The 109,377-nt window shown below is 47.4% G+C and overlaps 3 protein-coding genes and 1 long non-coding RNA gene across 23 annotated transcripts; 2 read left to right on the plus strand and 2 right to left on the minus strand.

The window, feature by feature from the left end:
- Window positions 1–13,595: 13,595 nt before the first annotated feature.
- On the plus strand, window positions 13,596–66,771 carry WDR20 (WD repeat domain 20). Of its 15 annotated transcripts, none has more exons than XM_084873450.1 (4): window positions 13,596–13,902; window positions 52,023–52,205; window positions 55,632–55,724; window positions 60,680–61,317. In XM_084873450.1, exons 1-4 carry the CDS (start codon window positions 13,654–13,656, stop codon window positions 60,767–60,769), a joined length of 615 nt encoding a protein of 204 aa, XP_084729576.1. In that variant the 5' UTR covers window positions 13,596–13,653; the 3' UTR covers window positions 60,770–61,317. The 15 variants fall into 15 exon arrangements, 14 of the variants coding, with proteins under 14 accessions (XP_084729576.1, XP_084729579.1, XP_084729580.1 ...); XR_014794069.1 differs by lacking the exons at window positions 55,632–55,724; window positions 60,680–61,317 and adding exons at window positions 51,205–51,239; window positions 65,122–66,771 and having other exon boundaries at window positions 13,599–13,902; XM_084873451.1 differs by lacking the exon at window positions 60,680–61,317 and adding an exon at window positions 65,122–66,771 and having other exon boundaries at window positions 13,599–13,902.
- On the minus strand, window positions 30,968–32,486 carry LOC311620206 (DNA repair protein RAD52 homolog). Its single transcript, XM_084879434.1, has one exon. The coding sequence runs from the start codon at window positions 32,432–32,434 to the stop codon at window positions 31,277–31,279; it is 1,158 nt and encodes a 385-aa protein (XP_084735560.1). The 5' UTR covers window positions 32,435–32,486; the 3' UTR covers window positions 30,968–31,276.
- A 7,198-nt stretch (window positions 66,772–73,969) lies between the features above and the next one.
- Window positions 73,970–95,814, minus strand: MOK (MOK protein kinase). 6 transcript variants are annotated; one of them, XM_084873673.1, is made up of 12 exons: window positions 95,541–95,814; window positions 91,553–91,667; window positions 88,494–88,583; window positions 87,020–87,090; window positions 81,486–81,564; window positions 81,311–81,359; window positions 79,449–79,627; window positions 78,300–78,401; window positions 77,593–77,766; window positions 77,018–77,111; window positions 75,689–75,886; window positions 73,970–75,605 (listed from the first exon to the last, which is right to left on the minus strand). In XM_084873673.1, the coding sequence occupies exons 1-12, from the start codon at window positions 95,545–95,547 to the stop codon at window positions 75,525–75,527; spliced, it is 1,239 nt and encodes a 412-aa protein (XP_084729799.1). In that variant the 5' UTR covers window positions 95,548–95,814; the 3' UTR covers window positions 73,970–75,524. The 6 variants fall into 6 exon arrangements, with proteins under 6 accessions (XP_084729799.1, XP_084729801.1, XP_084729800.1 ...); XM_084873675.1 differs by lacking the exons at window positions 87,020–87,090; window positions 88,494–88,583; window positions 91,553–91,667 and having other exon boundaries at window positions 95,541–95,810; XM_084873674.1 differs by lacking the exons at window positions 81,311–81,359; window positions 87,020–87,090; window positions 88,494–88,583 and having other exon boundaries at window positions 95,541–95,809.
- A 5,399-nt stretch (window positions 95,815–101,213) lies between these two features.
- LOC311617394 lies at window positions 101,214–108,280 on the plus strand. Its single transcript, XR_014794111.1, has 4 exons — window positions 101,214–101,364; window positions 104,033–104,122; window positions 104,409–104,520; window positions 108,198–108,280. It is a non-coding gene; the product is annotated as an uncharacterized lncRNA (long non-coding RNA).
- Window positions 108,281–109,377: the final 1,097 nt, after the last annotated feature.

A 109,377-nucleotide genomic window follows, 5' to 3' on the forward strand; every position in this document is an offset into this window, starting at 1 on the left:
ATCCTGTGCTGACTGGACTGTTAGTCTTTATTTCATTGATTTCTAGAAGCTCTTTACTTTTTCCAGTTTCTTGTGTGTTGCTTTTGCTTATAGTGGTTGATCAGAAACAAAATATTTTTTTAAACAAAGCACTTTTATTTGTTTATTTATTTTGTTAATCCTCACCCAAGGATATTTTTCCATTGATTATAAGGAGAGTGAAAGAGAGAGGGAAAGACAGAGAGAAATATCGATTAGAGAGAAACACATCGATTGGTTGTCTCCTGCACACACCCTGACCAGGGCCCAGGGCAGGGATGAGCCTGCAACCAAGGTACGTGCCCTTGACCAGAATTGAACCTGGGACCTTTCAGTCACAGGCTGACGCTCTATTCACTGACCATTGGGCTCAAACACTTTTATTTTCTATGCAAAGGTGATTCAGAGAATTGATATAACGGTGGGAGAGAGCAGTGGAGCAGGGAGCTTCCTGAGTGAATTGCTCGTTTATGTCCTTTGCCTGTTTTTTTCTACTGGGTTATTTGTCTTTATAATTGATTTTATTTATTTATTTATTTATTTTTAAATATATATTTTATTGATTTTTTTTTACAGAGAGAAAGGGAGAGGAATAGAGAGTTAGAAACATCAATGAGAGAGAATCATCCATCAGCTGCCTCTTGCACACCCCCTACTGGGGATGTGCCCACAACCAAGGTACATGCCCCTGACCGGAATTGAACCTGGGACCTTTCAGTCCGCAGACCGATGCTCTACCACTGAGCCAAACCGGTTTTGGCTTATAATTGATTTTAAAAAGCATTTTTATTTTTAGGGATGTTATCCTCTTGCCATATGTGTTATACATATTTTTTCCAAGTTTGTCATCTTTTTAAATGTGTTTTGTGCCATGCAAGACATAGAATAAAAATATCCTATGGCTTCTGAGTTGGGCTATTTTTAGGAAAGCCTTCCCCATTTCAAGACTATAAATATACTTATTTAAATAGTTTCTTTTTGGACTCTTATGGTTAATTTTTATATTTAAATCTCTGCTCCATCTGGGGTTTATTTTGGAATAAGGAGAGAAGTAGGAGTCTATATTTATTTTGTTATAAATGGCTAGTTGTTTCAATACCTTTCATTAAATTAACCATGCCATCTTTATCATGTGTCCATTTTTACTGGGGTCTAATTCTGTACTCTTGTATTCCAGTGATGTTTTAATTACAGGTCTCATAATATTTGGGAGGAAAGCACTTCCTCCCCCAACATTATTCTTCTTTTTGAAAATTTCCAAAAGAGGGAAGCCTGGGTCCTGGGTGCCAGAGGGAAGCCGATGTTGGAAGGAAGGCCTACTCTTGCATGAATTTCGTGCATTGGGCCTCTAGTAGAGTCATAAATAGCAATAGTTTCTTTCTGAGCTTTTACTTACTACGCTGGCTAGTGCTTCCACCACAACATCAAATAATGGGATCATGAGAACTTGTGTCATGTCTTTTAATCTTAGGTCCAGTGCTCTTTTTGGGTATGTGTTTAACCCATTAAACAGTTCCTGAGCATCAACTACCTATAAAGCATGTTCTATATCAGAAAGGCATGGTAAAAAGAAAAATGAATTGTTCTATGTCCAAATTAATAATCTTTTCTTTCCCAGTAAACAGATCTAGAGCCAGCTGATAATCCTTAGCAGTTAAAACCTCTCCAGCAAATTCAATATCTTACCCCATTAAGTTGAAATGTGGCCCTAAAGAATTAGGACAGCCTTGACCAGTTTGGCTCAGAGAATAGAGCCTCGGCCTGAGGACTGAAGGGTCCCAGGTTCGATTCCAGTCAAAGGCATGTACCTTGGTTTCGGGCACATCCTGAAGGCAGCTGATTGATGTTTCTCTCTCATCGATGTTTCTAACTCTCTATCCCTCTCCCTTCCTCTCTGTAAAAAAAAAAAAAAAAAAAAAAAAAAAAAAAAAAAAAAAAATCAATAAAATATAATTAATTAAAAAAAAAGAATTAGGACAGTGTTTTATTTTGGGGGCGAGGAAATTGGAATGAGTAGGGGCTAAGGAAGTGACTGAAAAATGGGCATGATAAATATTTACTCCAAAGCCAAACACATAACATAAATAGGGGAAGACCCTGCCCCCCCAAGTGGAAGCATAGGGAGAGAGCTTCAGGCAGAGCGGAGCTGGGGTGAGGCATGAGAGAAGGAAGCAGGCAGGTGTTCGGGAGGTGAGCTGCAATCACGCGGAGCTGCCCACCGAGGGAGACGAGATCCACAGCACAGTTAAGCATTAACACAAAGGGCTCAAAGCCAGAGCATGTTTCTCAGGAGGCAAGTCATGCATTGGTCAGGTATATATTGAGTACCTGCTGAAGGTCAGACCCCATCTGGATACAAAACACCGAACAAAAAAGACAGGGTCCCCGTTCTCAAAGAGCCTCCAGTCCACTGGGGGAGGCGGGTGTTACTTAGGTAAACGTGTGAAAACGCGAGGATATGTAATGAGTACATCATTAGAAATTGTGTAAGTGCTATAAAGGCAATAACAAAGCTGAGAAAATAAGAAAGTGACAATTTAGATTTTAGGCACCAGGGAAAGGTGAGGAGGACACAACCCTGAAGCTGAAGCCAGAGGGATGAACAGACAGAGGGATTTTTTTTTTTTTTGGGGGGGGGGGCTTAAGGTTTAGAGGATGCGGCAAATTCTACCCCTCCGGTGACCAGAGTGGAAGGGAACCTAGCTTGTGCCAAGTCACGAAGGCCCAGGTGTGACAGGTATGAGGAACCACAGGTATCACGGCTCAGCGATGGAGCACGCACAAATGGAAACACCAGGAAGGGAAAGGAAAAAAATGAAATAAAATAAAAATCCGAGGAAGGCGGAAAAGGAGTAAACTAGATATAAATGTAGTATGGGTGTGCGTTTACCTCAGGCTTCACATCCAGGAGGTAAACAGTAAGCGAGTGGTCCGTGCCTCAGTGACCTCGGGGCCCCACCAGGTAACACCAGAAACAGCCTCCCTTTGTGGTACCCTTCCAGAGAGGACCCCCTGCCAGTCCTAGACCACATCTTGTTATCAATAATTAGATAGACTGCATTTTTACTTTTCCAAATAGGAACTCCTAAAATGGATTTAAAAAAATAATAATGGCCTGGCTGGCATGGCTCAGTGGTTGAGCATCCACCTGTGAACTGGAAGGTCACAGTTCAATTCCAGGTCAGGGCACACGTCCCAGGTATGGGCTCGATCCCCAGTATGGGGTGTGCAGGAGGCAGCCCATTAACTATTCTCTCTCATCATTGATGTTTCTATCTCTCCCTCCCTCTCCTTTCCTTTCTGAAATCAATAATAAAAATATATTTTAAAAAAATGCTTTCATTGATTTTTTTTTTTTTTTTTTTTTTTAGAGGAGAGAGAGTTAGGGAGAGGGAATAGAAAGACAGAAACATCAATGAGAGAGAGATAGAGATAGAGATAGAGATAGAGAGAGAGAGAGAGAGAGAGATCGAATGGCTGCCTCCTGCATATGTCTTACTGGGGATAGATCCAACAACCCATACATGTGCCCTCTTGGTTCACAGGTCAACGCTCAACCACTTAGCCACACTGGCCAAGCCTAGAATGGATTTTTAATTTAACAAATGCATCTTACTTTGGGTCAGAGGCCCCCAGGTACGACTCCACAGAAGCATATGGCTGTAGGTCACTGGGCAGCCAGCGGTGTGGCCAGCTCAAGTGACTGACAAGGACTGGACTTCTTATCGCGTCTGAGCGGCACGCTACTTTTCCTCTTACCGCGGAGCCCCGACTCTTCCCTTCGCACTCCTTCCCTTTCCTGTTTAAATTCCTCAGAGGGAGTGAGTTAGAAACTGTTATGGAGGCTATCAAGCTTGAACGCCCTTCTCTAATCTCTGAAGAGATAAAACTACAGTATTTACTGGGCTTCGTGGACGGCTGTCATTGAATTGATAACTGGGGGAGGTTTATAGGGAAAAATAAAGCTGGTTCTATCCACAAAAAGTGGTGTCCTCAAGCGGATGCAGTGCTAAGAATACTCTAATAATTCAACCGGTTCCGTGTCTGTGAGTGACAGGATGTCACAGCCTGTGACAACCGATTCTCTCATTTTCTTCCCATGTTTTTCCTTCATTATGTGAACTGGAACCCACATTCTGTCTTCTTCCTGGAGCCTAAGAAAACTGAACCAGCACATGTGGAGCTATATTTATAGGAGGGTGGGAGTCAGCTGTGAGTTTTTAAGGCCGGGACCTAAGAGATGGCATCATAGGTACAGGTTTTGTTTTTCGGTGGAGAAAGCGCAATTCTGTGGGCAACTGCCATACACCATGGCCAGATCTCGGGCACACTGCCCACTGTTTCCTCTCCGTGGCTGCTGTCCTTGCTCGGCATGTTTACAGGGCACAGGAGGAGGTGGGAGCAGTGCAGGGTGGCAGTTTGCCCAGGAGACACGGTGGATAAGCCACTACCGGAGCCTGGTGTCCCAGAGGGGAAAGAGGGACTTATTAGAGAGCATGGTGGAGAAATCGTCTCCAAACCAAGAGATATCTCTTCCTTTGGTCCTCAAAGAAAAGTGTGAGAATGGGTTCATGTAGAGATAAAAATGCAGGCACAGCATGAGAGATTCACGCTTTATGGCAGAGATTCCTGACTATTTGGTTTCAGAGCCCTTAGTGTCTTGGTAACTTCTTCATGTCACCCCTAGACAAAAAGAATACTAGCAGTCCATTTACTAGATAAGGCCAACAAACCTAACAATATTCATTCCTCATAATTTAGCTGTCTGAGACATAAACTGGGCACTATACTGGGTGTGCTCTAGTTTTAACAACACATATCATCACCCATTTTGCAGTGTTATAATTCAGTGGTTTTCAGTATATTCAGAATTGTGCAACTATTCACACAATCACTATTAGAACATTTTTAAAAAAATATATATTTTATTGATTTTTGACAGAGAGGAAGAGAGAGGGATAGAGAGTTAGAAACATCGATGAGAGAGAATCATCGATCAGCTGCCTCCTGCACACTCCCCACTGGGGATGTGCCCACAACCAAGGTACATGCCCTTGCCTGGAATCGAACCCGGGACCTTTCAGTCCGCAGGCTGACGCTTTATCCACTGAGCCAAACCGGTCCCGGCTATTAGAACATTTTCATCACCCCAAAAGAGACCTTGTACCCAAGCAGTCACCCCTCCTCCTCTTTCCCCTACCACCTCTAGGCAACCACTCACCTATCTTCTGTCTCAACAAATTTGCCTGTTCTAGACATTTCATAGAAATGGGATCATACAGTATGGCCTTTGCGTGTGCCTCCTTTCATTTACAGAAAGTTCTCAAAGGTTACCCGTGTTGTATGTATCGGTATTTCATTCCTTTTTCTGGCTGAATAATACTCGATTGTCTGAATAGACCACATTTTGGGTATCCATTCATCAGTCAATGAACATTTGGGTTACTTCTACTCTGTGGCTTGAGGCGCCACTGCCAGCATGGCCTGGGTTCAAAGACCTGGAGAGAGGGCTGACGCGCAAATTAATGCATAAGTCAAGAAATATAAATTTAGAAATTGTGGGGGAAGCCAGTTGTGAGCTTGGTACAAGGGACCAAGTTCCACTGCTTTTATTTACTAGAATACACAATTGCCTTTTAGGAATACAAACAGACATATCAAAGGTGATGTTCACTAATCAGTAAAGAGAGCACCAGGTTTGGGGGGTTCCCTTTGGCTATTGAATCAGCAGCAGGGAACAACAATGCAGACATTCAGCCTTCTGAATATCAAAAGCCCCATTCAGCATTCTGACCGGACTTCTCGAGTTTATATTAATTACTATTGATCTTGGCCCCCAGCAGTGGCTATCATGACTAATGCTGCAATGAACATTCACGTACAAGTTTTGTGTGGACCTGTTTTTCACTTCTCTTGGGTATATACTAAGAGTGGAATTGCTGGGTCATATGGTAGCTGTTTAAACAGGTAAAAATAATTTTTTAAAATCCTCACCAGAGATCTCTCTTGATTTTTTAGGAAGGAATGAAGGGAGAGAGAGGAAGAGGGAGAGGAGAGAAAGCAAAAAAAAAAACAAACAAAAAACCAACAAACATTGATCAATTGCTTCCTGGATGTGCCCTGACTGGGCATTGAACCTGAAACCTAGCTATGTGCCCTGACCAGGGATCAAACCTGAAACCTTGTGGTGTACAGGATGACACTTCAACCAACTGGTCAGGGCAGATGTATTTTGCTGCTGCTGTTGTTGTTAATCCTCTCCTGAGGATATTTTCTGCTCCATTGATTTTTAGAGAGTGGAAGGGAAGGAGGGGGGAGGAGGAGCAGAAGGGGTGGAATGGGCGGAGAGAGAGAAACAGCAATGTAAGAGAGAGACATTGATTGGGTGCCTCTTGCACATACCCTGACCAGGGATCCAGCTGACAACCAGGTACGGGCCCTCAACTGGGAATTGAACTCAGGACCCTTCAGTGCACGGGCTGATGCTCTAACCACTGATTCATACTGGTCAGGGCCAGGGCAGCTGTTCAAACCTTTGAGGAATGCCAGACTATTACCCAAAGTGGCTGCGCTGTTTTACATTCCTAATAGCATGTGTATGAGGGTTTGAATTTCTCCACATGTTCACCACTTGTTATTACCTGTCTTTTTGATGATAGCCATCCTAATGAGTATGAATTGGATCTCAATGTGGTTTTGCTTTGCATTTCCCTGATGGCAATGATGCTGAGCATCTTTTCATGTGCTTACTGGTCATTTGTGTATCTTCTTTGGAGAAAAGCCTACTTAGATCTTTTGCCCACTTTAAAGTAGGTTATTTGTGTTTTGTGTAGGAGTTGTTTACATATTCTACATACAAGTACCTTACAGAGATATGATTTGCAAATACTTTATTCCATTCTGTGGGTTTTCTCTTCTAATTTTGAGTTTTAAAAAACATCCTTTGCATTAAAAAATATTTGCTTCACTTAAGTTGCTAGTCTTCACCTTTTGGTAATGTATAACTTTAAAATTTTCGTGTATGGGCCTCTAGAAATGTAATAATAGAAAAAGCTCATCCAACAAGATAAATCTGAGGTTGGTTACTTTACATAGTGAGTCAGTAAAGATTTCAAATGCGGTTTCTAAAGACACCCATCTATGTCTATTTCTCTTTAGAAGGTCACTGTGGCAAACACATGTTCTCCTCAAATTTAAAAACAAGTGGGCAAACATGCTTTTGTAATGGAATATTCTCTGAATCTGAATAAGTTTGACCTAAAGTGAATACTCTACATGTATTACACTGAAAAAAAAAAAATGTATGCTTTACTCCCCAACCTCCTGGATTGTCCCGCTGTTCATACTCACTTCCTTGGTGATGGTACCCAGGCTTTAAATCCATTTCTCAGCTCATGACTGCCAAGTATGATGAGATCCATTGACTGGTTGCTTCCTCTCAACCAATCAACTTGCTTCCTCTCAACTCCCGATCTTCCTTTCAAAACCTGCTCCTTCCCAAGCTTCTCATCTCAGTTAATGACACTTCCCCTCTCCGGCTGTTGTGCCCACTCTGGATTTATTCTTAACTCCTCCATTTCTCCCATAAATCAGATCTAATCTGCTGGGAAATCCTATTGGCTTTTCCTCCAGAATACATCTAGGATACTCTAACCTCTCTCTGTCTGTACTGCAGCCACCCCTAGACCAAGCCTCCACTTTCTTTGGCCTGGATTACTACACTGGCCTCCCAATGGGACCTTCCACGCTTGCTTCCCACAGTCTACTTTCAAATCAGCAAATGGATTTTAAAGCCTGCAGTGGCTTCCCTGCCCTCTCTGCTCTAGCCACTCTGGCTGACTGACTTGTGTCCTTGAACACACTGTGTTAGGGGCACAAATAGAATATGAGGAACTAGCTATGTTTATGGGAAACATAACCATGCTCTGTTAACTGTGAATGCCTTGTTCTGGTTAAAGAAAGGAGATTCTAACCTGGCTGGGAGTTGTATGCCCCACCCCTGAACCTGGGAGTCAACCTTGGCATGCAGTCCATTCTCATTCAAGAACTGCCTATTATTATGGAAAGACTGACAACTTAGTTGCCCAAACAAAGGAGTACCAACCCAGCCTCCCTGTGTAATCCTGGTCCTTCTATAAGCAGCTGGTTTATGGGGGGCTGCAGAGCAATGTTTGTGGATGACCTGCTGCTCTCCCATACTGACAGCAGTACCGGAATAAACGCTTATTTGTGACTCCACCCTGTCTCTGCTTAATTGGCTCAAGTAGTGACAGGTAGCACAGACCCATTGATTATCCGGTTACATAAACACACTTGTGCCCTGCCGGCTCTGCCGTGGCTTTTTCCTCTGCATGCTTGGCACTTTCCCTTGATAGGCCATGGCCCACTCCCTCATCTCTTTCAAGTCTTTGCTGAAAGGTCACTTCTCAATGTGGCTTATCTAGATCATCATATTTTATTTTTATTTTCTAAAGATATTTTATTGACTTTTTACAGAGAGGAAGGGAGAGGGAGAGAGAGCTAGAAACATCAATGAGAGAGAAACATCTATCAGCCACCTCCTACACATCCCCCACTGGGGATGTGCCTGCAACTAAGTCGCATGCCCTTGACTGGAATCAAACCTGGGACCCTTAAGTCCACAGGCTGATGCTCTATCCACCCAGCCAAACCAGTCAGGGCTTGATCACCATATATATATATATATATATATATATATATATATATATATATATATATATATCTTTTTTTTTTAAATATATATTTTATTGATTTTATACAGAGAGGAAGAGAGAGAGAGATAGAGAGTTAGAAACATCGATGAGATAGCATCATCGATCAGCTGCCTCTTGCACACCCGCTACTGGGGATGTCCCGCAACCAAGGTACATGGCCCTTGACCGGAATCGAACCCGGGACCTTTTAGTCCCCAAGCCGACGCTCTATCCACTGAGCCAAACTGGTTTCGGCTTGATCACCATATTTTAAACTGCAACCTTCCCAACACATTCCCAACTCTCTTATCCTGCTCTACTTCTTTTCCTAGCACAATCACTATTTGGTTTACTTATTTGTGTTTATTGTTTATCCTCTGTCTTCTCCTTGCAAGAATATAAACTCTATGAGTGAGAGATTTTTGTTTACTGATGCCTCCCAAAGGCTAGGACAGAGTGGCACACCTGAGCACTCAAATATTTGAGGATACAAAGAATTTGAATGTGTTTGGCCAATGTGCCTCAATGGTTGAGTATTGACCTATGAACCAGGAAGTCACAGTTGGAGCCCTGGTCAGGCTCAATCCCCAGTAGGGGACATGCAGGAGGCAGCCTATCTATGATTCTCTCTCTCTCTCTGAAATCAATAAAAATATAAAAAAATAATTTGAATGAGGCCCCTCATACTCTTGAGCATGCATACAACCTGGTTGAAAGGCAGCATGTATATACTAAAAGATAAGTACCAATATAAGACAACTAGCATATCCTAATACCAAAAGAAGATAATGGTTTAGGATTATTATACATGAAAAATGAAAGCTTAGCCCTAGCTGGTTTGGCTCAGTGGATAGAGCATTGGACTGCGGACTGAAAGGTCCTGGGTTCAATTCCAGTCAAGGGCACACGCTTGGGTTGTGGGCTCAATCCCCAGGGGGGGGCTGCAGGAGGCAGCCAATCAATGATACTCTCTCATCATTGATGTTTTTCTCTCTCTCTCCCTTTCCCTTCCTCTCTGAAGTCAATAAAAATATATTTAAAAAAAAAGAAAAGAAAAATGAAAGCTTGGCCAAGTGCCAGAGAAGTTTAGAGAGGTAATTTTTAAATTTGGGGGTGGTGGTGGTCACATCTCTTTGAAAATCTGATGAAGGCTACAGACTCCAATAACATAATAAACATGTACACAACATTTTTAATACAATTATAAAGAGTTCAAACACTTCATGAAGCCAGCCATATATCCTGAATAGGGAATGCTTGGTTTAAAATATGGTTTTATCACCAGGGGCTTGGGAAAGGCTTGGTGAGGATGGGACTTAGAGTAGGCCTGAGAACAGGCTATCAAGGGGAAAGCAGAAGAAAGAAGGTTCTTTTCCAGCAAGAGGAAGAGCTAAGGGTGATGCAGAACTTTCCGTCTGACTTTCTGTAATATGTAACAACAGGCTGAGAATTAGCAGGTGCATGACTTAAATAATATGGCTGTTGTAAGTCATTGAAAGTTTCTGGGCAAGAATGCAATAACAAAAGAAATGTTTTAAGAAAATTAATTTGGAAGTTGTTTATAGGAGCAAAGTTGAGAGAAAGAGTGAAATTAAGGAAATCATTCATAAAGCTATCTATATATGTAAAAGCCCAGCGACCGGAATGACAGAACGACCAGAACAACTGGAACGGCCAGTAGCTATAACGTGTACTGTGGCAGCCAACCAGCCTGATCTGGGCCCCGATTGGCCCCAACACCCTGATCAGGAGTGGGGCTGGCTGGCCAACTGCCCAGGCCCCTCCACCGACCCACCTGTGTACAAATTTGTGCACCGGGCCTCTAATTACATAATAATTCAAGTTTGAAGAAAAGGAAAGATAACTGCTAAGGTTTAGACACTGATGAATTAGAGGCACAAATCCAATAAGAAATTCCAGTATGAAACTGCAAATCAGAAATTAATTTCAGGTCAGGCCCAGTTATATACGTTCAGGTATTATTTACTGCATCCTTATGTGTCGGGGCGGGGGGGGGGGGGGGAAGAGAAAAACTAAGAATAGAGATTATGCAAAGGCATTGGATGGGACAAAGTGAACAGCCTATTATAATTGTGATCACATAAAACATATTAAGTTCATATAGAATAAAACTCTAATAGAATGCTTGAGGCATACAGGTATTATGGGTAATTGAAAACTGTGGTTGAGGGCTAACAAATTACTTTTGTTTTAATTTTTGCTTGCTGAGTTATTTTTTCTCCAAAAAGTATTATTATGCTTTTATCCCCCTTGATAACGGAAACACAACTGAATTATTTTTAGACTAGAGGCCCAGTGCACAAAATTTGGGAAAGAGTAATCCTCCCTTCCCCCGGACCAGCTTTCCAGTAGGCTCCCGACACCAGCTTTCCTCTGGCACCCAGGACCCGGGCTTCCCTCTGGCCACCAGCAGGCATCCAGGCTTCCCCCGAAGCCCTGACTTCATCTGGAAGGACATCTGGTCTAATTAACTGCGGTGGGTGCTTCTCCTTTTTCCTCATCCTGCACGAAAAGGGAGAAGGACAGGTTCCTGAGTGGAAGAGCTGGGGATTAAGAAATAAAATAAAGAGGCAGAAATAGATCCAAAAACTGGGTGCCGGGTGGATGCTGTCACTCTGGTGGAGGGACAGTCGACCCCCACCACAGACAACACAGCACATTTATTGATTTCCAGAGGGCGGTTTAAGGTCAAAGAAGTCTTGGATGTGCCCAGGTCCTACCCATTCCCTCATTCCTGGGATTTAGCATATTAAGACCTGGGTAAGTCAAGGTCCCATTTGTTCCTCATTCCAAGGACATGGATGAAGATAAGAAATCAATACTGATAACAGTCTCCCACATTTTGGGAGGCTGTTTCCCTGGGGATGGCCATGCCTGTCACCTCGGACTCAGCTGACATTAATTTAAAGGTCATCCATATGCATTCCCAAGGGGCTCTCTACAATTAGCATATTATGCTTTTATTATTATAGATGATTCAGGATGTCACTATCCCTCAAGTTGATCATAATAAATATACTAGAGGCCCAGTGCATGAACTCATTGGCCTGGCTGTTGATCGGAGCTCTTGCCCAGCCCTGATCAGGGCTGGCCGGCCAGAGGGAGGGATCATGGGAGGTTGGCCAGCTGGTTAGGGGGAAGGCCATGGGCAGTTGGCTGGCCAGCCTTGCCCCCTGGTCCAACTCCCTGTGGAGGGGAAAATTTCCATATTAGCCTTTATTATATAGGATATTTAAAAAATATATTTTATTGATTTTTTTACAGAGAGGAAGGGAGAGAGAGCGTTAGAAAGATCAATGAGAGAGAAATATCCATCAGCTGCCTCCTGCACATGCCCCCGACCAGAATGGAACCTGGGACCTTTCAGTCTGCAGGCTGACGCTCTATTCACTGAGCCAAACCCGTTTTGGCTATATAGGGTATTTTTAACATAAAATAACAGTTATAGAAAATTGGGATATATCCATTGTGACCACAGAAGACATCCTGGTATTTTTACAAGACTTCTGATATTTATTAGACTTTTAGGTAAACACAGATAACATCAAAACAATATAACAAGAAAATTTTAAAGTATTTTAAGGACCTATTAACTAAGAAGAATGTTAATGCTTTTTTTTCCTTCAAACAAAAGGTACAAGATGTTGGTGTCAAATGCATTATTACATCACTGGCACAGTTTCCACTGGCATGTACTGGCTTTGTGATACACAAGATGCTTATGATTTAGACTCCTCTTACTTTAGAACTTAACTTCCCTCCACTTCTTTTGTGACCCTCCTCTACAACTTAGAGAAATAGTTCACTCTTTCCGTACCCAATGTGACCGCCCCTCCCCGGAATCCTGCCAGAATGTTTCTGTCACTTCAGAAACGTCAGAAACGTTCTGGTTCTAGTGCAACATGCCGAGACCAGGTATAAAATGCCAACTGTTTCCGCCTTCAACACGTGTGCCTGTCCTTACATACCTAGACACACTACATACAGTACATGCACAAAACTATGGCTGGGAAGCAATTTCGCAGCTTCCACTTGAGCCTCTTTAAAAAGAAAAATCAATCGTCTATAATCAAAGGGCTATGAATAACGGAGGAAGACAAGTGAATCCTCCTTAGTCTCTGATTCCCGTCCCCTCCCCGCTTTTCTCTAAAAACCCGGTGAAGACAAAATTAACAGAAGTGCAGACACAACCGACTTTTCTTAAAATCAGCCACCGCTCACCTATAACAGGTATGCAGGTGTATGATGTGCAAGCTCACGTGTGTGTGTGTGTATCCTCCACTCTCCCTCCACCCCGCCTTAAAGGGTGGCGAAGCGCAAAACTCAGGTCCTCGGGTGCCGGGAGGTGCAGAGGGGATCCCCACAGTCGCAGAGTGGGGGTGGCCGGAGGGCGGGACCGGCCCCTCCCCCCTCCCCCCCCTCCCCCCCGGCCCCTCCTGAGTTATAATAACATTGGGGCTCCGGCTCCCCTCCCAGCAGAAAGGGGGGGGGGTAGCCAGACAGCTCTCTTCCTCAGCGCCTCCGGGTCCCGGGGTGCCTCGGTTCCCAGCCCGCCCTGAGCTCGCCTACAGCAGCCCGATCCCCCCAGGAGTCTCTGGACCCGCGGGGCCGAGGGTGCGGGCGGGGCCGGCCTCACCTGCGCAGCCGAAGGGCGGACTCAGGCAGCGCCCAGGGGCGGGGCCGGCGGCTCCCCGCGGCGTGCGGCGCGCCAGGTGAGCACGCCTGCGCAGTCGCGCCGTAAACAAGCCCGCCCCTGCCCCTGGGCCCGCCTCCGCCGGGCCGGCTCGCGGGGTGGGCGGGGCCCGGAGGAAGGGGCGGGGGAAGCGCGCGAGCCCGGGACGGCGCCTGCGCGGTGGGCGTGATCCGGGCACTTAGGGCAGGATGAACGCTGCTTTCCAAGATGGCGACGGAGGGAGGAGGGAAGGAGATGAACGAGATTAAGACCCAATTCACCACCCGGGAAGGTCTGTACAAGCTGCTGCCGAACTCGGAGTACAGCCGGCCCAACCGGGTGCCCTTCAACTCGCAGGGATCCAACCCTGTCCGCGTCTCCTTCGTAAACCTCAACGATCAGTCTGGCAACGGTGACCGCCTCTGCTTCAATGTGGGCCGGGAGCTCTACTTCTATATCTACAAGGGGGTCCGCAAGGTACCGACCCGGGCGTCACCGGGGCCGCCGGCGGCGTGGGCAGATGCCGGGAGCAGGGCGGTGACCGCGGGGGCCAGGGTGACCGCCGCGCTTACTTTTGAGTGGGCCGGCAACTCCGCCGGGGTGCTCCTGCGGACGGGGGGCTCCGGAGAGCGGGGCGGGGGCGGCGGGAGGGCCGGGGGTGCAGGGTCCCGTCCGGGAGGCCCCCGGGCCGCTGCCGCCCCTCGGGCAGGGTCCGGCAGGCGCCGCCAGGCTCTGACACGGCCCGGGAGCGGGCCTGCGAGTCCCCGGAAGAGGTGGGGTGGCCGGCTGCTGGCTGATTCGGCCTCGCCTCCCGGCAGCGCTGGAGGCTCGCTCCGGGTTAGAGAACGGGCGGCCGGGGCAGGGAGCGGAGGACCGGAGCCTGGGTCCGGAGGGACCCGCTCGGTCCCGGCGCGACAGGCTGCTCCACCTGCCGCCGCACTGACACTTCCTGGGCGTCTCTCCTCCTGGTGTCAGCGCTCGCTCTTGACCGAAGCGCCCGGGGGAGGGCCGCTGTCACTGTCTCGGCCGGCGGAGCCTTCCTCCGGGGGGTTGCTAAAAGAGGGTCAGCTGGTCCCTGGTAGTTTGGGGTGGCTCATGAGCCCAGGGTGAGGTCGAACTGACGTTTGCGGCGAACCGAGCCGGTCCGCAGGGGTTCCGTGAGAGCGTGCCCGGATCAGCCTCGCCCAACAAGTCAGACTGTGTCCCAAACAGGGAGGGCTCCTCTGCCTTAAAAGCGACTTTACAAGAACCATTCTTGGCGGGCGGCTTAACAGTAATTCCGTGAAGCATGCAATCATCCTTTAAAAATATCTCTTTTAAAAGAAGCAACTTAGTGGAGCTTTTCTTTCATTAGCCACGTAACTTTGTCCTCATTGAGAACTGCTTTAGGGATATGTGGTCTTTGGACGCTGGGAAGGCGAAGGAATGTAGCACATCCACAGCACCTAGGCCTGGGGAAAGGCGGTGACCGGTTAACTTATAAATGTGTGGTTAGTGTGCAAATAAATTGTGCATCTTGAAGAGTGAATGTACCCTGAGATTTAATATATCCAGGATAGTAGGGAATGACAGTGTCTAAATGTAGCAAGTTGTCTTCCTTGTTCAAGGTGAATCTTTTTTAAGAGTTTATAAGTTACCGCTGTGTTTGAGATATGTTGTTACAAGTGACTGACAATAAATCAGATATGTTGTTACAAGTGACTGACAAAATGCTTGACTGTATTTTTTCTCTTTTGGCATCGGGAGAGTGTGAAGTCATTAGTAGTCGAGGAACCAGAAGTTTTAGTCCTAACCCCAACTTTGTCACTTACTTGTTGGGTGACCTTGGACGAGTTATTTAACTTTCCTATCTGCACCTCTTTTAAAAGAGAATGGTGTAATACACACATTTAATTTATAATATCATGGCTGGAATGAACTTTAAAGTCCTGAAACACTCAGTAGATGTGAAAAAGAGTTAAAATAAGCATTAAGAGTAATTGTGTCAAACAGAACGCTGCTATCTTGACATGGATAGGACTGAACAAATTAGCCTTTTCTCTGGAAATAAGTTTAGAATTTTAAGTTAACACCTATTTATATAAAAATAAGCAAGTGCTTAAAAACTAAGTTTTCTAGCAATTACTAATGTAAAAAAGGATTTACCCTTTTTTTTTTTTTTTAAAGTTTTCTTTGAACATATATTATTTCCGAAGCATTCTAGTGGGAAACCTTATCTGGATCAGGTAGCCCCTGTTTCATCGTAAAAGCAGGTCCCTTGCCTAGAAGTATGGAAACAGAGTTCTCTCTTAGTGGGATACTATTCAGTGAAGGGTGAAACGAGAACTTTTCAAAACTACACCAAAACATTATTTTAAATAAGACAAAATCTTGAACATGTAAATTTGCCTTTAGCTGCATAACCTATTTGGGCACTTTAATTTTTTTGTAAAATTTCATTTTCATTTGGTAATATCTTGTAATACATTCACATTATTTGGGAGACATTTCAACTTTGTCTAGTCATTATAATTAAAATTTTTTTTCATGAATGAGTTTGCATTTATTATTTCTGAATATAAGTGATAGTTTCTGTGACTGTTTTCTGATTTTAAAATAGGTCAGATAGTGTTCCTTAATCAGAAACCAAAATTTACTTTAAAAAAAATATATTTTATTGATTTTTTACAGAGAGGAAGGGAGATGGATAGAGAGCTAGAAATGTCAAAGAGAGAGAAACATCGACCAGCTGCTTCTTGCACACCACCTACCGGGGATGTGCCCGCAACCAATGTACATGCCCCCGACCGGAATCGAACCTGGAACCCTTCAGTCCGCAGACCGACGCTCTATCCACTGAGCCAAACCGGTTTCGGCCAAAATTTACTTTAAAATTTTTTTTTTATTTTTTTTATTGATTTGATAGAGGAAGGAAGAAGGAGAGATAGAAACATCAGTGATGAGAGAATCATTGATTGGCTGCCTCCTGCACACCTCCTAATTCATAAGTCGACAATCAATCACTGAGCCACACTGGCAGGGCCAAAATTTACTTTTTGGGGTTAGGAGTTGTGAGTTTTTGACAGTTGGTCATTTTGACTTTTTTTTTTTCCTTTGGGGTGTATAAAGTTTCACAACAAATTTTCAGATCATTCAGAAGTTCTGATTTGGATGAAGACATTCAACTTAAATCTGCTTATAAGATAAGTAAAAATAGGGCTCTTTAAAAAACTTCCTGAAAGGAAGTATGGAATCATGAGGAATGGAGAGGATGAGGATGCAGTCTAACAACATCTAAGCTGAGAGCTGTAATTTTGGCCCTTTTAAAACATTGACAGGTCAGGTTCTAGAGTTAAAAGGGACCTCAGAGTTTGTGCAGCCTCACCTCGGAGAAAACCAAGGCTAGAGAGCACGTGCAGACCTGAATTGGGGTTTTCTCATGGTAAGGAAAAGGAAACACAGCTGAATCTAAAGAACTGCCTTAATGAGAAAAGACTGATCAAGCTTTTTGGACAAGGATGCCTTACACTCTGAGCATTTCAGAATTTACCCCAGCATTTTGGCGTATGTTATCTCATTGATTCTTAAAAACAATCCTTTGAGGTAGATGAAAGCATCATTTCACAATCGAAGTGTTTGGAATGGGCTTCCTTGTGTGAAGAGATGTAGTGTTATGAATTTATGTTGCTTAACTCAAGGTAATTTAAACATTGGTTTAATACTGATACTAATAATTTCAACAAAGATTGAGTGACTACCATGATAACAATTATACTAGGTCAGTGGTCGCAAACTCATTAGTCAACAGAGCCAAATATTAACAGTACAACGATTGAAATTTCTTTTTTTTTTTTTTTAAATATATTTTATTGATTTTGTACAGAGAGGAAGGGAGAGAGATAGAAAGCTAGAAACATCGATGAGAGAGAGTCATCGATCAGCTGCTTCTTGCACACCCCCTATTGGGGATATGCCCGCAACCAAGGTACATGCCCTTGACCAGAATCGAACCCGGGTCCCTTCAGTCCCCAAGCTGACGCTCTATCCATTGAGCCAAACCGGTCTCGGCTGAAATTTCTTTTGAGAGACAAATTTTTTAAACTTAAACTTCTTCTAATGCCACTTCTTCAAACTAGACTCGCCCAGGCCATAGTATTTTGTGGAAGAGCCACACTCAAGGGGCCAAAGAGCCACAGGTGGCTCTTGAGCTGCAGTTTGCCGACCACGGTACTAGATGATGTGGGGGATTCAAGGATGAGTAAGACTGTGTCCCTCTCCCAAAGAACTTCGAACTGCTAGCGTTCAAGCCTCTTTCTGGCATACTTAGCTTTTCTTTTTTTTAAAAAAGGTTGTTTTAGGATACAGATGCCAAAGGTAGTTGGGCTTATTGGACCAGCCCTTTCATTTTATGGAGACCTGCTTTTACATAAATGTGAATGGCCACTATTCAGTTCCCAGCTGAAGCATCACTCCCTCTGCAAATCCTCCCAGTCCCAGGCTAGATCAGCTGTTTTCCCTATTACATGTTCTCAGAGCATCCTGTACTTTGCCTTTAAAGCACTTTTTAAAATTTGTAATTCTTTGGGTGATAATCATCTTTTCCATAAACAAAGCTCCCTTAGAATAGAGACCATGTCTTTTCTGCCTTCTCTGTTCCCCTAGGGCCCAGTAGAGTGACCAGCATAGAGTACTTGTTGAGTAAATGACAATAAAACATCCATGTTCATCTATGTCATACTTTAAAAAGATCTGTAAAAGCTGAAAAACCTATTCAATTTTGAGCCCAAAAGTAATAGTTATTTTTAGTAGCGCACATCTTTTTAAAGGCATTGGAAATTATTGTTAATAGGTTACAAATTAGCTTTCTTACAACTGGGAATTGTGTTGCAAGTGATGGTGAAGTAATGGCACAGATCACTTTTGATCTACTTCTGTCCAACAATGTTACCTACCAGATCTACATACTAACAAACACCCCTGTAAAGCTATACATATTCAGAATTACTTGGCATTCAAGTCAAAGACCCTTTTTCCCCACCCTCCATCTTGAGATTCCAGGCCACAAATGTGCTGCCAGAGATGTTATTGAAACAATTTCTACAATAGATAGGGCACATAATTACATGATTTGCAAGGCCTTTTCAATTCTTAAAGTTGTATGATTCTATGCTCAATAATTTTCTTTACACTTTAAAATATTTATTGATTTGAGAGAGAGAGGGATTGATTAATTGTTCTATTTATTTATGCATACATTGGGTAGCTTCTTGTATGTGCCCTGACCTGGGATCAAACCCGGAACTTTGGGCTAGCTCTAACCAACTGAGTTACCTGGCTAGTCATTTTTTTTCTTTAAATACATATATTTTATTGATTTTTTACAGAGAGGAAGGGAGAGGGATAGAGAGCTAGAAATATCGATGAGAGAGAAACATCAATCAGCTGCCTCCTGCACACCCCCTACTGGGGTTGTGCCTGCAACCAAGGTACATGCATGCCCTTAACCGGAATCAATCCTGGGACCTTTCAGTACGCAGGCTGACGCTCTATCCACTGAGCCAAACCAGTTTCGGCTAGGGCAGTCATTTTTTAAATGAAAATAAATTCATCTTTCTATTGGGAAGATATCTTCATGGATTCATTGCCGACTTGATAGATGGGAATGGGGAAGTGTGGAGAATAGTGAAGGCAAGTTGAACACATTGTGATTCTACATCTTATGCTGGAAAAAGCTTTGTACTCACCATGCTGAGATGGAGTTGGGAGTCTGAAGAGTCCATTAGTAACAGCTAAAATATTTTTAGAGCCAGAGTTTATCCAGGATGGTGATGGGTTGAGTTGGGAGAGAATGATCATTTGCTATGGAAAATATTCTCTTTGGCAAAGACTGCAGGACCACCTGTTGGTGACTGAGGAATTAATGCTTTGTGGGGGAGGGTGAACTGGATGCCTTTTAAAGCCCCTTTCCTCTCCCTTGAATAGTTTTAGACACTGGATTGCTCCAGAAAAGGTCATGTTCTTCATACTTTTCTCCCCATTTATAATTTTCATTTCTCGGTGCTCACCATTATATAGTTTGAAAGAGGCTTAGAAGTCTAGAACTTTTTATAGCAAATTTACTTGGAGAAATTTTGTACTTAGGGCATATGCAGAATTGAGTGGAAATGTAGAATTTTTTTCCATTAAGGGCTACTTAATGACTTCTGAAGTAGTAAAGATTTAGTTATTTGAGGGGAAAGCATCTTAATTGATCACTTACAGCAGGTTTGAGAAACTCATGTGATCCCTTGGTTTTCTTGACCTTGAAACAGAAAATGATGATGAGATTTTGAAAGACTCCAAGTGGATATCAGCATTAGCAAGGACCTCCCAAATATGTCAGTGAAATCCATGACATAGTCATAAATGTCATTCCTTAAGCAAATATTTATGGGGCATGCTTACCAGATAGAATTACTGTTCTAGATGCTAGGTGCAGACACTCCACCCTCAAAAACTTGTCACCTATGTTGTTATCATTGAGTTAATCTAATGTTTATTGTGCTCTGGTAGAAAACTTGAGCAAGAATCAAAACATAGTGGATTTTGCCACTGACTAGTTTGGCCAAATGCCTAAAGAATCTTGTTTTAAAAATAAAAGTGGAGCCGAAACCTGTTTGGCTCAGTGGATAGAGTGTCAGCCTGCGGACTGAAAGGTCCTGGGTTCGATTCCGGTCTAGGGCATGTACCTTGGTTGCGGAACATCCCCATTAGGGCGTGTGCAAGAGGCAGCTGATAGATGATTCTCTCTCATCGATGTTTCTAACTCTCTATCCCTCTCTCTTCCTCTCTGTAAAAAAATCAATAAAATATATATTAAAAAAATAAAAAATAAAAGTGGAGATTTTTGTAATCTGGTATTTGATGTCTTAGAGAACAACTTACTTTACATATTTATATTTAACATTTTTAAAACATATTTTTATTGATTTCAGAGAAAAAGGGAGAGAGAGAGACGGAAACATCGGTGATGAGAGAGAATCATTGATCTGCTGCCTCTTGCACGCCCCTCACTGGGATTGAGCCTGCAACCTGGGCATGTGCCCTGTATGGGAATTGAACCGTGACCTCCTGGTTCATAGGTCAGTGCTCAACCACTAAGCCCGCCAGCTGGGATAATATGTTTTTATTGTCTTGAGAGAGAGAAAGCGAGAGAGACAGAGAGACATTGATGTGAGAGAGAAACATTTATCAGGTGCCTCCCTTATGAACCCCAACCTAGAATTGAACTTGAAATCTTTTGGTATATAGGACGCTGCACAACCAACTAAGCCACACTGGTTTTATTTATATTTAATGAGATTAGTTTGTGCAGAAATATGAAATGTGGACTTATTTGGTTATTTAGGAGTGGACATCAAAAATAGAAATAATTTTAATTAGTAGACATTTTCAGTTTTAACTTTGAGAACATTTTAAGTGGTCTGAGACTGTCAGTGACAAGTTACCTTATCCTGTAAACATTTGGCATCTGTTTTCGATACTAGAGTATAAGGTATGTCTTTTTTTTTTTTTAAATATACATCTCATTCATCAAGTTTTGTACATTGGAGTTATGTACATTCATCAAGTTATGTACAAGGTACTGCTGTCTGCTGTTAACTTGAAGGTGATTTAAAGTCTGTAAGGAGCTTGTGTTTTTGTACTGATAATTGTAACAAGGTAGAAGGCACTGAAGGAGCATACTATGAAAGGTATTTTGCACCTTATTTTTTTCTGCTTAATGATATAGATTGGAGATATTTCCATATTAGTTAGTGGAGAGCTTCTACACACTTGCTTTATAATCCATACTGTGAATGTGTCATGTTATTTAACCAGATGACTCTTAAATACACATGGTGCTATCTACACTAATAAAAGAGTAACACACTAATTGACCATACCTTTGTGACACCCACCAGCCAATCAGGAATGAATATGCAAATTAACCCAACAAATATAGCAGGTTAATTTGCATACATAGGCACCAAGTGGCCGGGGGTGGGGCGGGACGCAGGCATTCTGCACCACTCCAGCTGCGTCGGGGGACTCTGGGCAGTATAGGAAGGCGGAAAGGCAGGTCCTACCAGTGCAAAGGCAGTGCCAGCAGCCAGGGGAAGGAAGGCCCATTCTTAAACAAATCTTTGTGCATCGGGCCTATAGTAGTAAATAACTTTGCATGTATAGTCATGTGCACAGAGGCAGGTATATCTATAGGATGCATTTTTTTTTTCCTATAGGATACATTTCTAGAAGAGGTTGAGGTGCTGCTGGGTACAGGGTACTGCTAGGTCATAAGTATTTTTGATAGACATCATCACATTACTCTCCATAGAGAGAGGTTGTGCTAGTGTATATTTGGACAGAGCACCTGTGTCACCACAGCCTCACCAACAGTGCGTTGTCAGACTTTTGCATTTGATCTGATCGGTGAGAAATTAGTGTTGTTTTTGTTTGTTTTTCCCTTGTAACAAAAGAGATTGAGCATCTTTCTATACATTAAGAGTGAAATGTATTTCTTCTTCTGTGAACTCTCTGTTTTATATCCCTTCCCCATTTTCCTATTGGATTGCATAATACCCTAATTTTAAAAAGGAGCTCTTTATGTATTAGGGAGATTAGCTCTTTGAGATATGAATTACAGATTTTTTTCTTCCCAGTTTGTTTTCTGTCTTAAAACTTTGCTTAGGGTGTCTGTGTGTGTGTGTGTGTGTGTGTGTGTGTGTGTATGGTGTGTTTTTGCCATGAAGAATTTTCTTATTTTTTTTTAGTTAAATTTATAAATTTACAAATTTATAAGTTTTCTTTTATAAAACTAGAGGCCAGGTGCATGGATTTGTGCACTGGTGGGGTCGCTCGGCCTGGCCTGCGCCCTCTCGCAATTCCAGACCCCTCAGGAGATGTTGGACTGCCGGTTTTGGCCCGATCCCTGCAGGCCAGACCGAGGGACCCCACTGGTGCATGAATCTGTGCATGGGGCCCCTAGTATGCGTATCATATATTTGGTTAATCTCTTCCTGCCCTCCCCTCTCCCCCCTTCCCTTTGAGATTTATTAGTCTGTTCCATGTTTCCATTCCTGTGCGTTGAACATCTGCCCCCTGATGGTCAGTGTGCGTCATAGCTACTGGTTGAACTGTTGGACAGTTGCTTAGGCTTTTATATATATAGATTTATAGATAATTTTGACCCATCGTTTTATTATTTAGGTTTTAACCACTTGACATTCTCCAGAGTCTAAATTACAGGAAAGATTTACATTTTAATATTTGAGAATTAGGTTTAACGGACTTTTTTTGGAAGCGAGAGATGAACATTAGCATGTGCTGTGAAAAAGTTGGTGGTCATTGATTAACTAATGGTCTTCATGGTTTAGCATTCCTCAAATATATTATGTTAGGGATGTTTTGGTTTGTATATAACAGGGAAGCCAACTCAAACTGGTTTACACTTTAAGGGGTATGCATTGGTTTATGTCATTGAAAGTTCCAGAGGTAATGTGGGCTTTAGGCATGGTTTGATTGGAGTTCCAGCTCTGTTTGCTGAGATTCGCTTGATTTTGTTTCCCACTGTGTGTTGGCAGAATGGAGGTAGGCATGGAGCAGAATGAGAGCCAGTATCCAGAATGAGAGTGAACAGTGTTTCTTGTCACTTTCTCAGCAGAATAAGGAAGATTGTTGCACAGAAGTCCCCAGCAAACCTCCTTTGATGCATTGCCCAGATTGGATTACCCGCCCATTCCTGTGGCCAAGAAAATGCTGTTGTGCACTGGTTGATGGACCCGTACTTTTAGCAAGGGAGATTAGATTATCCAGTCCCCTGATTGGTCTGGAGCCCTCTCTGGAGCAGTGAGTAGATACCAGACAGAAGAATATATGTATAGATAGACACTGGATAGGGAGCCAAGAGTTGCAGACTACACTGAGGATCTCATACTGGTTTGGGTACGGAGGACTCAGACATAATAGACAGTTATTTCATTAAGGGGAGCTAGCTCATGGAGAGATGCAGCATTAAAGAGGGGAAATAGAGCGCATTCGAGTTGGCATGTTGAGCCCGGCCTAGGCAGCATTTGTAAACCTCTTCTCTTTGCTCTTGCTGTTTGACTATTATCAGTGCCCTTCCAACTTTTCAGTTTTGGAATTTTTTTGTTTGACTCTGTCTTCCCCATTACCATGTGAATCTTTTAAAAAATATATTTTATATTGATTTCAGAGAGGGAGAGAGAGAGAGAAATAGCAATGATGAGAGAGCATCATTGATTGGCTGCCTCCTGACTGGGGATTGAGCCTGCAAACCAGGTATTCCTTGACTGGAATTGAACATGGGACCCTTCAGTCTGCAGATCAGAGCTCTGTCCATTGAGCCAAACCAGCTCTGAGACATTCTTCACAGCCTCAGGTCTTGTGCTATTTAGAGTTGTGGGTTGTCCCAGGAGGAGGCTGTGTCTAGTGTTTTGATCCCCTGCCACTGACTTTGGAAGCTACATTCATCCTTATCCTGGTGTCCTGGGAAAAGTGTCCCTTCTTCCCACTTAATTATAGGAATTGCACACTTCCTTACCATGCTTCCCCTCCCCCACTCTGAATTTTGGAATAGGTGTACGCTTAGCTAGCAAAATTAAGGGCATCACTAGCTCAGCTAATTAAAAAATGGGGGTGTTATGCTCAGGGCTTTCCCTGATGTGGCATTTTGCTTTCCCATTGAGCTTAGGGAGTGGGGTACAGGTTTGAGCTGGAAAAGCTTCACAGAGTCCCGCCGCTCGAGTGCAAGTGTAGCCTGGACCAGGCCCAGGTCCATTGCCACTCCCTTGGTGTCCTTTGGAGCCTCTGCCCATGGACTCATGCTGCTTTTCTTCCTTCCTCGTGACTGTATACTGACTTCTGTATACTCCTCTGCTCATTGAAGACTCTGGTGTCTGCCTCACAGCCTTCCTTTCCACTGGAGTTCTGCTGTCTCCCTGCACGGTGTCATGTCCACCATACAACCTGTCAAGCACCTGGCTTTTGTTCGTGATCTCTCCTAGTCCCCCTCTGGCTCTCTCCTGTGGCGACACTCTGGGTATCATTATCAGCTAAAGTGGCTTCAGCTCCAGCATTGCTAATTTGGATAGAAACAGTTGTCCTCTGTTCCAGTGTGACCTTGGCTCCCACTGCTCTATTTCTCCAGGATCCTGGCTGCTCAGCTTCATGCTGCCAAATCCTTTGGCCACTGTGCAGCCCACACTTCCTTAACACCGCTGATCATCACCTCTTTACTGAAACATTCCTTGTCGTGACTCTTAATCTCAGCTTTTACCTTTCTGGTCCACATCTTTATTTTTTAAAAAAATATATTTTAAATTTATTTTTATTGATTTCACAGAGGAAAGAAGAGGGAGGTAGAGATAGAAACTTCAATGATGTGAGAGAATCACTGATCAGCTGTCTCCTGCACACCCTACACTGGGGATCAAGCCTACAACCTGGGCAAGTGCCCTGACCAGGTCAATGCTCAATCACTAAGCCACACTGGTCGGGTATCTGGTCCACATCTTTCTGGCCATTTACTACTCTGCCTTTGCCAGTTCTTTTTCTCTCCCTAGTCTTTTCTGGATTTTCTTAAAACAGTCCTGTTTCGCTTTGTCACTCCCATTATAAGTCTCTACTGTATCTGTATCTTTTCTTAATTTTTTTATTTTATTGATTTTTTTACAGAGAGGAAGGGAGAGGGATAGTTAGAAACATCGATCAGCTACCTCCTGCACACCTTCTACTGGGGATGTGCCTGCAACCAAGGTACATGCCCTTGACCAGAATTGAATCTGGGACCCTTGAGTCGGCAGGCCAAAGCTCTCTCTATCCACTGAGCCAAACCAGTCAGGGCTGTATCTTTATCTTTTGTTCCTAAAACTGTTTATGACTTCCCTTCTACCCCCAGAAAAGAGAAAGGTATTGCAATAAATTAATCCAGTGGGTATTTCCTTGAAAACAGGAATCCATTACTAGGGCAATTAAAAGTGTCACTACTTATGCTCCAGCCAAGCTCTGTCACCATCTTCTTAAAAATTTTTTTTTTATATATATATAAATTGATTTCAGAGAGGAAGGAAGGGAAAGATAGAGATAAAGACATCAATGATGAGAGAGAATCGTTGAGTGGCTGCCTCCTGCATTATCCCCACTGGCAACCGAGGCAGAAACTGTGACCTCCTGGTTCAGAGATTGACCCTCAACCAATGCACCATACTGGCTGGGCAAAATGTTCATGTATTTTTAAAAGAATGTATGCTCTGTTTGTCAGGCTAAGGGTAACATCTATATATGTGTGTTTGATCAAGTTTTGAATGCTCTTCACATTGTCCATAGCCTTACAGTTTTTGTGGCTGCTTTATCAGTTCTGGATAGGTCTGTTCAGTGCCTCACTGATTCTGGACTTGTCCATTTCTCTTTGTCACTTTTTGCTTTATATTTAAATTCAGAATCATTACTCTTTGTAGATTGTTCTTCATGTTGCTATACTGTATTTTTTTCATTATCTCTGCTTTTGCCCAAAATTTTACTTTGAAGATTGGAAAACCAGCTTATTTTTGTTATCATTTGCATAGAATGTATTTCTATCCTTCATTTTCAACATATTTATGCAGTTTTGTTTTTGATGTGTCTTTCTGGTCCTCTTAAATGTTTTCTATTTCATTGTTATTCATGACACGCACTTTTTCCCTCCCTCCTCTACCTACTTTCACTCCATCAGAAATTCCTCCAAAGTAGATCTACTTTTGTATTCACCGTTTTCACTCATGTTGCCTGGACACCACACAGCCTTCTGACTGGTCCGCTTTGCTTTTGCTGCCCTCTGATTTACTCTCTATATAGTGGCCAGAGTGATCTTTAAAAATGGGAATCTGGTTGTCACTCCCAGGCTTAACATCTTTCAATGGTTCTTGTTGCTTTTAGTATTAAAACCAAAAATATTAACATGGACAGCTAGGCCCCGCATGAGCTGGCACTTCTTACCTTATTATCCTCTCTCCCCTTTACTGTATCTTTCTCACTGGCTTTCTTTTAATTCTTCTAACAAGCCTTACCCTTCTTGCCATAGATTCTTCTTATGTGCTGTTTCCTTTGCCTGGAATGTACAATACTTCCATTCCCTATCCCTTCACCTGTTTAATTCCTACTTCTTTAAATCTTAGTTCATGTCATTTTTGTCCAAGCCTTTTATCCTGACCCCTACGCTAGGTCATGTCTCCTGTTAGATTCTACCAGGTCATCTCTCTAGCACATGTCATGACAATAATAAAATAATTTGAATTTGAAATTCCAAGTTCCTTTTCTCCCCACCCCCTAAACTAGATTGCAAACAAAGGAGAGCTGGTTTTATCTGATCTTTGCTGAATTCCTTATGTCTTGCTTAGTGCCTTTAATTATTATAGCATTCTATAAATATTTGAATGAATGGATAAATGTATAAGTGACTTTGTCACTTGTTTATTGATGTGGCTAGATTACTATGATAAGTATATTGTCTTGAATATACTTGATATTGGATTAAATATTTCAAGGAATCAGTCTCTGATCTTTCTTATCTCTGTCTTAAGTGTGAGCCCCATTCATCTGTACCTTACTCCTCTCTTACCCCATGCCCCATATATATCTACCACACCTACATCTTACCGTAGCACCGGCAACAGGGAGGTGCATGAAAGAAAGCTAAGAAATTGGTTGTCTTAGAAGGAAAGTCTTGTAATTATTCAAATCACTAATAAGTTTGGTGTAGGAAGTGAAAGGGAACGACCCCCTCCCCCTTCCTTAAAGTTAAAAGTTAAGGGTATGTTAAACTTCAAGTAAGGAAAAAAATTCTCATCTCCCACAGCTGTTTGTGTTTTGCCTGCCAAACCTTTTTTGGTGTTTGTTATATATTGTAAAATAATTTAGGTTTCCAGTCTCTAATACTGTGCCTGGTACCATGTAGATGCTCTTAAGTATTTAGAGAATAAAGCCAGGTATGTGTTCTTTTACAACTTTAAAATCCTCTGCAGCTTCCTAATTTAGTATCTAAATAAGCATTGCTTTTGCTGATGGTGTTCATAACCTATTTTAGAGTAGTTGAGCTTTATATGAAGGTGTGATTTTTTGTTTGTTTTAATGAACCTATTAGATCATTGTAGAAAATTCCTTGGACTAAATATTTTGGAGTCACCTGTAGTTCTTTTTTTTTTTCTTTTTTCTCTTTTTTTCTTAGTCTACTTCCAGTTCTTCAGTAAAGCCTGTTGGGTCTGCCTTAAAATAAAACCAGAACCATGCCATAGCTGGTTTGGCTCAGTGGATAGAGCATCGGCCTGCAGACTCAAGGGTCCCAGGTTTGATTCTGGTCAAGGGCACATGTCCAGGTTGTAAGTTCAATCCCCAGTAGGGGGTGTGCAGGAGGCAGCCGATCAGTGATTCTCTCTCATCAATGTTTCTGTCTCTCTATTCCTCTTCCTTCCTCTCTGAAATAATAATAAATATATATACTCCTTAAAAAAAAATACACACACACAGAACCTGATCACCTCTACCTTCACCTTTGCCTCCTCAGTTTAAGGAAGTATTGTCTCTCACTTGGATCATCCCAGTGGTCTCCAGATGGGCTCCCGCTTCTCCCCTTGCCTCTAACAGTTTTCTGATGGCAGCCGTGATCTTTTAAACAGTACAGGTCAAATCGTGTTTGTCCACTGCTTAAAACTTTCTGATGTTTCTTCACATCCTGAGAAAAAGATCTAACCTCCTTATTATGAACGGCACCTTCTTTCTCCCCAAACACCGGGAGGGATTTGCTAGCACACTGTGAACACATTCAGCCCTCTGAGCCATTGTGTGTGCTCTTACCTCTAAATGGAATCCTGGCCACAGGCTGGCTCCCTCACTTCTTCACTTCTCTGCCCAAGTGTGAGCCTGCCAAAGAAGCTTTCTTTTGCCCGACCCAGGAAAGCATTACCATCACCCATACCTCAGCCCCTCAGCTCCCTTCCTGACTGGCATTTCTTCGTAGTCCTCATCACTCTAATACACGCTGATTATCGACGACTGGCTGTGCCCTCCTGCAGTCCATGGCAGGAGGAGGCTCCGTCTGCATTGCTGATACCCTAGTGCCTACACAAGCTTCGCACGTGTAGCGGGACTCAGTAAATACTGTTAAGGGAATAGTGATAGGAATTTATCTGGCTAACTTAGTGAGAAATCTTCATTTAGGACATAGGTATTATGACTTCTCAGAGGTATATTTGATTTCTTAAATAGGTGATAAATCCACCTGGTTCAAAATTCAAAGGTCATTCAGTAATGTCTCATCCTGTCCCCTAGATCCACTGTCTCCCTCAGAAGTAACTAGTGTTAAGTCTTGTATATATTTCCAGACATGGCCTGTGCTTTTACAAAATCACAGATATAATCCTCTCCGTTAAATGCAGATTTTAGCATCTGCATTTTTTTCATATCTTTTTTGTTGTTGTTGTTTTGTAAAATGTATTTTGGAGATTATTCTTTGTCAATGTGTAAAGAGCTTCTTTATTTGGTTGATGGCAGCACAATGTCCCATTGTACAAATGTACCACAGTCTCTCTTTGATGGACATTGAAGTTGTCTCTAGTCCACTGTGTGGCTCTACAAACTATGCTGCAATACATAGCCTTGGTCAAGTATCATTTTGCCATGTTGCTAGTATATCTGAGGACTAAATTCCTGTGAGTAGGAATTGCTGGGTTAAAGAACATGTGTATTTGTGGTTTTGATAGACACAGATTGCCTTCCACAGCTTGTACCAATCTATACTTCTGGCACAGTGTGATGTTATTTAATCTTTGCCAGACTGACAAATGAGACATGATATAACACCATCACTTGTGTTTCTCATTCTATGAGATAAGCATCATTTCATATACTTAGGAGCCATTTGTATTCTCTTTCCTGTGAGTTGTCCATGTCCTTGTACCCATTTTCTGCTAGGATTTTGGTTATTTATTTATTTTCTGTTGACCTCTAGGAGTTCTCTTTTATGTGGATTAGCCCTTAATCTTAGTCTGAGTTGCAGACATGCAGACTTTTTGGTTCCATTTGTCAGTTGACTTATGGTTTTGCTTGTGGTATTTATTTCTAGGTAGAAATTTCATTTTATTTTTTTAATAGAAAAATGTATTAATTTTTTCGCATGGCTATGGATTTTGGGTCATACTTAATCCTACCAGACCTGAGTCCCTGAACCTAACTGTCCCCTATACCTGGGCTCCTGAGCATTAAAGAGAAAAAATCAACATGATATAGAAAAATGTTAGTTACATGCAAACAAGTGGTTAGAATAAGATGGAACTTGGAGACATTGTAGAAAATAGGTCTAGGCAAAGTACCGAAATTTAGGTACAGCGGCAGATTTGGAAATTACCGAAAAATTGGTACAGCGGTCTGTACCCATCTCCTAACTATATTTTTAAACATTCTCATGGTTTCTTGGTATTTTTGAGTTTCATTATTTACATTTGATATCTCTTTGATACTGCTGAGATTATTCTGGTATAAGATGTGAGATGAGGTTTCAAACCACTTACACACACACCACACACGCACAAGCTATATTTGTTTTGTTAATCCTCTCCTGAGGATATTTTTTCTATTGATTTTTTGAGAGAATGGAAGAGAGAGGAGGAGGAAGGGAGGGAGGAGGGAGGAAGTAATGGGAACATTGATGTGAGAGAAACATATTGATTGGTTGCCTCCTGCATGCACTCCTACCAGGGCTGCACCCAACCAGGACTGCACCCCAGCTAGGGCCACAGATGCAGCCTAGATACTGGGAATTGAACCCAAGACTCTTTTGGTGCATGGGCTGACACTCTAATCATTGAGAAACACCAGTCTCCTCCTTTTTTTGGATCAAACAATTAGGATTTCTTGCTATTTCTTGATCTCTATGTCTTATAGGAGGGATAATTTGTCTGCAGTTTTCTGCTGGACTCCGAGTGGTGGAGAACAGTGGGGCCACATCCAGTGTATTTTTCATTGTAAGTTGTGGTTATGTTTTATCAATGTTGACTTAAAAAGTGGGTGAAATGCAATCTACTGGTAAATTATACATTGTTTTGAAACAGATTTTGTAGAATTTTTATTTGGTAAATATTGATAAGATTAATAATAACAAGGCAATGTTAGCTAGTTAACTTAAGAAACATGTTTAATACATTATATAAAACTAAAGAAATGATTTCTCTCACTTATTGAATGACTCATGTTTGAGGCCTCCGCTCCCTTGACTAATGCCTACTAAAACCAGTTCATAAGGAGAAGAGTTTAGTGATGGCTTGAGTCTCAGGTGGCTGTGTTTCTCCTGTCCAGTGGACTCCCTGTGTGGGCCATCATATCGCAGAAAGAAAGCTTTTGGCTATAGTGATAGAGGGAGTTTTGGGATCACCTGCATCAGAATAACGATGGTCTTTCACTGCTTTTGTCTTTTCCCCCCATTTCCATGCCTCTCAGTCTGGCCTTACCTATGGTCCCATTTCTGCTGCAATGCCATTTTTTTTTTTTTTTCCTAAAAGTTCTGTATTTATTAGCATAATAGTTAGGAATAAATAATGAGTATCAAATGCCCAAGAAAAGGTATTTTATCTACCCACAGCCTACTCAATGTGCAACAAGCTTTTTTAAAGTACTTGTTTTCCAGCTGCTCAGCTTTATCTGCAGTAGGCTCCAGTAGTCAAATCCTCTGGAAGAGTTCAGAAGGAAGCAAAGTCAGTCCTTGGAAATAAAGCTCATTCCCTAGGAATAATGAACAATTTGATGGCCAAAAAGCAGTTTTCTACAGTCCCTCTATGAGAGTCTGATGAGGTAACCTGAACCTCTGCTAAGATGGATCCAATTTCCTTTTCTTCAACTCCTGGTTTTTCCTGGAGGAATCACAGTTTCCTATTATGTGCTGGTTAACGTTGGAAGTTTGGATGTGCAATTTTGTTTGTGGATTCTGGTGGCAAAGGCTCTGTGGACTCGGGCTCCGAGTCACCATCTGGTTTTTCAGGACTGGTGTGGCAGCAGTCTGGTGTGATTCTGGTCTAGACAACGGCTTGACAGCACTGTCCAATACATCTGGAGTCATATCCCATATTTCAAAACTGTCCGGATTCTTCTCTTCAGTGGACGGAGCAGAGAGCTGAACTCGCTGCTGTCTCTCCATTTGCTCCCGGAACTGCTGCTGCAGCTGTTTCTGCCGGAGCTTCCGCTGGACAGTGGCATCGCTCTCTGCGGCGGAGGACTCCAGGCTTCTGGATCTGCTGTCCTTATCCCCCTGCATCACAATGTGGGGATCATCGGAGTGGCTCGGTCTGCAGGGAGAGGTTGCCTCCTGTGGTTTTGTGGGTCCCAGAGCCATGTTCTGTCTGCAGCTGCTGTATCTCGCTTGTTCCACAAATGGTTCAAAATCTTGTCTCTTTGCTTTGGTTAAATCCACTTCAAGAGGCAACTGGCGTGGGAGTTTATTTAGTGACCTCAGATAGTCTTTGTCCAGAATACAGTTTCCAAGTGCATTCCCAAAGCTTCTCAGTGCTCGCTTCAGCCCATCCGTCACTGCCTCCTTCCTTGCCTTCTCCAAAGACAAGGCTTTTGACTTGAGGCCCTCACTAACACCATAACCCACATCTTCGTGATATGAACCATCCTTCAACTGGACTCGCACAAACGCACAGACTCCCACGTAGAACTTCCCGTTGTTAAAGTCAACAAAATCCACATTCTGCTGTGTGATAGAGTGTGCCCAGCCATTGTAACCAAACATCTCATTGGCCAGATTAATTACCCTGTGACCTTCGATGTAACACACCTTCTGGCCGCCCCCAGCCATGCGGCTACTTATGTATTCCGGGCCCAGCCTCTGCCTCAGCGCTCTCTGGATGGCCTGGTATTCCTCTGCTGTGTACTGGTACTGTCCAAAGCATACTACAGAGTTGCCACCAGCAGAAGAGGGATGACTGTCACCTCCTCCAAGAATTGCTTCCTCAGCCCCAGACATGTGGATTCTGGTTGATCTGCGCCTCGGCAGCGCGCGGTGCACGCAGGGAGCCCGGTCTAGTTGCAATGCCATTTTTACCACGTGACTAACTCTCCCAGGATTTGTAAGTCTCACTCTACTAAAACCATCAAACCCAAGCTGAGTGTGGTAAGCATGCTAGCCAGCCAGTGGCCTCTTCAAAAGCTCTCTGCCCCTATTTCTGTGGTGATCAAGATGGCCAAGCTGAGACCTAGTTGCCCCTGCACACCTGTTTTGTGTGTCCGCTTGATTTGGGCTCTCAAGTGCCACCCCACAGCCTCGCCTCTACTATTGCCTAAATATTTGACTTCCTATATTTATGGAAACCATTGAGCGCCTCTCCTCTCTTCCTTCACAGCAGTGGTTGTTTTACATGCAGCCCTACACCAGCAGCAGCATCTGCTCAGCATTTGTGGGAATGCAGATTCTGGGGCCCACTCCTGACCTGCTGCATCAGAAACTGGGGTGGGGCACAGCAGTGTGTTCCCCTTGCTGTCCAGGTGATTCTGATGTGCTAATCCTTGAGAACCACTGGCTCAGCAGGTCCAGTCAAGGCTCTTCTCACAGGACACTCGCAGTTAAGGCGTATTAGCTACTTAATTCGTAGATTATATTATAGCTATTGACTAATTTGTATATCTTCACAGTTACCATTTATTCAACACCTGCTCTGTGGGGGGCACTAAACTAGGTGCTGTCACATAGGCCATCTCACCCTCACAAACCCTGTGCAGAGCGGACGGTGGCGTCTCCCACTTTATACAGCTGAGCGAGGGCAGGCTCTGAGGGGTGAAGGGCTCTGAGGGATGAAGGGCTCTGAGGGATGAAGGGCTCTGAGGGGTGAAGGGCTTGCGGGGCTGCACAGCTGGCAGCGCCCTCTCTGGCATCCCACTCTGCCTTTCGGTGGACCTTTGTTCCTAAGAGTACGTGTGAATATTTGACTGTCATGTGGTCGCAGAACAAGTGATTGTAATACCCACATTTCCAGATTTCTCTCATCATAGTCTTAACCCCATCCACTGAGTAGCAACCTTTCAGCTTTTTTTTAGAAATAAAAACACAGGCTGTTTTTTTCTTAATATTCATTTATTTACAGTATGTCTGAGAAGTGGGGGGTAAAGGAGGCTTTGATATCATAGTCTAGCCTCCACATTCTCACGTAGCCATCATGTTCTATGTGCTGTTCAGTGTATTTGTCTCAGAAATTAACTTGTATTTCCATCGAGATGTACATTGGTATACTAGACAGATCTGGCCTCTGAACTTACTTTTATAACTTAAGAAATTATACTACATTGAGTTTAGTAAAATTTTAAGTGGTTGGAAAAAGTTACTTTGCTGGCTCTGCCTGCCTGAGAGTGGTGAGAGAGCAGTGGACACAGCAGCCGATTGCAGCCTGCTTTGGTCCTGGGGACAGGGTCATTTCTGACGAGGAGAGCGGGCTGGTGTTTAGGCTCCAGCTGCTTCCTCTCTTTGACCTTCCCCCCTTCTCACTCAGATGTCCCCCATACATTTATATTCACAGGTTTTTGGACAGGCAACTAGATAGAAAAATACACTTTTTAAAAAGTGCCTGCGAGGAATCAAATGTTTGTTTTCATGCTCACCTACTGTACTTCTTGGCATTTAACAAATGTAAATTGATCTTATTGACTTTACAATTATAAAGTTTAATACATAGCACTTTGTGTTCAAATCACCTTACACATTTAACTCCTTGATCTTTAATCATTGTTTGTTGGAACTGTTTATTAATGTAGTACCCCTTTTCTGTGGGATTATGCTCCAACGTCCTCAGTGGATGCCTGAAACTGCACATAGTACCAAACCCTACATATGCTGTGCTTGTTCCTGTACATACACATGGTACGTTCATTTATCAGTTAGGCCCAGTAAGAGGTTAACCACAATAACTACTAATAAAACAGAACAACTATAACCAATAGGCTGCAGTAAAACTGAGGTAAAAGTGGTGTCATTACGCTGGACAAAGGGATGAGTCACGGGATGGCGCGGGATGGCATGAGATTTCATCACACTCAGAACGGCACGCGTTTTAAAACCTGTGAATTATTTATTTCTGGAAGTTCCATGTGATATTTTTGGACTATGGTTGAATGTGGGTAACTGAAGCTGCAAAAGTAAAACTACCAATAAGGGGTGTGTGTGGCTACTATATTCTTATTTTCCCATTTTGTGGACCTGTAGTGTGGAAAGGCAAGAAACTCATCAGGCTCACAGGGCTGGGAATGGCAAAAACTGAATGATTGGTGCTCCTAACCACACCATGATTGGTGCTCCTAACCATTAAAGTGTAATGTAGGCTTTCAACGGAAGTTTTCTCTGAAGTTTACTTTTGAAATGGTACACTAGTCAGTGTTTTTGTTCTCCTGGATTAGGGTCTGCGGGAAGGATGGGATTGACATGTGAATTCACACAGAAATAATTCAGGTCGGGCCTCTGGCTGAAAGAGCTGTGGGAGTGGGCTTTAGCCTTAGTTGCTCAGGAACTTTGAGTTATCAGGAAGCAAGCACCTGCCTTCTCCCTGCTGTTCTGCCTGCAGCTCAGCCTAGAGTAGCTGCCGGCAGCTAGAACACACCTGTGAACTTTGTGCCAACTATTTAGATGAGTGTCCTTTGGTTTATGCTAAGCTTAATGAGCTTTGCAAGGTTTTCTGTACTTTTAATGTAATTTCAAGTTTTGAGAACTGGTTGTTGTTGTTGATATAGAAAGGAAAGGAGATAGAGGGCTTTGAGTTCAGCTACAAGAGTGCTTTTCCTGAGTTTACTGGGTGTGGTGCACTTAATAGAGAGTAAGACAAGAGCTCCAAGTTTAGTCGCAACGTGAATTGATTGGCTGATTTGGGGCAATTTACTTCTTTGGTCTTAAATTGCAGCATCTTGAGAGCAAATGTGCCTGTGTTTTGTTTTGTTTTTAATTTCTCTCCAGCTCTGTTTGTCCTCTGATTCCATGAATGTAGACTATTGTATATAGAGATATATCACATAGTTGCTTACACTGGGAAATAGTTGCTTCTTCTGTCCACTTCTTTGTGAATAGCTTTATATTTAACTTTTTAAGTTAGGTGCAAGTGTTTAATTGTGTATATTTTATTACATGAGATAATGAGTGATAAGTGCTTAGAGTGAAGCACTTGTTGCCAAGAGTTAACTTTCAGGTTATGGCTGATTTCAGCCTTCACTGTGGAGCTTCTCATTCAGTGCCAAGCTGGTGGCCTGCTAACCTACATTTAAAATACAGTTTGTCCCAGCTGAGGCTCTAAATATAATTCCATCCCTATTGAGCTCAATATTTTCATTTCAGGCCTCAAGATTTTAACGTTATATGCTAAAATATTACTGAATGCAGAAAAACAAATTCCACCGTGCAACCCTTTTAGCTATTTTTTTCTGGACCGAGGATAATGTAAGATTAAGTTTTCCTATGATTTCTAGAAAAGCATGGGATTGATGATAAACTCTCAGTTCAATTCTTGTGAGAAAGATGTGGATTCAATTTTACTAGTAAACCTGCATTAGAGGCAGATTGGGAGGCAAACTTGAAACGGATTGGATTTCTCATAGAAAAAGTTATCTCTTCTTGCCACTGTAGCATATTAGGAGCACACGGTGAAAGCTTCTCACACTGGAGTACTATTTGAAGAGTGAAACAATAGAACCAGCCATGGTTTTATCTGTCTGTCCTTTCTAGTCTCACTGAGTGACATCACTGGTGCCACAGAAACGTTCATAACCAACTCCAGTCCAGTGGTCCTAATCATGTGGAACTTAAGATGGAATAAAGCATCACCATCCCACTCACCCATTTACTTGATGAAACTGTAAGCTCCTTTTATGGTGAATTTTGCTGTTCACTAGCCACATGTTTTCCTGTGACCCTGTGCTAGGCCATGGCATGCTTTAAAACTATTAGAATAATTTTGAATTAGTTCCAGTAGTGTTTTTGGACTGTTCTTTTCTCCTTTTCTATTTAAAAATATTATACAAGTAATAACTAATTATTAAAATTCAGTTAGAAATTAAGATAAGCACACATTGAAAATGGCATAACAAACTTCCATATACCTGTCTCCTGACGTTGCCATTTGCCTCATGCCCACTATTACCTCACCCTTACAGTGGAGCAAATCCCAAACATCATATATCTCTGTATTTTTTTCTATGTGCATGAACTAGTTTTGGGAAAAAGCACTACATATGTAAAAATTTTACATTTGAACAGTCTTTTTTTGACAGATTCATAAATATTCTTTATAGTTGGTCTCTTGATTTAAAAGGGTCTTTTTATTAACTTGTTTTGCTTTATTCTACAAGACATTGAAAATAACCATATACTGTTATTTTTAATAATATGATTCAACCCTGGCTGGTTTGGCTCGATGGATACGTGTCAGCCTGTGGACTGAAGGGTCCCAGGTTCGATTTTGGTCAAGGGCATATGCCTGGGTTGTGGGCTTGGTCCAATGTGTAGGAGGCAGCCAATCAATGATTCCCTCTCATCCTTGATGTTTCTGCTTCTTCCTCCCCCTTCCTCTCTGAAATAAATAAAAATATATATTTAAAAAATAATATTATTACAGTTGAATAATTTTTCTTTGAGATTCTTTTTGTAGAATCCCATTTTTATTGTTGCATTTTTCATTTAATAATATAGTAAATAATATAGTAAAATAAATAAATAATCTTCATTTAAATGGCTACATGATATATTCACCCATTTCCTTCTTGAAACACATAGGATGTTAATAATGTTTTGTTATAAACAGAGCTGAGTTGATTGTCATTGTATGTGTGTTTGCTCATTAAAAATGTTAAACATTGCCTGACTGGCATGGCTCAGTGGTTGAGTGTCGACCCATGAGTCAGGAGGTCATGGTTCGATTCTGGGTCAGGGCACGTGCCTGGGTTGTGGGCTCGATCCCCAATAGGGGGTGTGCAGGAGGCAGCCAATCAGTGATTCTCTCTCACCATTGATGTTTCTATTTCTCCCTCTCCCTCTCTGAAATCAATACAAAATATATATATTTTAAAAAGCATTTAACATTTAAGCCGAAGCTGGTTTGGCTCAGTGGTAGAGCGTCGGTCTGCAGACTGAAGGGTCCCAGGTTCGATTCCGGGCAGGGGCATGTGCGTTGGTTGCGGGCACATCCCTGGTAGGGGGTGTGCAAGAGGCAGCTGATCGATGTTTCTCTCTCATCGACGTATCTAGCTCTCTATCTTTCTCCCTTCCTCTCTGTAAAAAATCAATAAAATATATTAAAAAAAATCTTATAAAAAAAAAGCGCATTTAACATTTAAGATAGGAAACAAACAGGGATGTTTCTAAGTTTAAAGCTCTATTAATTTTTCACAAAGTAGAATCAGATTAAGAAACAGCATTCCTCCCCTGTGGCTTTTTCCTCACATTCCTCAAGGGTGACCACTGTCCTCACTTCCAGCATTGCGGACTAGTTTAACTGATTTCCGAATTCTATATAAATAACATTATTTAGTAAATGCTTCTCAAGATTGTGTTTGAGACCCTTCTGTGTTCTGTTCTCAGTGCCTTACCCCATGAGTAATAGTCCCTGTATAGCCCACTGTGTATTTAGCTGCTGTAGATGGACGTTTGTGTTGGGCCAGTTTTTAGCTATTACAAGTATCAATAGTTCACACATGTGAGAAATGTCTTCTAAAGCTAGGAGTTGGATTTATGTCTGAGGAAAGGAGGCTTTTGCTGAATGTTGCCAGATTGTCTTGCATAAAGGCTGTGCCAGTTTACACTCCCATGGGAGTTAGGTGAGGCCTGCTCCTCCACATTCTTGTCTGTGCCCGTCTTACTGGTCCACGTTTTGAAACTGTGCTATTGCGTTACTAGGGCTATACCAGTGGCTGATGCATTTCAGGTTCCTAAAAGAGCTTTTTAAATCTCCTGGGGGGAAAACAGATATTTAAGTGGCTCTTCCTGTGGCGGCCTATAAAGCAGTTATGCCCTAAAAAATGCTGAGAAGTTCCAGTGGAGCTATAAGATTTAAGATGAAGGAGAAATCAAAGCTTTCATCCTAGAAGTACTTGGGATGGGTCAGCTCTCTGTGACTCTCATTGATTTGAGGCTACTTTCTTCAGCTGAGGCCTGGCTGGACCGGACTATTGGAATTACAGAAGCCAAAGTCAATGTTTAGGTCACTGTTTTAGTGACTGATCTCTCTTCATTGTATAAGACAGGTTTTATGTTCTCGCTGCCTCTCTTGCTTCCTGTTTGAAAATACAGCAATGCACAGGTTCTAAAATACTGTCTTTGATGTAAAATTACTGGTACACATTGGTGTCATTTTTTTCTTCTTCCAGATTTAAAATTTAAAAAAATATATAATTTATTGATTTTTTTTTTTTTACAGAGAGGTAGAGAGAGGGTTAGAGAGTTAGAAACATCGATGAGATAGAATCATTGATCAGCTGCCTCTTGCACACTCCCTATTGGGGATGTGCCCGCAACCAAGGTACATGCCCTTGACCGGAATCGAACCCGGGACCTTTCAGTCCGCAGGCTGACGCTCTATCTACTGATCCAAACCACTTTTGGGCTGGTGTCATTTTTTGAAACTTTGTAACGTTACAGATTTAAGTAGTTCATTGTCCCAACTGAAATTGGGAGCTTGTATTGTAAAAAAGGTAGACATAGCTTACTCTGGTTAAAAGCACAGTCCTAGGCTCCCTGGGCCTCAGCTGCTCTGTAGGATGAGGGAACGGGGCCAGGAAATGGCAGTGCCTCTACACAGTCAGGGCCACTCTCACTTCAAATGGGAGCTCCTCTGCCGAGGAGCTTATATTACTGAGCAACTTGAGTCAGAAAAATTTAAAATCAGCTCTGTGCTGTGTCCAACACTGTAAGCGCGTGAACCGTCTAAATGTAGGAACACAGAGTATGGTCCTTAAGCAGCATCTGGGCACTGCTCCCTGCCTTGAGTGGCCTTAGTTGCCCAGTGCTATCACACCACCGTTAGAAAGTTGTAGAATTCCCCACCCCACCCCTTTCATGGGAACTTTAAAAAATTACTCTCTAAGAATATCAAATGAGTGTCTTTTGCAGAAGTGAAAGTATCTTGCCTTTTCTTCCATTTGAAAGGTGGTGTTCCCTTAAGAATAGGAATGAATATTTTTATGCATCTTTAATAGGGTTTAATAAAAAGTAGGTTATTTGAATATATCAGCATTTTAATGAGATGAGATCTGGTTTTAGGACATGTGCAAATTGAATTTATCTGGCATTTATTCTTAGTTTTGCTTTAATGAAGAAATCAGTATTTCACCCGCCTGGACGAATGAAGCATCATGCCAGCCTGGTGGCCTTTCGCCTTGATAGACTCTCCCTGGGAGTGGAGTGCAATATATGAAAATGAAGAGGGCGAAGGTGCTGCAGCTTAGCAGCTGTTTCAGTTCATTTTTTAAAAAACGACTGAGGGAAGAGGAGTAGATTTTGCATAGCTAACACTTTTAAGTGACAGGCTGCCTTGGGAAAAAATCATGAAGCCTGTTATTTTAGCAGACATTTGAGTGACAGTGCTGGGGGGGTGGGGGAGAGGGAAAGGTGCTTCCTCGGGCACCACCTGCCCCCTGCAGGTCTGCGGGAGCTTTCCGTGGTGAACAGCAGGCAGCTGCACAGATGGTTGCTCTGAAGACCTTACCGAACGCATTCTGCCTATTTTGTACCCATGCACCTCTTCCCCTTGTGGGATGGCGGCAGGAAGGTGGCCCCAGCACGTCACATCTCATCGTCTGCCTGGGTTCTGAGGTGGTCTCACTTTGCCCTTCTCTCTTCCTCACGGAGTCCCCGGCCCTCTCCTCATGGCCTGGAACATGAGTGGCCGGTGCTCCCCAGGCCCGAGCCTTCAGAGCATGCTGGTAAGGGGTGTGGGACGGCTGTTGTCCGGGTGGGCGATGTGCTTCTGCGGAGGGAAGTGGAGAGGGAAGCTGCTGTCCTGTTTGGGAAAATCATGTTGGAAGGAAACTTGCCCTACACCGGGGTCTGCTGTTGTCTACAGGAAATTTAGGGCAGAGAGAAATATTTGTTTCTCCTATTTCTATTTCTTTGTAGGTATTAGTGAATGAGGAGAATTTTCAAAGCCTCTATGATAAGCAAAAAATCTTTATGCTTTCAGGAGACATATAAGTTCAAAAGGGGGCTAACTTTTCTCAAGTGGCAGGCATCATACTTGGGACTTTTGTATTTTACTCCATTTTAACAAAAACAGCCCTTTGAGGTAAATGCACTGTGAAGGTAGGGCTGGACTCGGGGCCGCATGGAGCAGGGCGGGAATATTTGGTTCCCACCTCATCGGGCATGGGGCCGTGGAGTCATGCGGTGATGGAATCGGAGGAGGCGGCAGCAGCGTGGTGCAGCTGGAGGAGCCAGGGCAGAGAGCAGGTGCAGGGACTCAGCAGAGCTTCCTCACAGCTGACCTGTCCCTGTCCCCATCTGTAAGACAGGCCTGGCAGGGACCTTAGGGCCCAGGTTTGTGACAGCACCAGAGGGGCGGGTGCAGAGGTGCTCTGTCACCAGGAAGTGACTTCTCTCTGTCTGCTAAGGGCACCCACAAAGGTATGTGTTATTAGGTAGGATTTTGGTCAACAGGAGGATCATATATTTGCTTTAATATCTGTCTGGCTGCTTGTCTCTTCTGGATTATAACACTTTTATTTCCTTCCATTTTCAGAATTGCTTAATTTCTACAGTAGATATTAAAATGAAGGTTGGATTCTTTAAATATCATTTGTGCCAGTTTTGCAGAGTTTTGCAATGTAACTGTTGAATTGAAGATGCAAAAAGATGGATTGTGCATATGGGTGTCTCACAGATTAGACTGGTTTTTGTTGTTGTTAACTTCACCTGAGGATATTTTTCCATTGGTTTTAGATAGGAAAGGAGGGAGGGGGGAAATGAGAGAGGGAGGGAGGGAGGGAGGGGAAGAGAGAGAGAGAGCCATGTGAGAGAGACACATCACTTGGCTGCCTCCCACATGCATTCTCACTAGAGCTGGGGATCTTACCTGCCACCCAGGTATGTGCCCTTGACCAGGAATTGACCCTGAGACCCTTCAGTGCACAGTCTAATGCTCTAACCACTGAGAAACACCAGCCAGGGCTAGACTGGTTTTGTTTCTACGTAAAGGGCAGGTGGATTGGACACCAGAGCCTGTACCAGGCCTTACAGCTGATTGTTACCTGAGTGTTAAGTTGTTGACCTGAGTGTGAAGTGTGGGCAGTGCTGTATTTGAGAGCCGCTGTTGGTATTTTTGTTATGAGAGCCAGGTTATTTTCCACTAAGTTGAAGAAAACTTCTCTTAAATAGTGCATTGAGCCTTGTTCACAGAGCGAACATCTCAGCTCTGAGCAGTCAGAGCCTCGTGATTTGGAAGGTGCTGGTATTTTCCCAGCCCCCCTCCCACATGACAAGTTAAATGCGTATGGTCCAGCCCAGGCTGTGGACTCATCCCTCTCAGGCACTAGGAAGCCCGGTCTCCCCAAGAAAGGCTGTGGAGCAGCCTGGTGATGTGGCTGCTTTTGGATCCTGAGTCTTAGGTAGGACTCCGCAGGTCTCCTTTCTGAGGAGGGGAGCCCTCCTGGCCCTGGGGAGTGACTTGTTTACTCCAGGCCCCAGTCCTGGTCGCCTGGGATGAGGGCAGTGACAGCGGAAAGCACGACCTGCTGGCTTTCAGATGGCACGCTGGAGCTTCGATGCAGTGGGGTCGCTCCAGCTATTTTTGACTTAACCATTCGGGCTGCCAGTGACTCAGCAGGCTCCTGACTTTGTCATTGTTTTTAAAGGAGCTGGACTTTCACAGTCCGTGGGACACAGCTGGCATGCTGCGGCTAATGAGTGTGCCACATAGTGATCAGCACTGCCGAAGGTGAAGAATGCCTCCGAGGTGAGATCAGAGGAAGTGACACTGGTGCTGCTTAAGCAGAAGCGTGTGGATGTCAGGGTGGGGAGGTGCTCTGGTGAGAGGAGGATGTGAGGGAAGGCCCAGGGTGTCAGAGCACAGGCAGCCCTGGGGGGGGAATGTGTGGAGGGGCCGCTTCAGGAAGGCTTGTAGGTACCAAGCGAGGGAGCTGGCCGAGGTTGTCATGCCTGGCAGGGCCCGGGCGGGTTTGCGGGGGAGAGTGACCTAAGGCCTAATGAAGATGAACCTGGCAAAATGTGTGGGCAGTGAGGCGTTTGGCTGAATTGGTTGTGAGCAGAAATGGGTGGGAGGAGCCTGGGGCTCAGCCAAGAAGGCAGACCTAGGGGTCTGGGGAAGACTGCCCGGTGCGGCTCCGCAGCCATCATGTGGTAGGGGTGCTGTACAGAGGGCCCACGGAGGCAACAGGCGTTTTATGCTTGGGAGAGGGGCTTTGTCCCATGTAGACCAGGTGAGCTTCTGGTCTGGGCTGAGTATTTGGTAGCTGTTAGATATGCCAGTAAAAGGACTTGTTTCTGGCAAGTTTTGTGGGACTGGTTCTCTCTGAGGTGATTCTCGGATGAGGAAGGAGAAGGTGAAATTTTGGGAAAATAAAGTCCATCTTTATTACCTACGTTATCTGACGTGTACTTTCCAAAAGAGGTCTTTCTGAGATGCTTTCCATATCACATCCCATGCTTCTGGGTCCTCAGGTCGGTTCCCACGCAGAGGGCTCAGCACAGGCCCTCTGTGTGTTCCTGTTGGTGCCGTGGCTGGCCGGCAGCCTAGGCGGGGTATGGGGTGAAGGTGTCAGCTGGAACAGGAGGGTGTCTTTTGCAGACCTTTATGGTGTTGGGAAGATAGATGCCCGGTAGTATGGTGCTAAACCAATCAAGATGACTCGGTTGGTATTGCAACAGTATCTGTTATAAAATGAATTCCAGGGATTTTAAGGAATAAAAAGTCCAAGGAGCTGGGCCATGTGGTTTAGTGATTGAGTGTCAACCTATGAACCAGGAGGTTGCAGTTCGATACCCAGTCAGGGCACATGCCCAGGTTGTTGGGAGGGGGTATGCAGGAGACAGCTAATCAATGATTCTTTCTCACCATTGATGTTGCTATCTCTTTTTCCCTCTCCCTTCCTCTCTGAAATCAATAAAGCATATTAAAAAACAATAAACATCCAAGGAAAAGAAAAGCAAGACTTTTTGTTGTTGTAATTAATCCTTACTGGAGGATATTTTTCCATTGATTTTTAGAGAGAGCAGAATGGAGGGGACAGATAGAAACATCAGTGTGTGCGAGAGACACACTACATTGCCTCCTGAATGGGCCCTGACTAGGGCCAGGGATGGAGCCTGCAACTGAAGTATGTGCCCTTGAATCTAACCTGGTACCCTTTAGTCTGCAGGCCAACATTCTACCCACTGAGCCAAACTGGCTAGGGCGAGAAACATGACATTTTAAACTTTGTACTTATTGATGAAGGATTTTGATACTTAGCTCTGTAGTAAGAGTTTTAAACCATCATTTAAAAATTTACTGTGAGTTGTGAATAAGATACTAACAAATTATTTGTAATTATTAACTCCTTATGCAAAAACTAATGAGTATAATGATAAAATTTAATCTTACTGTTAAAAAAATTAAAAACAATTGCAGATTGCAGTTTCATTCATTAACAGATATTGTTTATGACATACTGGGTATGGATACTCTAATGGGACTGAATAAGCAAATGTGATCTAATTCTTAAAATTGTTAAAACATTTTAATAAATTGGTTTTGGTAAAATCCATACTTACGAATTCTGATAGTTGGCAATAATTAGGATGCAGAAGCATTACAAAAATTCCAAAGTGTGTGAAACCCATTTATGCAGAATCCACCAGAAAGCTGAAAAAACAAAAGCTAAGTTTGTGGAATGATACAATGATAACTGTTTAATAAAGGAGTTCTGCTCATTATAGGAGTTTGTATTGTAATTTTTATCATAATTATAGTGTAATTGATAACATACATATAACAATACTGTAACCACATAAGTGATCAAATACTAAATTTTGTGGAACAAATTAAGTACTTGGGAATTGAGATAAGGAGCCAGCACAAAGAATGGTGGTTGGCAAAGTGCTTGCTGGAGGTGATGGGACTGAACCAGATAGGTAAAATTAGTGGAAACAGGGGTGAAGGAGACTATTCCAACCAAGCTCAGGCCATGTGGTGTGGGGAGCAGGTGGAGGGTGGGCAAGACCCCTGGCCTGCTCCACAGGTTCTTCAGCTATAAAATATGGGTGATATCACTGCTGGTTGGAAGGATGCTGTGAGATTAAATGCGATGGTGAGTGCAGAGTTCCTGGTGCCTAGAAAGTGGCCCCTAGATGTAAGATAGTGTTGCTGTTGGAGAGGAAGGAGGGGCCGGACCATGGAGGGCAGGACTGCTAGGAATGGCGTCTTACTCTGAAGTGATGGGAATTAGGAAGCCATTTGACTCTAAGTAGGATGTGACCGGGATGAGTTAATGGTAGTTATCATTTGAGAGATTCTGTGTACTCTGTGCTTTATATCCATTCTATAAAGGGATGCTGGGGGCGGGGGCAGGTTGTGCTCTGAGGCTCAGGAGGAGGAAAGGGCACCTTGCACTAGGTCACCTTGCTGCCAAGAGGGAAGACAAGGCTTTAGGCCAGGCCTGCCTGGTTCCAGAGTCTGGGCTCTGTCCTTCCAGACTGCCTCCACGGGGGAAGCCACCGTGGGCTGCTGGCCCCGTGTGAAAGAGCAGCGGCTGGCTCAGGTAGTTATTACTGTTATTAAAAAGGTGTGTGAGTTCAAAGTACATATGGGCACATCTCCAGCCCCAAAAATGGAGGAGGAAGAGAAAACAGGACAGCAAAACATCAGTGGAAAGAGAGACAGAGCCTGGGACCAGAGGTGTCAGAGACCATTGTGCTGAGGTTGGCTCCAGAAACTCAGGCACCAGTGGCAGAGCCTGTTGGGAGTCTTAGAAGTATAATTTCTTTAGGCACACACCCAGCCGTTACTTGGGCTTCACAGGAATTCCTGCTGCAGGTGCATTCTGCCTAGCCAGACTCCTGCTGTGCGATAGTCTGTGAGTGCCATTGGGCTTGGGCTGGGAGGAGCCACCTCACAGAAGAGGTATCCTAAGGGCTCCTTTGCTCTGGGTCTACTTTTTTGTTTGTTTGTTTAATTATATCACCCAAGAATATATACTATATTTTTTCCCATTACTTTTTTTTTTTTAATAAGTTTTTATTGTTCATATTATTACAAATGTTCCTTTCCCCCCCCCCCCACCATTGCTCTCCTCCACCAGGTTCCCACCCTACCCTCTACCCTTTCCCCACTCCCCATTGTCCTCATCCATAGGTGCCCAGTTTATGTTTAGTCTCTTCCCACGCCCCCCTCTCCCCTTTTCCCCAAGAATCATCAGTTCACTCCCCTTCCATACCTCTGATTTTATTATATTCAACAGTTACTATTGTTCATCAGATTTTTTTTTAATTTCCTTGGTTTTTAGATTCACTTGTTGATAGTTACGTATTTGTTGTTCATAATTTTTATCTTTGTTTACTTTCTCTTCTGAAAGAACCCCCTTCAGCAATTCATATAATTCTGGTTTGGTGGTGGTGAACTCCTTTAGCTTTTTTTTATTAGTGAAGCTCTTTATCTGACCTTCGATTCTGAGTGATAGCTTTGCTGGATAGATTATCTTTGGCTGTAGGTTCTTACTCTTCATCACCTTGAATATTTCTTGCCATTCCCTTCTGGTCTGCATGGTTTCTGTTGAGAAGTCAGCTGACAATCGTATAGGTGCTCCTTTATAGGTAACTACCTTCTTTGCTCTTGCTTCTTTTAATATTCTCTCTTTGTCTTTTGCTCTTGGAATTTTAATTATGAGGTGTCTTGGTGTGGTCCTCTTTGGATTCCTTTTGTTTGGAGTTCTGTGCGCTTCCTGGACTTGTAAGTCTAATTCTTTCACCAGGTGGGGGAAGTTTTCTGTCACTATTTCTTTCAGTATGTTTTCGATATCTTGCTCTCTCTCATCTTCTGGGACCCCCATAATTCTGATGTTGGTTCGCTTGAAGTTGTCCCAGAGGTTTCTTACATTATTTTCAATTTTCTGGATTCTCTTGCCTTCTAGCTTCTGCGGAGGAGTGTCTTCTGGCTCTTTATGTTCCAAGTCTTTGACTTGATTCTTGCGATCTTCCCTTCTGTTTTTAGGACTCTGTAAAATATGTTTTATTTCAGACAATGTATTCTTTATTTCTTGTTGATCCCTTATCATTTCTTGATGACTCCTTATTAATTCTAGTTGATCTCTTTTCATATCCTCATAGGTCTTATCCATCTTTTCTAGGAAATTCTTGAAAAACCTTATAAGCGTAGATTTGAACTCTATATCCAGACGCTTTTTGTCCTCCATTTCTTTCGTTTGTGATCTATTTTGTTGTCGCATTTCGCAGTTACAGATGGGGCGGGGTTTCAGGGTGGAGCCTGCAGCTTTGGCTTCCGTCAGCCCCGCCCTATGCGGGTCCTTCAGTGCTCGCTGCCGGCGCCTCTGAGAGAAAGGTGCCCTCGATTTTCGCCTGCTGCCAAACAGTCTATGCTCTCCCCCAATGAGCCCGGTATTGGGGTTCAGTTCAGTTGGAAGTGGAGTTGGAGGTGGCGTTCAGAGCAGTCTGGAGCCCCAGTCTCCTTCCGGCCAGGGCAATCCCGCGCCACAGCCGACCGTCCCTTCTCTGCGTGCAGTGTGCGCCTCCGGGACCTCCTTTCGCCGCTTCCCCAGGTCCTGCCTTACAGCCCAGCTCCCTATGGATGAGCCTGGGTCCCCGGGGTCTGGGGAACTGGGGTTCAGAGCAGTCGGGAGCCCAGCACAGTCGGAGTTTTATCTCCTTTCCGCTAGGGAACGCCCACCAGGCACTCCGCCTCCCCCTCCTCTCTGGCTCCGTCCTCTCTGCCCGCCGCGTCTCCGAACCTTGGGCTTTTCCAGCTCCTCCGCGCCTCCTTCTGGTTTTCTCCTTGCTTCTCGCTGTAGAATTTCCAGTCAGTCAATCTTCCTGTAGTTCTGGGCAATGTCCGTTTTATATTTTAGTTGTATTTTATTGAAATTGTTGTGTGCGGCTGCGGCTAGGTGTTCACCTGGGCACAGCCATCTTGGATCCCCTTTCCCATTACTTTTTGAGAGAGTGGAAGGGTGGGGAAGAGACAGAGAGAAACATAAATGTGAGAGACATGACCAGCTGCTTCCCACACATGCCCCACCTGGGTCAGAGATTGAGCCTGCAACCGAGGTACGTGCTCTTGACTCGAATTGAACCTGCGACCCTTCAGTTTGTGGCCGACACTCCAACCACTGAGCCAAACTGGTCAGGGCTAAGTCTACTTTTGTGTCTTCTAGGACAGCAGTCGCCAACTTTTCGGACCTCACAGACCACCAGTGGTCCATGAACCACCAGTTGGTGACCACTGCTCCAAAGGTTTCCCTAAACCAGCAATCGCCAACCTTTCCGATTTCACTGACTACTGGTGGTCCGCAGACCACTGGTTGGCGACCACTGTTCTAGGACACTGCTTCTCCCACCAGTGTTGAAGGACCAATTTTTAAAATTTTCAGTCTATTTGGACAGATTAAAAAATTTTGTAACATAAAAAAGGGATTGCCCAGCCATTGTTTCTCAGTGGTTGAGCATCAACCTATAAACCAGGAGGTCAAGGTTTGATTCCTGGCCAGGGCATATGCCCATGTTGTGGGCTCGATCCCCAGTTTGTGGCATGCAGGAGGCAACTGATCAATGATTCTCTGTCATCATAGATGTTTCTATCTTTCTCCTCTCTCCCTTCTCTGAAATAAATAAAAATATAAAAAATAAGATAAAAAAGGGATTACTAAGAAAAGAAACTAACTGAAAAAGACACATAGAACGCACACTCTAATTTTTTATTATTAGATTCAACAGATACAAAATTACTCTGTCAAACTGCTGTAAAAGTTTCTAAAGCTTATTCGCAATTTCTGAATTTAATTTTGTTTGCAAACTGCTAAACTATGCATAGACTGATTCATTTTGAAAGCAGTGATCTAGGAAGAGTTTGTTAAGCAAATTAGTAAACAGTGTTTTTGGAATATTCACATGACTTAAGAGTAAAAAAAGCCTTTCAGTTGACATTTAAAATAGTTGAGGTGTTTGTTCACAGATGATCTAATTACAGTGACATCTTTTCAATGAGTTACATTAAGGATAGGGTTGTAGAATAAATATGGGGTGGGCAAAAGTAGATTTACATTGTATGGAAAATATTACATAATCCTGTATAATAAAACCCTAATATGCAAATTGACCAAACGGTGGAATGACCAGTTGCTATGATGCACACTGACCACAGGGGGCAGACGCTTTACACAGGAGCTGCCCCCTGGTGGTCAGTGCACTCCCACAGAGGGAGTGCTGTTCAGCCAGAAGCTAGGCTCATGGCTGGTAAGCAAAGCTGAGTGGTGAGACCAGGCTGAGGGATTCCGCCCTCCCCGCCACTCTGCCGTGAGTGCACGAATTTTGTCCACCGGGCCTCTAGCCTACACTAGTAAAAGAGAAACATGCAAATTGACCGTATCTCCGCTATGCCTACCAGCCATGCCCATGAGCCAACCAGGAGGGAGTATGCAAATTAACCCAACCAAGATGTCTGTGGCCACGGAGCAAGCAGGAGGCTTGCCCCCCGAGATGGAGGAAGCCAAGCTTCTTGGTGGGCCCTGGACTCTGCTCAAGGCTACAAAATTTCAATTATAGAAGATAAATAAATCCCAACAAAAATGACAGTGGCTACGGGTCTGAAGAGAGCAGGAGGCTTGGGTTGCCCAAGGTGATGGAGGAAGTCAAGCTTCCTGGCCAGCCCTGGCCTCCGCTCAAGGCTACGAAGTTTCAATTATAGAAGATAAATAAATCCCAGATACCAGGCCTCCGCCAGGATCGCCAGGGGGCATGGCTGGCATGTAAACCAACACAGGCCCCTTGCCCAGGCTTCCCCATGCCCCAAAGGAACCCCCACCCTGATCTGGGAAGCCCTTCAGGGCAAACCAGGTGGCCCCCACCCTTGCACCAGGCTTCTATCCTATCTAATAAAAGAGTAATATGCAGATTGACCATCACTCAAACACACAAGGTCAAGATAGTTGCCCTCATATGGTCAAAGATCCTGCCCCCATGTGAACACAAAATGACCACCACAAGATGGCCAGCAGGGGAGGGCAGTTGGGGATAATCAAGCCTGCAGGGGAGTGCAGTTAGGGGTGATCAGGCTGGCAGAGGAGGGAAGTTGGGGCCAAACAGGCTGGCAGGGGGGCAGTTAGACATCAGTCAGGCTGGCGGGGCAGTGGTTAGGGGGTGATCAGGCTGGCAGGCAGAAGCAGTTAGGGGCAATCAGGAAGGCAGGCAGGTCAGCAGTTGGGAGCCAGCAGTCTTGGATTGTGAGAGGGAGGTCCGACTGCCCTAAATGGGCAGTGGACGTCCCTTGAGGGGTCTCAGATTGGAGAGGGTGCAGGCTGGGCTGAAGGACACCCCCATTTCCCCCCATGCATTAATTTTATGCACTGGGCCTCTAGTTAATAAATGATAGGCTAACCTTTTGTGTACTCACAACTGTAAACCTACTTTTGCCCACCCCTGTGAGCCAAAGAACTGAACCTAGTGTGGTTATTATAAGGGATCCATAGGTTTAAATTAGTTGCAATACTTGTAAAAATGGGTGCTTTTACTTTCTCTGTTGTTTCTGAGAGCCATTGTACATTCTTTTGCTCATTTCATTTGTTAGTATGTTTATTAATTTTTGGCTTGCCTTTGAATTTATTTTTATATTTTAGTGTATGATATTAGATATATCCTTTTAGGGGAGAGGCTCCCTAAGCAAACATTTATTGACAAATTTTCAGATTATGTATACTGACGTAGAGATCCTGTAATAATTTAATTAGTTTACATTTTGAATTTGAGTTTTGTCTCTAGCTACCTGAGCACCCAGAGTACTCTTACCACTCAGGGCTAGGCTTCCAAATGCTCAGGTTCTGAGTTTGCTCAAAGATGGCTGTGATTTTGAGGTTCTCTCTTATTCTCATTATTTAATTTGGTATCTGAAAAGTCAAACTCAAGAATGTTCGGTGGAGTGCACAGGCCTCTTTAGATGGAGGATATCTTCAGAAACTACACAGGGCAGGGGTGATTGGTAGAGAGGTGTGTGCCCCAGAGCAGTGGTCGGCAAACTCCTTAGTCAGCAGAGCCAAATATCAACAGTACAAAGATTGAAATTTCTTTTGAGAACTGTATTTTTTAAACTTAAACTTCTTCTAATGCCACTTCTTCAAAATAGACTCACCCAGGCTGAAAACCGATTTCTGCACATGGACCATGAAGTTTCCAATCGCACTGTACTTGCACACCCACACGTAGTATTTTGTGGAGGAGCCACACTCAAGGGGCCAAAGAGCCGCATGTGGCTCGCAAGCCGCAGTTTGCCGACCACTGCCCCAGAGCAATGCACAGGCCCCAGTGGTATTTAAGGACGCAGTCAGCAGCGTAGTTGTCTCCACTTGTGGTTTTCGAACAAGAGTGGGAGGAGTGGGTTTCCTCTGTGTCAGCCAGAACGGCCAGCGCATTGGGTTGCACAGGACATTGCTCATGTAGAAGAGAACCTGCCTTAAAGGAGGGAGGCACATTGGAAAGTCACGTTTAGCCCAAGTCAGAGTCATTTGCCTTTACCTTTAGGGTGTGTGACTGTGTTTTCTCCCTGTCTCCTTTATGGTCAACAGACCTGAGTTCCAAATCCAGTCCTGCCACGTACTAGGTAGGTATGGTGACCTTGACTGAGTTATTTAACTTCCAAAAACTTGTTTTCTCATTTGTAAAGCGAGGGAATCTTGTCTACTTAGAAGGATTATTATTAGGATGAAGGATGATGCATGTACTGCACTTGAGTGAGTATGGGCTCCATGGGGGAAAGGTACCTGACAGTGAAGGTGGGGGAAGGATGGGACCTAGTAAGGACTGCCTGCTTACAGCAGTGGTTCGCAAACCAGAGTGGAGTCTCGTCGGGATCACTCAGTGCCTTTAAATGCAGTTCTGGGCCCACCTCGTGTCTGGTCATTTGATTTGGGTGGACTGAGAACTGGCATTGTGAGTGTTCAGGTGCTGCCACTGCCCTGCTGGTCTGGGGACCACACTGTGAGAACATGGTGACTCACCTATGCGCATGGAGGGGCTATAGGTACATCTCAAAGCTGAGCTTTCATGTGGTTAGAGGCACTGTTAGAAAATGCTTGAATGCATTTTGCAGATACTGAATTCAATATCTCAAGGATTTTCCTGAAGTCCAGGAGTCTTAGTTAAATATATTTGAAGAAGAATAAGTTGTGAAAGTAACAGTTATAAGAATTTTATTGGTAGTCTAACAATGTCAAATTGGCTAAGGTACGCGAAAGTGCTTTGATAAAATGCTAAAATCTGAAAAAGTATTTTAAATACCTTTGTTTTTAAGATTGAACATCATAGTGGAGTATAAAGTAGTATAACTTAGATTTCTCATCTCAATGTGCTGTTTACCGTATGTATTTTTCTCTTTCTCCTCCAGGCTGCTGACTTGAGTAAACCAATAGATAAAAGGATATACAAAGGAACACAGCCTACTTGTCATGACTTCAACCACCTAACAGCCACAGCAGAAAGTGTCTCTCTCCTAGTGGGCTTTTCTGCAGGCCAAGTCCAGCTTATAGACCCAATCAAAAAAGAAACTAGCAAACTATTTAATGAGGAAGTAAGTAGTACCCTGTCTTAGCTGTTAAGAATCCCTTTAAGAATGTATATGTCCTTACCAAGGGGAGTGGGCCTTATTTTACACTTTTGAGCTAAGCCCATTTCTCTTTCTCTCAGTCCTACCTAGTCTCATCCAAGTTTAAATGTGGTGAATGAACTTGTTGATTTTTGCCTGTGCTTCCCTGGGGTAACGGTTTTGTGTGTATTTTTGTGGAGCATGCTCAGGTGTCTATAGCAGGTGTTTTAAAATTCCATTAAAATGGAGATGGGGTAAGACTGTGACTTAATTTTTATAATTTAAATAAGAAAATGTAGAATTCCAGACCTTGTTTGCATCACCAGGAATTTTCGTGCAGACCAAGGAACTTGATGACATTTTGCTAGGCAGCTTACATGGTACTGAAAGCTTTTGTATGTATGTGTGACAGGCCTTTGGCTAAGGAGCAATTCTTTTGCTCTTGAAAATATTTGCTGTTAAGTCACCTTTGACACAGTTAGAAATCCTGGCACTTAAAATTGGATCACACGACAGAGCTTTTGCCAGTGTTGTAGTATGTACTGGGGTTTCTAGTTTCTTCAGTTTCATTCTGGAAGAAGCCGAGATATCTGAGCTGTCTGTTCAGGAACACATCAAGACTGTGAAATGTGGCAGTTAGAAGTTGCCAAATAGGTTATGTTTGTGAAAACCGTTGGAGTGGCTTTTTGGCCCCAAGAATTGAGATGTTCTTCCCTCCTGTATTTCCTATGACTCTCCTAGCCTGTGGGAAAGATAGCGTAGGTTGGCCAACTTACCAGTCCTGGGTTCTTCTCTGTGTGTGACCTCAGTGCTGATCTGACAGGGTCAGGTCGAGAGGAAACCCTCTTCTCAGGAAGGACATGTGGTCTCCCATTGACACATGATTTTAAAAAATATGTATTTTTATTGATTTGAGAGAGAGAGGGAAGGAGAGGGGTAGAGATACAGAAACATCGATGAGAGAGAAATATTGATTGGCTGCCCACAACCCAGGCATGTGCCCTCAACTGACTGGGAATTGAACCAGTGACATTTTGGTACATGGGTCAATGCTCAACCACTGAGCCACACTGGCCAGGCACTGATGCATGATTTTAACACCTTTAATTTGGAACAGAAGAAATAATTTTGTTTGGGGGAGAATTTTCAACTTAACACATTGCAGTTAAAATTCTGATTCTTTTGCAGTCATTACGGTACAAGTTGCTCCTGGGTGGCTTTGCCAGTGGTCTTGGTGAACTCTTTTGAACCATGCCATCTCATCTTCTAGTTTCATCTGGGTTGACTGGAAACAAAACTTGCCATCTGTAGAGAAAAGTATTTTAAGTCCATTTTCTATGAACAAAACTTAAGCAGAAAATTATTCTATTGTATTTACCTAGATATTTTACTAATATCATCTGAGGAAGTGATTTCTAAGTTAGTTGATACTTAACTTTTTTGGTGAGGGAGAGTGGACACAAAACCACCCTTCTCTGCTCTGTCAGTAGAAATTGTGAGGATTTGTTTGCATGGAGATAGGAGCGTGTTACTGAGCGGAAGGAGATTGGGACCATGTAAAGCACTGTGGTAAACAAGGTCAGGAGGCTGCTCTGGCCGAGGATGGCACGGAATGCCACTTAGAGGACAAGGGTTTGTGTGTCATCACTGGGAGGGTGGAGCCAGAGACCACGGATTCCCGGAGTGCCAGGGCCCTGAGAGCATGCAGACATCAGCCAGGCTTGCCCCTCACTCGGGACACCTGGAAGTTGCAGGTTAGCAAGCACCTTCTTGCTCTTAGTGATCTAAGCATGAGTTACCTCATACTCTTTTTTTTCTTCTTCTAAGTTTATCTTTATTGTTGAAAGTATTATAGATGTTCCCTTTGTTCCTTTAAAAAAAATTTTTTTTATTTCAGAGAGGAAACCAGAGGAAGAGAGAGAAATATCAGTGATGAAAGAAAATCATTGATTAGCTGCCTCTTGCACACACACACACACCTGGCTGGCAGCGGGGGGGGTGGGAGGGGGCAATTATGGGCAACCAGGCTGGCAGGAGGGGCAGTTACGGGCAATCAGGCTGGTACTCAGAGGCAGTGAGGGACGACGATCAGGCTGACGGGAATGGCAATTAGAGGTGACCAGGCAGGCAGGTAGGTGAGCGATTAGGAGCCAGCAGTTCAAGATTGTGAGAGGGATGTCCGACTGCCAGTTTAGGCCCAGCAGTCGGGACATTCCCCAAGGGGTCTCAGATTGGAGAGGGTGCAGGCTGGGTTGAGGGGACCACCCCCCTCATGCATGAATTTTGTGCACTGGCCTCTAGTTTCATATAATAGTGGTTTGGTGGTGATGAACTCCTTTAGCTTTTTCTTGTCTGTGAAATTTTTTATCTGACCTTCAGTTCTAAATGATAGCTTTGCTGGGTAGAGTAATCTTGGTTGTAGGTCCTTGCTATTCATCACTTTGAATATTTCTTGCCACTTTCTTCTGGCCTGCATCATTTCTCCTCATACTCTTTTTTACATTTTGTTTAAAAAATGGCCATTCAAAGGCATGGACTATGTGTGGTTAATGCCAACTTGGCACTTCAGCTCAAGGCTAACCTTGATTGTCCTTCACAGTGAGGAAGTTTTCTGGCTGTGCGGATGACATTTTCATCAGGTTTTGGTCGCGCTGTCTAAGAGCAAGCGTCATCAGAGGTGTGTGTCTCAGAGGAGCCAGGTGTGGGCTGGCGCAGTTGTCACGCTTTGCAGGGGATGAGAGTCAGATAGTTTGGAGCGTTTTAGATGGTCCTTCTGTCCAGGGGCATGGGCAGTTGTCCCAATGTTTCAGATAAGGAACTTGTCAAAGGGAAGGTAAGTGAATTGTCCGGATCAGGTCTATCCTGGTGATAGAGCTAGAACTAGAACTTAATTTCACAAGCTCGTACTGGTCATGGACAGTAGGGCCCACCATATATGGTTGCAGGATGGTGGGCCCTTGTCCTCCCAGTAGCGCTCAGTTTAGTAAGATGGTCAGACAGTGTACTTCGCCATGTGTTATCCCAGTGTTAGGAACACAGGACCAGTGATATGTGTAAACCCTGTTCTTCAGTGTGTATCAAATATCATAAAATAAAAACAAAAGTTAGCTTGGTGCAAGGGGGCCAAGAAGGCTTCCAGACGTGACATTTGATATCTGCAGCGGAGGTGAGAAAGGCCTTCAGAGCTGGAGCAAACACTTGGCGTGTGGAGGAACAGTGCCGAGCAGTGTGGCCAGGTCCCAGCGTGTGGGCCTCAGGGCGGCAGGAGTCCGAGCCGGGCAGATAAACTGCAGGCAGACTGAAAACGCCCTTTTGTGACATGCTAACCAATCTGGATATGACACTGGAGGCTGTGGGGGAAGCTTTGGGCTTTTACTCAAGGGAGTGACAGGATCAAATGTGTTTTTTTAGAGCTCTTGTCAGCACTTGTGGAAGGTGGATTGGAATGAAGAAAGAGAGAATGAAGGTAGCAAGACCAGTGAGGAGGCTCTAGTAACTGTCCAGGTGAGAGCTGAGGGCTTGAACTAGAGTTGTGGCCATTTTTTCATTCACTTGACAGACCTTGATTACCTACTGTGTGCCTGGCACTGGGCCTACATTGGCAGATCTCTCTCTCTCTCTCTCTCTCTCTCTCTCTCTCTCACACACACACACACACACACACACACACACACCCCAAATGGTGACTTGTGATGTAAAAGGAGACAGTGGGTCTGAGAAAGAGAAAATGGAGGCCACTGTAAATGGGAGGCAGAGAACATGTCTCAGAGGTAGTGGTGTGCTTTCTTCTGGGCTCACATGAGAAGGAGGCCAGTCAGGTAAGGGACTGGAGGGACTGTAGAGTGCTCCTGCAGAAAGAAGGGCAGGTGAAGGCCCAGGAGTGGGGAAGAATTTGGGACCCAGACAGCTGAGAGGATGGTATACCTGGGGAGGGTGGTGCCACCTGAGGGCTTTGCCCTTTGGGGTCTGGCTCAGGTCTGCATCTTCACCTGAGCCGTGGGGTCCCAGAGAAGGGAGCAGGAGCGCGAGGCCGTCTGGTGGCGATTTTGAATATGACCCTGGCTGCTTCTTGGAAACCAAATCGGAAGGAGAGATGAACAAATTGTGGGTTCCTAGAGATCACTTTACCACCTGGATAAAAGGGAAGGAGTGGGTGTTGGGGAATGGAAGGAGAGGTCCAGTTCCATTCCGTACTCACTAAACCCGAGAGGCCAGCAGGTGGTTGCATACATTCACCTGAAGCTCAGAACTAGAGGTAAAGATTTGGGAGTTGTAGCATATACATAATAATCACATTTTTGAGATTAGAAGAAAGGTCTGTGAAGAAAGTTTAGTAAGAGCAGCAACAGTGCCTGGACCAAGTCCTGATTGTACTCCGAGACTCTGGTCATCATATCATCCTGTCTCCAAAGGAGCTTTTAACACAATCAGGTTATTACTGCGAATTTGCAGACTCGGCCCGATGGCTCAGAACCTGGAGCCTGAGGCCGAGGCCTTGGGCTCAGACACCAGCTCTTCACTGACTGCTTGCTGCTGTGGCTCTGTTACTGCTGCTCTTCTCATCTGGAAAAGGGTAAGGACAGGGCCTGCCTGAGAGGCGTGCAAGTGGGCCTGGAGAGCGAGCCCTGGTGGCGATTCAAATTTCAGGTAGAGGGGAAACTCGGAGCGATCCATTCCCAGGGGCTGGAAAGAACAGCTTCTTGGGAGGTGAGACACTGGCATTTTTGAAGGAGAAACAGCAATTTCCAGAATGAGAAGGTCGGAGCAGGGCAGCCAGGCAGAGAATCCACATGCGGGAGACTGAGGATGGAGCTGCTTATCACAACTGTGGTGTCTGCCTCTCTCATTCTCCAGAGCACTTCTCAGCCACCGCTCCACACGCGTGGCGCACACACGCCCCAGTGGTGGTGATTCTGGTTATTCTGATGTTGCCTCCTTTTTGGAGGTGCCTGGTACATGCAAATACATTACGCACTTGGGTGGGGTAGATGGCATGGGATTGTAAATTTCAGAAATCCACCTGAGATTAAAGGTAGATGGAAAGCTTTATATGGCAGTCAAGTAGATCTTAAAATGTGTTTTTTCCCCCCTATGAATTAAAAAAATTTTTTTAAATGCCTCTAGAAACATTGGGGCCAGAGAAGTACCAAGAAGAGGGAGACCATCACCTGTCACTCCCAGTGCTCACTGTTAACTTCATTTCTTTGTAAGACTCACAGCCACAGTGTCCAGATGTCAGTGCCGTCACCTCCCAGTCTGGCCTCTGACCGGTTCAGTTCAGTTCAATTCACAGAGGCCAGTGCTGGCTGCACCCAGGCCGTCCTGGTCACACTGGAGACCCTGGCTGTGGACCAGGGCCCTCTGGAGGAAGGAAGTACCTGGTCCTTTCCGGCCTCCCTCAGGAGTGCTGGCCTCAGATCATTGGGTCCCTGAGTAGGTTTTAGGTTTCCGTTTGTAGCACTTGTGTATGTCATGCTCTTAAAAGTGTCTGATGAGCCTCTTTTTTTTTTTTTTTTTTTTTTAATATATATTTTATTGATTTTTTTTACAGAGAGGAAGGGAGAGAGCTAGAGAGATAGAAACGTCGATGAGATAGAAACGTCGATGAGAGAGAAACATCGACCAGCTGCCTCTTGCACACCCCCTACCGGGGATGTGCCCGCAACCAAGGTACATGCCCTTGACCGGAATCGAACCAGGGACCTTTCAGTCCGCAGACCGAGGATCTACCACTGAGCCAAACCGGTTTCGGCTGATGAGCCTCTTTTGAGAGTATCTTGACATACCTGATAAACTCCCAGAACCTGGAGACTCCCTTCATGTTAAGAGCATTCAGCCTTGTGGGGAGCACCCTGAGGGATAAGGGGCTTACTTTTTATTACTCGAGGTTATGATGTATTGGGGAGGAGGAATTATAGGGACAGTTTCTATATGATGATAAACTTAGCCCTGTTCATCTTTATAAAAATGCTAAGTATTTCAGGATTGTAGCCATAGAATAGTACTTCAAAGGGTTTTCAAGTGTGTTTTCATTGTTGGATAATACGTAAAATCTAAAAAAATCTTGTCATCTTGGCTTCTTTCTCAACTGACATGTAATAAGCCCCTCTGTTCTTGATTTTCTCCTTGTCTCAGGGCCGGCACGTTGAGCAGGCTCTTTAGATCAAGTCCGGTTGAAGGGCATGGAGGAGACCCTGACTCCTGGGCCCTGGTAGCAGCCCAAGGCTGTGAATTTGCTCACTCCACCAGCTGCAGGCTCCTCTGTGCCTGTGCCTGTGCCCGTGCCCGTGGAGGGGGAAGGGGGCCAGGCCTGGCCTTTGCCTTGCAACCTTCTGTCTAGTACTGTCACAAGAGAGCGGTTCTGTGCATTCTTTGGTTTTGTTTTGTTGTTGCTTTTTTTAATCAAAGGAAGGAAATGAACACATAACGATCTCAGAGTTTTAACATTGATAAAAATGACATCTGACCCTCTTCTCCTTGGCTTTGAAGTAGCCTTTCCTAGGGCCTCCTGAGGGAGCCGCGCCTGCAGCAGCCCTTACTGTGGCTGCATTATGGCTTTTCCAGCAGCTGCTGTGGTTTTTGAATTGCTTGTTTTAGTATTTTTGTTATAAATTAATATCTGCATTTTAAAGTGCACACCCTCTCCCTCAAAATAACTTTTTCCTGCTGGTCATGTTGATGGTAGTGCAATAAAAGATTAAGTGCTTAGGAAGCTTCATTTAGCAGCGATGCTTGAATCTGGCAACAGAATGATGTTTATTCTTGCTTCAGTACAGTTCGAAAATCTTATCTGTTAACGCCATTCATAATGGTAGTTTGGGTGTTTGGTTTTCACTGGATTGATATAGGAAGTGGGGCACTTTCGTCGCCATCCAGATAGGGAGTGTGGGGACCTTTAGTGAAGACTTGGGAGAGGTAAAGGTGTGGGAACCCAGGGAAGGGATTCTGAAAAATCCAGATTTTGATTTTTTTATTTTATTTTATGAAAGTGATTACAAAAATAGGCCTTGCAGCATTTTGGAATTTGACTCTCTATTAGAAAGTCCAGTGGCTATGCCCGTTTCCTCACAGTGACCTTAACCGCTCAGCCTCCCCTACTGTTCCTCCAGCTCCTCCCTGCCCTGCATTCCTCCTCCTGCTCTCTCTGCTCCTCCCCACCAGTGTCCTCCCTGTTTCTCTCTCTGATCCCTCCCTGGTCTCTTCCTGATCTCCAGACTTGATGCCCTCCCCTCCACTCCCCTCCCCTGCCCTGCCCAGAGCCACTTCCTCTCTGAGTCTCAAGTTCTGTCCCCTGACCTAGGAGGATTTTCATGCCCAGAGCAGAGCTTCTGCCTCTAAGCCACACCCTCTCCTCATGGACCTTCTGGGTCCTTTCTCTGCTTCCCTAATATTTTTCCATGTAAGTAGGGTTTTATAGTTTCACACTCCTTTTCTTCCTTGGAGCTCTTAGGATGTCACAGATCTGGCTTTCACTGTTCCTTGCCTTCTACTCATTTTCATTAGCTGCCTGGATTTCTCACAGCTTAGTCTCCCCCTCCTCTTCATTCTTTTCACTCACTGCCTTCCCTGTCACTCAGGCTCAGAACCAATCACTTGTCACATGCCCACTTCATTCCCCACCTTCTACTCTACCCAGCCTAACCCATGCCTGCCACCTAGCCAATGGTCAAATTTAATGTCCTCTGACAGTTATCGTGGCCTCCTTACTGGTTCCTCCCCAACCCAGCCCATCTTCTATTTTGTGCAACTGCCGGATTTCTACTATAGATCACTACAGTCCCTCCCTGCCCTCACTTTATTGCCGTCCCCCGTCCCTGGCTTATTCTGCACAGCAATCATTACCATCAGGTCTTGTATATTTCACTGTCTTCTTATCCCACGGAAGATAAATTCCATGCTGGAAGGGGTGTCTGTCTGTTTAAAATGTATTTTTATTGATTTTTTACAGAGAGGAAGGGAGAGAGATAGAGAGTTAGAAACATCGACAAGTGAGTGTCATCGATCAGCTGCCTCTTGCACACCCCCCACTGGGGATATGCCCGCAACCAAGGTACATCCCCTTGACGGGAATCGAACCCGGGACCCTTCAGTCCCCAAGCCGACGCTCTATCCATTGAGCCCAACTGGTCTCGGCGGTGTCTGTCTGTTTAATCAGTGCAGATAATATAGCAGTGATACCTACCTTCCTATGGGGAAATGGATGCTGCTACTTACACTGCTGATGGGAGTGTAGTTGTTGTCTTCTGTAGGAGATAATTTGGCGATATCTATAAAAATTATAAACGCATATACATTTTGACCCAGCTATTTCACTGAGATTTTACCCCACATACCAGGTGTACTGGTTAACAGTGTGGATTTTGTTATCAATGAAAACACGATAATTTCAAGAGAAACATCAAAAGTGCTTTATTCAAAGTAATGTCCATCGCTAGCCACACATTTCCCCCATCTTTCAGGTAATTTGTGGATACCGTCCCAATAGAACTTTTCTTGTTTTGAGGCAGACCATTCAGAGACCCATTTGTCCACTTCTTCGTATGTGTTGAAGTGCTGCTCAGAAAGTACATGTGGTAAAAGTGGTAATCTGAAGGTGGGTTAATACTTCTCAGGCAAGATCTTTGAACATGTATTTAACTGGTTTTGAAGTGTGTGATAGTGTGTCATCATGAAGCAAAATTACCTTGCTGTGTCTTCTGGCCCATTCTAGTCATTTTACGATCAACGTGTGGTTCAAATTGATTATTTGTTGTCAGTAGCAATCAGTATTAATGGTGTCACCTGATTTTAGAAGCTCATAATACACCACACCTTCCTGATCCCACCAAACGCAGAGCATTGTCTTCTTCTTGAAGTGAGTTGGCCTTACAGTCCATGTTGATGGTTGACCTGGATCATGATTTTGTGCATTTGGGATTTTCAAAATACACTTTTCATCGTCAGTCACAATTTGATGCAAAAAAGACTTTCATTCGTGCTGTTGAAGCAACATTTTACTGAGACTTTCCAATTTTCCATCAGTTGATGTAGCACCTATTTTCCTTTAAAATATTTCCCATTGCTTGTAAACGATCAGAAATTGTTTGCTAAGGAACGTTTACTCTTTCTGCAAGTTGTTTTTGAGTTTTACTCACATCTTCATCCAATAATGCTTATAATTGTTCGTCTTCAAACTTTTTCGGTTGACCTGGATGTTCTTTGTCTTTCACATAGAAATCATCACTTTTAAAGGGTTTAAACCAGCGTTCACTAGTATCTTGAGATGGAGCATGTTCACCATAAGCTTTCCGAAGTATACAGTAACTTTCAGCAGTACTTCAAAATAAAGTAATGAACCCGCAAATGCTCTTTTTTTGGCATGAAATTTGACATTTTTAAGTGTAAAAACATCTACGATGTTAACACCTTCAGCAAATTTGACATATGAAGTTTTGAAGTTTGTTGTCAATACAACAAAATAGCATACATATCAAATCGCATATATATCAATATATGTGTAACTCCCATCTGTTGAAAAAAATCCACACGTTTAACTGGTACACCTACTATATGTGAAAAATGCCCTGTGTACAAGGGTATTATTGCTACACTAGAGGCCCGGTGCATGAATTCGTGCACCAGTGGTGTCCCTCAGCCTGGCCTGCGGGATTGGGCTGAAACCAGCTCTTTGAGGGTCCTGTATTGTGAGAGGGTAGGCCCAGGGATCTTACCTGTGCACGATTGGGGCCAGGGAGGGCCGTAGGAGGTTGGTCAGCCAGGGAGGGATTGTGGGAGGGCTCCAGAGTGTGTCAGGCCAGTCTCGCTCAGTCCTGATCGGCTGGACTCCAGCAGCAAGCTAACCTACCAGTTGGAGCGTCTGTCCCCTGGTGGTCAGTGCACATCATAGTGAGCAGTTGAGTGGCCTTAGCATATCATTAGCATATTATGTTGTTTTTTTAAAAAATATATTGATTTTTTACAGAGAGGAAAAGAGGGATAGAGGGTTAGAAACATCGATGAGAGAGAATCATCGATCAGCTGCCTCTTACCCCCTACTGGGGATGTGTCCGCAACCACATGCCCTTGACCGGAATCGAACCTGGGACCTTTCAGTCCGCAGGCCGACACTCTATCCATTGAGCCAAACCGGTTTCAGCAGCATATTATGTTTTGATTGGTTGAACAGACGACTGGACACTTAGCATATTAGGTTTTTGTTATATAGGATAAATACCTGTCAGCCAGGGACTCTTAAACTATAGTATACTCATGTAATTGCATACTCTGCAGCATAAAGAAAGCTGTTTTTGTGCCCATGCAGACAGATGTGTGGAAGTCTCTGGATGAGAAGGCAGGGGTGCAGACCTTGCATGGTGTGCTCTGGCGTGAAAAACGAGAGCACACAGGTTCATGTTCTTGTCCACGCACAAGGACACTGGACAGAGAAGAGAGAAGCTGCTAGTAATGACAGGCCGATGTCATTGAGGATCCTACTGTATGCTTTATATGAATGATGAATGTATTATCTAATAAATAAATGAAAGCTAGCCTTGCAGGTTATTGTAAGAACTAAAGAGCACGTACAGAGCTTGGGCCTGGGCCGGGCATGCACAGTAGATTCTCCATACTTGCCCCTGTATTTGAGCACACAGACAGAGTTGGACCCGTGATTGTTTTACAGTTGCTTAAACTGGCATGCCCGGTGCACAGGTGCTGGAGTGTGCACAGGTGGCCACAGGACACGGAATGTGGGCTCAGGTTTTTGTCCGTGAGGTGCAGTGACGTGTCCATGTACAGTAGTCGCAGTGAGCTGCTTAATATGGAACGAAGCTTTTCACTGTGCTTGCCATCCCAGTAGCACCTAGTTTATGATGGGCTGTAGCTACCCGTTATACCTCAGAGTTGCAGAGCAGCACGGTTCTTACTTGACAGTATTGTAATTTCGAGTTCTAATGGAATTGTGTTGTGTTTGTTTAAGCCAAGAGTAAAATCTTCTCCTAACCATAGTGCTAGAAGTTTTTATGTCTGTCCTTAGCCCGGGCTAGTTTGGCTCATTGGTTAGATTATGGGCCCCAGATCGAAAGGTGGAGGGTTCCATTCGAGGTTAAAGGCACGTATCTGGGCTGTATGCAGTTTCCTCAGCCCCTGTAGGCACATGTGCCTGAAGCTATCAGTCGATGTTTCTCCCTCCCTCCTTCCCTCCCCCCCCTCCTTCCCTCCCTTTTCCTCCTCTCTCCCTCTCCTCCCTCCCCTCCACGAAATCAATGGACAAAAAATGCTTGGGTGAGGATCGAAAAGAAAGTTCCACATGTGATAGAGGGACAGTGGCGTGATTGTGGGAAAACAGGTTTGACTTGGTTGTTGGGGACATGGGAGGTGCTGGACCGCCTGACCAAGCCACCCATGGGGGGTAGGAAGTGGCCACCCTTAGACACTGGGCGAGCAGGCCAGTCACCTTCATGGGGTCAGGAATGCTGGAGCAGCCTGGACCTGATGGGAACAGCAAGGTCTGGCCTGGCCTTGCAAGTTCCCTGTGACCTTGTATGGATGAAATGGTGACAGGCTTGGGGAGTCCCGCTGGGGCAGCACTGGCTCTTAGGCCATACAGTTCATTAATCTCCTTGAAAAACCCAGGTTTTTATTTTCTGTAAAAGTGCAGCACACACAGCAGAGTGATGAGAAAGTGCCCTGCTCTTGGCAGGGTTCAGGGGTCCCAGCCAGCGAGGTGAAGGCGTCAGTTGCTAGAGGGGTGGCTTTGGAGGATGTTTGGCCATAGGAGTCTCTGAGAACTTGGGGACTTGCGCATGTGATTTGGGGCGGGGGCGCCCTGTGGGGGCTGCTGGGCCTCTGGCCTCCAGGTCTGCAGGCAGGTGGTGCTGTGCCTGTGGGTGCGTTTTACTTTTGGCCTTTTCTTCTTTTGGTTTGAGAGGCAAGACTCTCCTAACCTGTGCCTGTTAGGAAATGGTTGGTCAGTGGACCAGGAGTGAGCACGGAGTAGCCGGGCCATGATCGGGCCCATACTCTTGAATTAGTCACCTATCTGTCCTCCCCCACCTTTTTTTCCCTCTTGAAATTCTTTATTGTCTGTTTCTTAAACACCACCTTCTTCCAGAGGAGATGTGGAAGGATTGTCTGTAAAGGGACTCCCAGGACAGCGGCCCCAAGGAGGAAGCCTGCTCCAGGGCTGCGGTGGAGCCGGGGTGTGTGTGTTGAGTCCTGTGTGCTGCTGGCAGGGCCTCCCCACCTGGCAACAGCTCAAGCAGGGCAGGCGCAGTCCGCTCATGACTGACGGGGAGACCAGCACTGCAGGTCCCTGGGTCCTCACAGAGGACGCTGTGCAGGTGCAGTGCCTCGTGACCCAGAGCCTCCTAGTGGAAGAAATGCCAAGTGCTCGGGCTGTCCCCTCCAGCGTGGCCAGCACCTGGCACAGTGGCTGTTGAATCATCAGCTCCCTCTGTGAAGGCCAGAGCCTCACACCCAAGTGCAGTTGTGGAAAGTCTTTGTTCAAGCGGCCAGAACGCTCTTCGCTGGCGCGGTTGGCCACGGGAGAGAGTGGCATGCCCGGGACTTGTCCCTTGTCACCGAGCAGCAGACAGCTTTCTTGCTGGAACATAGACAGTTAAGCTGCCCATTGTGATAACGTGTTCTCCTTTGTCTTCACAGAGACTAATAGACAAGTCACGAGTAACCTGTGTCAAATGGGTTCCCGGTTCGGAAAGCCTTTTCCTAGTAGCCCATTCGAGTGGGAACATGTACCTGTATAATGTGGAGCACTCTTGTGGCACCACAGCCCCCCACTACCAGCTCCTGAAGCAGGGCGAGAGCTTCGCCGTGCACACTTGCAAGAGCAAATCCACGAGGAACCCTCTCCTCAAGTGGACGGTGGGCGAGGGGGCCCTCAACGAGTTTGCTTTCTCCCCAGATGGCAAGTTCTTGGCGTGCGTGAGCCAGGACGGGTTTCTGCGGGTGTTCAACTTTGACTCTGTGGAGCTGCACGGCACCATGAAAAGCTACTTTGGAGGCTTGCTGTGTGTGTGCTGGAGCCCGGATGGCAAGTACATCGTCACGGGGGGCGAGGATGACCTGGTGACAGTCTGGTCTTTCGTAGACGGCCGCGTGATAGCTCGAGGCCACGGGCACAAGTCCTGGGTCAGCGTGGTGGCGTTTGACCCCTACACCACGAGTGTAGAAGAAAGCGACCCTATGGAGTTCAGTGGCAGTGACGAGGACTTCCAGGACCTGCTCCACTTCGGCAGAGACCGAGCGAACAGCACCCAGTCCAGGCTGTCCAAGCGGAACTCCACGGAGAGCCGCCCCGTCAGTGTCACTTATCGGTTTGGCTCTGTGGGCCAGGACACGCAGCTCTGCTTGTGGGACCTCACGGAAGATATCCTTTTCCCCCACCAGCCCCTCTCCAGGGCACGGACACACACAAATGTCATGAACGCCACGAGCCCTCCGGCCGGGAGCACTGGGAACAGCGTCTCGACGCCCGGCAGCTCCGCGCCCCCCCCTCTCCCGCGGTCCAACAGCCTCCCACATTCCACTGTCTCCAACGCCGGCAGCAAGAGCAACGTCGCCGACGGGGCCATCGCGTCTGGGGTCAGCAAATTCGCAACACTTTCCCTACACGACCGGAAGGACAGGCACCACGAGAAAGATCACAAGCGCAACCACAGCATGGGACACATTTCTAGCAAGAGCAGTGACAAACTGAACCTCGTTACCAAAACCAAAACGGACCCCGCTAAAACGCTGGGCACGCCCTTGTGCCCTCGAATGGAAGACGTTCCCTTGTTAGAGCCACTCATCTGTAAAAAGATAGCACACGAGAGGCTGACTGTGTTGATTTTCCTTGAAGACTGTGTAGTCACTGCTTGTCAGGAGGGGTTTGTTTGCACATGGGGAAGGCCTGGCAAAGTGGTAAGTTTGAATCCTTAACGCTGCCCCAGACTGAGGACTTGAGTAGGTAGTGATTTTTTTCCTTGTGGGAGGGGTGGGTGTACAATGAATGAATGACACTTCTTAATGTAAATCTAAATGCATCAGAGCCATACTTTTGGATACTGCATGCCATGTAATTCTGAATCATTTGATAATTCACCTTAGAATGTTTAAAAAATATAATCAAACTAATTGCCAGCCAAGTCCGACACCCTCCTGGGAGTATATAGAGTCCCAAGGTGAGCGCTCCTGTCTTAGACTATTTCGATTTTAGGAAAATCATGACAGTGTGGGGAAACAATGAATTAAAAAGCTAAAATTAAAATTTCTGCTTTAACTGGAATATTTTTGCTTAACTACTCAATTAGACAATTGTACACCTGATCAGAGCGTGTTCGCACGGACGGCCACTGACTGTCATTTATAGTCCAGTTTTTTATCTTAATCATAAAATGTTTAGGAATCTATGAAATTTAACTTTAGGAACAAAGCGTTCAGCAGGGTTGATTGATATTATTTTTACATTGTTCTGGCAATCCACAGAAAGAGAAGAGCCTTAATTTTTAAAACCCATTTTAGTCATTTTATGACAATTAAAATTGTTTAATAAACATCTTTTTTCAAAGAAGCAGTTTGTACCACTTTGATTGAGATTCTGTGCACTAAATAAAATACCCACGTTCCTCAAGCCTGGGCGGTTCCCGTGAACTGCGGGCCGAGGTTGCCCACCGCACGTGTCAGAAGTGCCTCTTGCCACGGAAGCCAAGACCTTTCCTGTCTAGTGCGCTTTTGCTTGTTTTTTTTTTTTTTTTCCCAACAAGAAAAAGGTTTCATTTTCTTTTGGGGCAGGTTTTGTTTTGTTTTTACTTCTTGGGAGGTTTTTTTGGTCACGAAGGCTCATGACTGTAGGCCCTGGGCAGCTTCTTTAGCTTTGTTTTGTACAGACTGACAGACCCTCCTGATTCCCTCCTTGTCTCTCAACCTCCCCCCCACCCCCACCCCCCGGCAGTCCAGGTTTGGTTTTCACACTAGAGGGGAAGTCCAGCTGCAGGGTGCCCTTATTGTCGGATGGTGGTCCTTCCAGGGTCATTCTTGGGATGCTGACACTGGCCTGGCCCTCAGGCTCCCATCCCAGCACCTCACCCTGGGCCCAGGTGCCCACTGGATGGACCCGCTGCTCCCGGGGAAACTGCAGTGTTTGGTCCTGAGTCCCTATGACCCTTCTCAGCTGTGGAGGAGACAAATCCCAGCTTTCACACGGATGCGATGGTTCTTTGAGCGCTGTGTTTTATGTCAAGATGACGATTATCTGGTTTATTAACTTATTTTGGTCATTTAGGTTTGTCCTGTTTTGCACACTTTTGTAATTAAATATAGCGATGCTGATAACTTCTGCTGGTTTGAGTAGTGAATGCCATTCAGCGAAGTGAAGACCTGGATGTTCAGCTCTGATGCGTGAGGCTCTGTGCGCTCTCAGTGTGCCCTCCCGGGAAGGCCACCCACACCTCACCCGTCACGCTCCCTAACGCAGGTGGTGTCTGTCACTGTGGTCGCAGTGGCCACGTTCTGCCACAGGAGGGCCCGGGTGGCCTTCAAGGGGCACCTCCCCATTGATGCATTACAGCCCGTGGGGATGGTGACATCCCCTCTACCAACTGTTAGACGTGGCCCTTTGTCCCTAAACGTTCATGTTCTAAGGTAGCAAAGACAGTGCCCGTGGACTGGCAACTTAGGAGGCTGCCAGATGGGGAGATGAGGAACCAACACTCCATGCGCAGTTTCATGTTCCCACCTAGTTTTAGAAATCCCGTCCCAAAGGCTTCTGAGGCATTGAGCAGTTTGAAAATGCAGGCCTTCGTGTTTGGTCCAAGTGGAGAGTGGCTGCTCCCAGGGGAAGGTTACGATGCCCTTGCACTTCCCTCGCACCGCTCACGGCATGATTCACACTCGGCACCGGGCGCGTTCTGGTTCTTCCTGCCCTTCAGCACCCTCAGCTGCGCCGGCCGCAGTGAAGGAGGGGCTGCTGGTGCCCTGGCAGGCCGCCTGCCTAAGAGACACTTGGGTGAGGGTAAGAGGAGGGTATTGTTCCTTTAAAAAACTCTAAAGTGTGCTCACAGGAGCCAGTGGTGCCTGTCTCTTCCACCACTCACCCTGCCAGGCTCCTGACCTTTTCTCGTTCTTCCAGTTCCTGCTGGTGTGGGATCCTATCGGCCTGTCCGGGAGGCTGCCCGGGGCCCCTGCTGGGTGTCAGGTGCTGGGGAGGCACAGGCTTCCGCTCTTCTGATACCTGCCCCCCTTTGACAGCCCGCAGAGCCCCTCTCCTGCAGGCGGGAGGCAGGAGGCGGGAGGCCCAGCTTGAGGAGAAGAGGGTGCTGCCCAGGGCAGGCACTTCCTCCCACTCCCCTCAGACCCGCTCCAGCACTGGCTCCTGCGGACCTGGTGTGACAAGAGGGGCAGGAGGGGAGGGGACTGGAGTGGTGGGTCCTGACTGGTGGATGAGGCACTAAGAGAAACCTGGGGAGTGTTTTCATAGTTTTCTTCCAAATGTGAGCTTCCTCAGTGAAAATTTTCAATTTCTAGCTTAAACACTGTCCTTTCTCAACCTGCCCTCTGCAATGAAAGGCATGGGCAAGAGGAGGCGTTACCACTCAGTCAGCAAGCTCCTCTGTCTGCACGGAAGGGAAGCAAGGGTGGAGGCAGGGTCAGGAGTGAGGCCCAGAGGCCGCAGCTGGCTCCTTCCTGGCAGTATGCCAGCCACTCTCCAGCCACGGCCAGGCAGCCGGGCGGGTGTCGCCGAGGCAGCTCTGGCCCCACTGATGGGGCAGGGCAGGATGATTCAGAATCCCCTGAGGGCTAGAGACACAGCCTTGATTTAAAGCAAGTATGTAAAAGGGAATAGGCAGCCACTTTTAAACAACCAGTAACTTTCAGTAACTTTACATTCTAAATTTACTTAAACAAATAGTGGTTAAGAATCTTAATTTTGTCTTTTGTGCCAATTGAACCTTCTGACATTTTGGAGTGTTCTCCTGTGAGCCACTGGCTTGGGACTAAGAAGAGTAAATGCCTTAGGTTAGAGGGATGGACGAGTGCAAAGACAAGGCAGTCACAGCAGAGATGATTGTGTCAGACCTTCAGAAACCTCTGTCAGCACGCCACGAGGAGCCCCACGGCACTTCCCAGGTTTTGCAGGCACGTGGGGGTGTCCCTCCCAGGGGACCCGGGCTCGGCTCCGGCCAAGTCCCAGCTGGCTGGTAGCCGGGAAGCCACTTCTCCCTCATTCCTCCACTTCCAGGGTTGCATCTTGAATTTGTAAGAAATTGTCAAGTTTCAAGTTCACACCGCAGTCCATGAGGCCGCTGTATCAGGTGGCTGTGCCATCAGGTGGCTTTGTCGGTGTACAAGGGTCACGTCACCTCTTGCCTGGGAGGGAGATGTGATCTGTTTGTTCAGGAAGCTCAAGGGGTGAGGGGTCAGGGAGGGCGTGGGAACCGGGTGCCCCATGTTGTGTTTCTGACTGCCCGAGGAAGCGCTAAAAGTGGAGTTGGACTTCGGGTTTGCAGGAAAGATGCGGGAGGGCTTGGCCCTGGGGACCGGTGTGGGGTGGACCAGCGGAAGCAGTGGGCCTTCGTTGTGACCATCTCCCTGTGTCCACAGTGGGGGCTTCCTTCCTCAGCCCGGAGCCTCTGTGTGCCCGGCGTGACCCAGGGCCCGGCGGCACACCTGCCATCATGGGCTCGGCAGTCTGGGAGCGGAGGCCAGGACCGCAGAGAAAAGCACTTGTATTCAGCTGTTCCCCTCCGAACCCAGAGCCCAGCTCACGCGCGGGAACACACCCCTGGTGGTGGGAAGCCGCCCACAGGCGCTGGCTTCACCCGTCGCGGCATCTGTTACATGATGTGTGTGTCCTAAGTTGCTGTCTCTCAATGGAAAAGTGTAAAAGGTTTTGCCTATTTTATTTCTGTATGCCTGAGTTTATTAAAGATTATGTTAGGTGACACTGTATAAAATTGTATGAATATTTATTTTTAGTGAAAATCAAAAGTAAAAATTTGTATGTATTTCCTTTTTTTATATTTTCATCTAATTTCTTGACAACTTGAATAAATTTCACAAAGAGCCTTCCTAACATGAAATGCTGGTAAATGCAGTTCTTCACTGTGGCAGTCATGAATGGCGCTTTAGTGTCAGTGTTGTTACTTACCGTTTTAAGAAAACCACGTTCGCGTCCCTGCCTTGGTGTTCGCTGTCCCCATCTCACTGTGACAGCGAGAGACTGCGGGTTGCCTTTGGGACTGACGTTAAATAAAAGTGTGAATGATAAATGTAGATAATTTTCACTGTCACTTTGACAGCTAAGCTTTATAAAACCCCAGTGACCCCAAAAGGCGGAGCGTGCCCATGCTGTAAGAGTAAGGGCCTCGGTAAGGTGGACCGAGCGGACACGGGGATGGCTACCTCTTGTCACTGCTGTTTCTCGTGATGAGAAACGTAGAAGGGAACCTTTGTTCCGAGTATCGGAGGTCGTGGGTGTCCCACGTGGGGAAGGACTGGCCTCAGCCGGCTGTGGAGAGGCCTGCTTCAGGAGGCAGGTGGTCCTGGGCTGCCATCGCTGTGCTGAGCACAGAGGTCACAGAGGTCGGCCCCCAGCTCTCTGTTCAGCACCCCCTCGCCCCTTCTGTCAGCGGGGAGAGGGGGAACCTGGGTGCTGGGGGCAGGGGCGCTTTTCCTGGGAGAGTGCAGTTTGCTCAAGGCTCGGGAACCAAACTCTGGGGTCGTCCTGCCTGAGGCTGCAGCATAGGAAGAGCTTCATAGACAGGATGGGGGGGGGGGGCGGGGGAGACGTCCCTGTAGGAGGAAGGGGGGCCGTTTGTGGTGTCCTGCTGTGAAATGTCCCTCCAGTCAGGTGATCTCAGCAGCACCTGGCACCTCTGGCCCTGAGCGCTTCAAGGCAGGAGGCCCAGGCCTGGGCTGCTGGTCCCCAGAGGGCGGGGGAGGTAAAGGTGAGACGGCTCCTGGGCAGGGCCTGGTGCCCCCCTCGTCCTGTCAGGTCCCTGCTGTGTCCGGAGATGCCCGGGCCTGGGGCACAGCTGGCAAGCTGCTGGCAGGGAGCTGCCTGCTGTCTGCCTCCCTCCAGGTGGGCAGCCACCGCTCAGCGACTCCAGAGGCTTCGTGCCACCGTCCTCCGAGCCTTCGGCTCCCGCCTTCAACTCCGAGCTGCCAGGCGCAGCCAGACATCGCACCCTCGGAGTGCCCTGCTCGGACCCCCTACCTCAGGAGCAGGTACTGTTCCTCGGCACGGAGTCGGTTCTGAGCCCTTCACACGGCTAGGTCTGCAGCAAATCCAGAAGGTCACACACTTTCTATCCTTAAAAATAGTTTGTACTATTTTTATAACTAGAAGAAATATTAAGTCCGTTCTTCCAGGTGTGGCTGCCTGTGGAAAGAAACAGCTGGCTCTGGTCCTGTGCGTCTCTTGAAAGAGGCCCTTACTGTCGGCCTCGAAACCGGCCTCTCAGTGGTTTCGGGTGGAGGCCAGCCTGGGACTCCGGAAGGGCCTCGAGCTAGAAAGACTTGGAGGATCAGGAGGGGTTCATCCCTCCTGCCCGCCGAGCAGAGAGGTTTCAGAGCCGTAGTTGGCCACACAGTTAATTCTCAGAGGTTATAAAGATTTTGAGCCTGGCCGGTGTGGTTCAGTGGTTGAGCATAGTCCCATGAATCAAGAGGTCATGGTTTGATTCCCAGTTCAGGCACATACCCAGGCTGTGGGCTCAATCCCCAGTAGGGGGCTTGCAGGAAGCATCCAATCACTGATCCTCACCTCTCCCCTCCTCTCTCTCTCTAAAAATCAACAAAAGCATTTAAAAATTCAGCCGAAACCAGTTTGGCTCAATGGATAGAGCGTCAGGGACTGAAAGGTCCCAGGTTCGATTCCGGTCAAGGGCATGTACCTTGGTTGTGGGCACATCCCCAGTAGGGGGTGTGCAAGAGGCAGCTGATCGATGACTCTCATCGATGTTTCTAACTCTATCTCTCTCCCTTCCTCTCTGTACAAAATCAATAAAATATGTTTAAGAAAAAAACATTTAAAAATTCATACATACATAAAAATAAGTGCTGCTAAACTCTCTCAATGGAGGGGCCTGCCTCTGAGGGGCTGGGCGTGCAGTACTCTGGGCCCTGAGCTGGGGCCCCTGGGGAAGGTGGGGAGGCCCCCCTGGCAGGTGCCCCTCACCTTAAGGCCAATGATGTCCCAAGGAACCAGGCCCTGAGAGCCCACGTTGTCCCCCAGCCACTGGCCCCCAATCCAGGCAGAGCCGGGCTCCATGGTTCTGGTTCCAACCAGGCAGCAATGCCAGGAAGGATCTGGACAGAATTCAGTAGGTGAACGCGGAGGACCTGTCACCACGGGCTCCTAACCGGCAGGAGTCTGTTCCCATGGCGTCCGACTGCGAGGTGAGTGGCTGGAACCCTCCGAGGCCGTGTGTGCTGGGTTAATGTACCCTGCTTTGTTTGTAGCGTTTGTTTGTCATCATCCCCAAGCCAGGCCACGTCCCCAGGTGACACTGTCATGCAGCGACCCACTACTGCTCAGAAACTCTCACCCGGACCGGGTCTCGAGGGAGTGTGACGATGCAGGCACTACGAGCTGCCCTTCAGCCACACGTGGGAGGCACGTGGGGAGGGGTCACTCAGAGCAGGGCTCCCGGCAGGCAGGGTGCTCGCTGCTCATCTGAGGAGGTTGTTTCTATTTTAAATCGTTCTTTGGGGGGCTGCAGTGAGAAATGAGAAATGAGCCCTGGCCAGTGTATCCCAGTGGTTAGAGCGTTGGCCCCAGCACCCAAGGGTCACAGGTTTGATTCCCGGTCAAGAGCACATACCTGGGTCACAGGTTTGATCCCCAGCCCAGGTCGGGGCACAAAGCGATATCTCTCACATGGATGTTTCTCTCTCCACCTCCCACAGTATATGTCCCCCCTGAACCCCGCCAACACCCCAATCCCTTCCACTCTCTAAAGATCAATGGGTAAAATGTTCCTCAGGTGAAGATTAACCCAAACAATAGTGAGTGAAATTTTCCTGCTATTTATTGAGATTCAATGTAATTAAAATTTCATATATATGCTCAGTATAAATAACCCAACTGTTACAACTGGTACTTGTCTCCTTTTGCAGTCACTAGCAGTCGGGCTGTCTGCTTCAGCCCCAGCTGCCCCTCCAGCGGAGCTCAGGAGGCCCCGGCACCCGGCAGGCACTCAGTAGACTGTGGAGTGAGCGAGTTGGACAGGATGGTGGCCGCAGACGTGTGAGATCTCTCCCTTCTAGAGTTCTGTGTTGGGGGCCATTGAACAGCATTGCCCAGAAAGGCTTCAATGGCCTCGCCGTCCACAAGCTTTCGAGTTTGGGGGGCAGACCTTGCCAGGGTCTGGTGGCAGCCGAGGAGGCCTCCTGTGCCCTAAGCCCTGGCCGGCACCCGCCCATGCGGGCCCGCAGGCAGGCACAGCGCCAGGGCCACTTCAGCTGCCCGGAGACTGGCTGCCCAGCCAAGAGCAGGAGGATGTGAGCTCCTGGCCACGCAGGAAGCCTGCTCTCCGGTCTGCGGGAGCCTGCACTTGCTTTGTGCATGGATGTTCGAGCCCTGCCCTGGGCCAGGGAACCACACTGCCCTCCTTGGAGGCGGGCTCGTGGGGACGTGCCCCTGGGAGCCGGGGGAGGAGGGCTTCAGAGCTTGTTTGTTTCAGAGGCCTTATTTGGTGGGCAGCTCTCGTCCTTCTAGGGCCAGGCCTGCTCGGAGAGCCCCCAGCCCGCTGTCCCCGCCTGGGCGGCGACTATTGCAGAGGCGGGGCTGAGGGTTTCTTGAGAAGCAGCATCCAGAGTTTGCTCTCTCAGGTGCGCAGAAAACCTTTCAGATTGGATGTACTTACAGGGGATAACAGTTTTCCTGAACCCAAACACCTGTTAGTCCTTAAATGTGCGCCCAGAGACTCTTTGGGGCTGTCTGGTGGCCCCACCCCACGGACTCACTGTGGGCCCGCCCACCTTGCAGGCCCCTCCCTCTTCGGGCCCTAGCACCTGCTCATGCCTCTGGCGCATCTCCCTGGCCTCGCCTCGTTGGGCCCAGCACCTCGTTTCTGGCCTCCTGCCTGTCCGTGACCCTGTCTCCGCTCCCACATGACCCAGAACTCCGCCTTGAAGCCCGCTGCGGACTCCAATGGGTCTAAACAGCAGCTCTTTCCAAACCTTCCCGAGTGAATGTCACCCAGCTCTGAATGTCCCTGTTAAGCCTTGAACCGGCCCTCCTGGGCATCTCTGCCCCACGCGGCCCCACCTGTGTCCACGCTCGTGCCCGTCCTCTGCCTGAGCCTGTAAAATCTGATTCCACCTGCCCCTCCTGTGGCTGCCACGTCCACCCTCCACAGCCCAGGTGTGCGGTCACTGGTTCTGCTGCCCCAGCTGTGAGGTGGACGGGAGGCGGTGGCCACAGGAGAGCTCAGAGCGGTGTCAGATCTGTCTTAAAGGAGAACAGGAAGATGGAAAACCAGCTCAAGAAATGTGCTTTAAACGTGAGTTGGAGAAGAGAAGAAGGAACACTCAGTGACTAGGTTACAATGACCAAAAGGGGGCTCCAAAGGGTCTTTGTTCTGCCCTCCGGCCCCACGCGTCTCTTCAGCACCAGCTCCCCAGGAACAGGTTTCTGCTGTGCCCACTGGTTGTCGGCGCCCCCAGCCCAGCAAGAAGCGGCGTTCTCTTCTCACGGGAGCCAGCTGGGCCTCAGGAGCTCTGCCCGCGTGCCCAGCACCACCGTGCCAGCTGCGGCTCCCTGGGTGGCACCGGCCACAGCTCCCTGGGCTTCCTCTCAGGGCTTCTCCAGCGAAACAAAACCAAGCCGCACCCAAGATCAATCCTCCATCTGTTCTCAAAAGCTAAAACAAAGGACGGGGTGGTGACATGGTCAGCGCAAACGGTACCACAAGGAACTGCCGTGACGAGGGCTATTCTTTAATGAAAGTCAGCCTATCCTCACGCAGCCATGTGCTGCAGTGCTCTTGGCGATGTGCTGAAGCCCACGCAGAGCCCGCGGGGAAGCCAAGCCTAAACAACAAATATAAACTCTAACGTCTGTGTGCATTCATATAAAAATACAAAAGATTTCCTGTCTCAAAGTCTTCGGTTACAAAAGTGAAATGGCACCCTCGAGGGAGGTGGTTTTACACGTGTATTAGAGCGAACATACAGTCCGGCGGCCTTCGGCTCGGGCGCGGGCCGGCGGCCCCAGGCCGTCCTGCCGCTGGCGTGTGCACTGCGCTCGCCAGGGCCCAGGACGCCGGGCCCGGAGGACCGAGCCCGTGCCGATGCTCCAGGGCGAGCTGGACGCGCTGCTTAGTACCCCCCGCCTTTCCGTTCGATCGTGGGCAGGTGGTACTGCTTCAGGTTAGGCTTGATGTCCTTCTGTGCATCTGCCTGCAAAGGAGACGACAGGCGGTCAGTGGAGGCCGGGACGGCGGCGGCGGGAGCGGCGCTGGGGGGAGCTAACGAGGCGCTACCTTCTGGTTTGCGGCCCCACACTTCAGGGGTCTCAGCATCGGGACCTTCCCGCTCCCGCCGGGCCTGAACACCGTCTGCAGCGCCGGGCTGGAGTACGAGAGCTTGGTGGCCCCGGGGATCTTCAGCTGCGGCAGCTCCATCAGGTAGGCCGGGCCCTGTCTGCGGGGCCGGCTCTCCTCCTGCTTCGGGGGCTGTTTCTGGAAACAAAACACAGGCCAGCTGAGCACACGGGTGATGTCTCCACGGCAACCAGGGGAAACAGAGGTTCTTTGGTGCCACTTCTGCCTAAGGAACTTCTTGACCATGAGGTGTGACTAGACAGCAGGCGCCCTGGCCACCCCAAGTGAGGTGGCCCCACAGCGGGAGGCGTCCGCCCCTCAGGTGGGTGCATGTGGGTCTGGGCCCCGGTGCAGCCACGGGGCTGGCCAGCCTGCGCTGGGGCCAAGCCGAGGCCGTGGGGGTCCTACTGCAGCTCCCAGGTCAGCCAGCCTGCAGCCTCCTGCTTTTGTGCGGCTGATGAACTAAGAGTGGCTTTTACTTTTTTTGTAGTTGAAAATACTTTCATGGCATGAAAAGTCTATGAAATTCTAATGTCAACATCCACAGTTTTATGGGAACTCATACGTGAGCTCATTTTTCATCTTCCTGTCCCCTCTTTGAAGACAGATCTGACACTCCTCTGAGCTCTCCTGTGGCCACCGCCTCCCGTCCACCTCCCCCCACCATTCCTTTAGGCACCGTCCCTGCGGGCAGCTGAGACAAGGCCGTATGGCCACAAAGCCTACAGGGCTTGCTCTGTGGCCTCGCAGACACGCGTGGGCGTGGGCCGGGCGCCCAGAGTTCCGGAAAGCAGCCTGGCTGCAGGTGCACGTGCGGCCCCAGCCCCGCTTACAGTGATAGCAGGAAAAGCAGGGACAAGTGGACGTGACACAGTGACTACAACACTGGGGGCTGAGCACGTGGCTCGTGGACAGAAAAGAAGGTGCTGCCACGGGAGGCTGTCCTTTCTAAGCCGCTGTGATGGGAGGAGCGCTCGTCTGGAGCCGGCCGAGCAGACGGCATGCTCTGGGCGGTCGCGGGGAGCAGGGTCACTGGGCTGGTGTGCAGCTCTCTGTGCCCCCTCTGGGTGGGTCTGAGGGCACAAGGAGTGACCCCTGGGCTGAAGGAACCCCCCCGCCCACTTCTGGCCTGCTCACAGGTGTTGTCCTTGACCCTTAGCTAGTGGGGCAGGAAGAGGGGGACAACGGAGCCCTCGCAGGGAGACACCATCCACCTGAGGGGTGCAGTCCTCCCCCCAAACTCCTCCCAGCTCCCCGCTCCCTCCGTACCTGCTTGCTGCCCTCCTTGGAAATCTGCCACTTGTTACTGAGCAGCTCCGGTGCCACTTTGCGGTGGCCGCCCCGAGCCTGCTTCTCTGCGGCCCTGCAGGGGGAAGACGGGGCCCCGCTGAGCACCGCACACAGGGGTGCTGCCTCCAGGCGTGCTGTCACAGCGCGGGCACCGCTCTGCTTCCCACTCGGACTGTCTGAGGGCCTTTTCCCTTTTCTGTCTCAGCCACTGTCTCTGGGCTGGAGTGGCCCTGCCCCAGGCCCCCACCCCTGCCCCGCCTCGAGGTTTGGGTCAGATGTCATCTCCACGGTCACACGCAGGAGTGGACAGGGGTGTGGAGTCGGACAGCTCAGAGCATGGACTCAAATCAGCATGCCCATGTGCTGAGACCTGACAGCGAGTTCAGCCTCACAGTCTTAGCAGAGCCCTCCCATGGTGCCACTAACAGCCCCTCCTGGGAGAGATTCCAGAAACGGACAGGGAGAGCTGTCCAGGGACCCCACTGGGCGGCCCACCACACCCCCACCCGTGGCTCAGCAGCCAGCACCCGCCCCCTGTCACCCAGACCACCCACCTCTGGTCTTGGAAATAGGGGTGCTGCAGGGCCTGGTGGGCAGTGATTCTCTCGTCGGGATCATAGGCCACCATGGCGTGCAGGAGGGAGAGGCATTGCGGGGACAGATTGGCTGTCTGTAGAGGTATTCCTGATCCCTTTTTAAAAGGAAAATCAAAACTCATAGCTCTCGACCTGTATTAAAAGCCCAATGATAATAAACAATCATGCCATTGTCACTCTACAGGGACCTGCCCTGGGGGGACAGTCTGGGACCTAAAGGGGCAGAATACGCAGGGTCCAAACCCACAGGTGGTGCCACCCAAGAGTGGCCCCCATGGGAGCTGTGGACCTCGGGGGACAGTGTCGGGTCAGGCCAATGTGGCTCAGCATTCTAACAGACGCCCCTCTGGCCGAGCTTCGTCTTTGACCAACACACAACCTAACGGTCGGTGTCAGTGCGGGGCAGTCCACCCAGAGGCCTCCCAGTGCTGGGTAAGGGTGCGACTGTTCAGCGCCAGCACCTCACTGCCGGGCCTCGGCAAGGCGGGAGGAACTGTGTGTGCTGCTTGAGGGAGAGCATCCCTCTCGGACCTCCGGGGGACCCCAAGGACTGAGGGGCTGCACGGCCGGCCGACAGAGGGCAGCCTGGCCCACCCTCAGGGCCCCGTGCTGCCAGCCCTGGCAGGGCCAGGTCCCCCGGGGCCCCTGGGAGCACGGGCACTTACTGCTTGAACTTGGTGAGGGTCTTGGCAGCGGGGGTGCCCATGACGTCGTGGATTTTGGAGATCTGGTCCAGCTCGTTGGCTCCCGGGAAGAGGGGCTGCAGACTGGAAGAACGTGACAAGGGGCTGAGGTTAGGACAGTCCCCTTCCTCCTGGCGTCCTCGACACCGACGTCCTGTAACGCCCTTCCAAATTAACGCATGGCATTTCATTAGCACGAGAGAAAGAGAGGTCTGTTGGCACTCTTAGCGTCAGTGACGTCACAACTCAGCTCTCAAAAGCTAACAATTATTATTTTTTAAAAAATATATATTTTATTGATTTTGTACAGAGAGGAAGGGAGAGGGATAGAGAGTTAGAAACATCGATGAGAAAGTGTCATCGATCAGCTGCCTCTTGCACACCCCCTACTGGGGATGTGCCCGCAACCAAGGTACATGCCCTTGACCTGAATCGAACCCGGAACCCTTCAGTCCCCAACCGACGCTCTACCCATTGAGCCAAACCGGTCTCGGCTTAAAAAGCTAACAATTATTCATATGAATGATCTAGAAGGGTGTGAACCCATGTCTGCATTCCTGAAGCAGTCAGCTGAGCAGGCGGAAACAGACCTGGGTCCCTGCCTCTGCTGGGCTGTCTAATGCGTCGCCCAGACATTAATGCACCCCGGTCCTTAAGGCACCGTGAGCCTGGGGAGCTGGCCCACCCTCTTCAAGGGCTGCTTCCCCTCCACACCCTCCTCGCCTCCTCCCTTCTTCCCAGGCCATGCTGCCTCCCATGGTGAGGCCTGAAGGCGGGGCATAGGGCTGGGAGGATGGTGAGGACTGGGATGTGCTGGATAATCACCCCCACCTCACCCAGAGACCCCCTGCCCCCTGCTGGCGGGCCCCCCAGGTGGCAATAAGTACATTTCTGCTGGGTTCCTAGCTTGGTAATCGATCACGTCACTGAGGAAACAGAAAGCACAGGCCCAGGGCTGGGCTGCGAGTTCTGCTCCCCATCACCAGCACGTGAGGAAGAGTGTTGGCAGAGTATGTTCTGGGAGTTAAGGCAGTCATGGCCTCGGGGTGGCTGGGAGACGGCGCTGTAAGGAGGCCTGGCACAGGCCTGGCGCGGGCACGCGGGCACGGGGGCGCCCTGGCCCGGCTCTACCTGGTGATCTCGTAGAAGACGCAGCCGGCGCTCCACAGGTCCATCTTGTGGCTGTAGAAGCCGTCGGTGAGGAGGCACTCGGGGGCCCGGTACCAGCGGGTGGAGATGTACTCCGTGTACGGCTGCTTAGAATAGACGCTCCGGCAGGACCCGAAGTCGCCTAATTTCAGGATTTCCTGCTGCAGGGGGAGAAGGCGGGGACGAAGGACGGCTCATGGGGTCGCTCTTGTAACATAAGCCATCTCAAATGTTTATGTGCAAACGGGAAAACACTAGCGTCTAACCTGGCTTGTAAAATGCCAGTTACCCTGACCCTGACCCTGACCCTGACCCTGACCCTGACCCTGACCCTGACGGTGAGGAAGTGGTGCTTCTATTCAGGGGAACTTGTTTCACAGCGATTTCCCAATGTCTGCCGTCTCAGTGTGAGTCTACGAGCGAGTCACACACCACAGGCTGACGCCCCAGCGCCACTCGGGCAAGTCAGACCGGGGAGACGGGTCTCGGGATATTGCCTCCATCTCCTTCACCCCTCACGTTCAGGTAACAGAATACACGCGGCCAATGACAGCGGCCTCGGGCACGTACGCTCCCACGAACACGAAACACAGCCTGTCTCTGAGCCAGAAGGCCAAGAGGCCCGCTCTGCGAGGTCACCGTTCCCCAACCGGTCACGTCAGGCTCTCAAACAGAAAGTGGAAGGCTGATAAAGGGCAGGGAAAATGCAGGCTGGAGAGACAAAGCTTAGACATGGCATGGGTTTCAGAATTATCAGACAGAATTTAAAGTAACCATGACTGCCCTGACTGGTTTGGCTCAGTGGATAGAGCATTGGCCTGCAGACTAAAGGGTCCTGGGTTTGATTCCTGGTCAGGGCACATGCCCAGGTTGAGGGCTCGATCCCCAGTGGGGGGTGTGCAGGAGGCAGCCGATCAATGATTCTCATCATTGATGTTTCTATCTCTCTTCCTCTCCCTTCGTCTCTGAAATCAATAAAAATATATTTTAAAAATAAAATAATCTGATTCACCTATGAAGGGCTCTAATGGGGAAAGTAGACAACATGCAAGTTCAGGTGGGAAATGTCAACAGAAAGATGGAAACCCTAAGAATCATAAGGATGCCCTAACTGGTTTGGCTCAGTGGATAGAGCGTTGGCCTGCGGACTGAAAGGTTTCAGGTTCGATTCCGGTCAAGGACATGTACCTTGGTTGCGGGCACATCCCCAGCAGGAGGTGTGCAGGAGGCAGCTGATTGATGTTTCTCTCTCATCGATGTTTCTCTCTATCCTTCTCTTTCTCTCAGTAAAAAAATCAATTATATATATCGATATATATATATATATATATATATATATATATATATATATATATATTTTAAAGAATCATAAGGAAACACTAGAAATTTAATAAAACCAGCAGAAATAAAAAATGACTTTGCTGGGCTCTTGATAAACCAAACACAGCCAGGGAGAGACTTAGGGGGCTGGAAGACAGGCCAACTGCAACAACCAGAACCGAAAGGCAGAGAAGAAAGAACGGGAAAACAGAACACCTAACAACTGCGGGACAATTTCAAAGTGAAATAAGCCAGACCGAAAAAAGAGTACATACTAGCCGAAACCGGTTTGGCTCAGTGGATAGAGCATCGGCCTGCGGACTGAAAGGTCCCCAAGTTTCAATTCTGGTCAAGGGCACATGCCCGGGTTGCTGGCTCAATCAATGATTCTCTCTCATCACTGATGTTTCTATCTCTCTCTTTCCCTCTCCCGTCCTCTCTGAAATTAATAAAAATATATTTTTTTAAAAAGTTTTACATTCTACCTTTATTCTGATATCAACTTTTCGTATAAAAGCCCTTACCTTTATTAATATATTTTCTGGTTTTACATCTCTGTGAAATATTCCATTTCTGCGTTCAATATAAAAGGAAGGATAGAATTAATTGTACCCCGTTCATTCACACGCCTTCACATTGCATTCCTAATGACTGTTACTGCCTCCCATCACCGCGGGCCGCTGCGTCTCCGGGGCATACCTGTGCATGTGATCGAGGGCCCGGCACAGCTGGTACATGTAGTGCACAACTTTCTTTTCTGATAACGGATGTCTTCTCCCTGTGCAGTCAGGAAACAGCCAGATACGATTACTAGGGGTCCTCGGACCCTCTTTTGAAATAAAAGGCAGAATCTGTTTTTATTTAATTCTGTGTGAAAGCCTAACTTCCTCTGTGAGAAATGGCCTGAGCCGTTTTACAGAGAACACAGGGTGCACCACAAAAGGAGCCCCTCGGAATCCCTCCGACGGGACCAAGTCGCAGGGGTCCCGGTGCTCGCATCTGAGGGCGGTGAGAGCTGTGTCGGGGAAGACTCACAGGTGGCCGAAACCGGTGTGGCTCAGTGGATAGAGTGTCGGTCTGCGGACTGAAAGGTCCCAGGTTCGATTCCGGTCAAGGGCATGTGCATTGGTTGCGGGCACATCCCCAGTAGGAGGTGTGCAAGAGGCAGCTGGTCTATGTTTCTCTCTCATCGATGTTTCTAACTCTCTATCCCTCTCTCTTCTTCTCTGTGAAAAAATCAATAAAATATATTAAAAAAAAAAAAAAAAGAAGACTCACAGGTGGCCTAGTCTGTAAGCCTTCCTCCCGGACCCTCCTCCCCCTGCTGCCTGGGGCCGCCAGCAGTCACTGGGGAACCCAGAGTTTGCCGGGGGTCCTGTCTGGTGCAGCTTTCCGTTTCAAAGGGGGAGAGCTCAGGCTAACAGAAGTGCAGGAAGACCTTTGTTTTAGTCCCGGAAGACCTGCGTGTCTCCCCGCCTGCAGTCCCCAGTGGAGGTGTCCTCTTCAGGGCCACCGTCCTTTCTCCTGGGGACCCCCATCCACTCGCACCCTGGCACCTCCCCTCCCCCGCCCTGGAGGCTCCCTGCCTGATGGAGCTGTCCTGACCAGGGAAGTTTTTCCAAGTTAATTTTCTCATTAGGGAGATTCTAAAGAATGTCGAGTTCAGTACCAGTAATGTGAACACAACGCTAAACTCCGGCTTTGCTGTCAGGCCTCAGAGGAGATGTGTAGCCTGCACTGTGACAAGCCAATCACCTCCCCTTCCCCCCTTTTCCACATGGGGCCCGGTCCGCAGGCCTGGGCCTGGCTTTGCGGGTCAGTCTGGAGGTGCACACTGGGTCCACCATGGCACAGCCCGATGGCCAGAGGCCGTGGCCCCGGCACCACGCAGTGCTTGGCGAAGGAGGGCTGGGCATCGTGGCCCACTGCTCTGAGCGCGGTGAGCGATCGGGACCGGCAGAGGGAAGCAGGTGAGCGTTAGACTCAGCGAGGGGCCTGAGCTGTGACCAGCACCCCCTCAGCACCCACGGCCGCACTCAAGCACCGGTCCTCCCAGCTCGGCTCTTTGAAGCGCCTCATCTGAGGCAAGTGCTATCTCACTTCTTTGAAATTCCATTTCCTCCTCTAAAGCGGAGCTGGCTCCTCTATGAACTGTCAAATAATAACAGCTGCCGGTGTTTGCTGAAGGCAGCGAGTCAGGCACAGCCTTAGCTCTTAGCGTGTGTTTTATTGGACTCTCACAGCGGCCCTCAGGGTTAGGACTGATCGCCCCATCACAGCGCCTGCCCGCCCTCTCGGCACCCCGGGCACGGGCTGCTCTGGCTGGTGTGTGCTCTGCCATGCGAAGGTCTGTGCTGCCGCAACAGTGCCCAACGGCTCCCCGGAAGCACCAGAACCGCCAGGACGGTGCCACTGGCACAGGGATAAAAGGTGACGCCACTCACACCCTGAACGGCAGGCTGACACGTAAGGAGAGCAAAGCCAGCCATCACTCTGCGTCCCGGGAAGTGTGAGGAGTCCGCGACTGACTCCCTTCACCCGACTTTCCTTTGCACACGTGCACAAAGGGACACGGGAGCCGGCTAAGGAGATCCCAAAGGGCCCTCTTCTAACATCGATAACACTCCGATCGCTAAGTGATAAGAATGCTACGTGTCAGAGCTGGATTGGCAATGTTTTTTTTCCTTTCCCCTCGGTACATTAAAAACAGTGGAATGTGCATTGTATAACCAGTGGGTCAGATCTGATGAAATAGAAACACACAGCTGAACTAGTCTGACACAGTCACGCCAGTCAGAACGGTCAGCAGCTGCGTGGTAACCCAGCACACGGCCTGAGCTGCCCATGGAAATGAACTGGAGCTAAAATCCTTCCATTAAACCCATGGTCAGCAAACTGCAGCTCTTGAGCCACATGCGGCTCTTTGGCCCCTTGAGTGTGACTCTTCCACAAAATACCACGGCCTGGGCGAGTCTATGTTGAAGAAGTTTAAAAAATTTGGCTCTCAGAAGAAATGTCAATCGTTGTCCTGTTGATGTTTGGCTCTGCTGACTGATGAGTTTGCCGACCACTGAGTTAAACTAATAGGAATGCATGCCATTGTCTGCAAAGAAAAGGGATGACCTCTACCTCTGTGTCGGGTCCCTTTCTTCTTTACGCTGCAGCCCGACAAGCCCCTGCAGGTGCTTCTCAGCACAGCCGCACACTGACGCCGGCCTCGGGACCCCAGTCCGAGCGGGATGGTGGGAAGGAACAGCCACTGCGCGGCAGCTTTGGCAGCAGTTCAGTATTGCTGTGACGTCCAGCCCACGGCCCTTTCCCCGGCAATTACCGCACTTACACATGGTCTGGTCACAGCATAGTAAAAACCAAATCCGGTTTTCTGCTATAGTTTTAGAAACACTGGTCTAAACACCAATCAATACACACCATCCCCCCGGTTTAAACTTTTTTTTTTTTTTCTTAAAAAAAACCCTGATATCAGAGAGAGGAAGGGAGAGGGAGAAACAGATCGATACATCAATGATGAAAGAGAACCATCCTTCGGCTGCCTCCTGCGTGCCCCCTAGTGGGGATGGAGCCCCAAACCTGGGCTTGTGCGCTGACCGGGAATCAAACTATGACCTCCTGGTTCCTAGATCGAGGCTCAACCACCAGCCATCCTATCTCCCGCTTTAAACCCCACGGAATAATCTGAATCGAAGCTCAGATTAGGCAACTAACCATGCTGCCTATGTTCAGGCTCACAGTTCTGAAGCCAGGCTGCTATTCCAGCACTGAGTGCTGGCCTGACCGCTGCTGCCACTCTCCCAGGTCCTGATGTCTCTGACTCCAGGCTGCCCTGACCACCAGGGCACTGGCCGGTGGGCGGCACCGTGTTTGTGTGGTGGGCCAGTGGCCCCGCACCACATCGCACGGCCTATTCCAAGTCTCCCCCTGGAGGCAGATGCTGGAAGAAATGGATGCAATTTCCCCAACGATACAATTCCCCTCCTGCCGGAAATTAGACTCTTACTTCTGAACAAAGCTTTCTCCAATGTCTAGATCAGTGTTTCCCAAACTTCTCTCATGATGAGAATCACCTGGTGGAGTTGTTAAAACACAGATTCCTGAATCCCAACTAAGAAGTGCTAAACTAGAATTTTTGAGAACATATAGGTAAAATTGCATACCTAACTTAGTGCTCTGTATATAAAATCTGTCTTAGAGCACTAGTTAAGTATACAATTTTACCTATATGTTCCCAAAAATTCTAGTTTAGCACTTCTTAGTTGGGATTCAGGAATCTGTGTTTTAACAACTCCACCAGGTGATTCTCATCATGAGAGAAGGTTGGGAAACACTGGTCTAGATGCACAGAAACGTGCCGGAAATGACCCCATGGCCTTGAGTTCTGAACTACCCACTGTAGGAAGCAACACTGAGAATTCTAACGTGAGGCACCGGCCTCACACGGAGCCCTGCCCTGAGCCAGGGAAGCGGGTGGGCAGGTGGCCCCGGGGAAAGACCCGGGCTCACTGGCAGCGGCACTGCTATTAGGGACTGGCGAGGCCGTGGCGATGCTCCCGGCTGCGCGGGCTGCCGCCGCACTCTTAGCTACACACACGGAGGATGGCGGGAGGGCCCGGCACAGGCAGCAGGTGTAACCACGTGGCAGCACCTCATGTTCCCGGCCGACGCGGGGCATGTGAGATTTCCAGTTAAGTGAGTTTACTTGTTGAACGCCAACCCTTCTCCACTGCGATCACTTTAAACGGGACTCTCAGACACACCGGACTCACCTTCCTGCCTCTCCTGTGTGTGCTGGAGTGGTGCCGCCCCGCCCCCCCTTCCCCCCCCCCAGGATGCATGCCTTTCCTAGCGTGTCCTGTGGGACCCGGAGACGTGCAGCTGTTCGCCCAGACGGCTCTCACCCTCAGGTGTTGTTTTCACTCACGTGTAAGTTCTGTACCCCAGCCCCCGCCCCCCCCACCCTCCCGACCAGGATGGACTGCCCTGTCACATCCTGCTATTGCTGGTGTGCCAAGTTCTAGAAGCTCCTTCTAAGAGCTCTATTTTAAATAGGTTTTAGACCAAGAAGCCAGATCTGTTAGAATTGCATTTAAAACAAGATTAAACCTATGGGTAAAATACACACGTTTTGTAATGATAAGAAACACCTTAGGGTCCCAGATAGACATCTTCTATTTTCCCCAAAAAGTTCCAAAAGCTTTTGCATCCAAACAGTTTACATAAACTTTTATGCATGTAGGAAGACGTGTCCACGTGTTGTAAATCACATGTGAACTCCGTCAATGAGCCATGAGGCTTTTCCCACGCTCCCGCTTCACAAAACACCCGAGTGCGCACCCCCACGGGCGTGCTCAGCGCGGGCTCCTCACGGCAGGCACAGCGTGGCCTGGCTTCTCCAGAGCGCGCCCTTCCGCCTGGGCTGATCCGGCCGCTTTAAAGCATCTGTGGGGCTGCCGCGGACTTCCACCCCAAGCAATAAGCAGCCCCTCACGTGACATGAGCAGGTTCTTTTCTTGCTTAGTGTGACCTGTGAAATGCAGCACTTCCTCCGGGCTTTCTCGGTGATATTTACAAGGCTCACTTGTCTTGACATCTAACCAACCATGAGGTCACACGCCCGGGACAATTGTTAAATGTGGGCCAAACGGCTGCCTCCTCCTCTCCATTCCCCTCAGGTGACCTCTGTGAGCCTCCAAAGCCAGCCGCCTGGCCAGTCCCCCCTCTTTCCTCCCTCCTCCCGCTTGCTCTCCTAAACAGGGCTTCATTGTTCCAAACAAAGCCAGTGAATGAGCACCCTGTCTGTCATTCGGGAGACTTTGGAAGGATCCAAATATAAGGAGGTTCCCTTGCATGTGAGGGGTTCTTTGGGGGGCGAGCCCCGCCTTCCTCCGAGGCGAGAACAGAAGGTGGATCAGCAGCAGAGCCTGAGGGAAGAGGGACCCTCGCAGTGGGGACCACAGGGTGGAGGCCCCAGCTCCCTGCGCGCCATCCTCCTCCCCAATGCACGGCCAGGCTCTCGGCTGGCGGCCTTCCTTCTCATTTCATTTACCAGGGACTCCCCTCCCCCCCCCCCCCCCCTGCTCCCCGGGCGGATGCGGGGCAGGCGAGATTCCCTGTGTTTATACATGACTGCCCCCGGTGCATCGACCTGAGTGCCAGCCAGTATGAACTACAAGCTTTACCGTCAGTTCTCACGTTAGCTTCCAGATGGTTCCACATACCTCGTATCAGTTCATAAACATTCATGTCCATAAGTTCACATATTAGCGCAAGAGAACCAGATTTTCTGTCACTGAGGAAGAAAGCAGGTTTTAAAAATGTTTTCTCGTGTTTCAACCAGAAAATATAATCAAATATTTAATTCATCTGTAAACATTTTGTGTAAAGATAGAGCACCCCCACATCAGACAGAGCCTGGAGGGCAATGACTGGAGCAGAAGTTACATTTCAGGTAAAATTAACTTAAAATAATAGCAAAGTCCTGCTGAACGCACAAACTCTAAAAGCCCCCTCCCCACTTCAAAAAAGGCATATATGTCTTGACAATATAAAATTAACTCTCAAGAGAGAGAAGAAATGAGGTCGGGGGACAGGCCAACCAGAATAACCAGAGAGAGAAGGATTTATTTAATTCCTGCCTGCAATGCAGTCTTCGCTTTAATTTACCTCCATCACCTCCACGTGACACATTACCATGGGGGTGGGGTGGGTGGGTGGGGCGTGGAGAACAGAGTCCCGGACAAGCCAGGGGAAACGGGAGGAGGAGGAGTGGCTTTGCCCCTGAGTGACATCTTGCCCAGGGTGGGGACAGAGGCCTCTGGCTGCGCCGCCAGCTTCCTGTGGGTTCAAGAAGCCCCGAAAGGGACCTCTGACCCCGGCAGGGCAGCCTGTGACACCTCAGGCTGCTCAGGGTGACTCCTGGGGCCCCCACGTCTCTCAGGGCTGCCAGGAGGCCCAGGCCACTCTGGACTGAGCGCTTTCTAAAGCGCATGGAAAGCACTCCCCTCAGGCAGTGGTGACTGTCACACGCGGACCGTGTGTCTAAACGCAGCCAAGCCGACGGCTCAGCACGCCGCAGGCCAGGCGGCCACACGCTTTGACAGGACAGTGGGCACCGAGTTTGACACGGTCTGGGCCTCTGATGGGTACTGCTGCACTTAGCTGTCAGAGACCACAGCTTCTGGGCAGTTTTAAAGGCCACGCCACCTTCTCAGGGATCGGTGCCGCTGGCCCAGGGAGACGGCCTGGAGCCCCGGCTGACCCGCTCTGGGCATGGTGCCTGGGACCAGCTGTGCCCTGACTTCCGAATGGGCAGGTGAGCCTTAGGGAAACTGTCCTATGGTTAGACCGGAAATAAAAAATCCCCTGAAGCCATATCAAGAGAAGCTCCATGAAAGCCTCCATGAGACGGCAGCACTGAGCAGATGACTGTGGTAGGGAAGGGAAGCCAATCCCCCCACTACCTCCCAGACACGACCCAGAGCCAGGTTGGAGTTCAGGTTGGAGTTCACACCCACTGGGTCAGGTTGGAGTTCACACCGAGGCCTCAGGGGCCCAGAGTCACTTTATGAATCAGCTGACACTCTGGGCTACAAAACAGTTATCTATAATGCCAACCATGATTTTCTTTCTTAAAAAGAGACTTGACCATTATCATCAGATTTAGATAAATTTTAAAGGCCCGAATATACTTACAAAACCACTTCATGCAACGTAAGAATGTTTGGGTGTGGATTCAGGCGCCTCAGTGCTTGTATCTCTCGGAGGTTGTTCACTTGCTCAATACTATCATGTAGGCAAAAACAAATAGCTGATTGATCATTCAGGCCAAGTTTAAAATCTGGGCTATTAAATCATTACCTATCATCCCTGATCAAAACCGACAAACTCACAAATACTCAAGCAAGACAATCAGATTTTACTTCTCCTCTTAGCAGTAGAAATTAAACATATGTTTGTGCATTATCTTATAAAAATAAAGGCTCTTAGAGCATTGGATGTAAATTCAATTTTTTCCCATCAAGCTCCTTAGTAGTTTCTTTTACTATTAATAAATATAAACAGAGATATTAAAATTTCCTATGAATCAGTTTATGGGAATTAACCAACCCGCAATGTAAAAATAAGCATTTTATTTTATTTTTTTAAAGAAATTTTAAAAAATATATATTTCATTGATTTTTTACAGAGAGAAAGAGAGAGGGATAGGGAGTTAGAAACATCGATGAGAGAGAATCATCAACTAGCTGCCTCTTGCACACCCCCTACTGGGGATGTGCCCACAACCAAGATACATGCCCTCGACCGGAATCGAAACCGGGACCTTTCAGTCTGCAGGCCGATGCTCTATCCACCGAGCCACACTGGTTTTGCCAAAAATAAGCATTTTAAATTTCCACAAACAGACCCACCCTTCCTTACTTAAGGCTGTGGTTTTTGTCAACTTCCTTCACCTGGTGACAGGCGCCCTCTAGCAGGTGTGTCTGCTGGTTTTTCTTTAAGAAGACAGCTACACTGACACCCTATTCTCACCCCAAATCTGTCAATGCAAGTGCAACAGCGGCCCAGGCCTGAGGCTGCCCGCTCTCCCTCTGGAGCATGGACCCAAGCGCTCACATCCAGTGAGGCCTCAGGCATCAGACACTTTCGTCCCAGAGGTTCTGAAAGGAAGTGATTGTGCGAATCATCTTCCTTTGAACTGGTGAGATTCTGTTAACAGAGAATGAAGTTTGGCATCCTGTTTGGTGATGTATCCAACAGTATTCTGTTATTGTAAATCAACGTGGCTGATCAGTCGTTATGTGTGAGGGCGTGACAACCATTTGCATATTAGCCTTTTATTATGTAGGATTCTTTAGAAGCAAGCCACTTATTGATGTCAGTATGTGCTCATGGTTATTTGAATAGACAGACGGTTGGGTAGATGTGTGGGGAAGGAGGGGCAGAGGGGTGGGTAAATGGGTCCGTGTGCACGCACACTGGCTTCGTCTCCTGAGGAAGCCTAGAGGCAGTGACATCCCAGGAGCCAGGAGCACACCTGGTGCCAAAATCTTGTTCCCAAGTATCTTTCTCCAATAAAAGGCGACAAGGCTCCTTAGAGACATGGGAGGTCCCAGGGGCAGGGGAAATACAAGATGAGCTACTGCCGGGACCAGTTTGGCTCAGTAGATAGAGTGTCGGCCTGCAGACTGAAAGGTCCCGGGTTCGTTTCGGGCAAGGGCATGTACCTTGGTTGCGGGCACATCCCCGGTGGAGGGTGTGCAAGAGGCAGCTGATCGATGATTCTCTCTCATCGATGTTTCTAACTCTCTAACCCTCTCTCTTCCTCTCTGTGAAAAATCAATAAAATATATATAAAAAAAAAAAAAAAAAAAAAAAAAGATGAGCTACAGAATCTTGTAGTGCCAAAGGAATAAAAAAGGGCGGGGGACGCCGAAGAAGCAGAGCCAGCCTGGAAGAGCTCCCGTGGCTGGAGCTGGGCCGTTTATTAAATAAGTAAGGACAGCACTGGGTTGAACATGTGTGTAAGAGCTCACAAGAATAAACCCAGAGTCCAGTCCCCTCGGGTCTGGTCTGCACGGCTGCGGACACCTGACCACATGAGCCTGAGGTGACCCCTCATCTACACGTCAGCCACCAGCCACCAGCGGCCCAGGCCCACGCTCCCTTCCAAGGAGAGCAACATCCACAGTGTGGTCACACTGCAGACGCCTCCCAAGCATCCAGACTCGACAGCAAAGCAAAGGAACACAAATCCTGTGGTACTTTATTAAAAACCTTTACTTATTATGGTTTTTTAAAGAAAAATGTATTCTAATCAACCACTTTTAAAGTTACTAAGGCAAAGGGCCAGAAGTGTTCTTAATTAGGGTACTCCTAATCTGGCCTTTGCTAAAAACTCAAGGAGCCAAAGAGCCGCATGTGGCTCGAGAGCTGCGGTTTGCTGACCACTGATCTAGGCTAAGGGCAACCACAAGGGCTTTAAGAGACTCTGAGGGATACAGCCCCAGCACTCCTGCAAGGGACTAGTCCATAGCCAGCGAGTCCCCTCTCCACACACTGTCACCCCAGGGAATTGATTTCTCCAACCCTCTTTGGAAATTATTTCTCAGAACATTAATTGATTCAAAATTAATACAATAACAATGGCCTCTAAGGTTTCATATATAGAAGTCCAACACCCAGAACTCTGAGGAACTTATAGACTGTGTAAGAGAGGCATACTTTTCCAACTGGAATTTATATATATATATATATATATATATATATATATATATATATATATATATATAAAATATATATATATATATTTATATATATATTTTTTAATTGATTTTTTTACAGAGAGGAAGAGAGAGGGAGAGAGGGTTAGAAACATCAATGATGAGAGAAACATTGATCAGCTGCCTCCTGCACACCCACTACTGGGGATGTGCCCGCAACCAGGACACATGCCCTTGACCAGAATGGAACCTGGGACCCTTGAGTCCTCAGGTCGACGTTCTATCCATGGAGCCAAACTGGTTTCAGCCCAACTGGAATTTTTTTGTGAGCAGTTAATCATTGATACCACAGTAAACTGGGACATAAATAAAATCCAGTATAACAAACATAAAGTGAGCCCTAATCCTCACTGCCTAAAGAAATTTGACTGTTGTACATATTACATGAACAGAATATTCCCACGAATACTAAGTTGCCCTGATGATTTAAACCCGAGGCTGCTTTCCGTGTGAACTCGTCTCATCGCCTACCTTTCAAAGTGCTGTTTCATTTGTTTGCATGCATAGTAGTTTCCATCCCTCAAGCTCTGCATCTTCATAACTTCAGAAAACGTTCCCTCGCCTATTTTGCCAATTGCTTTGTAGTCTATAAATACAATTATAAAAATGAGGTTTTATTTATACATGTATTTTGTACTTGTTTCCAGAAGTGAACCTTTTACCTGTAAGGTAATCGGCAGTTGACCGGCAGGCGTGGCTCAGTGGCTGAGCATCAACCTATGAACCAGGATGTCTTGGTTCGATTCCTGGTCAGGACACATGCCCAGGTTGCGGGCTTGATTTCCAGCAGGGGGCGTGCAGGAGGCAGCCGATCAAGGATTCTCTCTCATCATTGATGTTTCTCTCTCTCCCTCTCACTTTCTCTCTGAAATCAATAAAAATACATTTCAAAAAAAAAGATAATTGGCATCCTGTACTGAGGATTTCTCCTTTTTTCTAAGGCTCAGCATTCCCCCGACTTTGTTTTCTCTCTGCAATCCCCCCCCCCCCCCCCCAAGCAGGGAACCACGTGATTGGCAGCCTGGGGTGATGAGAGGCTCAGGCCCCAGGAGATGTGGAAAGCAGAGGCGCAGGCTCTGGCTGGGGTGGTTCTGGCGGAGCGCTCACTTGGGCCTGGGCATTCGGCAGAGGGGACGCTGCACCAGCACCTCGGAGCATTCTCCTGAAGGCCGCCCTCTCTGGTCCCGCCGAGGCCCAGCTGAGCCGCCCAGCGTCCTGCAATTCTTGCAATTCCTGATTTCCTGGAACTGACAGCAGCGGCCCCTGGCCTTGTGCTGCCACCACCACCATTGCCCCCTGCACTGATAATGGTTTTACAATGGCAGATGCCTTTCTGCTTGAAATACCTAGTTTCTGTTTTACAAACCAAACCCGACAAACTCAGACAGGAGTATCTTAAAGAGGGCTGTGGCTGCTAACAAAAACCTGAAAAATGCAGCCACTGGCAGAGAAGGCTGGACCAGGGGGAGCCTGGTGGATGGTGATCCTGCTGCCTTCCCCAGACAGAGTGTCTGCTGGGCTGCTGGGCCTTTTCCCTTGGCCCGGGGAGAGCGGGGTCAGGGTCCCAGTGCTGGGATGTGGTTTCAGGGACTTTGGGAGGCTCCGGTGGAAGGAGACACAGAGAGGAAGAGCAAGACTAAAAAGAAACAAAGCAGCTCGAGAAGTAGGTCTAGAATCGAACCTTACATGCAGAATTCACCAGAAGCAAATAGAGCAGAAGCCTATTAAACAAAAATGCCCGTCACCTTCAGATCCCAAGCCTGCATCAGCACAGAGCAGGCCTGGGAAACTGTTCAGCCTCAAGGAGGCAGCCTCTCCCACACCCCTTCCACAGGGCACATTAAAACAAACAAACAAACAAACAAACAAACAAACAAAATATACTTTATTTATTTATTTCAGAGAGGGAGGGAGAGGGAGAGAGAAACATCAATGATCAGAGAGAATCCTTGATTGGCTGCCTCCTGCACACCTCCTACTGGGGATTGAGCCTGCAACCCAGGCATGTGCCCTGACCGGGAATCGAACCGTGACCTCTTGGTTCATAGATCAACACTCAACCACTGAGCCAAGCTGGTTGGGCTGAACTGCGTGTTCAAGTAGGAAAAAGAATTAGAAAGATAAGAATCTATATCCCTGGCTCAGCAGTTACACTTCCAGGTTTCGATCCCGAGAATACCAACAGAGACCCGAGCGAGATTCATAGTCAAAGATATTTGTCACAGTGTCACGACAGCCAGGATGCTAAAGCTTAAGTAGCTGATATCAAGGAAATGACATTTGTCATGGAATAGCCACCAGCTAAATATTACGCAGCCAATGAAAACCATGCTTTCAAATCCCATTTAACGATAAAGGAAAATGTTCAGCTATTATTTAATATGTAGGGAGAAAAGGATGCAATGACCCTACAAATACATACACATGCATAGGAGATGGGTTGTAAAGGTGTAAAAGAATTTAAAAGACAGTATATATGTCTGGGTGGGATTGATTGTGATTTTAATTTGCTCATTATACTTTTCTGTAGTTTTCAATGTTCAAGATGAATTTATATTACTTTAAATGTGTGTGAATTTATATTACTTTAAATGAATTTATATTACTTTAAGAAAAACATAAAGATAAAAATTATGAACAACAAATACATATCTATCAACAAGTGAATCTAAATATCAAGTGAATTAAAAATCTGATGAACAGAATAAACTGGTGAATATAATATATAGAATCAGGGGCATAGAAAGGGAGTGGAGTGACAACTCTCTAGGGAGAAAGGGTGCAGGGGGTGCGGGAAGAGACTGGACAAAAATCATACACCTATGGATGAGGACAGTAGGGGTGAGGTAAGGGCAGAGGGTGGGATGGGAACCAGGTGGAGGGGAGTTATGGGGGGGGGGGGGAGGAACAACTGTAATAATCTGAACAATAAAGATTTACTAAATTAAAAAAAATTAAAAAAAATTAAAAGTTCCCAAGAACTTTAAGAAACCAGTGAAGCCGTTGGCTAACTGCTAACAGCACAAGGAGCTTACAATGAACTGCCCCCACACTACAACAGCCGTTTAGAGGGAGAGGCACCCAGCTCACCAGAGGGACGGGGGCCAGTTCCTGAAAGCCGGGCTGTGGCCTGAGGAATTCAGATTTGAGATGGGAAGAGGAAATTTTATACAACAAATTCCAATTTGTGTTTTATCACAGATAAATCAAGTGAAGCAGACTTCCTTAAAAACAACAACAAAAAGCAGACAGCAGGGGGCAGCCAATCAATGTGTTTTCTCTCCCTTTCCCTCTTCTCTCTCTCAAATCAATAAACACACACACACACATTTATTATTGATTTCAGAGAGGAAGGGAGAGGGAGTGATAGTAACGTCAATGATGAGAGAAAATTGATCGCAGCCTCCTGCATGCCCCACACCAAGGATCGAGCCTGCAACCCAGGCATATGTCCTGATCGGAAACCCAACCTTGACCTCCTGGTTCATAGGTCTACACTCAACCACTGAGCAACACCAGCCAGGCAATAAAAATATAGTAAAAAAAAAAAAAAAAAAAAAAAAAAAAGACACAAAAGGCAGGGCACTGCCAAATTAAAGGAGACCAAGAAATAGGATATCAAAATTGCAATTTGTGATTTTTGATTGGATCCTGGGACGAATAAAAATACCTATAATGAACATTATTGGGATAACTGGGGAAATCTGAATTATAGACTGTATACTCGATGACAGTATTGTGTCAACATGTGAATTGCACTGTGACTGTGCAGGACTATGTCCTTGTTCTTAGCAGACACTTGCTGAATTGTTAGCGATGAAATGTCACGCTGTCTACAACGAACTTTCAAAGGTTCAGCAAAAACGAATACATCGCTTAGGGAGAAAATGCCAGAACATAGTGGGGCATCTAGGTGAAGGGTTTATCAACATTCAAGGAACTCTTCTTGCAACTTTTCTGCAGCTTCAAAAATTTGCAAAATAAATAATTGTAGACCCTGCCTTCTAACTATGGCTCTGGGCGCATCTGTCCAAGAGCCAGACGGCCAACAATATCCAACAGGAGAGCGTAAGAATGCCTGTACAGGGCGAGTGAGGCAAGTGAGTTATTTTTAATATCTTTGTCCCACAACTTATGCCATATACACAATTTATGCCATATACACAATTTATGCCTATACACAACTTAGGCCATACACCACTGCTCGCTGACAATTAGGCGATGATGCAAATTTGACACATTACAACTACACTAACGTCACTGATCTTTTCCCAGCAAAGAAGTAGGAAATTTTTTGCACCTTCAACTCATCGGCTCTTCCAGCCCAGGGGGCCTGGACCCCCCTCACCCCTCAAGGCGATGAGTCGGCCCCTTAAGGTCGGGGTCCCCGGGGCCTCCGCCGCCCTCGCTCCCAGCGCCCCTCGGCTCCGCACCCGCGGCCCCGCCCGGCCGCACTCACTCTTCATCCCGGACGGAGCCGGCGGCCAGCCCGGCCGGCCCCGGGCGGAGAGGAAAGGCTCCGAGGCGGGGTCTCGAACTAGGACCTCCGCGGTGGTCCCGGTCTGAGGGTTAGGACCCGGCCGCCATGTTGTGTCCCCGTCACCCTGGCAACCGCCAAGCCCGGGACGCCCCGGGAGGCCTGCCGCGCGTGCGCGAAACGGCTGCGGGGCTCAGGAGCGATGGACTCGGGGCCCGGCCGGCTCTGCAGACACGAAGTCGGGGTGGGAGACCGGGGCGATCGCACACTTCTGGGGGGCTGCAGGGGAGCTGTCTGAGCCCCGCGGGGGCTGGTCCAGCGGAACAGGGCGGAGTGTTCCAGCCAGAGGGCGGGCGGGCGAGTGACGAGTCAGGGAGCGAGAGAGAGACCCGTCCCTCCCGCCAGCCCAGGCTCCTGCGGAGGGGACAGCGGAGATGAAGGCGAAGGGGTCTTGCGTCCCAGATATGGCTGCGAACTGGGTCTGCAGGGTGCAGGCAGCCGCGAAGCCTCTTCTGCAGGGGAGTGGCGGGCAGAGGCCTGGGTTAGAGCGAGCCCTTTGGCCGCACGTGCATTGGGAAGGCCCCACGGCAGGGGCTGCAGGGGACCGCGGTCAGCGGGACGGAAAAGAGGGCAGCACCCGGGGTCTGCCCGAAGCGTCTCCACCCAGCCCAATGGGGTGGAGGCCAGGGAAGACGGCTGGGTTGTGGCCCCATGGCTGGCTGCTAAAGGGAGCTGGAGAAGGGGGTTTGGGTGACCTTGCAGCCTAGGGGCCCCCATCCCCATCCCCTCTCACAGGGCATCTCCATGCTGATCTGTCACCTACCAGCTGGGCAAGGATGAAAACCCAGAAAGGAGTCAGTGAAGGAGGGGGGTGGGGAGCAGGTACTCACTCTCAATGTGAGTGTGAGCTGGCACAGAAGCGGGCTGGAATGACCTGTTAATTAAAAAAATAGATTTATACATTGTCCCTAAGCTACTAGTATTTCTGCTCTAGCTGCCCTAGGACCAGATCACCAGGTCTGACAAAGCCCCAAGCCCTACCACCCAGAGCAAAAGGGAAACTGCACGCAGAGCACCCAATTTTGGTAAAAAGTAACGGAGAGAGGTGAATGTCTGCATTACCTACTCCAAGGCCTTTGGGTTTCTGGAAGGAAGAGCTTATGGAGGACTTCCCCTTTCTACATTACATAGGTAACTATAGTATTGACATTTTTTTTTTATCTTACCCACTTGTCCACTTAAAACACTTCACCAGTTCTCAGGGCTCCCAGATAAACACAAAACCTAGCATGAGTTGGCAGGCTGTTCACATCTGGCCATGCCCACATCTCCACCCATCTCTTGCATGCACAGACACACACACACACACACACACACACACACGCACGCACACATGCCTGCACACCAGCACCCTGGCCCTACCACTTGCCCTGTTGCACATCTGTCAGCCCTTGTGTCATTCATGTTGTATGTTTGCAACCAGCCCTTTCACCAGGTCCAGAGAAGAACACGTTCCTGTCCACCAACTGGGGAGGGTGCTGACATCCATTCACTGAGCAGCTACTGTGGGCCAGACCCCTTCCCAGCACCCCGTGGGAATAAACGGATTTACTTCATTTGTTACATGTGCTGACAGAAAGGGATTCTCACTCCCTCTTCCCAACGGGCACCAGGGAAATCACTGGATAAGAGGCAGGCATGGGCTCCAGGGTGTGAGGCAGAAGGGAGACCCTCCAGAGATCTGGGTGGGGGTAGTGAGGGTGCTGAGTATCCACACGCAGCACTGGAGGAGGTGGGACAAATGAAAGACGAACTTTGTCAGGCCTGCTCTTGAGTCTCCCTTACACAGCCCTGCACACAGGTCCTCAGTCCTCTGGCAGATACCAGCCCTGGCACACCTGTCAGGGCCCAGGATGGGAGGTGCCCAGGCACCCCCTCCTCCTGCTCCTCACCCCTAGACTGGGGGCGGCAGCTGGGAGTCCCTTCCTCTCCTGTGGCTTCTCTCCAGGAGCTGAGGGGACAGTGAGCGGGCAGGTGGGCAGGGACGAGAGCTCCCCACGCTGCCTGTGAAACACTCACTCCCGGAATCAGGGTGAGGGCAAGGTTGGTCCTTCTGGGGCTGCAAGGGAAATCTCTCCCAGCTTCTGGTGCTGCCAGCTGTCCTTGGTTCCTTGGCTTGGAGACCCTTCCTCCCCATCCATCTCTGCATCCAAGTCACATGACCTCCTCTCTGCGAGTGAGTCTAACTTCCCTCTTACAAGGACACCTGCCACTGCAGTGAGGGCCCACCCATCCAAGACCCAAGGCCTCCCGTGAACGTGATTACATCTGCAAAGGCCCTGTTCCCAAAGGCCACGGTCACTATGTCCCACTGCATGGATGTGGGAACATACCTCAGGAGAGGTATCACGCGGTCCAAGGTGGAGTGGAAACACCAGTCTAAGGACAGCAGAGTAGGAATTTCCTGTAAATACACGCCCACCACAAGGACACCTTTCCCTATGAGAGTGTTCTCTCCCGCGTCAGTGCTCCCATGTGTGACAAGACTCACGCCTTGTGACAAGCACGGCCCCTTCCGTGGCAGGGCGGGAAGAGGCCTCTGTGCCAGGACCTGCAGGGCTTCCCAGGATGAAGGGAGAACTCATCTCTGTTCTCACCACCTGCTCCTGGTGCAGCTTGGCTGGAGAGGAGACACTGCGGCTGCGCGGCTCCCTGCACTGCCGCCGCCCGCCAGCAGGGGGTGCGCTCCTCACAGAGCCGCTCTGCTCCCGGAAGTCCCGCCCCCGCAGGAAGTCAGCCAGGGGCCTCGGGAAGATGGCAGGTCCAGGGGCCAAGGAGTGCCTGGCCAGGCAGCTGCTGGCAGCACGGGACCCGGGAAACCTTGAGGGGGACGTGAGCCTGGGGCAGCAGGCGACCCCGGCGGGCAGCCCGTGGGGAGCCGTGCTCACTGGGGAGTCAGGCGGCTTCTGCACAAGATGGGAAGCGGGGCCCCGGGGCGCAGGCTGAGGACCCTGCTCAGGCCCGGTCCTCCGGGTGGACGCCCCGCTCTGCGGGACCAGCCGCCCAGGGCGCCTTCTGAGGCGGGTTGTTCCTGAGGAGACGCCTCCTCCCAGGCCAGGCCGCTCCCCGCAGAGGGCGATGGCGCCTCCTCTGCCTGTGGCCCCCTCAGGGCGCTGCCCCAGGGCTCCCCGGCCCAAGTCCTGGAGGGACCGGACCCCCCTCACCAGAGGCTTCGGGCTCAGACAGAACGGAGCCATCGGCCTGACCACCTGCTGCAGCTCAGGGTCCCCTGGCCGTGAGCACAGGAGGCCTGGCCGCTCCCCACGGCAGCTGCCCTCCTGGCCGGAAGGCCACCGGGAAGGATTCTGTGCGGGGCCTCCTCATGGCGCCTCGCCCCACGGCGGCCCCGAACCCTGTGCAGAGCCAGGAGCTCTCGGGGGTGGCGGCCATGAAGCTCCAGTTCTGTGGTGACAGGAGCGTCCTGGTGGGGCCCAGTGTGTGTCCCGAGCCCATGGGTCCGTCCCCGAGCTGCTCCTGAGTCATTGATCAACCAAACATAAGGTCTCTGCAGAGCTGTGTGAAAGTCCCATCGGGACTAATGTACATGCTTAGCAATTTCAGCAACGCGAATGGTATTGCTCATTTTAAATGCTCTCCTAAGTTATAGTTTATATTGAAGACATCAAATACATTCAGAATTTCAGGTATTTGATGTAGTTAAGTAATTCCAATTGTGTGTTAAAAACATTCAACCTAAGTATTTTATACATAAACTAGAGGCCCAGTGCATGAAATTTGTGCAGGGGGTGTGTGTCACTCAGCCCAGGCTGTACCCTCTCCAATCTGGGACCCTTTGAGGGATGTCCAACTGCCTGTTTAGGCCCGATCCCTAAATGGGCAGTTGGATAGCTCTCTCACAATTTAGGACTGCCAGCTCCCAATTGCTGGCCTGCCTGCCTTCCTGATTGCCCCCTAACCACTCCCCTGCCAGCCTTATTGATGCCTAACTGCTCCCCTGCCAGCCTCATTACCTCTAACTGCCCTCCCCTACAGGCATAGTTTCCCCCTCCCCCCCAACTGCTCTCCCCTGCAGGTATGGTCCCCCCAACTACCCTCCCTTACATGCCTGGTCCCTCCCAACTGACCTCCCCTGCTGGCCATCTTGTAGCAGCCATCTTTGACCACATGGGGACAGCCATCTTGTGTGTTGGAGTGATGGTAAATTTGCATATTACTCTTATTAGATAGGATTATTTTTCTGCAGAATTCTAATTTCTCTTTTTAAAAATATCTTTCTGTTGATTTCAGAGAAGAAGGGAGAGGGAAAGAGAGAAAAACAACAATGATATAGAATCATTGATGGGCTGCCTTCTGCAGTCCCCACATTGGGGATTGAGCCTGAAACCTGGGCCTGTGCCCTGACCAGGAATCAAGCCTCAAGTCCCTGGTTCATAGGTCAACTCTCAACCACTGAGTGATGCAGGCTAGGCTAATTTCTCTCTCTCTCTTTAAAAAAAATATATTTTATTGATTTTTTACAGAGAGGAAGGGAGAGGGATAGAGAATTAGAAATATCGATGAGAGAGAAACATTGATCAGCCGCCTCCTCCACACCCCGCACTGGGGATGTGCCTGCAACCAAGGTACACGCCCTTGACTGGAATCGAACCTGGGAAATTTCAGTCCGCAGGCTGACACTCTATCCAATGAGCCAAACTGGTTTCGGTTAATTTCTCTTTTTTTAAGTTACATTTGAGCATAATGTGTGGTCAGAGTATGCTCTGCAGGTTGGTTTTCGTGAAGGGGCTCAGTGGGGAGTTTACAGCTTCCATTATTATTTGTTACCCACAGAGTGTCCCCTGTCTGCGGGCGCTGGCCTCTGTGAAGTCACTCCCTCCTGCCCATCTGCGCCTTTCTCTGGAGTCTTCTAGACTTTAGTGTTTGCCCTTCAGCAATGGCACGTGTGTATCACACTCTCACCTGTCCGGTTGAGCTCACCGGCAGCCACAATTGAAGCAGCCCCCCATAGCCTGCTCTTCCCCTCCAGGTTTCCTCTTCCAGCTCCTGATCCTCAGAGTTTAACCTTTTATGTCCAGTGGCCGAGTGGCTGGCCACAGCTGCTAGTTCTGTCTTGGGGTCTTCCTTCCCAGGTCCCGCAGGTCTGCGACTGTGGAGTCTCACTTCCCAACTGGACCATGGACACCGCTGTATGCCTCCTCCAGGCTCAGCGCGCCTTCAGAATGAGTGCTGTTAGATGGCAGCCTTGCAGACAGCTCTGGGCGGTGGTCCTTCTCCAGTGAGCCAGGTGGCTGCTGGCCGAGGCAGTCCACCTGGACCTAGAAGACGAGAGGGTGTGCTTACAGGGAGGCTCCAGTGCTGTGGCGGATTGCTCTGTGCGGCATCCACCAGTCAGTGTGGCCGTGTATCCATACTGTACACTCAGACTGGTTTTTAAAGCGGTTACCCTGTGGGCGTGTGTATCCTCCCATGTAGATGGATGCGTTGATTTTAAAAGTATTGACTCTTTCAGCATAAACATTTCAGCTTGTTGAAAAGAAGGATCCTTGAGAGGAAGTTGGTGACACGATTGTCAGGTGTTTGCAATGATGTTTGGTCTGTATCATTTGTGCAGGTCAGAGCTCCCTTTCTGGAGGCCCCAGTGAGGAAGTTTGATGATGTCTATAAAAAGGGAAGCGAGGGCAGAGAGGGTGGCAGCCTGTTCACCATCATTGGCCATTTGTATGATTTCTACATAGAACAGTATCTCCCTATTTGGAGAAACCTACTGGAACTTACGCAGAGAAAGGTAGGGAACTGCTCCTATTAATGCTGAGAAATGTGGGCTTTTCGCTGAGAAAAGATGATGTTCTGTCCCTGGAAGTGATCACAGAGACCCAGGCCAAAGCCAGCCGGGCAGGCGGCAAGTTCCAGGACAAGACCAGGTACCATGGGTCACTCAACCTGCTCCTAAGTGCCTCAATCCTCAGAAGCTGACCAGCACCTAGAAATAAGTGGGGTAGATGCTATGTTTCATTTCCTAGTAATCTGTTACCTTTTGCTTCTGTGATTTGATGTTTTAATCTTAAAAATTAGAGGCCCAGTGCATAGATTTGGCTCTCCAACATCCCCCAAGGATCCCAGATTGTGAGAGGGCAAAGGCCAGGCCGTCAGACCCTATTGGTGCATGCTCGGGGCCGGAAACGGACCATGGGAGGGCTCCAGGGCATGTCTGGCCCATCTCACCCAGTCCCGATCAGCCGGACCCCAGCAGCAAGCTAACCTACCAGTCAGTACATATATATATAGTCAGTATATATATATATAGACTAGAGGCCCAGTTCACAAGATTTGTGTAATGGTGGGGGGCGTGGCCTGCAGGGATCGGCCTGCTGTGGAAGTGCTGCTCATCCTGGACAGCTTAGCAGCAGTCCCACAGTGGGAGTGCATCGACTACCAGGGAGCACCTCCTACATTGGGTGTCTTCCCCCTGGTGGTCAGTGTGCGTCATAGCGACTGGTTGACTAGTCCAGTGTTTTTCAACCTTTTTTGGGCAAAGGCACACTTGTTTCATGAAAAAAATCACGAGGCACACCACCATTAGAAAATGTTAAAAAATTTAACTCTGTGCCTATATTGACTATATATAAAGTATTGTAATTCTCTTCAATAGGAATCAAATAAACACAAAGAAAGTATTCTATAATTACTTTATTATGAAATATTAAGTAAACAAAATAGTGAAAAATTATAAAATTCTTGTCTTGTCTGCACCTACGGCACACCAGGCAACATCTCGCGGCACACTAGTGTGCCACGGAACAGCGGTTGAAAAACGCTGGACTAGTCAACTTTCTGGTCATTCTACCATTCATATAGGATGTGAATGTGCCTTGTTTGATTACTAAGAGCTAGGATATTTTGTGAGTTTAAGAATTTATTTAGCCAAAACCGGTTTGGCTCAGTGGATAGAGCGTTGGTCTGCGGACTGAAGGGTCCCGGGTTCGATTCCGGTCAGGGGCATGTACATTGGTTGCGGGCACATCTCCAGTAGGGGGTGTGCAAAAGGCAGCTGATTGATGATTCTCTCTCATCGATGTTTCTAACTCTCTATCCCTCTCCCTTCCTCTCTGTAAAAAAAAATCAATAAAATATATTTTTAAAAAAAGAATTTATTTAATCCTCACCTATTTAAAAAATGCTTACTGAGGAAGGCCATGTGGTTCGGAGCTCAGGTGTCAGCTCACCTGGACTTCTAGCTCATCCACTGGACAGTAATGTGAGCTGAGTCTTCCAAGCCTCAGTTTCCCCTTCTAGAAAGCAGGACTGGGCATGGCTCTGACCTCATTTCCTTTTCTGCAGATCAGAGATAGCTGAGGGCAGAGAAGCCCCTAGGGATTTGGGAGAACCAGGAAAAGGGTACGTGTGGGGCCCACAGGGGAGCAGGGCAGAGGCTGTTGCAAGGGCTTGGGCTTCTATTCTGGAGGCACCTGAAAGGTTCTGAGTGGGAAAATGGCACAAAAAGTCTTTGTGCTAATGGTCTCTTTGGCTACAATGTAAAAGACGGAGGTGGTCAGGCAGGTATACCCCCCTTCAGGGGTCGGAGATGGCGGTGGGAGGATTAGCTAAATTGGAGTGGGTGTGGGTGTGGGTGTGGGTGTGGGTGTGGGTGTGAGGACTGAACAGGTAGGGTGTGGATGGGAGGGAAGGCCAGGGTCAGCCCGTGTTCTCAGCTTGGGCCTTCAGTGGGCAGGAGAACATGCAGGAGACCCAGGTCCAAAAGGGAAGATGGGCTCTTTTCTGAAATCCCGTAATAGTCACTGAGAGGAGTTGTGGTCTGAGCCCTCCGAGGAGGTCCTGAGGCCCTGAGGTGGGAAGCCTCGGGGTTAGTATCACTGAAATTCAGACATTTGAGAGGAAAGGCGGGAGGAAGGTCACCTGGAGACAGGCCAAAGTGTCCCAGAGAAGAAGCTTCCCCTTCTATTAAATGCCCAGAGCTCAGGTTTAAAACAGAAACTTTGGCCTGGCCAACGGGGCTCAGTGGTTGAGCATAGGCCTATGAACCAGGAGGTCCTGGTTTGATTCCCGGCCCTGGACTGGAATTGAACCCAGGACCTTTCGATTCATAGGTTGACACTCTATCCACTGAGACAAACCAGCTAGGGCAATAAAAACATGTTTTTAAAAAAATAAATTAATTAAAATAACAGAAGTCAGCAGATTCGGGAAGTACTCACCAGGGTGGGTTCTGGGGAATCAGGGAATGGCCTTTAATATGTCTTTGGAGCTTCTCTTTGGTGAGCTGTGAAAATGTTCTAAAATTGTGGAGATGATGCACAACCTTAAATATACTCAGTGTACACTTTGAATGGGTGTTTGATCGTTTGTGAATTATATCAATAAAAAGTCAACATTTGGAGAAATCTCAGAAAGGAGTATGTGGGAAGTCTCTATTGACCTTGCAACTTTTATTCCAGATTAAAAGTTAAAGAAATGAAAAGGCCAGGATTGGAGGAAGGAATGGCAACTATTGTGGAGAGGAGGGGTGACTCAGAGCACAGGGACAGGTGAGAGGAGCGCACGTGGATGCTCAGTGGGAGGAATTGGGGTGGAGAAGGGGGAGAGGGAAATAGAGAACTGTGGGTAGTGGTCAAGGCCCTGGTGGAGGTCTGGTGGAGGCCCGATTTATGTTAAATTACTGCGGAGGCTGGAGTGGGATGGTCAGCCTGAGACCATCTGGTGTATCAGCAGTGATGGCCACATGCAGAGTTGGTTGATTTCTTCCCAAGTTGAAGGTCAGTTACATAGACAATTTGAAATGATGGCTTTCTCTTTCTTTTATTTATATTTTAGGATTCCCTTTATGTTGGAAATGATGTTGGTACTGAAGAACAACAACATGCAGAGGATTCTGGGCTTTGTCCCTGAGCCTGTGGAGACACTGAGGAAATTGCAAAGAGCTTTGGTGAGTCACTTTTACTCCTAAGTGCTTTGAGTTCCCTGTGGACGTGAACCCACCGTGGACGTCTGGGAGGCAGTTGGAGCTGGAGGTCAGGTGACCGGCCTGGTCAGCAGGAGTTCTGAGGGATCGAATGGCAACTGCGTTTCTGAGTGAGACCCTGTGAGTGGCCCGTGTGCAGGAGAGTCCCTGTGATAAGCATCCCCCACACTTAGCCTGTGGTGCTGGACTCGGCTGTGAAGCAGGGTCACCACAGAACCTTTTGATCACTTTGGAAGAGGGCCCCTCCTGGACCAGAGGCGTTAGCCTAGGAGGAGAGGGGCCTTGTCTGTTTAACCTCCCTCGGTTTTTTTACGTGGGGCCACAGCGGAGAAGCACTGCTCTGTCTCGTCAGGGGAAGTACTCTGTAACTTCCTTTTTTATTTTTACTTTTTTGAGAGAATTATTATTTTATATAATTTTTATTAATTTCAGAGAGGAAGGGAGAGAGGGGAGAGAGAGAGAAACATCAATAGGAGAATCATTGATTGGCTGCCTCCTGCATACTCCACATTGGGGATTAAGCCCATAACTGGAGAATGCGACTTGACCTGGAATCAAACCATGACCACCTGGCTCATAGGTTGACACTCAACCCCTGAGCCAGGCCAACTAAGTTCAGGTGCCAGTAAAAATGCTTGTATAAATAAATAAAAAATTGTATTTCTGGTTTAGTTCTTTTCAAGGCATTCTTCGAAACTATTGGGAAATGTGGTAAGAATTTAGAAGTTAAAATTTGAAAGTTACTTTCTAAGACCTAATGGAACCCAATATTTCTTTAAATCCTATCCCAGGCATATGCTTCCTGATTTGAGGGAGAGAGAGAATCGTTGATGTTAGAGAAAAGCATCAGTTGGTTGCCTCTCATATGCACCCCCACTGGAGGCTGAATGCCCAACCTAGGTATGAGCCCTGACTGGGAATTGAACCCCCAGCCTTCCATGTACACAATGATGACCCACCCAACTGAGCCACCACAGCCTGGTCATGGACCCAATTTTTAGAAAAGAAAACCTTATATTCCTCCTGATATTTCTGCATATACAAGGTCCAAAATACAGCTAAGTCAATGGGAATTCATGGAACAACACGATGACTTTGAGTGGGTTAAATGAAATATAATGTATACAACATGCTCATTGCTGTGCCAGGCTGGCACTCACTCGTTGGTAGTTTCAGTTGGCTTCATCCTATTTTCTGTATCATTGTTATGTATTTTCCCTAAAATAGCTCTAGGTTCATAGATTTTGCATAATTTCTCTGAAACGTTGGCTCAAAAATTTGGGACCAGAGAGTTTAAAATTTTACCATCCACTTAACATTTCATTGGCATAAGCTCTAAATTTAACCATTATTGAAATCTTCACTTGTATATTGATGATAAAAGAAGTGATCTACACCAATAAAAAAGCAATATGCAAATTGTCCATTGCTTCATGACACCCACCAGCCAATCAGGAGTAAGTATGCAAATTAACCAGAATATGTGGCAGCTGCACCACCCCCAGCTGCTCTGGACCTCTGGGCAGCACACATGCAGGTGCAGAGTGGCCGGGCAGGGCGGGGCGCCTGCTATGAAGGGGAGGGTAGGGGGCAGAGGAAGCTACAGGAGTGGTGCTCTGGCTCGAGCAAAGACTGAAGGCTCTGGCTGGAGCGAATTCTCCAGCCAGAGCAAAGGCCAAAGGCCAAAGCCAGAGTGTAGGCCTGGGTCCCGGGTGCTTGAGGAAAAAAAATGGTGCCAGCAGCCAGTGGAAGGAAGGCTTATTGCATGAATATTCGTGCAACAGGCCTCTAGTTTTCAATAAATAAGACTCTCTCTCTTTTTTAAATCCTACTGGAGGATATTTTCCCATTGATTTTTAGAGAAAGTGGAAAAGAGAGGGAAAGACAGAGAGAAACCTTGATATCAGAGAAACACATCGATTGTTTGCCTCTAGCACCCTCCCAACCAGGGCCTGGGCCAGGGAGGAGTCTGTAACCGAAGTTCTATTTCTTCCTTGTTGCAACCTTGCACAAATGTCATTTTTTATTTTATTTTATTGATTTTGTACAGAGAGGAAGGGAGAGAGATAGAGAGTTAGATACATTGATGAGAGAGAGTCATCGATCAGCTGCCTCTTGCACACCCCCCACTGGGGATATGCCCGCAACCAAGGTACATGCCCTTGACCGGAATCGAACCTGGGACCCTTCAGTCCCCAAGCCGACGCTCTATCCATTGAGCCAAACCGGTCTCGGCTAATTTTTTATTTAAAAAAATATATATTTTATTGATTTTTACAGAGAGGAACGGGGAGGGATAGAGAATTAGAAACTTCGATGAGAGGGAAACATCGATCAGCTGCCTCTTGCACACCTCCCCCTGGGTATGTGCCCGCAACCAAGGTACATGTACTTGACAAGAATCGAACCTGGCATCTTCCAGTACACAGTCCGAAGCTCTATCCACTGAGCCAAACTGATTAGAGCAGTGTTTTTCAACCTTTTTTGGGCAAAGGCACACTTGTTTCATGAAAAAAATCACGAGGCACACCACCATTAGAAAATGTTAAAAAATTTAACTCTGTGCCTATATTGACTATATATAAAGTAATTCTCTTGAATAGGAATCAAATAAACACAAAGAAAGTATTTTATAATTACTTTATTATGAAATATTAAGTAAACAAAATAGTGAAAAATTATAAAATTCTTGTCTTGTCTGCACCTACGGCACACCAGGCAACATCTGTGCCGCGGAACAGCGGTTGAAAAACGCTGGATTAGAGCAATAATAACACCTTTAGGCGGGATTTTTCTTTTCATTTTTGTTCTTTTGTTAGGGATAGGAATAGAATATTGGGGACTAGCTATAATAATAACTATTAATCATGCTCTGTTAACTATGATTGTTCTGTTTGATCAGAGAAAGCACGTTCTATTCTGTTTGAGAGTTGTAGGCCTTGGGGCAGGGGAGCCAGCATGGGAATGCAGCTCCTGAGAAAGGCCTAGATTAACCTTTGTTGCCTCTAAGCTGGTCCCTGAGGCACTTGCCTCTGCCAACTCCAGCCCGCATTGCATGTAACCTGTAACCACTGTACATTGCCTACTTTCCCATGGGTGTAATTCAAACTTTCCCATGGAATCTGTGTCATTCTACCCAACGTCAGCAGCTGGCTTATGGGGAGAGTAGAGCAGATGTTTCTGGATGACCTGCTGCTCTCCCATTCTGCCCACATTGATGGAATAAGCGCCATATATGAGCCAACCCAGTGTCTGCTACATTCGTTCCAGTAGTAACCAGCAGCCTGGGCCTATTGGTTGTCCAGTTTCACTTTAAGTAATTTCCTAACAGTTATTGGAACTGGACAATTAATAATGCCAATCAGTACTCCCCCCCCAACATAAGTCCAAATATTGCATGTAATTAAAATGTATAAAATTTATTTTAAATTAATGAATTTTTTAATTACACAAGTAAAACTATTACTAGTTTTGAAATAATTAAAACACTCTTAGCACATCGGTTGACAGCCTAAATGTTTAAATTCTGTTCTGAGGATACCTGCATATGTGTCCTCTAAATATATTTCTTGCATGTGCTAATTTAATACTCCTTGCACAGAGATCTATGTACAATATATTTTTGATAAAATGTTTTCCAGTTCAGCAGGTGTGGCTCAGTGATTGAGCATCAAACTCTGAACCAGAAAATCACTGTTGGATACCTGGTCAGGGCACATGCCCGGGGCTCAGTCTCCATTATGGGGCATGCAGGAGGCAGCCGATCAATGATTCTAAAAGGAAGTAAATAAAATATTTTCCAAATATACAGCTTTACTTTCTTCATTTTGCTAATAAACTACACGTTAATGAATGGCCTGTCAAATTGTTTTTTAGGCAGTTGACTGGTGGAGTTAAGGTGTTCTAATGTGTGAACTTTTCACAGTTGATGATGAGAATTTGGGAGCTGAGCTCTCTAGGTAAGATTCCACAAAATAAAATGAATGTGTTGTTATCTAAAAGCAATGTATCAAATTTCTGTAATTTAGCTGATGGGAGAACAATAATTTTTAGAAATGTGGATAGACAAAATTAGAAATAAGCAGATAATTTTTATTTTCATTGATGTAGGATATGTATATTTATAACCTTTATGTTTCTTTATATTTTATATATCCTAGACCTAGATGTTAAGTTTCATAGGGAGAGTGTCCTAATTCTGTGTATTCCAAAGCAGCATGAGTGTGAGCCGCTGGCAGAGCCGTTTAGAATGCAGGGCAGCGGGCCGTTAGGAATGGGGGGCATGGAAACAGCGGAACGTGTGGTGCAGAGCCGGTGGGAGAGGAGTCGGTTATGTGTGGAGTCGGTGGGAGAGGAGTCGGTTGTGTCGGAGTCGGTGGGAGCGGAGTCGGTTGTGTGCGGATTCGGTGAGTTCGGAGTCAGTTTGTGAAGAGGCGGTGGACGTAGAGTCGGTGAACTTAGAGTCGGTGAGCGCGGAGTTGGTGAGTGCAGAGCCTCTTCATCTGTAAGAAGGGACTGTCCCTGCCTCCCCCTCGGGGCTGCTGTGAAGAGTGAATGTGCAAGGACAGAGGGCACCCAGTGCAGGGCCAGGGATGGGCAGGCAGACGGTGACCAGGTGAATCCAGGGTCTGTGAGCAAACCCTTCCTGCTGCCAGGCTTTGATCAGAACTGTGTCCACTGATGGCAGGTCCCCGGCTTCTCTTCTACCCAGAAGCTTGGGTTCTGGCCCCTGTGGGGAAAATGAACATGAGATGGAAAAGCAGCAGCTACCGCCCACTCCCAGTCATTAGAACCCATAAGTGGGGCCAGCCTTGGAGAACT

This window comes from Pipistrellus hanaki, assembly GCF_964339955.1.
Source record: "Pipistrellus hanaki genome assembly, chromosome: 1".
Classification (NCBI taxonomy): Eukaryota; Metazoa; Chordata; class Mammalia; order Chiroptera; family Vespertilionidae; genus Pipistrellus; species Pipistrellus hanaki.

What these genes read in the sequence shown, in the direction of transcription:
- WDR20 (XM_084873449.1), top strand. Translation starts at nt 13,654, where the DNA reads ATGGCGACGGAGGGAGGAGGGAAGGAGATGAACGAGATTAAGACCCAA. An exon ending in TCTACAAGGGGGTCCGCAAG is followed by an intron (nt 13,903 to 52,022) that starts GTACCGACCCGG and finishes TTTCTCCTCCAG; the next exon opens with GCTGCTGACTTGAGTAAACC. An exon ending in GCAAACTATTTAATGAGGAA is followed by an intron (nt 52,206 to 55,631) that starts GTAAGTAGTACC and finishes GTGTTTTTTTAG; the next exon opens with AGCTCTTGTCAGCACTTGTG.
- LOC311620206 (XM_084879434.1), bottom strand. Translation starts at nt 32,434, where the DNA reads ATGTCTGGGGCTGAGGAAGCAATTCTTGGAGGAGGTGACAGTCATCCC.
- MOK (XM_084873673.1), bottom strand. An exon ending in TGTTTATGAACTGATACGAG is followed by an intron (nt 81,565 to 87,019) that starts GTATGTGGAACC and finishes CTGACTGCACAG; the next exon opens with GGAGAAGACATCCGTTATCA. An exon ending in CAGAAAATATATTAATAAAG is followed by an intron (nt 79,628 to 81,310) that starts GTAAGGGCTTTT and finishes CTCCCCCTGCAG; the next exon opens with CAGGAAATCCTGAAATTAGG.